The sequence below is a fragment of the Aulonocara stuartgranti genome (genome assembly GCF_965226115.1).
Source record: "Aulonocara stuartgranti genome assembly, chromosome: 2".
Taxonomy (NCBI): Eukaryota; Metazoa; Chordata; class Actinopteri; order Cichliformes; family Cichlidae; genus Aulonocara; species Aulonocara stuartgranti.
Genome location: NC_138940.1, coordinates 9363387 through 9506776, shown reverse-complemented (window position 1 = coordinate 9506776; position 143390 = coordinate 9363387). Strand labels below are relative to the sequence as shown.

Below are 143390 nucleotides of genomic sequence, written 5' to 3'. Positions count from 1 at the left end.
AACCTACAACTTTTCTACTACTGGTTTTACAAGGCGTACACGGTAAAAACATTATGCTGTTATTTGTTAAGCACTTGTGCATCTTGTGAAAAGAAATAAGTGGCTGAGATGGATGTCATATGTGCTATTGATATTATTTTACTCGTTTCTAGTTTTCACGGTGCTCCATGATTGTGAGAGGAATAAAAAAGAATTGTGGACATCAGTACGAAGCATGGATTCTTTTGACCAGAGTAGATACACTGGTCCCTTGAATATACTAATCTTTTTGAGGTGGGTGACTGTTCCTGTGTATTTACAGAAACAATGGTTGTGATAACCTCAGCTGTTTCAGAGGGTGACTGTTCGTTGCTTTGCGCACTTTTAAATCTGTATACAATGGTTTGTTCCCTTTTTGTGTTCTGAGGTTTAAACAAAGATGTACTAGATGTATTATACCGGTCCCTCGAATCTACAAATCTTTTAGATGTGGATGACTGTTCATTTTCATCTGTGTTTACAGAAATACTGGGTGTTGGAACCTCAGTAGTTTCTTTTTGGTTGACAGACTCTGGAGCTGTACAAGAGGAATAAAGAGCTGCAATGCTTTTGTGAACCTGACCTGGGAAGGGAGAGAAATATATTTTTGTTTTGTTTTTGTTTGTCTTCTTGTTTTATTTGATTCCTTGTGGGATTTGGATCCAACAAGTAAAGTATGCATATTATGCACACACACAAACACACATGCAGCTATTACCATTTCTTGTATTCTTGAATAAAGACATTGATCTGACACATTTAAAATGCAGCCAATTGTTTTTATTGTTATATTATTAAGAAAAAAGAAAAGGTGGGGGTGGGGGGATGTAAAGAAGAGCTTAAAGGGCTAGAGGAGAGAAAACCCCAACAATTAGCAGGGCATTTTTTTACTTGGACAAATTGTTAATAAAGTTTCCATATCTGTAACAATGATGACAATATAATTGTTTATAAACAATTATATTGACAATTATATGTGTCCAGTATGTTGGCTCATTTTCTTTTACTTTTTGCATTTGAAAATAAAAGTTGGGCTGATTTTGACACCATTACAAGAAGTGTTGTTAATGATTCTTTTTGAATTAAAATCAGGTTACCACAAATTGTTTTTGAATTTAATTTCATTTGAAATGTTTGTCAGTGGGTAAACAATTCGTAATGCAAAGTCAGAAACATCGAGTTATTCTTGTACTGCATGCTTGCAATAAATAAGTTGTCCTAACAGTCAGTCAAAGGAGCTTGGAAAGAAAAGCGTCTGGACTTCTTTGAGTTGAAGTGACTGATATATATATTTTTTGTCTGTTTGTTTTGTTGGTTTTTGTTTTTTGCCCTTTATCACCATTCCTCTTCCCTGCTGTTTTTCTTTCCCTCTTTCTTTCTCCCCTTTCTTTCCCCCAGTCATGTCTGTCCTATGTGTAGCAAGTGAAAATAAAATAAACAATAAAAACAAAGGTGAATCAAATAGACCAATACGGCAAGGCCGGGATGGTCCATTTGGTAAAGTAAATCCGTTAGTTATATTTAACATAATGTTAAATGGCAACATTCTGTTTACAATGTTACCATTTCACATTATGTTAAATGGTAACATTCTGTTTACAATGTTACCATTTTACATTGTGTTAAATGGTAACATTCTGTTTACAATGTTACCATTTTACCTTGTGTTAAATGGTAACATTCTGTTTACAATGTTACCATTTTACATTGTGTTAAATGGTAACATTCTGTTTACAATGTTACCATTTTACATTGTGTTAAATGGTAACATTCTGTTTACAATGTTACCATTTCACATTATGTTAAATGGTAACATTCTGTTTACAATGTTACCATTTTACATTGTGTTAAATGGTAACATTCTGTTTACAATGTTACCATTTTACATTATGTTAAATGGTAACATTCTGTTTACAATGTTACCATTTTACCTTGTGTTAAATGGTAACATTCTGTTTACAATGTTACCATTTTACATTGTGTTAAATGGTAACATTCTGTTTACAATGTTACCATTTTACATTGTGTTAAATGGTAACATTCTGTTTACAATGTTACCATTTTACATTGTGTTAAATGGTAACATTCTGTTTACAATGTTACCATTTCACATTATGTTAAATGGTAACATTCTGTTTACAATGTTACCATTTTACATTGTGTTAAATGGTAACATTCTGTTTACAATGTTACCATTTTACATTATGTTAAATGGTAACATTCTGTTTACAATGTTACCATTTTACCTTGTGTTAAATGGTAACATTCTGTTTACAATGTTACCATTTTACATTATGTTAAATGGTAACATTCTGTTTACAATGTTACCATTAACACCGTCGATCTTCACTGACATGATGCGATCCGATATGCGGGTAACTTCGACCACGTTGTGCCGGAGCTTTATTATTAGACTTCTGACACCTGGCAAATAAACTCTCATGCGATATGAGAACATAACAGCAAAAAGCCAGTAGCTGGTACATGAATGGATAAAAATGGGATGCAAATGGAATGTGAAGGCAACAGGTAGTAGGGTGAATTAGGGTTTCGTGTGGTCTTCAGTGCATGAATTTTATTGCCACTTTATTTCAACTTTTTATTAATATACTCAAAAGAAAAACAAGAACCACAAAGGAGATTCTTGTGATTCTTGTTTGTGCTATCTGTTTGTGAAAGAAAGCACATTTTACCACATCATACTGTGTTTGCTGCCATTTATTTTACTCGTCCTGCCTGAGTGTCTGGGCTGCGTTTGTCTGTGCACCTTTATTCTGGCCTTCTGCTGATGGGTTTCACATGCTGGGCTTTCCCTCTTGGTCCACACCCAGCAGCCTGCTGCTGACCACACACAGCCTACAAACTGATCCATCCATGCATCCATCCATGCATGCATGGCCTGGTTATTGTTGAGTTATCACCTCCAGCTCCTTGCTCATAACCAGGTAGATACTGGGCTGGGCCTGATCTCTGAGCTCAATAACAATGACAAAAATGCCAAACACTTTACTCTTCATGGTAAAAAATGTTTATAATACAGTAAAAACTGGATGTAGCCAAAATCAGTGTTTTATATACAGTGTAAGTGAACAACATTGCTACACTGCTGGTGTTTGATTGATAGAGGCTTTCTTTATAAGAACTATGATATCATTTCTTTTGCTGATTAACAGTTTTTATATCATTTTTATATCATTTATAGCTTTCAAGAAGCCAAAGATCACTGGACGAAAAGACTACAGACCTGTGGCTCTGACATCTGGTCAGGAAGTCTTTTGAGCGCCTGGTTCTCTCCTATCTTAAGACCCTCACGGCCCCCCTCCTGGACCCCCTGCAGTTTGCATACAGAGCCAACAGGTCTGTAGACGATGCCATCAACATGGCCCTACACTTTGTCCTGCAGAATCTATGCTAGGATCCTGTTTGTGGACTTCAGCTCTACCTTCAACACCATCCTTTCAGACCTTCTTCAAGGATTGCTTTCCCAGATGAATGTGCCTGATCCCATCTGCCGGTGGATCACTGACTTCCTGACGGACAGGAAGCAACCAGTGAGGCTGGGGAAGAATGTCTTGGACTCCCGGACCATCAGCACGAGCTCCCCTCAGGGCTGTGTTCTTTCTTCTATGCCCTTCTCCCTGTACACCAACTGCCGCACCTCCAACCACCAGTCTGTCAAATTAATTAAGCTTGCAGATGACACCACCATTATTGGACTCCTCTCAGACGGGGATAAGTCTGCCTACAGGATGGAGGCTGAACATCTGGTGTCCTGATGCAGCCGCAACAACCAGGTGCTGAATAAGTGTTATTTTCATTTACCACTGGCCCAAGTACATTTTTATTGGCTTGTGAACAAAGCTGTAGTTTTTGTATTTTTAAATATTAACGCAATTTAATTGAGACATTATTTATATTATTTCACTTTCAATGTGAAAAATGCTGGAAAAACGTTGAAAATAATGGTCACCCCTGTTCGCTGCAATGTAAAATAGTACAACTGCTGTCAGCCTTCATTAAGTTGCATCATTTAAACATTTGCATATTTTTATTCAACTTCTGCAGGATGCTTTGATGAAAGACTCCCTTTTCCCAAGTAGAGGCTTTACTAGAGGTCACAGGAACAGCGCTGCTGTTTTGGATACGGAAAAATGTTGTCTTTCACTCTACCTGAGCTCAGTGTCCCAGTAAGGGCTCCGCCTCATTGTAGCTGACGCTGAAATGTTTGTGTGGGTTGCCATGACAACACCAGAAGTGCATCTGAGATCGTGTCCAAATTCATGGGCTGCATCCTCCTGAGGACTCGGTGTTCTGACAAAACGTCTTACTTTGGCAAAACGTCCTACCGTAAGTAGTTCATGCGTTCTCGGCGGCTCTAGTGACCCTCGAACTCTCGGCTAGCTATCGAGGTGGTGGATAACATACGTCTCCCCCACAAGAGCACGAACCTACAACTTTTCTACTACTGGTTTTACAAGGCGTACACGGTAAAAACATTATGCTGTTATTTGTTAAGCACTTGTGCACCTTGTGAAAAGAAATAAGTGGCTGAGATGGATGTCATATGTGCTATTGATATTATTTTACTCGTTTCTAGTTTTCACGGTGCTCCATGATTGTGAGAGGAATAAAAAAGAATTGTGGACATCAGTACGAAGCATGGATTCTTTTGACCAGAGTAGATACACTGGTCCCTTGAATATACTAATCTTTTTGAGGTGGGTGACTGTTCCTGTGTATTTACAGAAACAATGGTTGTGATAACCTCAGCTGTTTCAGAGGGTGACTGTTCGTTGCTTTGCGCACTTTTAAATCTGTATACAATGGTTTGTTCCCTTTTTGTGTTCTGAGGTTTAAACAAAGATGTACTAGATGTATTATACCGGTCCCTCGAATCTACAAATCTTTTAGATGTGGATGACTGTTCATTTTCATCTGTGTTTACAGAAACACTGGGTGTTGGAACCTCAGTAGTTTCTTTTTGGCTGACAGACTCTGGAGCTGTACAAGAGGAATAAAGAGCTGCAATGCTTTTGTGAACCTGACCTGGGAAGGGAGAGAAATATATTTTTGTTTTGTTTTTGTTTGTCTTCTTGTTTTATTTTATTCCTTGTGGGATTTGGATCCAACAAGTAAAGTATGCATATTATGCACACACACAAACACACATGCAGCTATTACCATTTCTTGTATTCTTGAATAAAGACATTGATCTGACACATTTAAAATGCAGCCAATTGTTTTTATTGTTATATTATTAAGAAAAAAGAAAAGGTGGGGGGATGTAAAGAAGAGCTTAAAGGGCTAGAGGAGAGAAAACCCCAACAATTAGCAGGGCATTTTTTTACTTGGACAAATTGTTAATAAAGTTTCCATATCTGTAACAATGATGACAATATAATTGTTTATAAACAATTATATTGACAATTATATGTGTCCAGTATGTTGGCTCATTTTCTTTTACTTTTTGCATTTGAAAATAAAAGTTGGGCTGATTTTGACACCATTACAAGAAGTGTTGTTAATGATTCTTTTTGAATTAAAATCAGGTTACCACAAATTGTTTTTTAATTTAATTTCATTTGAAATGTTTGTCAGTGGGTAAACAATTCGTAATGCAAAGTCAGAAACATCGAGTTATTCTTGTACTGCATGCTTGCAATAAATAAGTTGTCCTAACAGTCAGTCAAAGGAGCTTGGAAAGAAAAGCGTCTGGACTTCTTTGAGTTGAAGTGACTGATATATATATTTTTTGTCTGTTTGTTTTGTTGGTTTTTGTTTTTTGCCCTTTATCACCATTCCTCTTCCCTGCTGTTTTTCTTTCCCTCTTTCTTTCTCCCCTTTCTTTCCCCCAGTCATGTCTGTCCTATGTGTAGCAAGTGAAAATAAAATAAACAATAAAAACAAAGGTGAATCAAATAGACCAATACGGCAAGGCCGGGATGGTCCATTTGGTAAAGTAAATCCGTTAGTTATATTTAACATAATGTTAAATGGTAACATTCTGTTTACAATGTTACCATTTTACATTGTGTTAAATGGTAACATTCTGTTTACAATGTTACCATTTTACATTGTGTTAAATGGTAACATTCTGTTTACAATGTTACCATTTTACCTTGTGTTAAATGGTAACATTCTGTTTACAATGTTACCATTTTACATTGTGTTAAATGGTAACATTCTGTTTACAATGTTACCATTAACACCGTCGATCTTCACTGACATGATGCGATCCGATATGCGGGTAACTTCGACCACGTTGTGCCGGAGCTTTATTATTAGACTTCTGACACCTGGCAAATAAACTCTCATGCGATATGAGAACATAACAGCAAAAAGCCAGTAGCTGGTACATGAATGGATAAAAATGGGATGCAAATGGAATGTGAAGGCAACAGGTAGTAGGGTGAATTAGGGTTTCGTGTGGTCTTCAGTGCATGAATTTTATTGCCACTTTATTTCAACTTTTTATTAATATACTCAAAAGAAAAACAAGAACCACAAAGGAGATTCTTGTGATTCTTGTTTGTGCTATCTGTTTGTGAAAGAAAGCACATTTTACCACATCATACTGTGTTTGCTGCCATTTATTTTACTCGTCCTGCCTGAGTGTCTGGGCTGCGTTTGTCTGTGCACCTTTATTCTGGCCTTCTGCTGATGGGTTTCACATGCTGGGCTTTCCCTCTTGGTCCACACCCAGCAGCCTGCTGCTGACCACACACAGCCTACAAACTGATCCATCCATGCATCCATCCATGCATGCATGGCCTGGTTATTGTTGAGTTATCACCTCCAGCTCCTTGCTCATAACCAGGTAGATACTGGGCTGGGCCTGATCTCTGAGCTCAATAACAATGACAAAAATGCCAAACACTTTACTCTTCATGGTAAAAAATGTTTATAATACAGTAAAAACTGGATGTAGCCAAAATCAGTGTTTTATATACAGTGTAAGTGAACAACATTGCTACACTGCTGGTGTTTGATTGATAGAGGCTTTCTTTATAAGAACTATGATATCATTTCTTTTGCTGATTAACAGTTTTTATATCATTTTTATATCATTTATAGCTTTCAAGAAGCCAAAGATCACTGGACGAAAAGACTACAGACCTGTGGCTCTGACATCTGGTCAGGAAGTCTTTTGAGCGCCTGGTTCTCTCCTATCTTAAGACCCTCACGGCCCCCCTCCTGGACCCCCTGCAGTTTGCATACAGAGCCAACAGGTCTGTAGACGATGCCATCAACATGGCCCTACACTTTGTCCTGCAGAATCTATGCTAGGATCCTGTTTGTGGACTTCAGCTCTACCTTCAACACCATCCTTTCAGACCTTCTTCAAGGATTGCTTTCCCAGATGAATGTGCCTGATCCCATCTGCCGGTGGATCACTGACTTCCTGACGGACAGGAAGCAACCAGTGAGGCTGGGGAAGAATGTCTTGGACTCCCGGACCATCAGCACGAGCTCCCCTCAGGGCTGTGTTCTTTCTTCTATGCCCTTCTCCCTGTACACCAACTGCCGCACCTCCAACCACCAGTCTGTCAAATTAATTAAGCTTGCAGATGACACCACCATTATTGGACTCCTCTCAGACGGGGATAAGTCTGCCTACAGGATGGAGGCTGAACATCTGGTGTCCTGATGCAGCCGCAACAACCAGGTGCTGAATAAGTGTTATTTTCATTTACCACTGGCCCAAGTACATTTTTATTGGCTTGTGAACAAAGCTGTAGTTTTTGTATTTTTAAATATTAACGCAATTTAATTGAGACATTATTTATATTATTTCACTTTCAATGTGAAAAATGCTGTAAAAACGTTGAAAATAATGGTCACCCCTGTTCGCTGCAATGTAAAATAGTACAACTGCTGTCAGCCTTCATTAAGTTGCATCATTTAAACATTTGCATATTTTTATTCAACTTCTGCAGGATGCTTTGATGAAAGACTCCCTTTTCCCAAGTAGAGGCTTTACTAGAGGTCACAGGAACAGCGCTGCTGTTTTGGATGCGGAAAAATGTTGTCTTTCACTCTACCTGAGCTCAGTGTCCCAGTAAGGGCTCCGCCTCATTGTAGCTGACGCTGAAATGTTTGTGTGGGTTGCCATGACAACACCAGAAGTGCATCTGAGATCGTGTCCAAATTCATGGGCTGCATCCTCCTGAGGACTCGGTGTTCTGACAAAACGTCTTACTTTGGCAAAACGTCCTACCGTAAGTAGTTCATGCGTTCTCGGCGGCTCTAGTGACCCTCGAACTCTCGGCTAGCTATCGAGGTGGTGGATAACATACGTCTCCCCCACAAGAGCACGAACCTACAACTTTTCTACTACTGGTTTTACAAGGCGTACACGGTAAAAACATTATGCTGTTATTTGTTAAGCACTTGTGCACCTTGTGAAAAGAAATAAGTGGCTGAGATGGATGTCATATGTGCTATTGATATTATTTTACTCGTTTCTAGTTTTCACGGTGCTCCATGATTGTGAGAGGAATAAAAAAGAATTGTGGACATCAGTACGAAGCATGGATTCTTTTGACCAGAGTAGATACACTGGTCCCTTGAATATACTAATCTTTTTGAGGTGGGTGACTGTTCCTGTGTATTTACAGAAACAATGGTTGTGATAACCTCAGCTGTTTCAGAGGGTGACTGTTCGTTGCTTTGCGCACTTTTAAATCTGTATACAATGGTTTGTTCCCTTTTTGTGTTCTGAGGTTTAAACAAAGATGTACTAGATGTATTATACCGGTCCCTCGAATCTACAAATCTTTTAGATGTGGATGACTGTTCATTTTCATCTGTGTTTACAGAAATACTGGGTGTTGGAACCTCAGTAGTTTCTTTTTGGCTGACAGACTCTGGAGCTGTACAAGAGGAATAAAGAGCTGCAATGCTTTTGTGAACCTGACCTGGGAAGGGAGAGAAATATATTTTTGTTTTGTTTTTGTTTGTCTTCTTGTTTTATTTTATTCCTTGTGGGATTTGGATCCAACAAGTAAAGTATGCATATTATGCACACACACAAACACACATGCAGCTATTACCATTTCTTGTATTCTTGAATAAAGACATTGATCTGACACATTTAAAATGCAGCCAATTGTTTTTATTGTTATATTATTAAGAAAAAAGAAAAGGTGGGGGGATGTAAAGAAGAGCTTAAAGGGCTAGAGGAGAGAAAACCCCAACAATTAGCAGGGCATTTTTTTACTTGGACAAATTGTTAATAAAGTTTCCATATCTGTAACAATGATGACAATATAATTGTTTATAAACAATTATATTGACAATTATATGTGTCCAGTATGTTGGCTCATTTTCTTTTACTTTTTGCATTTGAAAATAAAAGTTGGGCTGATTTTGACACCATTACAAGAAGTGTTGTTAATGATTCTTTTTGAATTAAAATCAGGTTACCACAAATTGTTTTTTAATTTAATTTCATTTGAAATGTTTGTCAGTGGGTAAACAATTCGTAATGCAAAGTCAGAAACATCGAGTTATTCTTGTACTGCATGCTTGCAATAAATAAGTTGTCCTAACAGTCCGTCAAAGGAGCTTGGAAAGAAAAGCGTCTGGACTTCTTTGAGTTGAAGTGACTGATATATATATTTTTTGTCTGTTTGTTTTGTTGGTTTTTGTTTTTTGCCCTTTATCACCATTCCTCTTCCCTGCTGTTTTTCTTTCCCTCTTTCTTTCTCCCCTTTCTTTCCCCCAGTCATGTCTGTCCTATGTGTAGCAAGTGAAAATAAAATAAACAATAAAAACAAAGGTGAATCAAATAGACCAATACGGCAAGGCCGGGATGGTCCATTTGGTAAAGTAAATCCGTTAGTTATATTTAACATAAAGTTAAATGGCAACATTCTGTTTACAATGTTACCATTTTACATTGTGTTAAATGGTAACATTCTGTTTACAATGTTACCATTTTACATTGTGTTATATGGTAACATTCTGTTTACAATGTTACCATTTTACATTGTGTTAAATGGTAACATTCTGTTTACAATGTTACCATTTTACATTGTGTTAAATGGCAACATTCTGTTTACAATGTTACCATTTCACATTATGTTAAATGGTAACATTCTGTTTACAATGTTACCATTTTACATTGTGTTAAATGGTAACATTCTGTTTACAATGTTACCATTTTACATTGTGTTAAATGGTAACATTCTGTTTACAATGTTACCATTTTACATTATGTTAAATGGTAACATTCTGTTTACAATGTTACCATTTTACCTTGTGTTAAATGGTAACATTCTGTTTACAATGTTACCATTTTACCTTGTGTTAAATGGTAACATTCTGTTTACAATGTTACCATTTTACATTGTGTTAAATGGTAACATTCTGTTTACAATGTTACCATTTTACATTGTGTTAAATGGTAACATTCTGTTTACAATGTTACCATTTTACATTGTGTTAAATGGTAACATTCTGTTTACAATGTTACCATTTCACATTATGTTAAATGGTAACATTCTGTTTACAATGTTACCATTTTACATTGTGTTAAATGGTAACATTCTGTTTACAATGTTACCATTTTACATTATGTTAAATGGTAACATTCTGTTTACAATGTTACCATTTTACCTTGTGTTAAATGGTAACATTCTGTTTACAATGTTACCATTTTACATTGTGTTAAATGGTAACATTCTGTTTACAATGTTACCATTTTACATTATGTTAAATGGTAACATTCTGTTTACAATGTTACCATTAACACCGTCGATCTTCACTGACATGATGCGATCCGATATGCGGGTAACTTCGACCACGTTGTGCCGGAGCTTTATTATTAGACTTCTGACACCTGGCAAATAAACTCTCATGCGATATGAGAACATAACAGCAAAAAGCCAGTAGCTGGTACATGAATGGATAAAAATGGGATGCAAATGGAATGTGAAGGCAACAGGTAGTAGGGTGAATTAGGGTTTCGTGTGGTCTTCAGTGCATGAATTTTATTGCCACTTTATTTCAACTTTTTATTAATATACTCAAAAGAAAAACAAGAACCACAAAGGAGATTCTTGTGATTCTTGTTTGTGCTATCTGTTTGTGAAAGAAAGCACATTTTACCACATCATACTGTGTTTGCTGCCATTTATTTTACTCGTCCTGCCTGAGTGTCTGGGCTGCGTTTGTCTGTGCACCTTTATTCTGGCCTTCTGCTGATGGGTTTCACATGCTGGGCTTTCCCTCTTGGTCCACACCCAGCAGCCTGCTGCTGACCACACACAGCCTACAAACTGATCCATCCATGCATCCATCCATGCATGCATGGCCTGGTTATTGTTGAGTTATCACCTCCAGCTCCTTGCTCATAACCAGGTAGATACTGGGCTGGGCCTGATCTCTGAGCTCAATAACAATGACAAAAATGCCAAACACTTTACTCTTCATGGTAAAAAATGTTTATAATACAGTAAAAACTGGATGTAGCCAAAATCAGTGTTTTATATACAGTGTAAGTGAACAACATTGCTACACTGCTGGTGTTTGATTGATAGAGGCTTTCTTTATAAGAACTATGATATCATTTCTTTTGCTGATTAACAGTTTTTATATCATTTTTATATCATTTATAGCTTTCAAGAAGCCAAAGATCACTGGACGAAAAGACTACAGACCTGTGGCTCTGACATCTGGTCAGGAAGTCTTTTGAGCGCCTGGTTCTCTCCTATCTTAAGACCCTCACGGCCCCCCTCCTGGACCCCCTGCAGTTTGCATACAGAGCCAACAGGTCTGTAGACGATGCCATCAACATGGCCCTACACTTTGTCCTGCAGAATCTATGCTAGGATCCTGTTTGTGGACTTCAGCTCTACCTTCAACACCATCCTTTCAGACCTTCTTCAAGGATTGCTTTCCCAGATGAATGTGCCTGATCCCATCTGCCGGTGGATCACTGACTTCCTGACGGACAGGAAGCAACCAGTGAGGCTGGGGAAGAATGTCTTGGACTCCCGGACCATCAGCACGAGCTCCCCTCAGGGCTGTGTTCTTTCTTCTATGCCCTTCTCCCTGTACACCAACTGCCGCACCTCCAACCACCAGTCTGTCAAATTAATTAAGCTTGCAGATGACACCACCATTATTGGACTCCTCTCAGACGGGGATAAGTCTGCCTACAGGATGGAGGCTGAACATCTGGTGTCCTGATGCAGCCGCAACAACCAGGTGCTGAATAAGTGTTATTTTCATTTACCACTGGCCCAAGTACATTTTTATTGGCTTGTGAACAAAGCTGTAGTTTTTGTATTTTTAAATATTAACGCAATTTAATTGAGACATTATTTATATTATTTCACTTTCAATGTGAAAAATGCTGTAAAAACGTTGAAAATAATGGTCACCCCTGTTCGCTGCAATGTAAAATAGTACAACTGCTGTCAGCCTTCATTAAGTTGCATCATTTAAACATTTGCATATTTTTATTCAACTTCTGCAGGATGCTTTGATGAAAGACTCCCTTTTCCCAAGTAGAGGCTTTACTAGAGGTCACAGGAACAGCGCTGCTGTTTTGGATGCGGAAAAATGTTGTCTTTCACTCTACCTGAGCTCAGTGTCCCAGTAAGGGCTCCGCCTCATTGTAGCTGACGCTGAAATGTTTGTGTGGGTTGCCATGACAACACCAGAAGTGCATCTGAGATCGTGTCCAAATTCATGGGCTGCATCCTCCTGAGGACTCGGTGTTCTGACAAAACGTCTTACTTTGGCAAAACGTCCTACCGTAAGTAGTTCATGCGTTCTCGGCGGCTCTAGTGACCCTCGAACTCTCGGCTAGCTATCGAGGTGGTGGATAACATACGTCTCCCCCACAAGAGCACGAACCTACAACTTTTCTACTACTGGTTTTACAAGGCGTACACGGTAAAAACATTATGCTGTTATTTGTTAAGCACTTGTGCACCTTGTGAAAAGAAATAAGTGGCTGAGATGGATGTCATATGTGCTATTGATATTATTTTACTCGTTTCTAGTTTTCACGGTGCTCCATGATTGTGAGAGGAATAAAAAAGAATTGTGGACATCAGTACGAAGCATGGATTCTTTTGACCAGAGTAGATACACTGGTCCCTTGAATATACTAATCTTTTTGAGGTGGGTGACTGTTCCTGTGTATTTACAGAAACAATGGTTGTGATAACCTCAGCTGTTTCAGAGGGTGACTGTTCGTTGCTTTGCGCACTTTTAAATCTGTATACAATGGTTTGTTCCCTTTTTGTGTTCTGAGGTTTAAACAAAGATGTACTAGATGTATTATACCGGTCCCTCGAATCTACAAATCTTTTAGATGTGGATGACTGTTCATTTTCATCTGTGTTTACAGAAATACTGGGTATTGGAACCTCAGTAGTTTCTTTTTGGCTGACAGACTCTGGAGCTGTACAAGAGGAATAAAGAGCTGCAATGCTTTTGTGAACCTGACCTGGGAAGGGAGAGAAATATATTTTTGTTTTGTTTTTGTTTGTCTTCTTGTTTTATTTTATTCCTTGTGGGATTTGGATCCAACAAGTAAAGTATGCATATTATGCACACACACAAACACACATGCAGCTATTACCATTTCTTGTATTCTTGAATAAAGACATTGATCTGACACATTTAAAATGCAGCCAATTGTTTTTATTGTTATATTATTAAGAAAAAAGAAAAGGTGGGGGGATGTAAAGAAGAGCTTAAAGGGCTAGAGGAGAGAAAACCCCAACAATTAGCAGGGCATTTTTTTACTTGGACAAATTGTTAATAAAGTTTCCATATCTGTAACAATGATGACAATATAATTGTTTATAAACAATTATATTGACAATTATATGTGTCCAGTATGTTGGCTCATTTTCTTTTACTTTTTGCATTTGAAAATAAAAGTTGGGCTGATTTTGACACCATTACAAGAAGTGTTGTTAATGATTCTTTTTGAATTAAAATCAGGTTACCACAAATTGTTTTTTAATTTAATTTCATTTGAAATGTTTGTCAGTGGGTAAACAATTCGTAATGCAAAGTCAGAAACATCGAGTTATTCTTGTACTGCATGCTTGCAATAAATAAGTTGTCCTAACAGTCCGTCAAAGGAGCTTGGAAAGAAAAGCGTCTGGACTTCTTTGAGTTGAAGTGACTGATATATATATTTTTTGTCTGTTTGTTTTGTTGGTTTTTGTTTTTTGCCCTTTATCACCATTCCTCTTCCCTGCTGTTTTTCTTTCCCTCTTTCTTTCTCCCCTTTCTTTCCCCCAGTCATGTCTGTCCTATGTGTAGCAAGTGAAAATAAAATAAACAATAAAAACAAAGGTGAATCAAATAGACCAATACGGCAAGGCCGGGATGGTCCATTTGGTAAAGTAAATCCGTTAGTTATATTTAACATAAAGTTAAATGGCAACATTCTGTTTACAATGTTACCATTTTACATTGTGTTAAATGGTAACATTCTGTTTACAATGTTACCATTTTACATTGTGTTAAATGGTAACATTCTGTTTACAATGTTACCATTTTACATTGTGTTAAATGGTAACATTCTGTTTACAATGTTACCATTTCACATTATGTTAAATGGTAACATTCTGTTTACAATGTTACCATTTTACATTGTGTTAAATGGTAACATTCTGTTTACAATGTTACCATTTTACATTGTGTTAAATGGTAACATTCTGTTTACAATGTTACCATTTTACATTATGTTAAATGGTAACATTCTGTTTACAATGTTACCATTTTACCTTGTGTTAAATGGTAACATTCTGTTTACAATGTTACCATTTTACATTGTGTTAAATGGTAACATTCTGTTTACAATGTTACCATTTTACATTGTGTTAAATGGTAACATTCTGTTTACAATGTTACCATTTTACATTGTGTTAAATGGTAACATTCTGTTTACAATGTTACCATTTCACATTATGTTAAATGGTAACATTCTGTTTACAATGTTACCATTTTACATTGTGTTAAATGGTAACATTCTGTTTACAATGTTACCATTTTACATTATGTTAAATGGTAACATTCTGTTTACAATGTTACCATTTTACCTTGTGTTAAATGGTAACATTCTGTTTACAATGTTACCATTTTACATTGTGTTAAATGGTAACATTCTGTTTACAATGTTACCATTTTACATTATGTTAAATGGTAACATTCTGTTTACAATGTTACCATTAACACCGTCGATCTTCACTGACATGATGCGATCCGATATGCGGGTAACTTCGACCACGTTGTGCCGGAGCTTTATTATTAGACTTCTGACACCTGGCAAATAAACTCTCATGCGATATGAGAACATAACAGCAAAAAGCCAGTAGCTGGTACATGAATGGATAAAAATGGGATGCAAATGGAATGTGAAGGCAACAGGTAGTAGGGTGAATTAGGGTTTCGTGTGGTCTTCAGTGCATGAATTTTATTGCCACTTTATTTCAACTTTTTATTAATGTACTCAAAAGAAAAACAAGAACCACAAAGGAGATTCTTGTGATTCTTGTTTGTGCTATCTGTTTGTGAAAGAAAGCACATTTTACCACATCATACTGTGTTTGCTGCCATTTATTTTACTCGTCCTGCCTGAGTGTCTGGGCTGCGTTTGTCTGTGCACCTTTGTTCTGGCCTTCTGCTGATGGGTTTCACATGCTGGGCTTTCCCTCTTGGTCCACACCCAGCAGCCTGCTGCTGACCACACACAGCCTACAAACTGATCCATCCATGCATCCATCCATGCATGCATGGCCTGGTTATTGTTGAGTTATCACCTCCAGCTCCTTGCTCATAACCAGGTAGATACTGGGCTGGGCCTGATCTCTGAGCTCAATAACAATGACAAAAATGCCAAACACTTTACTCTTCATGGTAAAAAATGTTTATAATACAGTAAAAACTGGATGTAGCCAAAATCAGTGTTTTATATACAGTGTAAGTGAACAACATTGCTACACTGCTGGTGTTTGATTGATAGAGGCTTTCTTTATAAGAACTATGATATCATTTCTTTTGCTGATTAACAGTTTTTATATAATTTTTATATCATATATAGCTTTCAAGAAGCCAAAGATCACTGGACGAAAAGACTACAGACCTGTGGCTCTGACATCTGGTCAGGAAGTCTTTTGAGCGCCTGGTTCTCTCCTATCTTAAGACCCTCACGGCCCCCCTCCTGGACCCCCTGCAGTTTGCATACAGAGCCAACAGGTCTGTAGACGATGCCATCAACATGGCCCTACACTTTGTCCTGCAGAATCTATGCTAGGATCCTGTTTGTGGACTTCAGCTCTACCTTCAACACCATCCTTTCAGACCTTCTTCAAGGATTGCTTTCCCAGATGAATGTGCCTGATCCCATCTGCCGGTGGATCACTGACTTCCTGACGGACAGGAAGCAACCAGTGAGGCTGGGGAAGAATGTCTTGGACTCCCGGACCATCAGCACGAGCTCCCCTCAGGGCTGTGTTCTTTCTTCTATGCCCTTCTCCCTGTACACCAACTGCCGCACCTCCAACCACCAGTCTGTCAAATTAATTAAGCTTGCAGATGACACCACCATTATTGGACTCCTCTCAGACGGGGATAAGTCTGCCTACAGGATGGAGGCTGAACATCTGGTGTCCTGATGCAGCCGCAACAACCAGGTGCTGAATAAGTGTTATTTTCATTTACCACTGGCCCAAGTACATTTTTATTGGCTTGTGAACAAAGCTGTAGTTTTTGTATTTTTAAATATTAACGCAATTTAATTGAGACATTATTTATATTATTTCACTTTCAGTGTGAAAAATGCTGTAAAAACGTTGAAAATAATGGTCACCCCTGTTCGCTGCAATGTAAAATAGTACAACTGCTGTCAGCCTTCATTAAGTTGCATCATTTAAACATTTGCATATTTTTATTCAACTTCTGCAGGATGCTTTGATGAAAGACTCCCTTTTCCCAAGTAGAGGCTTTACTAGAGGTCACAGGAACAGCGCTGCTGTTTTGGATGCGGAAAAATGTTGTCTTTCACTCTACCTGAGCTCAGTGTCCCAGTAAGGGCTCCGCCTCATTGTAGCTGACGCTGAAATGTTTGTGTGGGTTGCCATGACAACACCAGAAGTGCATCTGAGATCGTGTCCAAATTCATGGGCTGCATCCTCCTGAGGACTCGGTGTTCTGACAAAACGTCTTACTTTGGCAAAACGTCCTACCGTAAGTAGTTCATGCGTTCTCGGCGGCTCTAGTGACCCTCGAACTCTCGGCTAGCTATCGAGGTGGTGGATAACATACGTCTCCCCCACAAGAGCACGAACCTACAACTTTTCTACTACTGGTTTTACAAGGCGTACACGGTAAAAACATTATGCTGTTATTTGTTAAGCACTTGTGCACCTTGTGAAAAGAAATAAGTGGCTGAGATGGATGTCATATGTGCTATTGATATTATTTTACTCGTTTCTAGTTTTCACGGTGCTCCATGATTGTGAGAGGAATAAAAAAGAATTGTGGACATCAGTACGAAGCATGGATTCTTTTGACCAGAGTAGATACACTGGTCCCTTGAATATACTAATCTTTTTGAGGTGGGTGACTGTTCCTGTGTATTTACAGAAACAATGGTTGTGATAACCTCAGCTGTTTCAGAGGGTGACTGTTCGTTGCTTTGCGCACTTTTAAATCTGTATACAATGGTTTGTTCCCTTTTTGTGTTCTGAGGTTTAAACAAAGATGTACTAGATGTATTATACCGGTCCCTCGAATCTACAAATCTTTTAGATGTGGATGACTGTTCATTTTCATCTGTGTTTACAGAAATACTGGGTGTTGGAACCTCAGTAGTTTCTTTTTGGCTGACAGACTCTGGAGCTGTACAAGAGGAATAAAGAGCTGCAATGCTTTTGTGAACCTGACCTGGGAAGGGAGAGAAATATATTTTTGTTTTGTTTTTGTTTGTCTTCTTGTTTTATTTGATTCCTTGTGGGATTTGGATCCAACAAGTAAAGTATGCATATTATGCACACACACAAACACACATGCAGCTATTACCATTTCTTGTATTCTTGAATAAAGACATTGATCTGACACATTTAAAATGCAGCCAATTGTTTTTATTGTTATATTATTAAGAAAAAAGAAAAGGTGGGGGGATGTAAAGAAGAGCTTAAAGGGCTAGAGGAGAGAAAACCCCAACAATTAGCAGGGCATTTTTTTACTTGGACAAATTGTTAATAAAGTTTCCATATCTGTAACAATGATGACAATATAATTGTTTATAAACAATTATATTGACAATTATATGTGTCCAGTATGTTGGCTCATTTTCTTTTACTTTTTGCATTTGAAAATAAAAGTTGGGCTGATTTTGACACCATTACAAGAAGTGTTGTTAATGATTCTTTTTGAATTAAAATCAGGTTACCACAAATTGTTTTTTAATTTAATTTCATTTGAAATGTTTGTCAGTGGGTAAACAATTCGTAATGCAAAGTCAGAAACATCGAGTTATTCTTGTACTGCATGCTTGCAATAAATAAGTTGTCCTAACAGTCCGTCAAAGGAGCTTGGAAAGAAAAGCGTCTGGACTTCTTTGAGTTGAAGTGACTGATATATATATTTTTTGTCTGTTTGTTTTGTTGGTTTTTGTTTTTTGCCCTTTATCACCATTCCTCTTCCCTGCTGTTTTTCTTTCCCTCTTTCTTTCTCCCCTTTCTTTCCCCCAGTCATGTCTGTCCTATGTGTAGCAAGTGAAAATAAAATAAACAATAAAAACAAAGGTGAATCAAATAGACCAATACGGCAAGGCCGGGATGGTCCATTTGGTAAAGTAAATCCGTTAGTTATATTTAACATAAAGTTAAATGGCAACATTCTGTTTACAATGTTACCATTTTACCTTGTGTTAAATGGTAACATTCTGTTTACAATGTTACCATTTTACATTGTGTTAAATGGTAACATTCTGTTTACAATGTTACCATTTTACATTGTGTTAAATGGTAACATTCTGTTTACAATGTTACCATTTTACATTGTGTTAAATGGTAACATTCTGTTTACAATGTTACCATTTCACATTATGTTAAATGGTAACATTCTGTTTACAATGTTACCATTTTACATTGTGTTAAATGGTAACATTCTGTTTACAATGTTACCATTTTACATTATGTTAAATGGTAACATTCTGTTTACAATGTTACCATTTTACCTTGTGTTAAATGGTAACATTCTGTTTACAATGTTACCATTTTACATTGTGTTAAATGGTAACATTCTGTTTACAATGTTACCATTTTACATTATGTTAAATGGTAACATTCTGTTTACAATGTTACCATTAACACCGTCGATCTTCACTGACATGATGCGATCCGATATGCGGGTAACTTCGACCACGTTGTGCCGGAGCTTTATTATTAGACTTCTGACACCTGGCAAATAAACTCTCATGCGATATGAGAACATAACAGCAAAAAGCCAGTAGCTGGTACATGAATGGATAAAAATGGGATGCAAATGGAATGTGAAGGCAACAGGTAGTAGGGTGAATTAGGGTTTCGTGTGGTCTTCAGTGCATGAATTTTATTGCCACTTTATTTCAACTTTTTATTAATGTACTCAAAAGAAAAACAAGAACCACAAAGGAGATTCTTGTGATTCTTGTTTGTGCTATCTGTTTGTGAAAGAAAGCACATTTTACCACATCATACTGTGTTTGCTGCCATTTATTTTACTCGTCCTGCCTGAGTGTCTGGGCTGCGTTTGTCTGTGCACCTTTGTTCTGGCCTTCTGCTGATGGGTTTCACATGCTGGGCTTTCCCTCTTGGTCCACACCCAGCAGCCTGCTGCTGACCACACACAGCCTACAAACTGATCCATCCATGCATCCATCCATGCATGCATGGCCTGGTTATTGTTGAGTTATCACCTCCAGCTCCTTGCTCATAACCAGGTAGATACTGGGCTGGGCCTGATCTCTGAGCTCAATAACAATGACAAAAATGCCAAACACTTTACTCTTCATGGTAAAAAATGTTTATAATACAGTAAAAACTGGATGTAGCCAAAATCAGTGTTTTATATACAGTGTAAGTGAACAACATTGCTACACTGCTGGTGTTTGATTGATAGAGGCTTTCTTTATAAGAACTATGATATCATTTCTTTTGCTGATTAACAGTTTTTATATAATTTTTATATCATATATAGCTTTCAAGAAGCCAAAGATCACTGGACGAAAAGACTACAGACCTGTGGCTCTGACATCTGGTCAGGAAGTCTTTTGAGCGCCTGGTTCTCTCCTATCTTAAGACCCTCACGGCCCCCCTCCTGGACCCCCTGCAGTTTGCATACAGAGCCAACAGGTCTGTAGACGATGCCATCAACATGGCCCTACACTTTGTCCTGCAGAATCTATGCTAGGATCCTGTTTGTGGACTTCAGCTCTACCTTCAACACCATCCTTTCAGACCTTCTTCAAGGATTGCTTTCCCAGATGAATGTGCCTGATCCCATCTGCCGGTGGATCACTGACTTCCTGACGGACAGGAAGCAACCAGTGAGGCTGGGGAAGAATGTCTTGGACTCCCGGACCATCAGCACGAGCTCCCCTCAGGGCTGTGTTCTTTCTTCTATGCCCTTCTCCCTGTACACCAACTGCCGCACCTCCAACCACCAGTCTGTCAAATTAATTAAGCTTGCAGATGACACCACCATTATTGGACTCCTCTCAGACGGGGATAAGTCTGCCTACAGGATGGAGGCTGAACATCTGGTGTCCTGATGCAGCCGCAACAACCAGGTGCTGAATAAGTGTTATTTTCATTTACCACTGGCCCAAGTACATTTTTATTGGCTTGTGAACAAAGCTGTAGTTTTTGTATTTTTAAATATTAACGCAATTTAATTGAGACATTATTTATATTATTTCACTTTCAATGTGAAAAATGCTGTAAAAACGTTGAAAATAATGGTCACCCCTGTTCGCTGCAATGTAAAATAGTACAACTGCTGTCAGCCTTCATTAAGTTGCATCATTTAAACATTTGCATATTTTTATTCAACTTCTGCAGGATGCTTTGATGAAAGACTCCCTTTTCCCAAGTAGAGGCTTTACTAGAGGTCACAGGAACAGCGCTGCTGTTTTGGATGCGGAAAAATGTTGTCTTTCACTCTACCTGAGCTCAGTGTCCCAGTAAGGGCTCCGCCTCATTGTAGCTGACGCTGAAATGTTTGTGTGGGTTGCCATGACAACACCAGAAGTGCATCTGAGATCGTGTCCAAATTCATGGGCTGCATCCTCCTGAGGACTCGGTGTTCTGACAAAACGTCTTACTTTGGCAAAACGTCCTACCGTAAGTAGTTCATGCGTTCTCGGCGGCTCTAGTGACCCTCGAACTCTCGGCTAGCTATCGAGGTGGTGGATAACATACGTCTCCCCCACAAGAGCACGAACCTACAACTTTTCTACTACTGGTTTTACAAGGCGTACACGGTAAAAACATTATGCTGTTATTTGTTAAGCACTTGTGCATCTTGTGAAAAGAAATAAGTGGCTGAGATGGATGTCATATGTGCTATTGATATTATTTTACTCGTTTCTAGTTTTCACGGTGCTCCATGATTGTGAGAGGAATAAAAAAGAATTGTGGACATCAGTACGAAGCATGGATTCTTTTGACCAGAGTAGATACACTGGTCCCTTGAATATACTAATCTTTTTGAGGTGGGTGACTGTTCCTGTGTATTTACAGAAACAATGGTTGTGATAACCTCAGCTGTTTCAGAGGGTGACTGTTCGTTGCTTTGCGCACTTTTAAATCTGTATACAATGGTTTGTTCCCTTTTTGTGTTCTGAGGTTTAAACAAAGATGTACTAGATGTATTATACCGGTCCCTCGAATCTACAAATCTTTTAGATGTGGATGACTGTTCATTTTCATCTGTGTTTACAGAAACACTGGGTGTTGGAACCTCAGTAGTTTCTTTTTGGCTGACAGACTCTGGAGCTGTACAAGAGGAATAAAGAGCTGCAATGCTTTTGTGAACCTGACCTGGGAAGGGAGAGAAATATATTTTTGTTTTGTTTTTGTTTGTCTTCTTGTTTTATTTGATTCCTTGTGGGATTTGGATCCAACAAGTAAAGTATGCATATTATGCACACACACAAACACACATGCAGCTATTACCATTTCTTGTATTCTTGAATAAAGACATTGATCTGACACATTTAAAATGCAGCCAATTGTTTTTATTGTTATATTATTAAGAAAAAAGAAAAGGTGGGGGTGGGGGGATGTAAAGAAGAGCTTAAAGGAAAGGGCTAGAGGAGAGAAATCCCCAACAATTAGCAGGGCATTTTTTTACTTGGACAAATTGTTAATAAAGTTTCCATATCTGTAACAATGATGACAGTATAATTGTTTATAAACAATTATATTGACAATTATATGTGTCCAGTATGTTGGCTCATTTTCTTTTACTTTTTGCATTTGAAAATAAAAGTTGGGCTGATTTTGACACCATTACAAGAAGTGTTGTTAATGATTCTTTTTGAATTAAAATCAGGTTACCACAAATTGTTTTTTAATTTAATTTCATTTGAAATGTTTGTCAGTGGGTAAACAATTCGTAATGCAAAGTCAGAAACATCGAGTTATTCTTGTACTGCATGCTTGCAATAAATAAGTTGTCCTAACAGTCAGTCAAAGGAGCTTGGAAAGAAAAGCGTCTGGACTTCTTTGAGTTGAAGTGACTGATATATATATTTTTTGTCTGTTTGTTTTGTTGGTTTTTGTTTTTTGCCCTTTATCACCATTCCTCTTCCCTGCTGTTTTTCTTTCCCTCTTTCTTTCTCCCCTTTCTTTCCCCCAGTCATGTCTGTCCTATGTTTAGCAAGTGAAAATAAAATAAACAATAAAAACAAAGGTGAATCAAATAGACCAATACGGCAAGGTCCATTTGGTAAAGTAAATCCGTTAGTTATATTTAACATAATGTTAAATGGCAACATTCTGTTTACAATGTTACCATTTCACATTATGTTAAATGGTAACATTATGTTTACAATGTTACCATTTACATTATGTTAAATTGTAACATTATGTTTACGATGTTACCATTTTACATTATGTTAAATTGTCAGTAGGCCTGGTACCGGAACCGGTACTGGACCCCCTTTTACTTTCAGCCATCAGAAGAGGGTACACTGTGGTCATAACAATACTCAGACTGTAGCATTTAAAGGTCCCAAAGTGTACCAGGAAAATATCCCCCGCACGATTACACCAGCAGCCTGAATTGTGAATGTGAGGGAGGATGGATCCATGCTTTCATGTTGTTCACTCCAGGCTGATATAAAAATGATATAACTAATACTACTTCTACTAATAATGACAATAACAACAAAATAATAATAATAATGTCAAAAATACCAGTAATAATAATAACAATAACAACATAAACAACAACATTACTACTAATAATAATAAAGATAAACAAATGTATTAAAAAATTAATAATGATAATAATAATAATAAAACTGATCATAACAGTAACAATATCAATCATAACAACAAGAGTACTAACAACAATAATAACAATAACAATGAAGGTGTTGCTGCAGATCTGAGTCCCGACTCTGCTGCCTTTCTAGTGCGGCAAAGAAAGTAAGAAATAGAAAAAGAAAAACACAAATAAACTGAGTGTGAGGGTTTTTCTACAAGTTACACTGAATATTTGCACAGACATGCTGACTGTTTGCTGGGAGACGTCACCTGTCTTTTATAGAATAGCAGGTAAGCTGTTCTCTGCCGCTGCTCACACACAGACTCACACGTGGTCTGGCAGACCAACTCGTCATCGTACGTGAGCCGGCTGTCTGTGACGTCGTCTCTTCCGCTCATCTGGTGAACGCCGTCACAGACGTAATGTCCTGAGAGGAGAAGGCGCACTTATTAACGTCTCATAAACTTTCAAAGCTGACCTGCATTCAGCACATGTGTCTGAAAGCACCCACTCACCGCTGTAAGCTGAGGAGCCCAAACGACTGATCACGCTGACCAACAAATAGCGAGCAGTTTACTGGGAGAGGGCAGCGGCACCACCCGTTAGCTTAGAAATGGGCTCCATCCATACTTGAAATGAACGGTGTGCCTTTTCCCTTACCTCTTCAGTAAAGGCTGTGTCCTGGCTGATCACCAGCTGCTGTGTCAGAACAATGGGGCTGTTCTTCTTCTCCACGGTGAACGATGGAGTGAACGTAAACCACTTCAGCTGGAGGATCAGCACACTGAAAGAGATGAGACAAAGAGGAGAGGCTCAAAGGAAGACGCAAGGAGGACATGACATGAACAAAACTGACACCGACTGAACTGTGGTGGTTTGAGGCCTTTGGGGACCGATTTGAGGTTACTCACTTTGGCAGGTTCAAGAACAACAGCTCCTCTTTGATCTTCTTAGCTCCGCACTGGCATTCTTAGTCCAACAGGCCGCCCTGCAGCAGGGAGCAGGAGGAACAGGTGCATTAGAGTTAAACTCTTTTACAGATGAATTCACATATTCGTGGGAGCAAGCCTGTTCACAGAATAGAGTCTAAACGAGCTCTTACTTTCAGACTCCAGCCCCGCCCTTCAGCAGCTCCGCAGCATCCTGCTGGCTGGCACAACCTTGCCATTGGCTGCTGCCAGGGACTCAACAGGTTAGAACAAAAGTATAAATTTTATATCTGAGTTCTTATGTGGACCCGCCTTCCAGACACAACGTCACCTTCCATGAATGTCCACAGGTTAGCGGCCCTCGCTCTGCTGGTCCTCCAAAGTGACGAAGACGCCTTCTGGTGTCTGGTGGCAGTGGTGGAAGCCATCATGCCTCAGGACTACTACACCAAGAATCTGGTGGCCTCTCAGGTCAGCAGACACACTCACCTGCTTGCCTGCTGTGATCTGTTTTAGTGATCAGTGAGGCTGATCTCTGTGAGTCTTTGTGCTCAGGCGGACCAGCGCGTGCTGAAGGACTTCATGGCGGAGAAGCTTCCTCGCCTGGCATCTCACTTTGAGGATCACAACATTGACGTCTCTCTGGTCACCTTCAACTGGTTCCTGGTGGTTTTTGTGGAGAGTCTGCCCAGCGACATCCTGATGCCTCTGTGGGACGCCTTCCTGTATGAGGGTACCAAGGTACCATACACCCGAACACACCATGACAGAAATGCAGACAACACTTGAATGCACCACAGTAGTGTCCATGGAAACAAAAATGATTTTGTTTTCACCTTTAGATGTCTTTATTTACATTTTAGGAGTAATAAGACATTGTTTACTAAGCATGGGGAACTGTCATGTGACATGAAATAGGAGTGGGAAAGCAGATCATTCTAGTAACGACCTCACTGTCTACCACAAGCAGCGTAAATCCAGACGATGAGCGGGACAATGGCTTTGGGCTTGTTTCTGCAATGTGACAAATGCAGCACAGCTTTTACATCGTTTGTCTCAGGAAATAAAATCACAGTTCAGACACAGAAATATATACCACACAGGGATAAATGCTGACAACAGCTTCAGCCACGTAGATCCAACCCAAAAGTTTAATTTAAACTTAAAGCTCAACTACCAAGTAAGTTAATATTATCTGGCAACTGAGGAACCAAGTGGCTTATTGGAAATCGATCAGAGCTGTAATGAGTAAAGGGCCCAACTGCACCACAACTGAAAGAGTAATTTTATGACTCACCTCCTCAAAGTTTCCAATTAATTGTGTGGCGTGAGTGTCCTGTTATGAAATGCGTGTCTGTGCTGCAGGTGATCTTCAGATACACTCTGGCTCTGTTCAAATACAAAGAGGACGACATCCTGAAGATTCACGACAGCGTGGAGATCTACCAGTACCTACGCTTCTTCACAAAGACCGTCTCCAATGCCAGGTACGCACTCGCCTCCACCCGCCTTAATCTACGAGCTGTTACACTCTCAGAAGTGTAGCGGATGTAGCTGTTGAATCTTTGAGCTTCAAACCCTTTTTACTGAAATTTTGTGAGAAGTTTAAATTTCCCTGATCACAGTAACAACGATTTAAAGATTTTTAAGTATCTGCAGCTCTCGGATACATGTGGTCCAGTCAGTCCAGTATTTCCTGCTCAAACTGCAGTACCTGAAGTATCAAGCAGCATAAAACAGAAACACTCAAGCTGATCAGTTTCCAGTTCCTCTGTGTTGGTGATCGAGTCCTTTCCACCTGCGTGTGTCCATGCAGGAAGCTGACCAGCATCGCCTTCAACGACATGAACCCATTCCCCAGCCGGCTGCTGAGGAACCGGCGAGTGCTCCACCTGGAGCGCCTGCAGGCGGAGCTGCGTGAGCTGGAGGAGCAGCACAAGGAGTTCATCACCGAGAGCGTCGTACGGAAAGACAAAGAGCTCGACGTCATGGTGAGCGAGGACGACGAGGACCTCTGATCACACGGGACGCTTCAGCTGCTCACTTCGAGACGACGATGAGTTTTCCATGAGTTCAAGAGAATTTCACTAAACCGGCTGTTAACTGGTTTCCTTCACACTAAACACAGGATTGTGTCAGGTTCACCATCTCTACTAACACTACAAGGAAACAGACGCATACAGATTTAACTGCATCACATCTCTGAAACAAGCTTGCAGTAAACAAATGTGTACTGTGTTCACGTGTGTGAACACAGTACACATTTGTCAGGCTGCAGAAATGTGCAGATGTATTTCAGTGAATTCATTTGGATTAATATGTGATAGCTTATTTATTTCATTGCATCTTTTGCTTTATACCTAAAAATGCGTGACATTTCTAAATGTAGTCACATCCCTATGAAACATGGTTGATTATCAGCTGTAGTCACAGCTGGTGATAAAGTAATTAAATGTCCAGCTATTCAAAAATAGGGCATTCTGCACAATGAGTACTTTTTGGTACTTGAAGTATATTTTGATGCTGATGCTTCAGGGCATTGTGCTGCATTGTCGAAGCTCTCTGGGCTTCCGGTTAGAACGACCTCACAGTGTTTTATTTTGATCTGGTGTAAAGTGCATTGTGCAGAAATGACAGCATGATAGTCACATGATAAAACTGACTTTTCTTTTTTTTTTTAATTTTACTGGGTGTGCATCTTGTTCAAATGTCTTTTTCAGCATTTGTACATAAATATTCTGTATATAAATATTTGATTTTCATTTATTTTACAGAGTCCTTTATTTTGTTTCACAAATATGACATTCATGTCAAATGACATCTGCAGACTTTATAATGACCAGCAGGGGGCAGTGTATTGCAGTCTATGAGAACATTTACTGAGACCTGTTTCATGCACTAGTTTCATGTCTCATTGAATCCAACATGATGTTGATTTTGTAAATTAAGGTCACATCTTCATCACATCTAATTTCAAAACACTGATCAATTTTTAAAAAAAAAAGAATTCCATACCAATTGCAGGAATAAAATAGGAATAAATAACAAACGAGAAATACATACAAAACAAGAGAAAGGCACACATGAGAGAACAGGTCACATGACAGCACAGCATTATCTACCCACAATTTGAACTAAATAACAGATAGCACAGGCAATGAAAACAAACGGAAATCAGAATAAATTTAAAAACTTTTATTGATGTTAACTTGAAGTGCTGAATTAGCCCTGTTGTCAGTTCAAATCACTTCAATCTATAGCGCACTTTAAGGTCTTTAGACCTTAAAAAGTAATACACTGCAAGGTAAGCTTGCAGCATCTTACTTTAAGGTCAACTGTGAAACTTTGTGGAAAGCCTGAGACAAGTTGATGAGTCAGTGAAGCGCACTTCCTTCTGATGACGGCTATACTGAGGTGAGTTTTTAAGCATATCCTGAACTTTATTCATTATTAGACTTCTGACACCTGACAAATAAACTCTCATGCGATATGAGAACATAACAGCAAAAAGCCAGTAGCTGGTACATGAATGGATAAAAATTGGATCCCTCAGGGAGGCACCACCACTTGATCTTCTCCACCGTCGTGGTTGGTGTTCTTCGTCGTCGTTGGCCAAGGTTGAGTCGGAGATCCATCACAAGTAGCCGATGTTGAGGGCCAATATTGGTTGATGGTATGACTTTTACGTTCGTGACTAGGCTGAGATGGGGTCTTCGGACTAGCCAGTAGTCGATTTGGGTGTCTCTGCCGCCGCTGGAGTACGTGATGAGGTGTGCCGGCTTCTTTTTGAAGAAGGTGTTGGTCACGGCAAGCTCGTGGGCCTCTGCGTAGTCCAGTACCCGGCAACCCTCGTCGTTTCTGGTCCCAAATCCTTGGCCGCCATGGAATCGGTGATATCCGTCTCTCCCCTTGCCTACATGTCCATTTAGGTCGCCGCCTACCGCCACGTGTTCCTCAGGGCTAATCGTTTGCAGGTGGTCGTCGAGGGCGCGCCAGAATTCTGTCTTCTCCTCGTCGGGGCAGTTGGTCTGTGGTGCATAGCAGGCGATCAGGGGGGGGGGCTAGAGGGGCTTGAGCACCCGCCCCTTTCCTGATGAGTGCCCAAAGTGCCCTTTTGTTGAGGCAACTTTTAAATTTTTTTTATTTATTTATTTATTTATTTTATGTGTGTGTGCGTGCGGAGTCCTGTCTGTGCCCCTCAACAATAATATTTAACTATTAATCATAGTTTTGCTAAATAAAAGGATCTGGCTTGCATCAGTCACATGATCACATTTAACCAATGATCGCCCTCGACGGCAGAACGCGCTGGTTACGAGCCGGGAACGAGCTCACAAAGAGCACGCGCATTTGTTGCGGTCCGGAGCTGTAGGAGAAACACAAGTTAACTCAGAGACACAGACTGATGCGACAAACCCAGTAAGTAGGTGTACAGCGCACACTGTAGTGTGTAGCACACAGGAGTATTAGCTTATTACATACACGTTGGTAAGCTGTCTTGTTGCAACTGACGAACTGAAACAAACGAGCGTGCTGTGTGTGCAACAGCGTGACAAACATTACCTGACCTTTTATTAACTGCACAAGTAGTGCTGGTCATAGCTGCTGGCTACCTGTGTAAGGCTGTCATGGGTCTGTAGCTCTGTCACCGTTTTAGGGAACATATTTAGTTTTAAAGTAAGTTTCCGGGCTTTTCCTGCCTTTCTGGAGGGATTATATTTCACTAAAAAACCATCTAATATGCATGTCCACATAATAATTATTATAATTATAATATATTAAAAAACACACGCTGTATTTTAAAGAACATACATTAAGAAGCAGATTATATTAGATTTATATTTTAAATAAGACAAAAGTTGGATTTTACAGCAGTAAAATGATTGTATCTATACAGTTTAAAAATGTAATAAGCTTTGCCCTGCACAGAGTGGATAGTGAAACAAATGGAATCATCATAAATACATTATTTCATATTTATTACTTCCCCCTCCTCATTGCTTTATTATTGTAGCTCTAGTAATAAATAATAATGTAAGGATGCCCATAGTATATACAGTATTCTGAAGAAGGTCTAAAATGTCACTGTGTGTGCATGTGTGTGTTTTATTTAGCTGGATTTAAAAAAATATTACTCATGATATAACATTGTGCAGACATGGCTGGTAAGGACATGAGGAGGAAACAGTAGGAGCTGTATGAGGCTACTAAAGGCAGGGCTATAACATTTTGCTGTCATCATTTTATTATAGATTAAGTGCAAGAGTTGTTAGGTGTGGATAATTAGATTATAGTTTATTGCAATAGCAAGTTGTGCCTTGTTCTCAGATAGACAGCAAGTGGAGAGTGATATATGAAATGATGGGAAGGAAGGAAGAAGAGAAGCAAAGAGTGATTCACAGGCAGAGCCGAGTTTATGTCACAGTTTTTCGTTGCCTTATGGTTCCAAGCGCTGTCACCAATCTTTGCATTTTGTTATTATCTCATGAAACTTGTTTAATCAGCTACCATCTCTCCTGTGGACTTTTTAATGTCTACAGTCTCAGATCAACACAGCCCTGCCCTTCCCATATTAGATTCTTGATGAATGTGTGTTGTTGTTATTCAGCATGGTTCAATGTGCCCCTTTTTAACTTTGAGCACCCGCCCCTTTGAACCTCTCTGCACGTCCCTGATAGAGACAGGTTTTAAAGACTAGAAATGAAAACATGTGAGTCCTGTCTTTAAATAAAAATATATAATTCCCTATATTCCTATCTATTCTTGACATTGAAGCTTTACTCTTCTTGATATTGTGACAAAATACTCTTGGGTTAACCACGAGCTTTCTAAAAACTTGCATATAACAATTGTGCACCATTCATTCCTCATCTTTGCTGCCCATCATTACAACTTTGCTAATGATGGGCAGCAGGTTAGTGTCATGATGTCACCTCAGACATAGTTAAAAGCCCTGTTAACGTAGCTGCTTCTCGCCGGGTGCGGTGGCGCGTGCCTGTAATCCAAGCTACCGGGAGGCTGAGGTTGGAGGATCGTTTGAGCTCACGAGCTCTGAGCTGCAGCAGGCTATGTCGATTAACACAAAATAATTATCCTCATTCAAAAGTCATGTAAGAACCTCATTGGCTTACGGAATGTTGATGTTATTTAAAAAATTCATACAAAAACATGACCTCATTCTAGAATGTCATGTGACAACCTCATTGGCTTATGGAATTGTGATGTCACAGGCTTCTGAATCCATAAATAGGGGTGAGGAGGTACAACTTTCAGTCCGTTATTTGCAGCACTTATGTTAGCAGCATTCAAACGTTCACCAGTAAAGCATTTTCAAACATCTGGATACTTTTCGTACTCACGGTATACAGACTCCAACATGTCTCAGAAAGAGCAAGAAAGACAAGAAGCTGACCCCAGCTCTATTCCATGGTATGAGTCCCTAGACCCTTACATCAGCTCTCTTCCTTGGGATGAACAGGTGGAATTAGAGGAAAAGCGATTGGAAGAAATGGAGAAGGAAAATCTCATGAACAGAGAAAAGATTAAGATCCTGACAGAAGAAAATGAGAGAAAGAGCGCTGAATTAGAAAAATTATCCTACCAGCTTCAGGAAAGGGAAGGTATTATTGAGGAGAAACAATGGGCTCTCCAAGATAAGAAGAATCACGAGCTCCAAGAAAAGCTTGATGAAGCTCTAGAAAAAATTAAAGATCTGCTCCAAAATGAGAAAAAAGAGAGCATTAAAGGGGATAAAATGCTCAAGAAGAATCAGGAGCTCCAAGAAAAGCTTGATGGAGCTCTGGAAAAAAATAAAGATCTGCTCCAAAAGGAGAAAAAAGAGAGCATAAAACAGGAAAACATGGTCAAGAAGAATCAGGAGCTCCAAGAGAAGCTTGACGAAGCTCTGGAAAAACTGAAGGAAATCCACCAAGAAGAGAAGCAACAGTCCACACAGCAGAGAGACATGCAGAGCAAACTCCAAGCCATGGAGGAAAAATACAAAGCGCTGCAGGTGAAACATGACAAAACTCTGCACAAAAGTCAACAGTTGCTTCAAGACAAGAAGCAAATGGAAATGAAACAGAAGGAAATGGACTCCAAGCTTGACGAGATGGAGGAAAAACACAGATCGCTCCAAATCAAGCTTGAGAAAACAGTGCACAGAAATAAAGAGTTCATTCAAGAGAGAGAGCAACAAGAAATGCTGGAGAAAGAAACAGACTCCCAGTTTGAAGTCTTGGAGGAAAAACTGAAAATGCTGCAACTAACTCTTGAGGAAACACTGCTCAAAAATAAAGAGCTGCTTCAAGAAAAAGACCAACAGAAAATACATCAGGAAGAAATGGATTGCAAGCTGAGGAACATCGAGAAACAAAATGAAGGCTTGCAAGTGATGCTTGATGAAGCTCTGGAGAGAAATAAAGAGTTTCTGCACGAGAAAGACCAACAGAAAATAAAAAAGGAAGAAATGGATTGCAAGCTGAGGCACATCAAGAAACAGAATGAAGGCTTGCAAGTGATGCTTGATGAAGCTCTGGAGAGAAATAAAGAGTTTCTTCACAAGATAGACCAACAGAAAATAAAAAAGGAAGAAATGGATTGCAAGCTGAGGAACATTGAGAAACAAAATGAAGGCTTGCGAGTAATGCTTGATGAAGCTCTGGAGAGAAATAAGGAGAACCTCCAAGAAAAGAAACAAGAGCCCGTAGAGCAGAGAGACCTGCAGAGCAAACTCCAAGCCATGGAGGAAAAATACAAAGCGCTGCAGGTGAAACATGACAAAACTCTGCACAAAAGTCAACAGTTGCTTCAAGACAAGAAGCAAATGGAAATGAAACAGAAGGAAATGGACTCCAAGCTTGACGAGATGGAGGAAAAACACAGATCGCTCCAAATCAGGCTTGATAAAAAAGTGCACGGAAATAAAGAGCTTCTTCAAGAAAAAGACCAACAGAAAATACAACAGGAAGAAGAAAAACTTCATCTCCAGAGGAAAAATCAAGCACTCCAAGAATTGTATAACGAAACAAAGTACAAATCAACTGTACTGGAAGAAGAAAAGAAAAAGCTGGAAAAACAATGCTCAGCGATGCAGAGTAGCATCAATGAGATGCTGAGAAAAAATACCGAACTTGAGGAACTTTCTAAGACCTTGAAGTACAAAAACACTGAAATCCAGGCGCAAAAGCAAGAACAACAGAAAACACATAAAGACCTGCAGTGTAGACTTCAAGAAATCCAGAAGAGAAACCAGCAGCTGGAAGACATGCACACAGATGTGCACAAGGCAAAGCGAATAGAGGAGGCAACAGTTAAAGAACTGAAAGACAAGCTTAAAGAAAAACAAGAACAATTAGAAGACATGGTGAAAAGATGCAACAAACTTGAGAAAGAAAACGCAGAAACAATCGATGAGCTGAAAACCCTCATCATTGAGAAAAAAGTGCTGGTGGAAGAGTATCTGAAAAAGAAGAAAAAACGCTTCCACTGGTTCTGGAGGAGGGGCACTGCTGCTTCTCACCTGATGTAACCTCGTCTTCCTCCACCTCTATTCCATCTTCATTTCCCCCCTTCCCCTCCCTCCTTTTTCTTTTTTCACCCTCACCCCCCGACCAGTCCCGGCAGTTGACTGCCCCCTCCTGAGCCTGGTTCTGCCATAGGTTTCTCCTTTAGGTGTCTTTCACTTTAAAAGGAGTTTTTCCTATCCACTGTCGCCTGCTGCTTGCTCAGAGGGGATTGTTGGGGTTTTCTCTCATCTCTCTCTTTCATTCTTTCTATCCTTTCCCCCCCTTCTGCCTTTTCCTTTACCCAATAAACACAATTGCCCACATTTTACATTTGTTTGAAAAATGTCTTCATTCAACAATAATTCATCTTAGGTATAAAAACAAGAAATAGGTAATAGCTGCATGTGTGTTTGTGTGTGTGCATAATATACATACTTGTTTCCCAGAAAGATTTAATACTAGATGGATAGAGACCAGGGACGTGCAGAGGGGGGGGCTAGAGGGGCTTGAGCACCCGCCCCTTTCCTGATGAGTGCCCAAAGTGCCCTTTTGTTGAGGCAACTTTTAAATTTTTTTTATTTATTTATTTATTTATTTTATGTGTGTGTGCGTGCGGAGTCCTGTCTGTGCCCCTCAACAATAATATTTAACTATTAATCATAGTTTTGCTAAATAAAAGGATCTGGCTTGCATCAGTCACATGATCACATTTAACCAATGATCGCCCTCGACGGCAGAACGCGCTGGTTACGAGCCGGGAACGAGCTCACAAAGAGCACGCGCATTTGTTGCGGTCCGGAGCTGTAGGAGAAACACAAGTTAACTCAGAGACACAGACTGATGCGACAAACCCAGTAAGTAGGTGTACAGCGCACACTGTAGTGTGTAGCACACAGGAGTATTAGCTTATTACATACACGTTGGTAAGCTGTCTTGTTGCAACTGACGAACTGAAACAAACGAGCGTGCTGTGTGTGCAACAGCGTGACAAACATTACCTGTCCTTTTATTAACTGCACAAGTAGTGCTGGTCATAGCTGCTGGCTACCTGTGTAAGGCTGTCATGGGTCTGTAGCTCTGTCACCGTTTTAGGGAACATATTTAGTTTTAAAGTAAGTTTCTGGGCATTTCCTGCCTTTCTGGAGGGATTATATTTCACTAAAAAACGATCTAATATGCATGTCCACATAATAATTATTATAATTATAATATATTAAAAAACACACGCTGTATTTTAAAGAACATACATTAAGAAGCAGATTATATTAGATTTATATTTTAAATAAGACAAAAGTTGGATTTTACAGCAGTAAAATGATTGTATCTCTACAGTTTAAAAATGTAATAAGCTTTGCCCTGCACAGAGTGGATAGTGAAACAAATGGAATCATCATAAATACATTATTTCATATTTATTACTTCCCCCTCCTCATTGCTTTATTATTGTAGCTCTAGTAATAAATAATAATGTAAGGATGCCCATAGTATATACAGTATTCTGAAGAAGGTCTAAAATGTCACTGTGTGTGCATGTGTGTGTTTTATTTAGCTGGATTTAAAAAAATATTACTCATGATATAACATTGTGCAGACATGGCTGGTAAGGACATGAGGAGGAAACAGTAGGAGCTGTATGAGGCTACTAAAGGCAGGGCTATAACATTTTGCTGTCATCATTTTATTATAGATTAAGTGCAAGAGTTGTTAGGTGTGGATAATTAGATTATAGTTTATTGCAATAGCAAGTTGTGCCTTGTTCTCAGATAGACAGCAAGTGGAGAGTGATATATGAAATGATGGGAAGGAAGGAAGAAGAGAAGCAAAGAGTGATTCACAGGCAGAGCCGAGTTTATGTCACAGTTTTTCGTTGCCTTATGGTTCCAAGCGCTGTCACCAATCTTTGCATTTTGTTATTATCTCATGAAACTTGTTTAATCAGCTACCATCTCTCCTGTGGACTTTTTAATGTCTACAGTCTCAGATCAACACAGCCCTGCCCTTCCCATATTAGATTCTTGATGAATGTGTGTTGTTGTTATTCAGCATGGTTCAATGTGCCCCTTTTTAACTTTGAGCACCCGCCCCTTTAAACCTCTCTGCACGTCCCTGCAGGAGATAATCCGTAGGACGGTCGGGTCGGCGTCGATCTTCACTGACATGATGCGATCCGATATGCGGGTAACTTCGACCACGTTGTGCCGGAGCTTTATTATTAGACTTCTGACACCTGGCAAATAAACTCTCACGCGATATGAGAACATAACAGCAAAAAGCCAGTAGCTGGTACATGAATGGATAAAAATTGGATCCCTCTTAGATTGAATTGGTTGCCCTCTTATATTACGTTGTTTTGAACCTAACCGCATCCACTGAATTAATGCAGTTTTCAGGACAGTAAAAACAGAGAACTCTGATATACACAATTTCTGATTGCTGATAGTGTTTCTTAATGCAAAATGGGCTTCCATTTAAAATGCAATTGCTTTATGTTCGATCTTTAGCGAAGAAGGGTCATTTTTGATTCTGTGGACAAGGGATGCAAATGGAATGTGAAGGCAACAGGTAGTAGGGTGAATTAGGGTTTCGTGTGGTCTTCAGTGCATGAATTTTATTGCCACTTTATTTCAACTTTTTATTAATGTACTCAAAAGAAAAACAAGAACCACAAAGGAGATTCTTGTGATTCTTGTTTGTGCTATCTGTTTGTGAAAGAAAGCACATTTTACCACATCATACTGTGTTTGCTGCCATTTATTTTACTCGTCCTGCCTGAGTGTCTGGGCTGCGTTTGTCTGTGCACCTTTGTTCTGGCCTTCTGCTGATGGGTTTCACATGCTGGGCTTTCCCTCTTGGTCCACACCCAGCAGCCTGCTGCTGACCACACACAGCCTACAAACTGATCCATCCATGCATCCATCCATGCATGCAGGATGGAGGCTGAACATCTGGTGTCCTGATGCAGCCGCAACAACCAGGTGCTGAATAAGTGTTATTTTTATTTACCACAAGAGGGAGATGCACTTAAATCTCTGAAGCACAATTGCTTAAGCTTAAAAATCAGGTGGATCTCATGAACAATACCCTCATATAAGTATTGGATCCTCAAGGCTATAGATGCAGGTTAGTGGCTCTGAGTTTTACTGGCCCAAGTACATTTTTATTGGCTTGTGAACGAAGCTGTAGTTTTTGTATTTTTAAATATTAACACAATTTAATTGAGACATTATTTATATTATTTCACTTTCAATATGAAAAATGCTGTAAAAACGTTGAAAATAATGGTCACCCCTGTTCGCTGCAATGTAAAATAGTACAACTGCTGTCAGCCTTCATTAAGTTGCATCATTTAAACATTTGCATATTTTTATTCAACTTCTGCAGGATGCTTTGATGAAAGACTCCCTTTTCCCAAGTAGAGGCTTTACTAGAGGTCACAGGAACAGCGCTGCTGTTTTGGATGCGGAAAAATGTTGTCTTTCACTCTACCTGAGCTCAGTGTCCCAGTAAGGGCTCCGCCTCATTGTAGCTGACGCTGAAATGTTTGTGTGGGTTGCCATGACAACACCAGAAGTGCATCTGAGATCGTGTCCAAATTCATGGGCTGCATCCTCCTGAGGACTCGGTGTTCTGACAAAACGTCTTACTTTGGCAAAACGTCCTACCGTAAGTAGTTCATGCGTTCTCGGCGGCTCTAGTGACCCTCGAACTCTCGGCTAGCTATCGAGGTGGTGGTTAACATACGTCTCCCCCACAAGAGCACGAATCTACAACTTTTCTACTACTGGTTTTACAAGGCGTACACGGTAAAAACATTATGCTGTTATTTGTTAAGCACTTGTGCACCTTGTGAAAAGAAATAAGTGGCTGAGATGGATGTCATATGTGCTATTGATATTATTTTACTCGTTTCTAGTTTTCACGGTGCTCCATGATTGTGAGAGGAATAAAAAAGAATTGTGGACATCAGTACGAAGCATGGATTCTTTTGACCAGAGTAGATACACTGGTCCCTTGAATATACTAATCTTTTTGAGGTGGGTGACTGTTCCTGTGTATTTACAGAAACAATGGTTGTGATAACCTCAGCTGTTTCAGAGGGTGACTGTTCGTTGCTTTGCGCACTTTTAAATCTGTATACAATGGTTTGTTCCCTTTTTGTGTTCTGAGGTTTAAACAAAGATGTACTAGATGAATTATACCGGTCCCTCGAATCTACAAATCTTTTAGATGTGGATGACTGTTCATTTTCATCTGTGTTTACAGAAACACTGGGTGTTGGAACCTCAGTAGTTTCTTTTTGGCTGACAGACTCTGGAGCTGTACAAGAGGAATAAAGAGCTGCAATGCTTTTGTGAACCTGACCTGGGAAGGGAGAGAAATATATTTTTGTTTTGTTTTTGTTTGTCTTCTTGTTTTATTTGATTCCTTGTGGGATTTGGATCCAACAAGTAAAGTATGCATATTATGCACACACACAAACACACATGCAGCTATTACCATTTCTTGTATTCTTGAATAAAGACATTGATCTGACACATTTAAAATGCAGCCAATTGTTTTTATTGTTATATTATTAAGAAAAAAGAAAAGGTGGGGGTGGGGGGATGTAAAGAAGAGCTTAAAGGAAAGGGCTAGAGGAGAGAAAACCCCAACAATTAGCAGGGCATTTTTTACTTGGACAAATTGTTAATAAAGTTTCCATATCTGTAACAATGATGACAGTATAATTGTTTATAAACAATTATATTGACAATTATATGTGTCCAGTATGTTGGCTCATTTTCTTTTACTTTTTGCATTTGAAAATAAAAGTTGGGCTGATTTTGACACCATTACAAGAAGTGTTGTTAATGATTCATTTTTAATTAAAATCAGGTTACCACAAATTGTTTTTTAATTTAATTTAATTTGAAATGTTTGTCAGTGGGTAAACAATTCGTAATGCAAAGTCAGAAACATCGAGTTATTCTTGTACTGCATGCTTGCAATAAATAAGTTGTCCTAACAGTCAGTCAAAGGAGCTTGGAAAGAAAAGCGTCTGGACTTCTTTGAGTTGAAGTGACTGATATATATATTTTTTGTCTGTTTGTTTTGTTGGTTTTTGTTTTTTGCCCTTTATCACCATTCCTCTTCCCTGCTGTTTTTCTTTCCCTCTTTCTTTCTCCCCTTTCTTTCCCCCAGTCATGTCTGTCCTATGTGTAGCAAGTGAAAATAAAATAAACAATAAAAACAAAGGTGAATCAAATAGACCAATACGGCAAGGCCGGGATGGTCCATTTGGTAAAGTAAATCCGTTAGTTATAATTAACATAATGTACAATGGTAACATTCTGTTTACAATGTTACCATTTTACATTATGTTAAATGGTAACATTATGTTTACAATGTTACCATTTCACATTATGTTAAATGGTAACATTCTGTTTACAATGTTACCATTTTACATTATGTTAAATGGTAACATTATGTTTACAATGTTACCATTTCACATTGTGTTAAATGGTAACATTCTGTTTACAATGTTACCATTTCACATTGTGTTAAATGGTAACATTCTGTTTACAATGTTACCATTTCACATTGTGTTAAATGGTAACATTCTGTTTACAATGTTACCATTTCACATTGTGTTAAATGGTAACATTCTGTTTACAATGTTACCATTTTACATTGTGTTAAATGGTAACATTCTGTTTACAATGTTACCATTTCACATTTTGTTAAATGGTAACATTCTGTTTACAATGTTACCATTTTACATTGTGTTAAATGGTAACATTCTGTTTACAATGTTACCATTTCACATTGTGTTAAATGGTAACATTCTGTTTACAATGTTACCATTTTACATTATGTTAAATGGTAACATTATGTTTACAATGTTACCATTTACATTATGTTAAATGGTAACATTATGTTTACAATGTTACCATTTTACATTATGTTAAATTCTACCATAATGTAAAATTGTAACATTGTTTACAGTGTTATATTATGTTAAATTGTAACATTATGTGTACAATGTTACAATTTTACATTATGTTAAATTGTAACATAATGCTTAACAGATAATGGTTATCCTCTTTTTATATCATACACAGTTGTCTTTTTCACAGGTATTGATGGTAATTTGCAGTGGTTTATTATTGATTGAAATACCTGTGAAGTCCTGTTGGTTTTTAATGATGATTTTATTGTTGTTTCAATATTATCCAAGGGTGCAAACGTGGTGGAAAATCAAAATCAGAATTTAACATTGATCCAAGATCAGACCCTAACATTGTTTCAATATAGGACAGCGAACTGGATGAAAGTGACAGCGAGTACGAGAGGATCCCGGAGTCAGGCCTAAGGAACAGTTAGGAGATCAGGGGTCAGTTAAAGGTTATCAATATCTGATGTGTGTAGGTAAGCAATAGTGTGTGTGTGTGTGTGTGTGTATGTATGTACTTCTATGAACATCAACTTGGTGTTTCTTAAAATGATAACTTATTCTTATATAAACAAGGGGCCCAAAGCTCCTAACAAGTAGGGGTATTGTATTGGCTTGAGGCAGTCAGGTCATTTGACATCAACACCACCCATCCGGCCTGTCTAGCATGGACAACCACATCACGAGTCCATTAAATCATCTTTCTTCCACATCCAGACCCACACTTTGACCTTCGGCAGGTCGTCTTGCTCATGTCTAGAGTTGCACTCATTTGAAACGGGTTAACAGCTGAACAGTTGTACCTAATAAATCGGCCAGTCAGTATGTGGATTTTGGCTAAAAAAATTTTTTAAGTGTCACAAAAGGGTAAGAAGACAGATTATTGTTCAGATCAACAGAAAAATAACCACCAATGTGTCCTGTCAGGTTGTGTACATACATTTCCACGTGGGACCATTTGTTGGATATTTTCGGGCATTTCGGAGGCCAAACGATTAATCTGTCAATCATATTCCCTTCTGATATGATAACACACAGATCTTGAAAGTCAAGAAAGATACCAAGCACAGATTCAAATTTTCCTTTTTATTATTTTTCTTAAAAAACAAATATACATAAGAAATGATAAATATAAAAAAACAACCCAGAGCCAAAGAAAAAGTTCTTCAATGTTACAAACCACTTCGTACTGCAGAGAAAACAAACACTAGTGTTACACCTGACAGTTAAACTTGTGTTGCCTAAAGTCTTAACTTTTTCTTGTTGCTATGAAGCCGTCCCTCATGAAGACAAAGAGTCACATCCGAAGGAAACAAAGACGTCAGAGTTTTTAGTGCTGTGGATCTAACAGCAGATTATTCACACCGTACGAAGACGACGCGCTGCAATACGGAGCTGGGACACATGGACATGCAACTTTACTACAACACCGGCCCTTCATCTGCTCCGATCCGGGCCCGAGGAAGCAGGCAAACAGTCTCAGATTGCCTTATTTAAAACCTACAACCGAAGTGAGAAGGGTGGCATGTAGAGGACGAGTTAGAGACACTCCAATGTTAAAGAAAGATCACTGCCAAGGCTCAGAAAATCACATCTGAATAAAAATAAATAACCTGTAACTGGTTTGGTTGGTCTGTTAACAGGATTACTCAAAGAGCTGTGCACAGACTTAAAGGTTGGCTCAAGTTGCAAGTCTTTAAACTTTAAAGAGCTAGATTTGGGATTCTTTTTACCGTTATGGGTAATAAAAATCGATAAAAAACTACAAATGGACATTTTAGGACATTATATCAAACTGACCACTGATGTTCTTAAGAAAATATCAGAGTAGTCTGGGTTGAGATGTTAATAATCGGGAGAGAATATGCAAACATGTTATTAAAATGTTGTTAAGTTTTAAGTGCTACCCCCAGCCTCCTAGCAGATGCACCTACGACAACATTTTCAGAAAACTTGACCTCTGACCTTCACATTGAAGTTCAGGTCACTAAAAGGTGAACCTTTTATGGCTGAGGGGTAAAAAGCAAGAAACAACTTCAAGGCTCTGACAAATGGACCTATAAACTTCACAGGAGAATAAATAAGACCATTTTAGCTGTGACTGCCGAGATCTCCAAATACCAAAGATATGATATCACACCTGAAGAGCGGCATGCAGAAACGGGGGCAGGTTAACCGTCCTCTTCAGGTTCTGTGAAATACTACTGACCACCTAAAACCTTGGTCACACAAACTCAAAGAACCAGCTCAAAGGAGGGATTAAATCGAATTTCCCAGAGGAACCCACCCGAGGGATTAATAAAGTTCTATCTTATCTTATCTTATCTTATCTTATCAAACAAGAGGAAGTCGTCCTGAATACATCTGCTCTTCTGCTTTTAGTTATTTCCTGTCATACTGAACAGGTTTCAAATAAAGAATTTCTCAAGTAATCCCTGTGAGCCAAAAGCTCAGGTTGCCACTCTAAAGGCTTAGATTCAAAGAGTTGTTTTCCTCTTTTGAAGCTGTATGACGTAGGGCACAGTAGCCCCACCCACCTCCTGTTCAGACCACTTATTATAATTACTAAAGCCTGAAAAAACACTTTAGTTAACTGAAATACATAAAGCAAATCTTTGGGAAAAAATAATGGTGATGAACTGAAACAATGTTGTGAAGTAAAAAAAAAAAAAAACATACATGAAATTTACTTTGTATTTGGATAGTTTTTGTGAGTTTGGTCAAATTTGTCGAGACTCAAAGCTAACCCATTCTAAACTTCTTAAAGTAGAAAGACGAGATGCAACCTGATAACCCTCCAGTAACGATGAAGTTTTTATACTTTATTTTAAAGAAGAGGTGAAATGTTTTCACATAGGCTGTAACCTAAATCTCACTGAGCTACAAGCAGCTCAAACATCACAAACACCAGGTCACGTTTGTGACAGATCTGGGGCTCAGTTCAGGTTTTGGAAACATTCTTTACCTTCTGAGACGAGACAGAATTTGACTTAAATCAGCCTTAAATTTGTGTTTTGTGTTTTTACCTGTGTGATTTCAAACTGGTGCTTCTTTTTTTTAAAAGCTGTTTTCTTTATGCAAATTTGACAGATTTGACCTTAAAGTTAGATGCACCCTGTGTTTAAATAAAAAAATACAATAAGATCCACTGAAAAAAAAAAAGCAGTCTGATTATGACAACGCTGCATAAGTCAGTCGATACAAAGATTCTGATTGGAGTGTCACTAACCCACAGCTCACCTGCTGACCCTATACCTTCAGCAGTAGCTTGACCTCTGCATGCCGACTGGATGGATAATGGTAAATGAAACGTATAATTAATCAGCAGACAAGGAAGAGGAGCTGAAATGTTTCATTCCAAGAAGAAATAGAGTTAAATAAATAACAAATTTGCTTTGTTAGTTTATGATTTTCACATAAAGTCCTTAAACAGGCCAGTCATGCCAGAAAACCCTCTAAAGTTTCTTAATTAAAACAATTCTGTAGAGATGTCTGGACAAAAATACCCCAAAGTGAAGTCTGTTTGTGTTTTAGGAGACACACCACTTAAAGCCTGATGAGGATTTTACTGTTTTTATATCACCACGTTTGTTTTCAATCTCGTTTTTGTCATTATTCCAATCACACTGATTGATTTGAGTCCTGTATATAAGTGTCTGTACAAATTCTAACTGAATACTTGAAATGATCAGACTTTTCTGATGTTGGAATGAAACTTCTCAGTTCCAGGTTAATCTGCAGTCAAATTAATCTGCCCGGCGACAGCAGTCACATGGTCCAAACTAATCTAAGTGTATCTGAATAGCAGGAGTTAAATATTTCCTTTGATTGCTCTTAGTTTTTTCTTTTTGGGACGTTTAAACATGAATAAATGTGTGTGTGAGAGAGTGTAAGTGTGTGTGGTAATATCTGAGCTACGAACACTGTTCATCTAAAATACTTTACAGCTAATTCAAACGGACGTCAGTGATGAATGAACTCCATCTTTAGTGCAATTAGTTAACATGCTCAGAGCATCGAGTGCGGCGACCACGGCCTCGCTGCTTTTTCACACACATGCGCTTAATAATTGAAAGCTGAATGTCAGACTGAGGTCCAGTTTTCTGCACACGGAGAGATTTTCCACAACAGCTTGTGAATCTGTCGGGTTGTTTTGTTTTTGTTTGGAGGAGACGCTCCTCAGTTTGGCCTCTCTGAGCGGTTTATCTGTCAAAGTGAAGGTGTTTGGCAGAGACAAGGTGCATGATGGGAACAGTCGCAGCCTAAACACCGCCGGTCGGAGCCAATCAGCTGCGCCCATTAACATCTCAGGAACAAAAAGTGTTAAACTGCACACAGATGTTCATCGTCACAGACTCAGACCAGAAACATGTCAGCAGGTCGATGTTTGAACACAACAAACTTTAAACTGACTGAACCCAGAGAACGTCCAAACTCCAGACTTCATCCTTAGGATGTCTCCATGGAAACACCTTCAGCTTCAGTTTACTGTAAACAGCTTGTAAAGGCAACATTTCTTGAATAATGTGAATGAAAGTTGCTGTTTCCACTGATGCAAATGGTAAAGTGCCCACAAGCTGCAGTTCCTCTAACATCCACCGGAGGCTCCAGCAGTGAGTCAGTCCCCATAAACCCCCATGTTAAAACTTACAGCAGAAATAAACATGTTTACAGTTTATATAAAAACGTTTTTTGTCTCTATAGATAATTTACACCTTCATAACACGTCTACAGGTCAAGAATGTTTTTATAACTCACCTCTTTAAATTATATTAAGGCTTGAAGTTTGCATAATTAGGGGTGTGGTCTATTTGACTGACAGCTGGATAGTGATACAGCTGACTGTAGCGGCTAGCTGTCTGCTAGGCTTCACCTCAAGTAACTGGAGTTAGAACTGGACCTCTGCACCATGTTTGTTGAAGCATTTTTTTGCAATTATCTGACCAATAATATGGCTGCTGTGAGGTTTCTGTACTAACTGACTGTCCAAATGTTCTGAGCTTCAGTTTTGGTGAGGGAAATTTTAGGATTTTATTTGCAGCACTAATTAGGTTCTAAACCTTTATTAATTTCCCTCCATTTTGAACCTGGTTTCCAATGGGAGGTACTCATGTGCAGATCATCATAATGATTTAGGATTTGGGATGATATAGGAGTGTTCAGTCTACACAACATAACTGAACTGTAGGTCCCCAAAGTGCCCAGATAAGGCCAGACATGTTTGCTATCTGGGTTAAGTCTGTATTTCAGTCTGAAGGAAGGACGCTTGGATTCAGCCTCACACACAGCTTAACCTGCAGTGCAACAAGGCAACATGTTGGCCAACCAGGAGAGCAGTTTCCTCGGCAGCACCGTTGCTCTCAAATCAAAAGTTTCACTTTCTTCAGCACTTGACTCAAGACATTCTGATAACTCAAACTCACATTTTGGGCAACCTTTCTTTCTCAGGTTGCCCAATGAGTTGCCTTGTTGAACAATAAAAGGAGATTAAACCTCTGACAGTCGAGCCATTGGTCGGACTTCCTGCCTGAGGCGAAATTAATCATTGAACCTGGAACATGTTGAACAAAAGGAAGCAGGAAGACTTGTTGTCGTTGTTGATGTGGTCACATGATGCAGTTTTTTTTATTGCTGACTGAACTCAGCCGTCACATCTCCCACCGTCTTCTCAATGGAAACAACAATTTGATTTGTGGCCGTTTCAGAGACGGCGGTTTCGGCTCTGGACAGGAAGTGGGATCCGGGTGATTGTTTGTTGGAGCATCCGTCTCTGACGCCAGTAAACCATTTTGAGCCCCGACCACAAGGGGACTCGGCTGATTGTTACAGCCTACGAGGTGAGAGTCATGTGACTGATGGAGACAGTTTTCTATAGGCTATTTATAGGTCTGATATGCATCAAAGATTCTGTCCTGATATGTTTAGGCAATGCACAATACATATCTTGGTGTTTGAAATGACTGATTGATATTTTTTAAAAAGAGCGTGATTTCAAATGTATTGATTTATCAGTCAGGAAACCTTTTAAAATTATTTTCCACTGTTCACAGTCAATATGTTATCTGCAGTGGGTGGCAGAAGGCCACGCCCACAAGCAGATGCACAAACAAGAACCATGAGCTGCTATGTACACAAGATTTTCTCCACTTTACCCATATTAAACAGCTTTTCTTAAACAAGTAACTGAAGCTGTTACACTCCACCAGACCCCATTCATCAAAACAGTAATTTTACCTCAAAGAACACAGGAGTTACTCATCTACTGTTGCCACAATTGAATAGTTTGTAATATTGTGCTACTTTGGTGTTATAATGCATTAATTCGGACCTAAACTAATGCATTAAAAAGCAAAAGTCACACAAATAGGTCAATAACACTCATTTTCAGTGTTAAAAAAATCCCTGTTTTTGTCAAACAAGTCTGGTGGATTTAAAAAAGAGCCACTAACCCCGTCTTCTCCACAAGCTCTGTTGTCCTTCCTAGCTGCAGGAGAACTTCAGGCTTCAGCAAACTGAAGGTGCTGCATTAAGGAGTCACATAACTGGTCTCATGACCCACACCTTGCAGGTTGTAGCAGTAACTACGGTAGAAAAAACAAAAAACGCACACTCGTGGTGATCCATCCCACATAGAGTCTGACAGCCTCGGTATGACCTGGACAGATCTCGTCCACCAAATAAATGGAGTTTTATGGCTGCTGTTCCGCCTGTCCACAGGCCCCGTCCCTTTGATGACTTGGTTGACGAGCTGTTTTCCGCGATGCGCGGGTCGTCTCCAAAACAAACGTTAAGACAAAAAACGGAAAAGTGGCTGAAAACTGTTAGGAACTGAAGAGTGAGCGATGAGTTGGGGTGAGTTTTATAAAAAAGGACATCACTACGAAAAAAATGCATCAGCCGGTTTAAAATCTGCAGCGCTTCAATATAAAGTGCTTCATTACATTGTTACTTTTTTACAGTTTCTTATTAAAATATTGTTTTCCCTGGAGTGAAACCATAGTAAACATGTTACACGTTGGTAAAAATAAACATTTGGAATGTCTCTTTTTAACAAGTCCCATTGGCTGATTTTGGTCAAGCTGAACTCGTCCCCGGAGCCTGAAACAGCAAAACGGTCATATGGTTAACACAAGTCATTACACATTACAGGCAGTCACACAGGGTATGGACGAGAGAGCAGAGCATAATGGGAGATGAAGGTGAGTCAGGTCCACATAGCTGGAGCAGGGTTTGCTTATTTCCTAGTTTTTCTCACTAAGTTACTCACTTAAAAGTTTTTAATATTATTATCATTATTATCATCATCATTATTAGGGGTGTAACAATTCTTCAGTTGGTCCCTTATTTCCATGAGAGTTCCAATCTCTGGGAATCCTGTTTCATGGGGACGCTCATGGGGATGCTTAGAATAAATGGGGCCCTACGGACTTAGAGCTAAAAGGGGTAAATGTTGTGGTAAAACCCCTTTCCTCGAGTACTACAGCACCATTTACTATATCTTACATTCTGATATCTGGCTTCATACAAGCAGTAGTTTCCAGATAGCATCACCTTTAACCACCACTTTGTCTACAAACACTTGTAAGATCTATGTAGCTATTGCCACCAAAGGACGACCTCCTGGCATAAATCCTAAACTGAGCAACCATTAGCAAAACAATGATAGTTTTTAGGCAAAATTGGCTTCGCTGTAAGACTAACTGAAGGACCTTGGTGTTATATTTGTAAAAGATTAGCCTAGAAGCTGCCAAATAACCTCCAACTGATCGAGACAGTCCATCCTTCCCTGAGCCTGGTTCTGTTGGCAGTCTCTTCCTGTTAAAAGGGAGTTCTTCCTCTCCATCATCTCCAAGTGCTGTTCATAAAAGTTTTGTCTGATTGTTGGACCTCTTTCTTAAAGTTGTAGGCTTTTGACGTTACGGTATTACAATGAACTGGTGTTATAACAGTTAAAATAGCCATTTTAGCTGTTTGGCTCCAGAGTGGAAAAGCTATCCTTAAACTACTCTGCAAAACTTTTAGAAGCGATTCAGGGTAAAGTGTATCCACCACAGCTATTTTTCCAGTGCTGTTACTACTGTGACAAAATACTGGGGATTTTTCACAAACTGAAACACAATCTGCACAAACCTACAAGAGCTGGAGTGGTCCTTTGCATCTCTCTGTTGTTGCTGCGCTTCTAGATTTGGTTGTTTTTTGTTTCTCTGCAGTTTTTCTTTGGTTGATTGTTGGGGGTCGCTGAAGGACAAACATACAGGATGTGACAACCACCTGGTTTCTGGTTTTTAATTCGTCTCACTCTACCAGGAGCAAACATCTGGTGGGGAAAATAATGAACCCTTTAGAATTCATTTCTGAGTCAGACCTAGCTCTTCCTAAGCTGCTCGAACTATGAGGGACATGAGTTCAAGTGATGACATATCATTCTTTGAAACCAAATAGGAAGCTAGGACCCAGAAGAAAGCATCTTTCAAAAAACCACCTTTAGTTAACCTCAATCAGCTCCTGAAAAATAGATTGTTTTTAAATCTATGGTCCATAAACTGAACTCTGTAAACATTTTTGATTCATATTTTAAAAATTAACTAACCTGTCTTACGTCTGTTCCAATTTTATTGGTTATTCGATCATTCTGATCAGCAGGGAAGAGCAGAGTTTGCATCTCAGTTTACATAATTTTTCTCCAATCATAAGGTAGTATATCTAAAAATGTGATGACAGGACCAGAATCACAGAAGCATAAAGAGAGCCTGAGACTGAACCATGAACCTGAAGCTGCAGCTTACCATCTGCTGAGTCCTTCTTCTTGTTTAAAGCACCACAGTGAGAAAATAAGGCTGAACAGAAGTTCACTCAAACAGCAACAAAACATCAACACATTTATAAAAAAAAAAATTTTCAAATATAAAAATTACAAAAGTAAAAAATAAATAGATTACAAACAAAAAGTCAGTAGGAGTTTAGTCTCTGAGGAAGCAGCCAGCATGATGATGATGGTGATGATGGCGGCGATGTAAATGGGTTTGGCTTGCATGCGTCAGTGGGCCATCCAGTCAGCATGCTTGAGTCACCACATGCATCAGTTAGCATGTATAGGTTAGCACACAGTGTTTACGGCGGCTGATTTAACATGTGAATGGGCAGAGGGGGCGGGGTTTGGTGTGTTCAGCAGGCTGACGAACAGGAAGAGAGTGGAGGTGGGCAGGTAGACACACAGGAAGAGGACGACGTCCTCGCTGAGACAGAGGACAAAGTCAGTCTGCTCCATCAGCATCCAGTCCACCAGCACCCCCACCAACAGGTAGTACACCTGGAATTCCTGATGTTCCTCCCACTCCCCGTCACAACCCCAGTCTGGACCCACCGATGCCGCCTCCAACGAGTTCTTCTGCCTGACCACGCCCCCTCTGGTGTCATTGTCACTCACCATGGGCTTGATCTCCGCCCCTTCTGATGCCACTTCCTTCACCCGACTCCGCCCACGTTCCACAGCACGCTCCAACCGCCGGCTGCTCTCCACAAACTCCTGCAGGAACACAGAAAGGTGGACAAAGACCAAACACATTAAAACACTGCACCCCATTGATATTCAAGAAAGTCCTTTTATTAGCAATCATGATCAGAACTTTATTTTGAACATAATTATGTTTAACAATAAAGGAACTACACATCCCATGATGAATTGCAAACTGGAGATTCTACGACAAACAACTTCCCCTTCTTGAACTGACACCTGCAGGTCAATGTTCCCTCTAATTTTTCGTGTGTCTGAGCGAACACACAAACTCCCTGAGCGGTCCCTTGGACCACTGGGAGCAACATTAGATGTGTGCACTGTGGTCATGTCAGCATCAAATCCATCCAAGTTACATGGTTTATTAAAATAATCAAATTACAGCATTTACATTTATGTTAGGCTACTTTTAATTAACTGCTTTAGCCCACTTACAATGAAAATTTTTAAAAATTCTTGTTCATGACCTGTGTAGTATGTTAACACTATTGAAAGTAGTCTAAGGAGCTTGGAAAGAAAAGCGTCTGGACTTCTTTGAGTTGCTTCAAGACGTTTCACCTCTCATCCGAGAAGCTTCTTCAGTTCTAAGGTCAAATGGTGGAGAGTCCCAGATTTAAACCCATTGGGAGTTTCCCCCCAAAGAGGGACAAAGGACCCCCTGATGACCCTAATCACATGAGCCAAGGTGTGAAAGTGGGTGTGGGTCACAATCAGCCAGGGTTTAGGGTGAGCTCATTGTGAAACCTGGCCCCACCCTATCATGTGATTTCCTAAGGTCAGATGGCCCAGTATGTGAGTGGGCATTAAGGCGCCTGGGGAGGGATCTCAAAACTGGATTACACATGGCAGACAGTTGGTGTCGTAAACCACCGCCTCTGTTCAAAGATGGTCGCTCACAGTGGACATAGATGGCTTCTTTCACTCCTCTTTCAAACCATCTGTCCTCTCTGTCCAAAATGTGAACGTTGGCATCCTCGAAAGAGTGTCCTTTATCCTTAAGATGCAGGTGGACTGCTGAGTCTTGTCCTGTGGAGGTGGCTCTTCTATGTTGTGCCATGCGCTTGTGAAGTGGCTGTTTGGTCTCTCCGACATAGAGGTCTGGGCATTCCTCGCTGCACTGTACAGCATACACCACGTTGTTAAGTTTGTGTTTTGGAGTTTTGTCTTTCGGGTGAACCAGTTTTTGTCTGAGTGTGTTGCTGGGTCTGAAGTACACTGGAATGTCATGCTTGGAGAAAACCCTCCTGAGTTTCTCTGATACACCGGCTACATAGGGGATGACAATGTTGCTGCGTCTGTCCTTCTTATCCTCCTTCGCTGGTGTCTGATCTTCTTTTCTGTGCATCTTTGCTGACTTGATAAATGCCCAATTAGGATAACCGTATGTTTTAAGTGCTTCCTTTACATGTGTGTGTTCCTTCTTTTTCCCTTCAGGCTTAGAGGGAACATGTTCTGCCCGGTGGTGTAGGGTCCTGATTACCCCAAGTTTGTGTTCCAGAGGGTGATGGGAGTCGAACAGGAGGTACTGGTCCGTGTGTGTGGGCTTCCGGTAAACTTCGATGTTGAGGTTGCCGTTCTCTTCAATGTGCACAGCGCAGTCCAGGAAAGGCAAACAGTTATCCTTTGTGTCTTCCCTGGTGAACTTGATGTTTTTATCCACGGCGTTAATGTGCGCAGTGAAGGATTCCACTTCTTGTGTCTTGATTTTGACCCAGGTGTCGTCTACATATCTGTACCAGTGGCTGGGTACTCTTCCTTTGAAAGAGCCAAGAGCCTTTCTTTCCACTTCCTCCATGTTTTTGTTTTTGTTTTTGTTTTTGCTCACAGGCTTTCGAGCGTTTTCCTTATAAAACGCCGTTTCTTCCCGCAGGAAATATAAACAACGATAGTATTAAGGAAGAAAACCAAACATTGCATATATTTTTATCATAACTCTGGTTTTACGTGGTCTATCAACACAATTTAAAAACTGGTATAAAGTCCACACTTTTCCCGTCAATTGTTCCGTCTGTCCTGCTCACATCTCCACGTTGTCATTAACATGGCTTCACTCCACATCAGCCACGCTGCTTTGCTAGCTAAAACACCGGTGTCGGCACATAAGGACGCTGTCATAGCCTGTCAACGACGTTGATTAGCTGCGTATATACGAATGTGAATCGCATTATTGGCTGGACTATGGGATAAGGTGGCATCGTTCTAATCCCAGCAGCCAGTCACTTACTGACTAACACTGCAAAACAGAATTGTTAAAGTTTTAACGCAATGCAGATTTTCTGTGCGCAGAGACCGTGCCAGCAGTGCGCAATTGCGCATGCGCGCAGCATAGAGGGAACATTGCTGCAGGTCATCATTACACTAGCATATTTTCAGAGTTGAATGTTACCATATCAGTCCTTTTAGTAAATTCACCGAGCTCTGAGGGAGACAGACGAAAGATCTCACCATCAGAGCTTTGTCCATGAAGAACTCCTTCCCTGGAGTGCCGTCGTTGTACTTTGTATCAATGGCGAAGCAGAGGAAGAGGACGTCCACCACAATCTCAAAGATGGACAGGAAGCAGTGGGCCACCAGGAAGGAGAAAAGACACACGATGATGAGCGGCAGCAGCCACTCTGCGTAATCCCGCTGGTAGTTCAGGAGGAGGACTCCAGCGAACGCCGTCGTCGTCACAATCAGGATCTGAGGAGATATATTCAAATAAACTGATGACAGGTGGGAAAAGAAAAACTGAAATCCACTGTCCATATGCCGTGATGCTTCAAAGTTCACTAGCTACTTTTTTTCTACTAAAGACAAAAAGCAACAGAGCTCCCGAGAACACCTTAGACAGGTAACCTACAAGTCAACATCAGCTCCAGCTCTGCTGGGGTGTTTGTAAGCTAGAAATTTATCTGTCTGTGAGCGACAGGAGAATGGTGGACAAAAGCCAAGATGAAAGCCCTCCCTGCCACTAGATTTTACAGCTAAAAAACAAATGCAAAGAAAAGGAAGGAAGACGAACATAATAGCACTGTTTCTGGATCTGGCTAGCTAATAGCTCCTTTCCCCACCTATACTGGCGTATACGTATAGTATAGAAAAAAAATTTAGGCATGGCATCAAATCTCATTTCACGGGACCAGTAAAAGTGTTTAAAGTCAATGTTTTGGAAATTCTGAACTTAATCCCACAGAACTGTAAATGGAAAATGGACTGGTTCTTATATAGTGCTTTTCTGCTGTAGCTGAGCACTCGAAGCTCTCTTACAGCAACATCCAGTTAGGTGATCACACTCAAAGTGAAGATCCTTCCTCCAAAGCAGCACAAACTGGCAGGAAAAATGAAAAATCAAGCTCCCGCCTCACCTTCCCCAGGAAGAGCACAAAGTCTCCAATGGCGTTTATTGTGGCGACTCGCAGCGCGTTTTCTACCAGGATCACGAAGGCATCACGTGCAGACGTGCAGAAACTGGTGCTGTTGATGGCTGTGGCTGCATATGCATTCTGGGAAATAAAACCAGACATGGTGAGATGATCATATCAATGAAGAGAAGAGAAGAGAAGAGGGTGGAGTATTACCTGATTGAGATAGTTGAGGCACTTCTCCAAACACCACAGACAACAGATACAAGTTTTCAGCATACAGCGAGCGCACGCATTCTCCTGATAAACAACAGATAATATCAGGTTATACATAAAATGTATTTATGTTTACATGTCACATACAACACACTGTACATGTAATCATTTTTAAAAAGGATGAACGAGTTGTTAATGCAACAGAAATGTTGTTGTAGTGACGAGGAGACTTCTGTTTGAACACCAAAACATCATCAGCATACAGACAGATGCCCTTCGTATTGTTACCAAACCTTTAAAGGACATCAAGTCATTCTTCTGATGTTTTTTTTCCAGATTGATCATAATTGGTGAAACTGTTCAATGAATCACTTCCGTGTAATCTTAGCAACAGTGTGTTCGCCACTGACAGGTTCACATTGTTCTTGTAAGTGACAGTGTCATGGTAAGGTTCCCTACTGAGAAATAAAATCCATAAACCTATGCACATCTCAGGATTCATCAGGAGTTTCAAGAGGGCATACAGAAAAAGAGAAAATCTGCCTAAATGCTTTCTTTAACTAATTGTTACATAAAATCAATTTAATGGGATCTGGTGAAATAACATTTACTTGGTTGGTATATATTCAGTTTACACTAAGCACTGTCCTCTTTAAAAATTATTTATTTGAATAAATAAAACTTTGATTTTAGGTATTTTGTTTGCATCTTATTGCTTTATTACTTCATGTTTAGTAAAAGTGAAAACTAATTTTTTCAGCGTTGGATTTTCTTTAAAGGCTTCTGGCGTGTGGCAGCCTGTTACGGCAGCTCTGCTCATTTCTGAGCTTTTTTCTTATTTCCTCTTTCCTCTCTTCTTGTAACTTTCTAACTTAAGTCTTAGCAATTATATTCTGCCATCATGCACTACTGCTTTGCGCTAGTTATAGCATTTTATTCTATTTTTATATAGTATGTTATTCTTTTATCTTATTCTATTCCATTGTTTTTCTTAATTTTTGCTGCTGTAACTTTGCACTGTCCACTTTCTGCTGTGACACAAAAAATTTCCTAGATGTGGGACTAATAAAGGTTTATCTTATCTTAACAGTCTAGTAAATAAACTTTTTGTACCTTTCCTTTGAGCTGATTATGGATGTACATGAGGATGAGTCGTGGGATCTTGACCAGTGTGATGATGAAGGATCCTTTCGCAACTGTGCCCAGGTGGTACCGGACCAGCCTCAGGACTGAGGACAGGATTGGAGTCACTGGGAGTCGGTTCTTGTCCCTGAAACACAAAGTCCTGGTTAAGAGTCTTTCCTGCCATGAGACATTTAGAAGAACCTTTATGTTTCCTGAAACGAGGGGGTACACATGTGGAGAATCCACTCGGAAATCCAGAGTTTAAAAAGGCAGGCTAAAAAGATGCAGTATTATGCTGTCATTGTATACCAGAGTGACTAGAAATACAGACAGTATGATTTTAATACCTTGAGATAAAACAAGCATAATCATTTTTTTGTAATTTTGACTCTGTACACCTCCACAGTGTACTTTACTTCAAACAATTACGATATGACTGAAGCGCACTCTCTAGAAGTATCACGGCCAATGTCTACAATCAAGAGAAACCTTCAAAAATATTATCTTTTTGTAGCTTCTTGTAACCAAGCTGCAACCCACTGCTTACAACCAACAAGAGGACCAGATTAGCCAGCAGAACTACCTCCAGATCAACACTAGTAAAACCAAGGAGCTGGTGGTAGACGTCTGCAGGCACAAACATCCTCCACTGCAACCACTAAACATTCAAGGTATGGACATTGAGACTCTGGACAGCTACAGGTACCTTGGTGTTCATCTGAACAATAAACTGGACTGGACTCATAATTCAGACGCCCTCTACAGAAAAGGGCAGAGCAGGCTGTAGCTGCTGCGGAGACTTAGGTCGTTTGGAGTGAAGGGCCCACTACTGAAGCGCTTCTATGACTCTGGGTTGGCCTCAGCCATCTTTTATGGTGTGGTCTGCAGGGGTGGCAGCATCTCAGCTGGGGACAGGAAGAGACTGAACAGGAGGGCCAGCTCTGTTCTAGGATGCCCTCTTGACAAGTGGAGGTGGTGAGTGACAGGAGAATGGTGGCTAAGCTGTCATCCCTGTTGGACAACATCTCCCATCACATGCAGGAGACTCTGAGAGCACTGAGCAGCTCCTTCAGTGGCTGCGGCACCCACGGTGTGGGCAGGTCTTTCCTCCCCACTGCTGTCAGACTGTACAACAAAGACTCCAACTGACCAAACACACACATCCACACATGTGCAAAAGCAATAATACTAAGTGCAATACTCTTTTCTGGCATCGTTGTGTTATACTCAGTTGTATATAGCATTTGTATTCTATTTTATTCTATTATATATAGTATTTTATTTTATGCTATTCTATTGTGTACAGTTGTGTACAGTATCTTATTCTTATCTTATTCCAGTGTTTTTCTAATTTTTGCTATGTAACTTTGCACTGTCCACTTTGTAACAAAACAAATTTCCCACGTGTGGGACTAATAAAGGTCATCTTATCTTAGATTAGACTTTATGACAAAACAGCTAATGAGCCTGCACAGATAAATTTATACCAGAACGATTGCTAAAGAAAGGTATGGAGAAAGAGAGACACATGATCCTGCTGTCATTGTCCAAATACCTACAGACCAGCTGTTCATTTTCTTAAAAGTATCCAAGCTGATTTTATCCACTTTCCACCATGTTGCTTTACTACATCGATTACAGTCAGTGGCTCAGGCGAAAAGAAGCTGTCTTTTCTATTTAAATACCATCATATACCAAATTCTCCAGTGAAATATCAAGTATGAAAAAGGTATGTAAAGTGTAGTATGGACTCACCTTGTGAAATAGTACGTGACCACAGCACCGGCCACAGTCATCTGCTGACAGGCCAGGATGAACTCACTGATCCAGACCAGGCCCACAGCATGGTACCAGGTCAAGTACTGAAGAGGACCGGTCAGTCTGAACTCCGTCAGCCCCGTCTCCTCATTCTGTACGGGGTTACCTGCACGACCACACAGAGCAAAGAGAGAAAGAATAATTTGATGACTAAAACTAAATGAAATCTGCTACTTTACATTCAACGTTCAACAGAAACATAAATCCACAGAGACAGTTTCGGGTACCGCGATTCGCCCAAATTGGTTCAAGCACAATTTATAGGATAAACGATTTACGAATGAGTCACTACAACCAAAAGGTACAACAAGAACAGAGAGAAACTGGACATGTGAACATGTGTATGTGATTGGGGGGTGGGGGGGGGTTCAACCAAATATGTACCAGCTGTTTGACTTATTAGCAAAACAAAGACGAATATCTAACAGCATTGTAGTTTAAACTGAAGACAGGAGGCCAAGGTAGCAGTAGCAGAGTTGAAGGTGTTAAGATGTTCACTGGGAGTAACCAGGAGAGATAGGATTAGAAATGAGCACATCAGAGGGACAGCTCCGTGTTTATGATGTCAGCTTTTCTCTTTGACTGCTGCAACTGACCGGTGGTTCCCAAGAAGAGAAGGACCAGGATCCAGTAGATCCAAAAGAGCAGGAGGGCAAAGAAGGTGACAAAGGGCTGCAGGGTGAGGAGGGGGAGGTGTATGAAGACTTTTCCTGCTACGTGGAACAGAGCGATGGTCAGAGCTACTCGTTTCCTCATGAAGAGCATCAGCAGCAGAAGGATGATCTGGAGACAAAACACACAGTCAGTCTCGGGTTTAAAACACCAATCGATCACACTTTCTATGCTCTGTTTGATGTCGAGTACATACAGTGAATACAGTGGCAGCAACGGCATAGACAAGTAGTGCCTGTCCGCTATCTCTGGTGACCTCCACCTCCTCCTTCGCTTCCTTCAGTACTTTAGAGGAAGTGTCGTTCCCGTATAGCCGGTAGTCAATGTAGAGCCACCAGAGCACACTAGTCCCCGCTTAGACACAAAAAGCAGAGCCCTGATTTCAGACACATTTCATCTGTTTACATCTTTTAATGCAACAAACAGACAGGAAGTGATCTCACCAAGGGATCCAAGGACAACCAGTGAGGTGAGGATCCAGACGAGGACAGCAGAGATGTAACGAATGATCACCATGAGGATCATGGAGAGGACTGAAAAAGACAGGCAAAAAAAAGTGATGTTAGAGTCTCAAGTGGCCATTAGAAGAACTGCAGTTTTTGGCACTTCCATATGAGAATTAGATTTTCATCTTAGAGTTTGATGCTTGTTCTCACACAGTGCGAGGACACAAAGTCCGATGATGATCTCTTTACTGGCAGCGACGCCAGCGATCAGTCGGTGCAGAACACTGTTATCCCCGACAAACGTCACCACAGCCTCAGCAAACCTTGCGTAGCAGGAGATGTCCACCGGAGTGCAGCGATTAAACACGGGCAGCGGTTTACTGAGAATGGAAGACAGAGGTCAGAGGTCACAGAAAAAGCAAAAAAGCAAGCGACTTTGGGGTGAAAAGCTGCTACATACCTGGGTGGAACAGGTAGTTTGGGGCATTTAGTGGTCCTCTGTTCGAGAACAGGATATCTATGAGCTGCTAACTCATAGGAGCACAGCTCAGAACCTGAAAGAAAAAAAAAACTACCATCATATTTTAAATAATAATAAAATAACTTCTAATACGGCCCTTTAGATGCAGAGAAGGTCTTTGACAAGGTTTAATGATCCTAGTTCTTTAAAGTCTCACTGAGATGGTCCTCTGCTACCGCTGCTGTTTACACTAGCAATTCCACTTTTGCAGTAACTGTAGAATCATACCCACAAATCTATGGGTTAACAACAGGATACAATGACCATCAACTATCCCTATATGTTGATAATATAATTTTGTTTATGCCAACAGCATCAGATGATGTTTGCAGACAATATGCATGACCTAATGGAAGCACATCTGTTTCGGTAAATCAAACAGTTCCTGAAATAGGTTTTTACTGGCTTAACCATTTTAAAAACAATAAAACATAATAATAATCTTTATTTATAAACTGTTTTTCAGAACAAAGTCCTTCACAGGACAATTCAGATAAATGGTAAATGGACTGGTTCTTATATAGCGCTTTTCTACTCTCACTGAGCACTCAAAGCACTCAGTAAAATAAACTTTATAAAATACTGGCAGGTGCCAGCGCCTCAGCCTCCTGGCAGCTGAATCTTTAGGTGGCACAATCCCACTTTTACATTTTAACAAGGTTAAAAGTTGTTCTATGCTTATTGTATAATGTTGAAACAACATTAACATCTTTTAACATTTTTGCAATCAAATTGTGCCCTGGCCTGAACATCCAGAAGCGTGATTATCATTATGAAAATTCACTGAATGTAAACTGGGAAAAAGCTTTGAATGTCATTGTGTCAAAACACTGAAACACTGACACCATTTTAACTACATATTGCTTTCTGCGTCCTTGAGAAACCTGCAAAACAAAAATGCATGAATTGGATCAAGATTGTCAAATTGCAAAGTGTCAGAGATTGTCAGTTAAGTTATTAGTATGAGAAGCCTATATTATATTCTTCCTGTGTAAATACACCTATTGCATTCACAAGATTTTTAGTAAACATGACCTTTGACCTTAACCTTGAGGTCAAGGTCACCAATATTGATACTCATCCAAGATTTTTAGTAGATGTACTTATGGGATCAAGTCACTAAAAGTACAAAAAGGCACCACTGTTCAACTATAAGCTGTTCTGCTGTTCTGCTAAATTTGGGGGTTTTTTGATATTCAAAATATTGGTATTCTAGTCCTCAAGTTATAGAATCAGTATGATCTTAACATGCAGACTTTCATGGTTTTCACATCCAAGCTGATGGTCAGGGTGAGCGCTGGGTTTTTCCACAGTGCCGGCGTTTCCAACTCTGAGCGTATCCGCCGCATCACCGCTGACAGGCTGCACCTGAGTGTAATCTGGGCTGCTGGCTTCTTGAAATCAGTGCTCATATTCACTCTCCACCAGATCGTCTGCTAAGCCTCGTTAGTCAAGCCGCCACAGTGACAGTATCTTGCCATAGTTATTCTTGTATTGACCTTGTACCTTCTGCTCACAGAAAACCTCTGGATGTTGCTGAAACTCACTGCCATAACCCGTCTTGGTTCAGTCACTGGTCAGCACACAGCTTCTCCACTTACATTCACCTGCCTGCCTTCCTGTCCAGCGCTCTGACATTAACGGATTTACTCATCGGAGTACCTCTACACCCCATCCGCACCAACCCCTCTATGCTTCGCCTCCGCCTGTGAAAAGTAAGACTGTTTGCAATTTGCAACCTACGCCTTGGATCCGCATCTGGCATCCCTTCTAACACTTGTTTCCCTTGTTTCAGTGACTCTGAGAATTACGCCACACCCTTTCCCTCTGTCCCACACCCCATGGGTCCTGCACTGGATGTTACCCAGTGTTGGGTCCCCAGCCCTCGTCCGCAACAGCCCCAAGGCTCCCTCACGGACCATGTCACAGTTCACGTAGTGATTTACTAACCATTCGTTTCAGTGTTTTTGTAATCGTGTGACTTTTATAGTGTTGTTTCTTTGCTTCACAGTATACTTCACGTGATTATAGTACAGTTCAGGGAACTAGTACATCATAGTATTACTCCTGTTCATAATGTGTCAAAGAATTATTTGAGTAGTAGCTTCCTAGTTTGCTTTGTCACTTGCCCTAAGTTTATGGTATACTTGCTATCGCTCCTTGCATTTCTGTACACTTTGTGCCTCAGTTCACGTCTGATGCATGGACCAGTTTAGCTTCCAGTGACACTAGGCCACTGCTGGTTACTGATGGACTCTGAAGTGTACATGGATATACTATACTGATATACTCTAGAGGTATGATGCTATTTTTAAACCAGTTAGTTACTTGGGCTTTATTTATTGGTGCAACATAGACATATTGCAGAAAATTGCACATATTTGTATCAAAAAGGTATCACTACCTCTGCTCTTCACAGTGATCATGCTTGCTGCCATACATAATCACCACCCAAAGGCACCATTCTTATGAGGGAAGAACTCGAACAAAAGAAACATGCAAAGCTCAGATGACTGCAGTCATTAAAATGTCTTGTGTGCAAATCCTTTAAAAAACCCATGGGAACGCGTGGCTGAAGAGGGGAAAAAAACACCATCCAGTGCAAACAGCTCCAAAAGAAACTAGTCCCCAATATGCCCAGTCATTTGACTAATATGCCCAGTTTGTATCATTCCTGACTGTGAACTTGATTTGATTTTTATTTTGAAAGTTTAATCTGAAACACAGATATGAATATTTCCGCTTGTATGAACAAACTGAGTGTGAGCGTGCTGGAGCTGGGCCTCTGTGACAGGCTGCTCAGGTGTAGCAGATAAACTAGTTCCTCTGTGTGAATCTGTGACAGTGGATCCTTTATAAACGACTGCCGGAGGAGCTGTGAGGTCACCTGACCGAGGGTCTGCCGTCATGTTTCAACACGTTTGTGTCTCAAGTGAACAGTGAAGGCTCTGAGTCACAGAGCAGCCATGATGGAGGAGAAGCAGAGCAGAGTGGCACCAATTACACGACACGCATTAATGCTGCCTTTGTTACTGTACTGTAAGTTCAGTATACTGTTGGTGTGTCCGGTCTGCAGACATTCAATCATCACGGTGACGCGATGGCGCGCGGTCGGCCAAGTGCTGACATCACTGCTTCCTTTAAAACCAGCAACATGTTCGTACTTCGGTCTTTGTGAGAACATCGAGTCACACAGTGCACCCTCCAATCCCCTGCCACTTCCAGCACTCCACCTGCTTTTCGCCTCCAACGCATCACCCACCCTTCATATTTAACACCTGCTTTCAGATTCAGCACATTGTATGTTTTCACCTTCAGCAGATCACCCGTTACATCTTTAACACTTTGCATGCTGGAAAATGATTATTAAAAAAAAAAAAATCATTAGAGAGAATGCCTTTGTCAGAAGTGTAAAGCTTGCACATGCATGCGGCAGAATGTGTGCAAAGCAAAAAATAACACAAGAAAACATGATGCAGCTGAACTGGTCCAGTTTAGAAGGTTGGTTTCAAATCCAATCCAGTACAAGGAGCAATGCAAGTGCAGGCAGGAGGGAGTGTTTCACTGGGCCCAGCTCTCACAGCTAATTACTCTCCAAATCAGACAAGACCACAAAACCAAAACAGGGACATCTAGTGCCTAAGCGTCGTCACAACTTCAAGACATCACTTGCTTTCACCTCCAGCTGTTTACCTACTTCTATCTTTAATGGTTCACCTGCTTTAAGCTTCAATACTTCATCGGCTGTCCTGTTTAACACTTTGCATACTTCTTTCAAACTTTATTATATTATTTAACCTCAACATATCATCTGCTAGCCATACAAGGGTATGGGGGGGGGGGGGGGGGGGTTGTATAACGTGTTCTCTACTTTTTGTTTTGTTCTTTTTTCTCCCACATACTGTATTATCCTAATTGTTTCTTATAATCACGAATATTGTTATTACTTTATGTGTTGGGTTTTCAGATGTTTGAAATTACCCTTGAATGGCATGGATACAAGAATATACACTTAAGTGTGTTCCTATAGTCACAATAACTTACCGTACTGTAACGAGTTGCAGATATTTACTATGTGCCATAAATGTTCTGTAACAGCTTTTGTTTTTTTTTTATTGAAAAATGAAAATAAAAAAACATCACCTGCTATCACCTCAAACACATAAGCTTCTTTACACTTTAATTCCTTCTATTTTTATTGCTTCCATTATCTTCATATTTATTAAGTTACCTGCTTTTATTTTTTTATATTCTGCACGCTTGATCTCAGCACAATCGTCACCTTTCAGTTTTCACCTCCAACACATCACCCCAGCCAGCTTCACCTGTTTTCATCTTTGACATATAATCTGTTTATACCTCAAAAACTTTACCTGCTTTAAATGTTTGACCTTGCTGAACAAATAAAGACACAGATTCAAATACATTTCCCATCAACACCCTCTCCTGCCTCTAAAGCCTAGAACAAAGCCTCTTTGTCCCTCAGCTCAGACGTGTAAAAATATATCTGGATATCCAGACACCTATTCAAGTGTGCAAGGAGTCGTGTGACATTTATACCCTCACCATTGACCATAGCGAACCTCTTCAGGTCCTGGTAGGTCTTCAGCTCCTCTGTGGGACACAGAGACACACAAAGAGCCATCGACTTGATTTTCCTTTGAACAATGTCGATGTTACAGGGATCCAGGAAGAAAACAAACCTGTAAGCGACAGAAAGTACAGGAAGTCAGCACATCGACATTTATAATAGAAAAAATGACTATATATATATCTATATATATATAGATATATATATATATCTATATATATATATATAATGCAGGTAAATGCCTCCAAAGACCTTAAAATCTAAAAAAGAGTGACACCAAATAGGTCAGCATTGGATTGGCATTTAAACCATTTAACAAATGGTGCTTCTAAAACCAGAAAAATCTCCATCTTCTAATAAATATGAAGACATGAAGCCAGTAACTTTATCAAAATTTAATTTCAGGAATTGCTGATAAAGAACACAATGCATTTTTAAAAGAAAAGCACAATTTTCCAGATTTTAGAAGAGTACCAAATATTATAAATAAAGCAAAAAATCTTCTGATAAGTGTCTTTAAGTGCAGGTAAGGCCGTCAGTAGGGTTGAATGGACCTACTTATTCAGTGCGTTTTAAAGTATCAGTTTTAAAGGATCACATTCAAATAAATATCAACTGCAGAAATGTTTAAGAACAGGAATATTTTACATCTAATTTCTATTAAAAGAGGCGTGTCGAGACTGCAATAGAATGCAATCACATTAAGGAAATATACTTTAAAAACTGGATAAACGGAGTGGAAGTTATAATTTTATACTCATGATCCATTTTATTATTAATCAACCTCATTATTATACAAAACCCAGCAGAAGCACTACATCAGCTGCCTGCTCTTCAGTCCATCGTGTATCAGTTCTGCTACTATCTGACTGTTTCACGTACTGTAGACTTGAACTGACTGCTGAATTTTGGCAGTGCTGCCCAGTCTGCCCAGTTTGATAATCCCGACTTGAGTCATAAACAGAAGTGTTTGAGTAAAAATAGAAGCTGAGTCTGAGCAGAGGAGGATTAAAGCTGAGCAGAATGCAGGAATGTAGATGTGGGAGAAACGTGTGACTCAACAACGAATGGAAACAAAGAGCCACAAAGAGTCTGCAGAGACTCAAACCCTCGCCGTTCCTCTCCTACAGGCGCAGGAATCTGTGATCCTGTGATCCCGCTCACTTCACCTGAAATCACCTCGCTCTCTGTTCAGCCTCGTGTTCCCGTGGGTTTATATCAGCTGAAAGACTACATCTGATCCCACATCAGTCAGAATGTCTCAGAGATCAAACAGTCTGACACAGTAAAGAGCTGACAGATGCCTAACAAAGATCTGTACCGTGTGTAAAAGTAGGTCTGACATCGCCTCCAAACTCCAACAGCTGCTCGCCCTCCAGCAGGTGGAGCTCTGCGTGTGTGTGTGTGTGTGTGAGATGAGTCACAGCTCTCAGCTAGTGTCAGCATAATCAATGGTGAACTCTCCCACAGGAACTCAAACGCATCGAGTATTAAAGTGCCAGGATGAGCTGCCACAATGTTCTAAAAATACCCAAGTACTACTTCAGTAATACTGCAAATTAACAAAGACAGACTGTACAGGACAGACGTGCAACACAACCAGAATACAAACAAAAATACTAAAGAATTACAGTGAAATTAAATTATTTACATATATCACCACCAGGAGCACAAAATAAATGAAACAAAAACTGCAAAAAGACCCTGATAACTTAAAAAAACCCAAAAATATTTATGCAATAAAATCCTAATTATTAGACACAAAACACAGCACTGTGTAATAAAATATCAACACAATAATCGAAACTGCTACGCACTGAAAGAGCTTTATAAACTGTAAAGATGAACACCTCAATACAACCTATAAACCAAGACAAGCCAAACTACAGAATTCCTGTAGTCGCGAGTTTTTCCGACAGAAAAATTCATACACAAAATCTCCCCTCTGATAACCTGTTTTTAAACATTGCTTTGTTAAGAGTATATATTTACTCAAATATCACATTTTTGTTTCTCAAATAGTCAGAAGTAACTTCAAAATGCACAGATTCCTGTCAAACAGTAACAAACTCAACACTTTAACTGTACGAAGAACAGTAAAAACCTCAGTACTTACTTCCTGTCCGTGTGGTCGAGGCCACTCAGCCTGACGCCTTCAATCTGTTCATTTCGTTGGCCGCAAGTGTTGCCATAGCTGTCATATCCGAAGACGAGGCGAGCGGCGCCGCCGGTGACGATGGTGAACCCGCAGATGCTGCCCTGGAGGATAGAAAGAGAGTCAGCGAGTGCAACACACCTTAAGCAACAGGCGCGTTTCTTGCTGTCTATATTCACTGAATCTCATCTCTCAGTGCACTGTATCACATCTACTGCTGTCACATTCTCCAGTTACACGTTAATTTATCTTCAGTCAATAATCTAATCTGATCAACTGCATACATTTGAATCTGGGCCTTCAGCTTTTGCATGGTTGGGAAAATCTGTTGTGTTTTATCTGTACTGATACTCGCACCAGACTATGAATATATATGGAAACTTTCATGACTCTCGTCTCAGCAGCACATAAAATGACCAAACTCAGGATGAGTTCCAGTAAAAACCCCGTCAGGACATCACTGTGAAAAATCTAAGACCACATGACATCTAAAAGGTTTAAATCCTCAGAAATCAGGGCTGAATAGCAGATGTTCTGACCTGAACAGGCTCAGATTCACTGTTTATTCTCTACTCATCATAAAATTTTCATGCATCTATTCCTGTCCTCGCTTCAGTTGTAAAATCAAACGACTGTTGACCAGTCAGAGCTCTGCCTGAGGCTTTAAAAGCCAATCAGCTGCCTGCTCTGCTCCTGCTGCTACTTCCTGTTACCACAAGAATCTTAATCCAGATGTGCACATTCATTCAGTCCCCCCAAAAAATTATATAAAGGGGCAGAAATATATAGTTTAATAACATGCTTCAGTGTGGTCCACATAGAGCCACACAATTAAACATCAAGTTATAGTTTGGAAAAGAATTCATTCTGATTGTATTTTTTCAGGTACCTCACAACTTTCACAAGCCTGAGTCTAACAGCTATGGTTAGAATGAGGCATTTAATAAAACCAAACATGTCGTGGTGCCGAGTCAAAAAATAATACACCTAAATAATCAGAGAGTTTGCCCGCATCATACAGCCTGGCCTTCTGCCTTCAGACGTGCCGCAAATAAAAATGAGTTTTATCACTGCTGTGCTGTAGTTACAGGTCTCTTCAAACTGCTGCTTGCCTCAATAAGTCTGGCAGGAGATGTTGTTGATGTTCTAACAGCGTTTACGCTTGAGTTGTTGAACCCACCAGGGCCAGCGAATGAACATCTTTCCACTTCACCTTGAAAAGTAAAGCAATCTGTGCTGTCTTTTCTTTACTTCTGAGTTTTTTTCTCAGAAATTTAAGATGTAAGAGAACCCAAAAGTTGTGTAATTACTAAGCTGAAAAGGAAGAAAAACTACTTAACCATGTTTATTAAGGGGCAAAGACTCAGCGGCATTTCAGCAGTAATCCATCGTCAGCGATTACTGTGTTACAATGGCTAACTGTATATAAAATATAAAAAAACTGAAGACTTATTAAGTCAAAATTTACAATAAGGGGTTAAAATGTAAAATGAATGCAGTCACTGTGGCACAAGCTGGTAAAGATTTTCTGTATCTGTGCTTCTGGCAGCAGAAAAGTATTCAGCTGCATGTCCAGTAAGTAATTTTCCTCATAAATCAACTCAAACAGAAACGCTGTTAGAACATCAACAACACCAAACATATTACAGAGGCAGGCAGCAGTTTGAAGAGGCTTCTAACTACAGTGCAAACAGTTTCTTCAAGTCGATTCTTAACAAGACAAAGCTGTAAAAGCAAGTTTCACCGACTTTACTTTTCATACATGTTTTTTTCTCTCAAAGTGTTCACACATCTCCCACGTCTTGCTTATACCGTCATGCGCTCTCACGCTGCTCAGCCAAATCCCAGTTACAGAGAAGCCTCAGAGTCCGTTCTTTATGAAAAACATTAGACTAAAACAGGCTTGTTCCACATTTTAGCACCAACTCTCAACCATAAACATCAGAAAATGCTAAATTCACTCGCCTGATTTTCTGGGTCAACGCTTATCAGTCAGTAAGATGCAGATTCATAATAATTTGTATTTTTATTTCATTTAAAATCTTTGGTTTAGTGTCAGTGAATAAAATATGCTCATTTAAGTTTAAAAAACAAAATAAAACATAGTTTCATTTTTAGCCATCAGCTACTTTACTGGTTACATCTGTTCAGACTGCTTCAGACTCAAATAGCCACTCATTAGAGTTTTTCCTTCCCACTGTCGCCAAAGTGCTTGCTCATAGTGGGTCATATGATTGTTGCATTTTTCTCTGTATCTATTTTTCTAGGATCTACTTTACAATATAAAGCGCCTTGAGGCAACTGTTGTTGTGATTTGGCGCTATATAAATAAAATTGAATTGTCCTTACTACTCGGTATGACCGTTGCTGTGTTACTTTTACTTTTATTATTAATTAATTTGACTTCAGCCACAGAAAGCCTTAATAAAAACCACTCAATCGTCTCTCGAGAAGGAAGGACAAGCATTGTATTTCACCGTTTATGAGCTATATATCCATTATTGTTTATGTTCTTCCAGTCTTTGTAATGAAGTGATGATTTTAACCTTATTTTTTTATATGACCTGCTTCAAAGAACACGTTAAGAATACGTTGGGCAAAATATCCGAGGTGAATTTAATAAGTAACAATATCATTTCATTTTTTTTAATTAAGTCTAGTTTTTATTTCAGTAACTAAAATTTATTCCGCTTGTAACTCAGAAAATATTCATAAACGAAGCAAGTAACTTTTAAATAATGGCTAATATGGGATCAAGATTGCTAACAGTGAAAATACTTTTATTGCAGTTATCGTTAGAGATTTTGAACATAATCCTTCACAAACTGATAAAATTATTTTGTGAGCAACACAGACAGAAGAGTTATGCTCATAATCACAAGTAGGCTCTTATTTACCCAAAAATCTACTATAATTTGTGCTTTTATTTTACTTAGCAGCTAGTGCTGGTGGACATTATTAGCATAGTATGACTGTTTTATGAGGTATCACTACTGTAGTATCACTGTAGCACTGGTGGTATAATTGCTGTAATACAGGAGGGTGCTATTGCTACAGTATCAATGTAGTACAGGAAGTGTTATTACTGTGGTACTACTATATTATTGTGAGGTAATATAAATGCACTATTACTATTGTTTGGAACTCTTATTGCTATAATATCACTGTAATGTTGAGGGTATTGTTACTGTATTATTACTGTAGTACTGGGGTACCGTTACTGTAATTGCTGTAATTAACTGCAATTACCGGAGTATCACTGTAGTTTTGTGTGCTATTATTACTGTATTGATACTGTATATCCGAGGGTATCATCACTGTAATACTGGGATGTTACTGTAGTATCACTGTAGTACTAAGAACAATATTTCTACGATAATATTGTAGTTCTGAGGTTTTCATTACTGTAATAATAGGATATTAATACCTTATTGTCATTGTACTATTAGTTGGTATTAATACTCTAAAATTACTGTAGTTATGAGAACATCTTTACTGTAATATTTACTTTGTTATCATTGTAGTAGTATTAGGCATATCATTAATGTAATATTACTATAGTTCAGAGGTATAATACCCAGGGTATTACAGTAATAGTACTGTAGTGTAGTGTGGCAACATTACTGTATGTACTCCTGAGGTAATATCACTGGAATACCAGGTTACTATCGCCATATTATCATCGTAGTATTGTGTCTTTTATTACTGTAGCATTACTGTAGTACTGTGAGTGATGTGGGTGCTGATGGAGGGTTTCTGTGGTTACCATGCCGACGCAGAAGACGGTGAAGAGCAGAAACCAGGGCAGGTCTGTGCAGCTCCGGTCCTCCAGCGGTCTCCATTCTCTCTTTGTCCTCTGAAAGACACACACGCACGCACGCGCACACACACACACACACACACACACGGTGAGAGCACAGCAGGGCCTTCAGGAACTCCATCCCTCCCTCTATCCCACCTGCCCCGGCCTGCTAACTCGGCTCCATCCCCCAGCTCCGTGTCTGTTTACGGCCGCAGAGAGCGGAGCGGGGCCGCTCACAGGCCGCGGTTACCCGCCTGTTCCCGGCTGGAGCTAATTGGATTAAACGAGCTGCTGGCTCTAATCCTAGCTCGGCCCGCTCTGGTCCCCGGGACCGGTTTCCCTTTCACGGTCACAAAATAAACACACACCGGCGCTCTGCTGAAGGACACGCTTAGAAGAACGAGCACGGTACCGGACCGAGCCGAACCGAACCAGGCCGCGCTTACCTCCGTGCTACCGCAGCATCCCATTGCAGTCAGGGTGGAGGTGCCCGGAGCTTCACGGAGCTTCACAGAGCTTCAGCTCAGCAGCAGCGGGGTCTGGAGCCCGACAGGCGGGGGGGTGGGGGGCGAGGAGGAGACGACCAGCCCCGCGTGATCCCGGAGGCCGAACCCGGAGCGGAGACGGTCCCGACGGTCAGACAGAACGCTCCGACCCGCTGAGCATTCTACTTGTCGGAGGCTACTCCGGGTACCTAACCGAGCGGGGATTAACGGCCGAGGATTTGTCCGCCACACTTCCTGGTGGGCCGTCAGGTGCTGCGGCCATTCATCTCATTGCGCTTGCGCTTGTGCCCGCGCCGTGAGCGGAGCAGAACAACAAAGCCGTTTTTGACCTGCAGCTGCAGTACCCGCTTTGACCACTAAATCCATTCTAAAGGCAAGATGCCGCTGTTTGCCCTGTAGAGCTAATCTACACTAGAAAGTAACACAAAACACTCTAAACAGTCACATCTTTTAAGTAATCATCAACAGTTTTCTCAAACAGAGTGAAATACCCCAAAGTTATGCAACAATCTATGCAATAAATAAAGAATTAAACCTCAGTTTCTCCCCCAAAATCCCGCAATTATACATTTCTGCAAACCAGATTGATATCTGCTACTGAAGGTGCTCAGATTTCCATTGGGAGTAAACAGGATGCAGGATTAAAAATGAGCTCAGTCAGAAACGTGAGGCTGAGATGATTTGCACATGTGCAGAGGAGGGAGAGTGAATGTACTGGACAAATGATGATGAAGGTGGAGCTGGCTGGCAGGAGGAAAAAGAAAGACGTTAGAGGAGGTTCATGGATATAGTGAAGGAGGACATACAGAGGGTTGTTGTGGAGATGGAGGCAAATGATCATCTGTGGCAACCAAAATAAGAGGAGCTGCAGATTAATTTTCAGTAAACTTCCTCACTTACAAATACTGTTTATCCTTTTGATGTTTTCACTGTCGAGATGATAAGTTTGACCTGTGCTGCAGAAGAAGCTGCTCTGGTGTTGTCAGCTCCCCTGCATGTATGTATTTATGTACTTTAATTTCCCTCCTCTTCCTCAGTGTGCATTTGCTGTTGATGCTGAAGAAAGCCACTGTGTCTGTCACTGTAAACCTGCTGATTTTGATAAAGCTTTTAAAGAAAGCAGTTTGACCTCTGACCTCCACCGACAGACTGCCACGCAGAGCTCCTGCAACATTTAAAGAAGTGACATCTTTGTTTCACGTCCATGCGAACACTCAGTGCACTGTTGACATTCTCCACCAGTCACCACATACACAACACACCATCCTACAGCAACATGCGCTTTCTTCCACATGCTGGACACATCACTGTCATAGCTAAGAAAGAAAAAAGGCTGGCGTTTGAACTTTGCATCACTACGTTCATATACCTCCAAGAGACTATGTTGGCTCATTTATGAAGCCATGCAGCTGCTGCGGTATTTTCAATTATAGAAATGTTTCCTACCATGAATTAGTCATAATTCTACTTTAACAACTTTTCATAGCTATTAATAGAAACTGTTCCATTGGTGTGGAAAGGAAAGGAAAGGGAAACAGAAAGTTGTGTGGAAATATCTTTAGCACTATACAGATTTTGTTCTGATTTTTGACTTCTAATGGCTACACTCTGATATTTCGAAGAGACAGATCTAGAAGAAGACTCGAAGATATCCTGAAGTACGTGCAGTTTGACAATCGAGCAGCCAGAGCAGATGGTGAACAAACCTTTCAGGAATATTTGAACAATGTTTGTAGCTGGGCCTGTCTCCCTGGTTCTGATCTCTGTGAGGATGAACAGTTGGTAGCTTTCAGAGCCAGGTGCAGTTTCAGGCATACCGTCCCTTCTGAGAAAACTATGATGGCAGAACTGCGGGTTTGTTTGGGTTTTTTTTTTCATAAAATGACTGAAAATCATAATACATGATGTCAAAATATTTTAGAGTATCTGTCATAGATTAAGAAAGGATGGAACTGTTATAAATACAGACAGAGCCATGTTGTTTAACTTGTCTAACTTAACCTAATTTAATGTTTGTATTTTATTTGTTTGTTTTAATCACTATTGTGTACATAAAGTTTGCACATCATACTTTGCACCTGTGGCACTTTTACTGTAACTATATTGTTTATTTATTGCAGGCTGTACTATTTGTATTCTGCACTAACACAATCATTTCCCTTATTCTCATTTGCTATTAACTGCTTTCACCTGTGCTGTGTCCTGCAACCTTGTCTTCCTTTGTGCTCCTGTATTCCTCAAGTTAATTTTTTTGCTCCTTGTGCCCGTTGTGGATGCTGGTTTCTTTCTGGTTTTTGTTTACCTTTTGTTCAAACAGCCAAATAAATGACTCACTTTTGGTCTGATTGTGTCCTGCTTTTGAATTCTTCACACACCACATTCTCACACTAGATATTAGATTTCTGAGAAAGGACTTCTTCAAGTTTGTGTCACTTCTATACAACCACAGCTAAACTGTAGATTCAACTTTCATCATGTCAAGCTTGAGTGTTTGAACTTTTATCTGAAAGCTGACCTGCTACTGCTGGTATAAATTTAAAGGAGGATTTTCCTTCAGTTGAAATCTGATCTGAATGTTTAAAGAAATTCTCAGTTTTTCCTTTGAGGCATTCATTAAACCATCTGTTAACGTGGGCGTGCCTTCAGCTGTGATCACCTTTTTTAGCATTTTTATAGGCTGTCATGGCATCCCGCCCAAAGACTAAAAACGAAAGTTTATTTCGTACTCTCTCTGATTGCCATGAAGTAAGGGATTTCGTCTTCATGACAGCAGCTTCTGCAGGAGGCTGTGTGCCCCTCCTTAAACTGTTTTAGTGCTGATGTGACTGTAAGTGTGAGACAGTGAGGATGCTGATTTTCATTCAGTGTTACACTGATTTTGCAAAGTTTCCTTCACTTTTGTATTTGTCTTTAAAGCTGCACTCACTCTGCTAACTTCCTGTAGCCCCTCATAGGCTGAAATAAGTCAATTTCCACACTGTGTTTAAATGCAGTTGTTTTCTTTTGCTGCATTTTACTCATACATTTGCTGCAGTGAAAGCTTCCCTACCTCCTCAGGTCATCCCTCAACAACAAATTGTTTCTGATGATTAAAATCAGGGGTTAAAGTGCTTTTTTTTTTTTTAAAAACTTGCTTTGTATTGTTGAGCCATGAAGCTCTCTGCTTTCATCTTGTTAAGTTTAATTCTCCACAAAGGACGGTGAATATTGGAGTAGCAGCAGGGTTAGCAAATCACAGCCTGTACACAAAGCTCATGAAACAAAGTGTAAGGGTTCCCTCACCTTCCAAATTGCACTTTAACTCCTCAATAAAGGTACTGCAGTCAGTTTAGAAACTCCTGTATTCATTGTCCAGTCAGTGCTTTGTTATCATACTGTTGTTGTATTTTTTGTAGTACTTTGGAGGTAAGTTTACTTTTTTCTCCCACTAATTTTCCTGTAAATAATAATCAGATTCTCACTGAGTCATTGAGTGAAACCAAACCCACTTTTTTATTGTTTTGTTCATTTTTGCGTTGCTTTTTTTTTTTTGAGTGTGTGTGTTCATGTAAAATAATCACGTTTGCTGTGTGAAGAGCAGCAGATCTTTTACCTTTTGCCTGAGCCGAACCTGTTGCTGAGAGCTTGAGGAGAGGCGCTTGGGGTCCATATTCCTGTGGGAGTCCTGGAGGGTCCCGGAGGGTTCCGCAGAGTCCTGGTGCTGCTGTCAGACTGAGGACGGCAGTGATGTAGGTCTGATCAGGCTGCAGAGGACAGAGAGCTTTTGTCTTATTGTTTACTGTTGTACCAGGCTGAACACTGGGGGGGGTGTGGGCATGTGTTTTCCTGCGTTCTTCTTGTTATGGGAGATTAAACTTTTCACGCGGTCACATTGAACCTCATATACATACATAAATCATGAAGTTTTATTAAGATTCATTAAAGTCTCAAATTAACGCACACAGTCATGTTTCCATTCCTTCAGAGGGCGTCATGACTGTGTGTGTTCATTTAAAGAGTTCACAGGCAGCAATGTTCAGCAGAAATATTTAACTTCTCTCAAAATCACATTTGAATCAGGCAGGAAGCAATCGTGACCAAACAAATCTGTCAGGAAGAGGCAAAAATCCAAAGACGGGCAGAAACACGAGGAAGGAAGGAAACAAGACCAAAGAAATTTCTGGAAGGCTTAACTGGTGAGAACAAGAAAACACTGCAAAGGACCAAAGACACACAGAGGAGTTTATATACTGGAGAGTTCTTAACAGATTGCGAGCAGGTGATGGTGATGGAGCTGGGGCAATAAAGGTTTGCTCCCTTTCTTAGTCTGCCTCCCTTAACACTGAGATGGCAGGAATACAGAAGAACCAAAGATTACAAAATAAATTATGAATTAGTTTGAAACAAAGCAACTCTTGCAAAGATGACATACTTGTGTAAAATGTTCACAAAGAAACACTATAAATATTCAACTCTGTGCAATTTTTGGTCTCTGATTTCAAAACGAAAAAAAGATTGTGTTATTGGAAATGGAAAAAGTAGACAATGTAAAACTTTTATTAGAGATGGCGTTTCCTTCGTTATCTTTTCTAAAACAAACAGACTGACATAATGAGGTGCCCTTTGACTTCTTGGGTCTGTTTGGAGGATTTGAGTTGTGTCGAGTTGATTGATCTTTTTACACCAACCAAAGCTCCTGTGAAGTTAGACACGGGTTCATCCATAATGTTTCCAATGTGCTAGCTGCCGGTGTCCAGTCCGACTCTGATGGAGACACAGCAGTGTTCAGCCACTTCTGTGTTTAATGCATTTATCAAGGGAAAGGAGGAATAACATGGTCTGACAAGGTGAAACAACCTTAGTCACAAATCCAAGCAGAATAAAAGAGCTGCTAATAGGCCATGTTTGCATTTCATTTACATTTATTCTGGTTTTACTTTCAAAATCAAACAAAGAAAGAAAATAACAATAAATAAACAAAAGGGAAAAAACTCCATTAGTTAATACATATTGAATCATATAGAATCAGGGAGGGGGACCCAGGGTTGGCCTGGGACAAGCTGGAGAGATTATATCTCTCAGCTGGCCCTGGACAAGCTGGAGGAGGTGGACGGGGAGAGGGAAGTCTGGGCTTCTCTGCTTAGGCTGCTGCCCCGCGACCTGGCCCCAGAGTGGAAGAAGATGGATGGATGGAGGGATGGATATCACGAGACAGGGATCATAATGAGCTTTTTGCCACTTGCTTGAGAACACTTGGGTATTGCCTCAGAGAGAATGGCTGATCTTATTAAACCACAGAGACACTGAGCGTTGTACCTTTGTAAAGTTTCAGCAGATTGAAATTCTGGATTTGAAAAATGATGCTTTCTTTTCATTTTTAAGCACTAAAAATGTTATTACAGCTGTTGGGAAACGAATATCCAAGAGTGGTATGAGGAAGACTTTTTGTTTGTAAGTGATTTATTGTTTTGTTGTTTTTATTTCAGACTTTCACACTTTATTGGTAAATGTAATTCAGAATACAAAAAAACAAAAAATAAAAAAAATAAAAAAGTAATCATTTGATTGCTGTTTGAGTTCCATGAGGTCCATGAGCATGTCCATGAGGCATGCTTAACAGTCTGGAATTAAGTCTGCACAGGCTGCAGCTTTATTAAACAAGAAATTGTATAAAATTTCTTGAGTAGGGAAATAATAATAGTTCTTGGTATTGGCTAGACTTGATATTTATCCATAAGATTAGCACTGTTATTAAATGTTGTTGTTATAGTGCTTATTTGAAGAGTTTCAGTTGGGTTTCAAAGCTCATCACAGTACAGAAACAGTACAGTGTTTAAAAGTAGAATGGGAGGGAGAACCAGCCCCTCTTCTATGGAACCAGCTTCCGGTTTGGATTCAGGAAACAGACACTACTTTCAAGATTAGGCTTCAAATTTTCCTTTTTGCTAAAGCATATAGTTAGTGCTGGGTCAGGTGACCCTGAATCCTCCCTTAGTTATGCTGCAATAGGTGTAGACTGCTGATGGATTCCCATGATCCACTGAGTGTTTCTTCTTCACTCATATGTGTTTATACACCTCTCTGCATTTAATCATTACTTATTATTAATCTCTGGCTCTCTTCCACAGCATCCTCCCTTCACCCCTACCAGTCGGGGAGCAGATGGCCGCCCTTCCCTGAGATTGGTTCTGCTTGAGGCTTTTTCCTATTGAAAGGGAGTTTTTCCTTCCCACTTTCACCAAAGTGCTTGCTTATATGGGGACATGATTGTTGTGTTTTTCTCTGTTGTCTTTGTATTACTATAGGGTCTTTACCTTAAAATAGAAAGCACATTGCGGCAACTGCTGTTGTGATTTGGTACTGTATAAATAAACTTTTACTGAATTGAACAGAAGTTTATTAACAGGATCATCCAACATGTTCAACAAAGAAACCTTGCGTATTTATAACTGATGTGATGGGTGCAGTTTCACTCTGGTGCAGCAGAGGGCAGTGTGACACAGCAGATGCTTCATCATCGTCGGGAAAAACGCAACAAGACAACAAATTTAAACTTTCCAAGTGTGGCGCCCTGAGTATTTTGCGCATTAAGAACAAGTCTCAGATGTGTTCCTTATGTGTTCGTGCCCACCCCCCATCATCATTTTTTGCTATTTGTTGTGACAATAGTTTGCATCATAACACAGAGCGAAAAGCTCATTTGCTCCCACCTGATGTGATGTTAGGGCGATATTTAGTTTCGCCAGTAGGTGGCAGTGGCGGCTCAGCCAAACGGGTAACTGGCAAAATAATCCTTCACAAAAGTAACGCAGGCCAGTTATTACAATGGAAGCCGCCAGTAACACTGAATTGTTTTGCTGTGTTTCAGGTGAGAGCAATATACGAGAACTACATACATTTATGTAAAGTTGATGCTTATTTAACATGATTGGAGTGTAATTCTTGTTTATATGGTGTTTAATGTGAGCGAATAAGGGAGTTGTTTCACGTTATCTGTGGGTAAGGCTAGTAACATTTGTGCGTTAGCTAAGTCATGTTAGCCTCCTGCATTAATCTCTGTAACCGTGTTGTCCCATCAGTAAGGTGAAAGGAAACTATTAGCTGGTTTCAGTTAAAGTTATAGGAGATAGACCAGCCAGTACATGTTATGTTGTCTATTGTTACTGGTCATTTTCTCTGTGTGTTAAGGGCTGATTAATACGTGGCCATTACACGTAATGCCACAAAAGTAACGCAGGCCAGTTATTACAATGGAAGCCGCCAGTAACACTGAATTGTTTTGCTGTGTTTCAGCGCAATAAATCTTCATGTGCACCTGAATGAACCCTGTCGTCCTTCAGTGTGTAACACAAGCTTTTACTTTATTTCACAGTTATAGACAACCAGGTTATTACAGGCTTTCTGAAATCTTATGTCAGCTAAAATCTATTAAAAGTGTGCTTTAATGTCTGCTAAAGTTCAAACAAACATCTTTTAATGCTTCCTGGGGGCAGCAGCTGGAAGTAAACTCTCACAGCTGGTTGTCATTTGTGCAGCTGTGCTGTCATGGTGATAAGTACCCTTTTGTAATTACCCACAAAAGAGCTCAGGTACAGCAGTGGTCTTCTGTGGCCCAGACTTGAATTCAGGTCATTTATTTCTGTTGCACACTTAGAAACAATCAGGAGTTTACTCAAGGTGCTTTCCAGACAACAAGTATACAGAAAAATATGCAGAATACACAGTGACAACACAGAATGGGTGGTGCAAAGGAAAAATCATGAAAATCTCATAAAAGGGATGTCAAATAGAGCAGCTTAGAGGAAAATACATTTAAAAAATATTATTGAATGGATAAAAGCTAAGCAAAAATGAGAACACAAAAAATATCTGTATGAATGTCTTTATATTAGTTCAGTTATTTAACTGAACATATAGGTGAACACAATCAGGGAATAACTTTAAAATAAAACAGGAAATAGCCAAACAATAGAACATAACTACTAATACCTGAGATGAAAGAGACCAGGAAACAGAAGGGACCAAGGTATAAACACAGAAACAAAGGAGGTACTGAAAGAAACACAAATGTACATACAATTTTCACAGGACTCTACTCTTTCCAGTGAAAACTTTCTTTTTCACATGAGTGTATCCTAATAACATGTAGTTAAGCACCCAAAACAGAACTCAGCGGGAATGTGGAAAACAACACTAGAGGCTAACTTCAAGCAAATAGCAAAAATCACCATTAACTGCGGAATCTACCAAGGAGATGTCCTGTGCCCACTGCTCTTCTACATAGGCCAGAACCCCTCAATGAGATTATTGAAAAGACTGGCTATGGATACCAGATGTTACGGTCTGTGTGGCAGACCGTGGGGATGAGAGGAATGAGGACCCAAGATGCAGGACTTAATGATGAAGGTAGTGCGTTTATTTACAGTGGTGCAAATAGTTCACAGAATAGATCCCCGTGTTTTCCCCTTGACTTCCGTGTCGTGTCTTCACCCACAAGTCCGTGCTCTTCCGCTCCTGTGTGTCCCCACACCCCGTGCTCGCTGCTCTTGTCTTCCCTGCACCTTCCTGGAGAAAATAACAAAGAGGCAACTTGTCAGGACACTCGACTACCGCAGGCATGCACTCGCTGAACTTGACATTTATCGACACTAACGTGGAGTCTCACACAACAATCCCATGCCGAGGAGCGCTCAGCCACAGCCTTAAGAAGCTCTCCAACGACACTTCATTAGCTTCAGGGTTTGTGATCATCTGCTTCAGGTGTGGCCATCCTCTAGACAGGATACGCCCACCAGGCCTACCTGAAACCCAGTACTCAGCCACATTCACAGACACACCCACTTGCCTATACATACAAGGATGGGGAATCACAAGAACAGCAGCAGTGCAGACAACACACACATCACAAAATAACAGCAATAATTATAACAGTAGTCCACGCTGCTCACGGACCCCGAGTCCCCGGAGCTTGAGTCCGTGACACCAGATACAGATGGAATTCAGCATCAGCCACCTCCTCTACATGGATGACACCAAGCTGTATGCGAGGAGTGAACGAGACCTCAATTCGCTAATCCACACCACAAGGATATACAGCAATGAGACTGGAATGTCATTCGGACTGAAGAAGTGTAGTCGGATGGTAACCAATAGAGTTAAGGTAGTCAGACCTGAGGGCATCGCACTACCAGAAGGCAGTATCAGCAATATCAGGGACAGCTACAAGCACCTTGGAATCCCACAAGCAAATGGAAACCATGAATAGGCAAGGAAAGCTGCAACCACAAAATACCTGCAGAGGGTCAGGCAAGTCCTGAAAAGTCAGCTGAATGGGAAGAACAAGATCAGGGCAATCAAAACCTACACCCTACCGGTGATCAGGTACCTTGCTGGAATAATAAGCTGCTCAAAGGAGGAGATAGAAGCCACTGACATCAAGACAAGGAAGCTCCTGAAAATGCCGAGTGGCCGGCATAGTATACCTGTATAGTATATCTGTGCCAAGTATTGTCTGGAAGTCCTGAGGGACAATGTCCGCTTTTATTAAAGTCAGTAAAGTCTGTACATCATCATATCAGTGAATATTAGTGCCAAATACCTAATAGATGCTAAAGTTTTTTAAATTCTCTGTACATTAAAGAGATTTTTCAAAAATAATAACTCTGAGGGGCAGCTCTTTCTCTGTGACAGGTCTGTGTGAACACTGAGTGTATACGGCAGAAGATTTTTAGGGTGACAGTTGAAGGGATTGTGTTTCTGTGGCACAACAGCTCAGATGCATGATTATATCGCATGTATCCAGCTGTGTGATCATCTGGAGCCAGGCCTCTGGGTCAGCAATCAAGCTGTGATGTCACTGTACAAACACCAATGAAATGGCTCCACTCTCACCTACTTATACAAAAGTCATACAGTTTGTGTGAGTGTTTTACTAGTTTGTGGTTTAGTATTTGGAACATTCTGATTCATTGTTAATCACCCAGGTAAGAAAATCAAATCACAAAAAGTTGATTCTGTGGGAGAAATGTGTCATCCAGGTAACTTCTTCGGTCTCAGCAGGCTTGTCCAAACTTATAAACAATACATTTGCAAACATTTAAGTACCATTCACAGAGAGTTGGGGAATGGTTGCAATCACAGCATTATAAGATGGTCAAAGATGTACTCACAGGAATTGAGGAAGAGTATATCTTTCACCATCCAACAGTGCATCAGCAGAATCTTGATAAGTTGAGTTTCATTTTTGATTAATAGAAACCATAAAGTTAAAAATAAACATTTTCCTGAATTATCTAGAGAAATCTAGACTCCTGCGTGAGAATATCAGGATTTCTTTTATTGTCTGAGATTCATTTTATTTTCTGAGTACGTCCTACCAGTGAGTCATCCATCAATTTAATGTGTCTAGTCAGGTCCTTGGACCACCTCAGCTGGCTCCCTTTGTTGTCGAGGACTAGCAGTTCTGCTCTGAGTTTCTCCAATATGACCAACCCCCTACCTTCCTCCTCATCTCTCCCAGAGAGGCCAGACACCCTCCATGGATCACCACCTTATCACTACTTAGTGTAAAATGTAGTAAAACAAAATAAATACCAAGTAAAATGGGCAAGCAACTTAAAATACATTAAAAGGGCAAACCACATTAACGTGTAATGAATTAAAATTCTAAATACCCCTTAGGTACTTCAGTGAAGGCTGGGTCAGTAAAACTAACATCAACTTAGTAACAGAATAAATGTTTCAGCAATCAGTGAGCTCTAATCAGTGAATACATTCACACAGTTCCAGACTTAAAAAACAAACAAACAAGATAACAAAATAAAGAAACTACAAAATGAAGTAAGCAATGTGTATGTCAGGTTAAAGATCACTAAATAAATAAAGATCTAGTACGTTGCGTCTTCAGTGTTCTCATTTCACATGAATCACAGCGGAAACTCTCTTATTGTGAAATATCAGCTGGGCCGTCTTTTATTGTGAAACAGTGAATCCAGCTGCTGGTGACCGATAGAAACCCCGCAAAGTGAGCGCTCCATCAATGGACTCTCAGAATGACCGGAAGCGTTGATACCACAATAAAAGCATATAAAAGCAATATAAAATACAAAAGCGATATAAAAACGATTTTCTTTTCATGCTTTTTAACAGGTTTAACTTTAAATTTTTAAATTTTCATCGGACCCGTTAAAACAAAAGCACTTCTTGAACAAAATACTCACAGAACTAATAGAAAGTTATTTTATAATACTAAAGTTTTTATATTTTGGTTGTTTCTGTCTTTTATTTTTATTCTTTGCCTGTACTTGACCGGTTGTTACCAATTTACCTAACTTATAATTGTACTGCAGTCATACAATATCAAGAGTCTTATTTTTTTTCCCTTAATTAATAAGATTGCATAAAATCTTATAAAATAAAATAAAGGTATTATATTTCATAAATTTAAATCAGGTAGTCTATTTGTTAGCTTTTTATCTATTGGTCCACACTAAAAATGTATTATTTAATTAATTTTATTAGTTCCTTATGACAGGGTAAAAACCCCCACAAAATATCTCTGGTAAAAAGCAGAAATGAAATTGAAATATAAATATTGTTTCACTTTAAAATACACGAATGAATTGTCACTTTTAAAGAATAAATATGTTAAATATTATATAAAATATGATACACAATATACAATATTTAAACTATATTATCTAAAAATAGAATGTGATAAGATAAATATTTAAAAAAGGCACCCTTAAAATGTGCTCTTTAGAGTGTAGTGCAGCTGGATAAAGAGCACTGACATGCTCACTACCCTCCACCTGAAGTCAGCAGCAAAAATCAATAAACCTGAAAGATCCGGTCTATGTAGATGAATTTAAGTAGATTTGCTTTGATTAGATCTGGAGGCAATTACATCAATGACTGCTTTCACGGACTTTTCTGTTGTTTTAGGGTTGCTCAGCTTTGACATTTGCTTGTTTTGTGTTTTTTGTTGTTATCCTGGTTGAATAAATTTTTCATTAATTATTTCCAAAACATAAACAAGTACAAAATCACACACCGGTTTGTAAAACTTCCACCAGTACGGGTGTTGGACTTCCTCACTGGCAGAACTCAGGTGGTGAGGGTGGGTAGATGCGTCTCTAACAGCATCACCATCAACACAGGAGCAGCACAGGGATGTGTCCTCTCGCCACTGCTCTACTCCCTCTACACTTCAGACTGTGTGGCCACCCACGGCTCCAACACCATTGTGAAGTTTGCTGACGACACAGTGGTGTTGGGTGCCATCTCCAACAACGATGAGGCGGCCTACATGGATGAAGTGAAGAATCTGGCATCGTGGTGCCAGGACAACCACCTCCAGCTGAACGTCAGCAAGACCAAGGAGCTGGTGGTGGACTTCAGAAGGGGTCAGCACAGAGACTACAAGCCCATTATCATCAATGGAGCTCCAGTGGAGAGGGTGCAGTCCTTCAAGTATCTCGGTGTCCACATCTCCTCAGACCTGACATGGGCTGCCCACATTCAGGTCCAGACCAAAAAGGCTAGGCAGCGCCTGTATCACCTACGACAACTGAGGAAGTTCAGGGTCTCTCCAAAGATCCTCAGGATTTTCTATACAGGTGCTGTGGAGAGCATCCTCACACAGAACATCACATCCTGGTTTGAGAACAGCTGTGTGAAGGACCAAACAGCTCTTCAGAGAGTGATCCGTACAGCAGAGCGATGCTACAGGATTGCTCTCCCCTCGCTTCAGGACACCTACAACAGGAGATGCCGGACTAGAGCAGCGCAGATACTGAAGGACCCGTCCCATCCTGGCATCCGGGCAAGGACAGAGAGACTCAAGAGGAGCTTCTATCCCCAAGCCCCCCCCCCCCCCACACACACACACACACACACACGCCCTCTCACATCATCCATAAGTGACTGAGACAGGACTCTCTTCTAGACACTCTAAACCCACTGGTGCAATGTACATTTCGAATTCCTTTAATTTTAAATATTGTCTATTTTGTAAAATGTTCAGATTGTCTATTCTTATTTAATTCACTTAATGTACAGAATTCACCTGCTTGCTACATGCTGCTGCTGCACATTCACTTAATGTATATATTATATATAATGTTCTTCCTCCCCCCTTTTGCACAAGTCGAGGAACGTGTCAGGTTTCATTTCACTGTTTGTTATACTTGTATAACTATGCATGTGACGAATAAAGAACCTTGAACATTCTTGTAGTTCATTTCCTCCATGGCGGTCGGGTTTTATTTTGAAGGTGCTAGGCGGAAGTGTGTTGTGACTATTGAGGCTTTACTCCGGTGAGTTTTGTCCGGCGGCTGCTGCTCCGCGAGGAGCAGATGCTGCTGAGTGAAGGCAGAGGACAAGACAGGGAGTCCCGGACCGAGCAACTGACTGCTAGCCACACAGGTGAGATCACTTCGCTTCTCTCCTCCTGTCCCCCTCTTTCATGTTCTCCCCTCTGCTTCTGCTCTTTAATCCGGTTTAACTGCGGACTTGGTTTAAACGCTTCACCTTTTTTTTTCTCAGGGGGAAAGGGAAAAGTTCGCTTTAGGTTCTCGGACTGAATAATAAAGCATAGAAGAGGCTCCAAAATAAACTCCAAAGAACAAAAAGTGAGACAGTAAAGAGGAGGAGGACATCGGGGTGTGAACCCGGTTTACGTCAAACTCTTTAAAAAACAGAATAAACTCTTGCTTTCAAAGTGCATTTTAATACATTTAGCGGGGGTTATTTGGATTTTTAATAAAGTTTTAAAGCGAGTTGTGAAACAGAATGTGCAGTTTGTGATCGTACCGCTGGGGACGCTGCAGCAGCCGTAGTTGAGGTTTTATGAATCAAACTCCTAAAGCGGTATCGAACTGCAGATCAAAGCTTCTGACATGTTTTATCTGCCCGGAAATGTTTATTCCTGAACCTCCACATGTGAGTGTGTGTGAAATGTTCATATTTACTCAGCTTTTTTTTTTACGCCACACAGCCTCCTTCACAGTCCCAGGGGAGTAAAATCTGATGAGCTGAAACCAGCAGCAGAATCTGCTTTTAGAAAGTCTGTGAAGAGAAGCTCAGTTTTTATGTGTTGTAGATGATGCCAAGTCAGGCTGCAGTATTGTCATATTTCCTCAGTGTGTGTGTGTGTGTGTTTGTGTGTGTGTGTGTCACGCTGTCTATTAGAACCCACAGACATTAAATCCTCAGTCTGGGAGTGTTATCACTGATGATTGGATTCGAATCATTTCCCTTAATCAGTAACTGCATTGATTTGTTCAGACTTTGACGATGACAGTGTGGCGTTTTAGAGGTGAAATGTGGAGTTGCAGATTTACCTGATCGAGCTTTATCGATAAAGTTTTCTATAGATGAAGCAGCTGTTGTGCCGTAGGCCGTTTCTGACCTTCTGATTTAATCATGGGCACGCCACAAGAAACAAGTGTGTGTGTGTGTGTGTTAGAGGCGGAGCTGCAGCTCATTGATCAGTGTGAGTAAAGGTGTGTGTGTGTCCATGTGGTCTCCTTCCTTTTTGCCCAATCACATTGATCAGTCAGGCCAGTGCTGATTAAACTCTCCACTGCTGCTTAAACTACTTTCAGATCAGTGAAAACTTTATTTAAAACTACGGGCGGCTCAGACTATTCTCGACTTTGCTCAAAGATTAAGGCAGATTAGTTGTAACTTTCAAAACTAAAGACTACGCCCAGGATAAGTAACGCTAAGTCTTATTTCAGAGACGTGCCTGAGGAGCTGCCCCGATGGCAAAGGACGGAAGAAACTTAAACAACACAGCTGATAATTTGCACGGCACAAAAGAAAGAGAAGAAATCGAGCTCAGCAGTTTAGATTAAAGACGTGATCCTAACATACAGGTGACAGGCATGAATATAAATGCCAGCGGTGATAGGAGAAGATCAGTTCCAGCTTAAACGCTCAGCACTCATCACTTCTTAAGCATGCACTGCAGCTCTTCACATGTGTTTGCTCAGATCAGATTAATCATGCCTGAAAGCTGCAGCTCCCAGTTGACGTCCAGCTGATCCCTGCGGTGATGCAGCAGGTAGATGTCCAGAGAGCGTACATCGATTCGTTTTAGACTCCATCTTTAGTGCCTGCTTTGTGATGAGACAAGACGCAACGAAAAACTCCCTTTTCAGGCTTGGGTAGGGGCATCCATCTGCTGCGACCGGTTGGCGGTGAGGGGAGGAAGACAGGATAAAGACACACTAGAGCCAGAGGTGAATAATAACTAAAATTCCTTCAAAAGGATCTTCCTCGAAATATAATTCAAATAAAAAAATTTAAAGATGAAGAAAAGTCATTGTCGGGGTTTCTGCTGGATGGATTCTGGGCGTTTTTGACTGTAAGGGTTATTACCCATTAAAACAGACTGTGAGAGTCACCTAGTCCCTAATTCCTGGTCCCCTTCTTAGGGTCCTGTTCTGTTACCATGTCCTGAATCTCATTAACACCACAAGTAACACCTGAGCTGCCTAAACCCGGCGACAGGACGCATGATGACCTCTCACACCACCCAGACTTTAAACCCGAGACCTGCAGGTTAAAGAGCGACACCTGTGGCTCACTCTCAGGTTATTGTAGCGCACGTGTAAAACCAGCTCGCTTTCTTATTTTCTTATCAAGTTTTACTGTTTCTGCATCCGAGAGTCTGCAGGGTGACATGAAGTTTGTTATCAGACGGTGAGGGTGGGGCTCGGCGTGGACATCCTTAGGCTCTGCAGCTCTCGGTGTCCACACCAGTATGTGGGAGGTGAATGATTAAAATCAATACAAAATAAAATACAGAACTAGAGAGCATTGCATCTGCGTGTTGCCCTACATTGTGCGTGTTCTGCTTTTTTGTAAAGAAAACCACCAGTGGCCCACGAGAAGTTCTCAGAAACAGGGGCTGACGTCACATGGGTGAATATTGCTGACTGGAGCTTTAGTTGACATCTCTTATTTATTGAAATGTCTGACCTTAAATACCGCATATCGTATCTAAGTGCGTATTCATGCCGCAGTAAAGGAAGAGATAAAGCTTTTGTTTCAAGCTTTATGGTGTAGATTTTCACGTGCACTTTGAGGCGTTTGAGTGCTTACACGCTGGATTTAAATCACAGGTGCTCAGATTGTTATTAGCGTGCAGGAGTGTTTTGCTTGGTTCAGACTTTCAGACCAATTGCAGTTACAGCAAAAAACTCGCAAAGAGAAACAAAATCACTTGGCATGTGTTTGAAGATGCAGAAACATATTTATTTGCAGCTTCTCGGTATTAGACCTTCCTTGAGTTCTCTACCTTTTCTGCTAATTAGTGTGTGGGAGGCTGTTTGCAGATCCAGACCTGAAAAAAAGTCAAAATACGAGGAAGGGATCAAGTTTTTACTGAATGATGGTTTGATGTTATACAAAGTGGGATAAAGTAACGCCTACAGGCAGGCAACAAGATGGATGTGCTCTCTGTTTAATAAAGTCATAATAGAAGGCAGTAGTCATCACGGTTCAAAACGAGACCCAGCCCATGCAGGTGATGATGGCAGGGTGGAGGTATGCGAGGTGAAGTTGTTTTTGTGCTGTTGCATGATTACAAACTCAAGCTAAAGCAAACCAGAGTGCATGAAACCAAAACGTGAACCTTAGTTTGGAGTTTGTGGTGTGAGAGACCCTCAGGTGTGTATTTTTAAATCCTGAACGTTGGATTCATAGCCAGAAGTGACCGAATCTGGATGAGAGGGTGGAGTAAACCCGGGAGGAAAACAAGAGAGCTGAGAGGGTAAAAAAGGAGATTTTCTTAGATTCACCTACGCTATAAATAATTCTAAGGAGATGAAATCCTGACTCCAGAAGGATACCTGGATCTGAAACGGGTTGCGATGTTCTCCTGAGATCATCCAGGAGACGCCCACAGTTCTGATTTCAGTTTGATGTGTTTGTAAAGATGTGACGGCAGATGTGCAGTTTGCTCCAAAGGTTCCTGGGTCAGGATTCGATCACCTTAAAAAAATACACATGTCAGGTCTCTGATTAAAATCCTCAGATAATTTAAAAATGTTTGATGAGATTTTAATTTGTGTTTAACTTTGTGAAATATTTCCTGTTTTATTTCCAAATGCTCTCGCTAAGAATGAAGAGGGAACCCTGTGAGGATGACTCTGATGGGAAACACTGGGACAGTTGCTGACTGTGTTTCAGCTGATAACTTGGACTGAGATCAGCAGCTTCAGTATCTGATGTGACCTTTGACCCCTGCACCTTTGAGCTCAGTGTTGTTTTGTGCTTTAATGCAGAGCGAGCAGCTGCTGACGATTATTCAGGCGGAGCAGCGACGGCGGCAGGAATGTCTGTCACTACACAGCTGGGTCTGCTGCTGTGGAAGAACTTCACCTACAGACGACGACAGACGGTCAGTCGCACACACACGCACACACATCAGGGCTTAGCCTGTCAACCTTTACATCACTTTTCATTCATCAGGGTGTCATTTGGTCCATAAAAAGTCTTTTTAAAGGTTTTTGTTTTTCAGTTTCTGCATTATTCAGTCAATCACTTGGTCCATAAATAACCTTTAGACCCTTAAAATCTTAAATGTTGGACTGAACGAAATATATTGCTAGACAAAACAGTCGATTAGGCTGCTTTTATGAGCCTTTACCTTCCTGTCCTTAAAGAAACTGCACCTTCTGCTCTGACATGTTGGATTTATTAATCAGTCATGTGGTTCCTGAAACAGCCGATATCTTTAGCTGAAGGAAAAAGTGTTTGTGGGATTTTTACAGATGGTTACAGAAGAAAAGTCTAAAAGCGTGGAATAAATGCCATGTTGTTTGTATATGTTATCAGTGTGTGCCTGTCCTTGGAGAAAGAACTACTTGTATAGCAATTTAGATTAAATGTTATTTAGCTGATCAGTTTCTGGATAAATCAATCGCTTGATTGTTTGATAACATGTCTGATAACAGAGAGAAACATTTTTTTAATGATGCTTTTATGCAAAGCATCATGTGAGGAGCTGGAAATACAAAAAATACTTTTATTTTCTACATTTTTATGTTTGCAAACTGAGATGAAGCTGACTTTAACTGGTTCAGTTTGTGTTACCTGGATAGACCACCTGTTTGACTTGTTTTATGTTTGACCACAGAAACAAAGCGGTCAGTGTGATGGGGGTTTAAGGTCACCTCTCTGGAGTTATGTGGGGTTTTTTTGTTTTTTGGGGGGGATTTTCACTCGACCCTGATCAGTAACCTGGTTTGGGCTCCGTGCTCTGCTGCTGATTGATCAGTGACTTTTCATTAATTATGAATAACTTCTGATAATAAACACGTGAAGCTTAAAAGGAGCCAATCAGGAGGCTTTTAGACCGCATGCACGCACTCTTTTTGTGTTTCTCTAATGGTTTCCCGTTTCTAGCTGGATTACGTGTCAAAGTGTGTGTCTGTGTGTGTTTCAGCTCCAGCTCCTGGCGGAAATCGTCTGGCCCCTCTTCATCTTCTTCATCCTCATCTCTGTGCGGCTGAACTACCCTCCCTACGAGCAGCATGAGTGTGAGTTGAAACCCTTTATTTAAACGCTAATCAAACGGCGCTCTGGTTCAGAGCCTGAGCCGATCGATCCATTGAGGCAACGGCTGCCCCAGTTTCACAAAGTTTCAAGAGATGAAGAGTGATGTCGGAGAGCATCCTCATCCAATCAGCCTGCAGCATCGTGTCTGTTTGATCTGGGAGACAAATCTTGGTGTGACGCGAAGTTTATGCTTGTCATGGTTGACCCAGCACACGGAGCTTCGGGCTAAAAATGATGATGTCATAAACATGGTGGTGACAACATCAGGCGGTGTTTGACGTATGTTGGACGTCATCTACGTTGACTTCGTTTTTCAGCTACGAAAGTGATTTTCTTTGCACAAAAAATGAGCACAGCTTCTGCTAGAAACACTGTCAAACCAAAACAGAACTGGACCAGCACCAGTCAGGTGGTGCAAATACGCGCTGGAGGTGAGAGACATGAACACAAAGGTTCAAATCTAGAACGTTCCTGCTGTGAGGTGCAGCACCATTATATAAATCACACAATAGGCGTGTTTCTGACCCCAGCATCATCATGGAGGGGGGATAGAACTACCTTAATTTGTGCACCCTGACCCCGTCTCCTCCTCCGGCGTGGCAGTGAGGGTGTCAGTTATTGGTGGTCACACAGGGGGCGATCAGGCTGTAGGCACATACATTCCAGCCCAGTCCAGCTGGAGTCCTGTTTTCAGGTGTTCCTGGAGGGTCCAGGGGCGGCCAGATGAGTGCTGGAATATCTTGTGCTGGTTATCATCTCTCTTCAGACCCTTGCACCTTTAGGAACATCTGATATCAGTTTCACACTGATTGATTTCTCATTACCCGAGGTTATTGATTGACAGTGGTCCTGGAAGCAGGAGGAAGTGCAGTATTGCTTACTGCTGCAGGATTTCAAATTAAAGCTTCATGTGCTAAATGAATCTCCCCGTGTTGTTTATCACGAGGAGCTTGTTTTTTAATGCTCTTTATCGCTCATTATCAGACGTCGTGAAGGCCACAGTGATCCATCGACAATCAAAAAGCTCTGATAGGAGTGCTAAACTGCACGAAAGGGTTAAACCTCACTTCAGCGTCTTCTTTTTCCGTCTCAGCGTAGACCTCGATGTTGCATAAATAAATCAGCTGTTTGAAATCAGATGTTTTGAACATCTTCCCAAGCCTGAAAGGAAATATGACGAAGGACATGGAGAAGTTGGAGAGAAGAAGCTGACTCAGACAGGAAGTTATGGTGATCTCACAGAGAGAGAAAGCAGGAAAACATTTTCCAGGTTACTTCCACATGGAAACGATCTCAAGTTTGAATCAAAGGTGTTCGAAGCTGGACTGAACTGCAGATGGAAATTGGTCTTTTTTAAGTTTTCTGTTATGTGTAGATTCAACACCGATTCATCTCTTGAGTTTGGCGAATTTTTATGTTTGAGTGATTCATTTGTTAATGCTAAATGGTTAAAAATGGTCAGGTATAAGAACTGGACTGAAAATGAGTGAAAAAGCAGCAAATGTCCAGAGAAAAACTGGATTTTGCTCCTTGAAAGCAAAATATGAAGACGTGAAGCGGTGACTCAGTAGCGAAGGTCCACTTTAAACCTATAGCGAATGGTTGTGTGATGCGAGGCCTTTTCGCCCGGCGAGCGCTGTGAAAATGAAGAAAAACTGAACATCTGCTGGTAACTCCATTTATTAGTCACATGTCAGCAACTTAATTATGTTTCCACCCATCTGTTTGTTCATTTACTTTGAGCATTGACTGACACGTCCGCTCAGCGAAAGCTGACGTCACCCGACGTCTGTAGCTGGGGTGGCTGTAGCTCAGGTGGCAGAGCAGGTCAGCCACTAATCAGAAGGTTGGTGGTTCGATCCCAGGCTGCATCCTGGCTGCATGCCAAATATCCTTGGGCAAGAAACTAACCCCATGTTTGCCTACTGGTGGTGGTCAGAGGGCCCGGTGGCGCCAGTGTCCGGCAGCCTCGCCTCTGTCAGGGCAGGGCAGCTGTGGCTACAATGTAGCTTGCCATCGCCAGTGTGTGAATGTGTGTGTGAATGGGTGAATGACTGAATGTAGTGTAAAGCGCTTTGGGGTCCTATGGACTAGAAAAGCGCTATACAAATGCAGGCCATTTACCATAACAGTCCAGACCTCAAAAACACAGACTTCACGATTGATCAGTTCACGTTCTTCCCATCAACTGATCGGTAAACTCTTCCACCGCTGCAGACGATATTGTGCAGCCAACAGTCATATTTTAACCTGGATGAACCCTGTGAGATATAAAGTCACGATCTGGGACGACCCCAACCCCAAACTGTTTTACAGCAGTTCCGGAAAAAAAAGAAGACTTCCTGTCGTGTGTTTTCATGCTGAGACTTTGAAGGAAAAAAAGTAATTTTTCTCATTTGTTGAGCAGTTCAGTTGAAAAACAAAGGAAGAACAGCCTAAAATTGTTTAAGAGAAATTAGTGGAATCAGTGGAAATATACCAGTGTTTTTCCACACTGCTGTCCTTAGAGACCTATTGTTATTCCACCCCCGTGAAATCTTTACCGTAAAGGCATTCAAGCAACTTGTCCAGATCAAGAAATGCTTTTAAGTGTTAACTTTTTACTATTAAATCTGGCATCACTGCACCGGGAATATCTGTGATTTTACTGGGAATTTGTCACAGTTAATAACAGCAATTTGCTGTAATTGACTCTTCAGCCGTCTTTTCATCTCGCTCTGTTGAAGCTCAGGAAATCCTTCCTTAAAACGACGCAGTTAAACTTTTAAAATGTAACACATGTCGGCATAAACCGACTCAAATAGGGTGTAAAATGCCAAAGTTTAAAATGACTGAGGGGATCTTGAGATAATCTGGTGTCAGCGGCTGAAGATGAAGAATCAGAAGCTTCAGGCTATACTTTTTTACTGGATGAATGAAACCTGCCTCACAGGAAACAAAAGGAAACGCTTTCATTCCTCACCGATTATCTCAGAGGAGGAGCGCCTCTCTGCCTCACTCGGGCCAAACGTCAACATCAGGAGATGAAGATGGAGCAGGAAGCTGCTCGTCTTCCTCTTTCCCCGTGAAAGCAGAAGCTCTGGGCACTCGAAGTACTTTCACTTCTCGTGCTGTGTGAGAATAGTTGTGCAGTGCTTCACGCAGCATGTGAGCTGCAGGGACGTGTTGAAACTCGCCACGCTGGATCAGAGACGAGCTGGAGCCCGCTCGATCCTTTAATATCCAGTTTTACACACCAGCATAGCTTTGAACATGTTCATGGAGACGAATTTATAATGGTTAATCCCTCTGCGTGGGCACTTTGGGTCAACACCGCGTGCTAAACGTGCTGTACAAATTAATGTGACTTGACGTGACACGACAGCTCCGCTGCACACAGTTCAAACTTTTCTGTTTGTTTTTGTGGCATATATTCAGAGCTGCTGAGCTGCTTTCAGCTGTAGATCCCACTTTTCTTTCAGGCGATTGTCCACCATGCCGGCCAAAAACATCAGAAGTATAATGGATGTGATTGAGTCAACAGGGTAAAATTACTTTTTAAGATTAATTTCTAAAGAGAATGTGGCTGTTGACATCACCTTTAACGAGTCTGAATCAGTCATGTGAGGGCAGTCTCCTTCATCTGTGGCTTCTTTTTAAGGTTTTTCCACATTATTCACTTCAGTTGACTCTGTTTACAGCATCTAAAAAAAGTTTAGATGCTGTTTAAAATCTAAAGCGTAAAACCAAAGTGTGGATGTTTCATCCTAAAGCAACTCGTCAAGTGTTGAAATTTGATTGTCTTTTTAAAAAATATCAGCTCTTTCTCAAATTCAGTTGTTAACACGCTTGAGTGAAGTTGTTACGGGAGAACGTTTCCCACTGAGGTGCATCACATCTGTACACCAACGTGTTACTCCAAAACCTCTGACCTTTCAGGGGTGTACTTGAATGCATCGCCAAGTCTCACAGGTGATTTAAGAGTTAAGGCGTGGTTGAAAAACTCACCTGCTGCACTGTGACCAGATAAAGAAGCGCTTTGGGAAGAACATATTTCAACTGTGCTCCTGAGCAAATAAGATAAGATACCTTTATTAGTCCCACGAGTGGGAAATTTCATGTTAAGGCTGCCGATCTAGTGCACGCAATAGCGGCGCCATCTTACCCCCCGACCATACATACATGACACAAAAACATCACATGGGGAAGACAGGTCAGAGGAGTATGCACAACACGAGGAAAGATAAGGAGAAAAAAATAACTCCCCCAGACTGAGCTCCAACAGGGAGATCAGTTTGAGAACAGAAAAAAAAACACCTCTGCACATAAGAGCACATGAAAAAACTCTTAATACACCAAAGAAACACATGACAAGCAACAGGGATGGGTAAAGGGTGAGAGACAGCCAGTGTAGACAGTACATCCGGCCTGCAGCATAAGCGCTGGTCTCCTTGATCCACCGTCGGCATCGGAAGGGAATAAGCGTCGAAGGTGTTTGGAGGGGGAGGGGGGATGAGTGTACATCTGCATGTGTGTGTGTGTGTGTGTGTGTGTGTGTGTGTGTGTGTGTGTCCAAATGAGTTTATTTTACCAACTTCCAGCAAACTCTGAACACCTCAGGGGCCACGATAAGTGAAATTACTAAATAAAGCAGCCAGCTGACTGAGGTGTAACCACGCTGGAATATAACTGCAAAGAAAACAACGTGATGATGTGGATGGTGTGACGCAGTTATCACAGCAGAGTCAGGCCACAGTGCGTAGATCCACATGTTTGAGTTGGCAGCACGAAACAGAAGTTCTGTTTCATAACAAGTCACAGACAAGAGAGTCTCCACCTGCTGCTGGGACAGGTGGAGGACTGAAGGATATCCCTTTAGTCTGTCTGTGCCTAGACTAGCGCCATCTTTAGAGTATAACTATTTTCATTACAGTGTGTAAAAGGCTGTTTATGGCTATGATTCAGACGTCACTGAATAGCGAGCTAGCGTAGGTTACCAACCATAACACCCACATAACCTCAGCTTTCTTTCTTCCTCTAGTTTTTTCTTTTTCAGCCCCAGTGGGAAAAATCTTGATCTGACCTGTCTGTGTGTATGAACATGACTTCTCTGTCACGGGCAGCAGACATGATGAAAGTGATAAGTTTATTAAAATATTTGCCTAAACCCGCATGTTTATGTTTACCTGCCTGTTTTTGAGGATTGTTGGCAGACCGCTGCTGGTGTGGGGAAATCATGGTGCACAAGTGGACCCAATTGCAGTAATGTAAATTGCACGAGTCTGCATATGGACCTGCTTACAATGTAAATCTGAACCTGACAAACACCAGGAGGGAGGTCCGAGCGGGTGGAGCTTTTGCTCGAGCTATTAATTGATTAAGCAGCACACAGTTCATCATTTGCTCTGTGGCACTCGTGGCTCAAGAGTTGGGAGTTCGCCTTGTAATCGGAAGGTTGCAGGTTCGAGCCCTGGCTTGGACCGTCTTGGTCGTTGTGTCTTTGGGCAAGACTCTTCACACAGGTGGTGGTCAGAGGCCCCGGTGGTGCCAGTGTCCGGCAGCCTCGTGGCTACAATGTAGCTTGCCATCACCAGTGTGTGAATGTGTGTGTGGATGACTGGATGTGTAAAGCGTTTTGGGGTCCTTAGGGACTAGTAAAGCGCTATACAAATACAGGCCATTTATTAACATGTTTTATGATCATTATCAGTTCACAGATTTAAGCTGCAGTGTGTCTTTTACACCCAGTTTAACAAGTCAAGCTCTGGTGTTTTGGTCTGGAGCCTGTGGGAGTTTTTCACCCCTGAGCTCATCCTGAAGCTGTTGTTCCACCTGTGTGGCCCTCACTCTGCTGTCGAGTGAAGTGAATCTGCGCCTCTCCTTTATCTTATCTGTGTTTTGATTAAAAAGAGGCCAGTTGGCAGTCGTAAAGGTTCCCTGATATCAGCGCCTTCTCTGTGCGTACAGCTGACACGGTGAAGCTCAATGAGAGAAAGGGGATAAAGGTCTTTGCTCTCAAAGTGAACCCGCTCGTGCCTCTGCCCTCGGCTTCAACCTGCAGCGGGTGCCGCTGATGCTCGACTGAGGGCGACAATAAACCAATTGCAGCTTATCTGACACCTCTGAGTCCAGGTGAACGTGGGAACACTCTGTTCCATCAGAGCAGGAAGATAAAGAAACACCCTGAACATCTTTCAGATTAAATCTGACCGCAGCACACAGGCAAAACCACATCTATGGCTTTAAAACCTGCATATCTTACATTGGGAAACACAGGGGCTTTATTCTCTTCATGTTACAGTGCAGAGGTGAGAGGGCGCCTAAAAATGTGCACTATATCTCCTGTGAGCCTGTTTGGAGCTGGTCACAGCTTTCCTGTCATTTTTACTGCAAGATCTTCCGACTTTCTTGTGACTTCCTGTTTTCATTTCTTGTCTGCAGGTCATTTTCCAAACAAGGCGATGCCATCAGCCGGCACGCTGCCCTGGCTTCAGGGAATCCTCTGCAACGCCAACAACCCCTGCTTCAGACATCCGACACCGGGCGAGTCCCCGGGCATCGTCGGCAACTTCAACGACTCAATGTGAGTGGCCAAAAAAGAGGCTTTTATTCTGAAAAACTTCTCATCTTTATTAAACTGCTAAAGCGTGCTTGTGGTTTCATCTTTTACTAATCAGCAGACATTTTTAAGTAAAATGAATTTTATTCTGATAGTACCTCACATTCTTTCATTTCATTTTCATTACATTTACATATAGAGTGAAATCTCAGCTCAGTTCTTACATAAATGCCGTCTGTAGAGCTGAAACAGGCTGTCAGTGACTTTATTTCTGAAACTTTATTGATACACTTTAACTTTCCTCCTCTCACACATTAACAGACAAAACAGAATTTTAAGATTTCAGCTGCTTTTACCTCTAACCAACACCGGCAGGTCATCTGCTCTCAGTGTTTGTGTATAAGCTGACGCTTCAGCTGTTTTCATGGCCTAAACCCAAAATCAGTAAGGATTCATCATGACTGATTACATCACACACATCAGCCGATTTTGTGGTCGCTTTTTTCGCTATTAGTTTACACTCGGGAGCTGCTCGTTAAGCGGTACTGGAACAGTGACCTTCAAAGTAAAAGCTGCGGCCTTTTGAAATGTGTTGGTTTCACCAATAAGGAGTCGCTTTTACTATGAAGGCGAACATAGTTTTTTTTTCTGGTTTGTGTCGTATGTGTTTGACTTTCACCACCACTCTGTGGTTAGTGGGCGAGCGTTTGCAGACTAACCGGCATCTTTCATCCAACCTGTGGTGTACCGTGGGAATCTGCTGGTGACCAGATCGATCATAAAGAGGTTTTGGGTGCAACATCTTCTTTGTGAGCCAATATCACCCAGAGGTCGCTGGAGGTTCGCTGGTCTCTAGGCCTGTGTGACTGAGGCCCCAAAGCTTTAATCTTATTGGTTGCTTATCAAATTCCTGCTACGTTTCCATTCTCCTAAGGAGCCAGAAGCTCAATAACTCTCAGATGTTGTGACACATAAACATCAACTACTTTTAAGACTTAAAGCTACGATATAAATTACTTATCTGAGCTTTTTCACTTTAATACTTCATGTTCCTTTACTTGTTTTAAAGTGACACTTAAACTTCCTGTAGAGTTTAATTTTGAACCTTTTTCCACTGTTTCACTTCACATATTTTAAATAGCACCATCTGCTGACACCTTCCTCCCTTTTCTGTCTGCAGACAGTCAGTGTAAGAAGGTTAGCTTTTGAACCTGTGGACTGAAGTAGTATCCTTACATATCTACTACTTTTATCTAGAACCTACCTTTGGCTGATCCCTTGTTCAGAAGGTGGTCACTTCAGCTGCAGATTGGATCTGTGATCAAACCGGGGGATCTTTTGCTTGTTAGGCGAATGTAAACCTTAAACTCTGGAGTTTAGTTAGTCACTGCTTCCATAATAACTAACACTTTAACTGTTTTGAGTGTCAACAGAAATGTCATTTTAACCTGTTTGTTGTTTTCACTGTAAGCTGGCATGTGCCGGGTCTTTCCCTCTGTGTTTGTATGCATGCTAAGAGCTTCTTTGTGGCTCACGTTTGATGTTTTACTTTTATTTTGCAGAATTTCTCGCCTTTTCTCGGACGCCAAGAAGATCCTCCTGTACAGTCAGAATGATAAAAACCTTGAGGGCTTCAAGGAGCTGGCTCAAGCCCTGCAGGTGCTGCAGTCCAGCCGCTCAGGTAGGACACGCAAAACGCAACCCTCACTGTGTGGGGATGAGCTCAGATCAGGGTTAGCGATGCAGTTTGACTTTGTTTGATTTCGCTAATCTGAGCATCAGTGTGGTTTGGAGTGATAACAGACATATCAGCCGTAATCACGTCATCACAAATAAGAAATACACAATGTAGATAAAAACTCAAAGCGTTTAAATGGCTAAAGTTCCAGCTACGAGGTGTATTTATAGACATGTTCTTGTTTTAATCTTAACAACCTGCACACGGCAACAAAGATTAAAAAAAGGACTTTGCCAGCTTTTGGATAAGAAAAGAAAAATCTTACTGTGTCAACATGACCATAGTAATAATATTCATTATTATCATTTTTAAACTGTATAACAGAACAAATGCAGAATTTAAAAGAAGTAGAACATTTTCTTTTAACAGCCAGCCGGTGCCTAAATGTGAAGGTTTTATCGCCATTCCTTTAACAGAGGAACCTAAAGGCCAAAATGCATGCACTTATTTTGAAAGGTAATGTTGTAAAAACACAGCAGAACCCTAAAACTGGTCACCTGGGCCCTGATTGGTGTTAAGAAGTTAAACTTACTGAGACTTCAGGCCAGATGAGAGCCTCGGAAACCAGCCACATAACACCCATCTTCCATATTTCTGTGAGAACAGTTCCTCGTGCAAAACAAGGAAGCTGGAGGCAAAGGTTTAAACATTTCTTGTGCTGATTTTATGGCAGCTATAGGACTTGGTCTTTTCAGACTTTTGAGACGCACCTGATGAATTCCTTAACCCCAGGTTACCATGTTAGAGGAGAAGATGGACTGAAGTTATCACCTAATGCTGGCTACATTGGTTAGCAAGCTTCATCTATAGACTGTACAGTAGGACACAAACAGTTAACAGACAACTTGGACGCCGTATTCATACAATTAAGCTAACAGCAGCCATAATATTGGTTGGATAATTGTATAAAAATTAAAAAACTGCTGGAGCCTCGAGTGGACGTTAGAGGAACTGCAGCTTTTGAAACTGGAGCGTTAGCTTTTATTTTTTAGCCCCAGAGGTTAATGTTTGGAGAGAATGCCTTGACTAACCCTACAGTGTAATTCATAAACCTGTGAGTCATGACTGTCGGCAGGCTCTTTTTTTGAATGCCACCTTCGTCAATAAATCATCTCTGAGATCAGCTCGCTGAAGGAACCTAACAGCTAGCGAGTCTTTGCAGAACCTCTCAAAGGTCAGCAGGTTTTTAGGAGTCCTTTCTCTGCCGCAGGAGTTTTCAGGCTCGCTGAACAAAAAGAATTTCTCTCTTTTGTGCGTTAATTTGCAGCTTTGGCTCTCTGTGGGGGGCGTTTGTTTTCCCTACCTGCACCGACCTGCCGGCTCTCTTGCTTCTCCTCCCTGTTGAATGAGCATCAGCACGTTTCTGCTCTTTATTCCCTCTAATCTGATAATAAATGAAGCAGTTTTATTGGTCAGGAGGGCGATGGTGTGATGAGGGGGCGGCATGACACGCTGCAGCAGGTTTACCTGCTTACCTTCCAGGTGAGCTCACCTGGTTAGAGGGCAGCAACCAGGATTCAGCAGTTCTCAGGAAACTTCATAGCCCGAGGCCTTAGAAACAGATCTGCGAAAATGCAAATGTTTCTCTGCAGGAAAGCGACCTTTAACGGTTTGTTCAGCACCAATAAAACAGATTTTCATCTGACAGACAATTTTCATGTCAGTTTTAAATCTAAAGCAAGCATAGAAAGCTAATCAGCTAATTCTCAAGCTTCAAATGAGCCAAGACCTCCAACGTTCACATCGAGGCGTTAAGGCTAAAGACCGCACAACGAAACACACTGAAAGTTTTTCCTTTGTTTGTTTTTTTCTGGTGGTTTTTATAGTTTGTTTTGTCACTTTGTGTTGTTTTTGTTTGTCTGTGTTTGTGTCCTGGTTTTTGTCTCTTCATGGTTAATTCGTTGTCTTTTTGTCTGTTTTTGTCTCTTTTGTAGTTGCTTTTTGTCTCTGTATGATATTTTGTTTCTTTGTATCCAGTTTTTGCCTCTTACTGTTTGATTTCTTCCTCTTTGTGTTTTTTTTGTCTTTGTTTTTGTGGTGTTTTTATTTGTCTGTGGTTGTTTTTTGCCTCGTTATGCTGGGTTTGTTGTTTTGTTCTGTTGTTTTTGGTCTTATGTTTTGGTTTGGTTTGTTTTGTATGACATGGGTTTTTTTTGTCTCTGGTTTATTTATTTGTAGGGTTTTTTTTTTGTCATTTTGTGTCCTGTCTTTGTCTCGTGTTGGTTTTCTTCTCTTTGTATTTGATTTTTGGCTGTTTATGTTGTTTTTGGCTCTCTGTAGTTGGTTTTTGTCTCTGTTTTGTTTTTATGGTTTTGTGTCTTATTGGTTTTTGTTTCTTTTTATCTTGTTTTTGCCTCTTCATGTTTGTGATTTGTGTCTGTTCGTGTTATTTTTTTTCTATGGTTCCATGGGTTATTTATTTGCCACTTTGTGTCCTTTTTTTATTTTTATGTGATTGTTTTTGTTTCTTTGTATTCAGTTATTGCATCTTTCTATTCAATTGTTCCCTCTTCGTGTTTGATTTTTTTCCACTTTGTGTTGTTTTCTCTCTGTTGTGGATTTTGTCTTTCGGTTGTCATCTGATCGCGAGCGGTCACTCCACACGCAGTTTTCTGATATTAACACAACTCTCTTCTGACTCTGCTGAGGGGGGTAGAAGGGTGGCAGCAGGAGCCGATTCTGATTGGCTGGCCCTGTGGCCCCTCCCCTGCAGGTGGACTGACAGGGTCAGCGTACATCGTGCATGTTCGCGACGCCCTGTCGTGTTGGGTTTTCTGCTGCTCGGCTCGGCGCCGTCCCGCAGAGCGTCACTGAGTTCAGATGTGTCCCTGCAGCTGTACAAACATGTAATTCAGAGTGCCCTAATGGGGGTCCACATCAGACCTGAACCTGGATTGGGTCGCTGCAATCATCTCACATAACCATTACTGTACAGTTTAGCAGCTGACTGTTAGTTCCTCTGTGGATTAAAACCCATCCGGCAAGCTTGAAGTCATGAAAGTGGAGGACTCTTTGAACATCTTTAGTTTCTGAAACACTATCAAAAAGTTCAAACATGATGAGCGGCAGACAAGAACCAGTTTTTTAATGTGGTACCGGAACGCGGTGGTGTGGTGGTTTAATGATGGCGAGTTGTGATTGAAGCAGACGGGCTTCTCTGCTGGAAACTGCTTCTCATTTGACCAATCACATCACTGCGAGCTGCTGATGTCAGACAGCTGGACCTGTCCTCTGACCCATCACTAACACTAACTGTAGTAACACTCAGTCGGCTTTTTGTCCCCAAAGGGCCTCTATACCTCCGCTCATCTGAGCACAGATGAACACCACATGATTGTCGCCTTCGAGCTGAAACAGGAAAATTAATCATCGATTGATTTATTAGAGACAGATCAGAGAACATATGATACTTCCTCGGAAAAGACTCGCTTTTACGGCAGTCCTACCTGAACTTGATCTGTTCAGGGTTCCTCCTGCTCGAGCAGGAAGTGAAGCGAGTAGCTGATCTGGGCTGGCACTGAAATCAGATTGAGGCTGAGGAGTGACGGCTTCTGATTTTAAATAATTTCTTTCACAACAAAATCACATAAATCATAAATATGATCTCCGTATTTTAGCTGAACATGCTGAAGTCTGCAAACATGGAATGAAAAGTGGAAAATTTAAACAGATAAATGGTAGATCGTCCAGGCTTACAGAAGCTTGTAAACCATAAAGTTGTGCTACGTGAGATAAGCGCAAAGACAAAGTGCATTTAGTGAAAACAATAAGCTGTCACACAAAACTGGACTAAAAGAAAACGTAAAGAAAATTGTGTGGGCTGTCACAACCCAGCGTACTCCTAGTGTCAGTCCCAAGGCCAGATAAGTGGGAGGTTTGCGTCAGGAAGGGCATCAGGCGTAAAATCTGTGGGAAAGCAGATGTGCAGATCCATCCATGGCGACCTCTGGGGAAAATAAGGAAGCAGCCGGAAGTACCTGTACTGTCCGGTCCAAATATGGTCGTTTGTGACAAACCTGTAATAAAATATGAATATAAAAAACCAACATGGCACGAGCCAAGTTACTAATGTTAAGTCACTTTGAGTGAGCTAAGGTAACAATTGTGTGACAGCACAATGGCTTTGTCCATGTTTTATAAAGTCTGTGAATAGAAGGGTACAAATATTAATTGGATGTATGAAAATACAGATCACATCTTGGAAAATAAGAAGTGAAACAGGAAAATGCAGCAGAAGAGGGATAAAAAGATATGCCTCAGTTTGATGCTCTCCTGCTGATAAACAGAGTGATGAAGGAGCCGATTAATAACGGTGACGTCGTTCTAAGCTGGAGGATAAAAGCTTCTGAGGAAGCTCGACGATGCTTTTATTGAATTTTAGGGTTTCTGATGGAAGCTGGCTGATGGATCAGCAGCCGCATTTTACCAGTTAGAGCGTTTCTTCATGGATGTCCATAAAGCTGCAAATAAAACCAATCGATCGATACATTTCTGTGGTTTGCTGATGTTCAGCAGGCTGGAGGCAGGAGGACAGCAACGACTGTAATCTTGGATGATCCGTCATCTTAAATCTCCATGTTTTGAAAGAGTGAAGCAACACAGGCAGAGAAGCTTCACACGTTAGCTTCCTGTTTGTTTCAAATGAATGACAAGAGAAGCTCCTCTCAGCCTTCGTTGCAGCTGCCTGTTCAAACCTGCAGAAGAAGAAGAAAGGCGCAGGGAGGGGTGGGCATGTATGCGTGCGGGGGCATCATGCAAAAGTGCATCCAGCTGCTGTGATGGAGCTGAGTGGAAAGTTTGACCTGCAGGCGTGTGTGAGCACGCAGGTCGAACGAAGAGCAGCGATGACGTAACAAAGACTGAACGTAAAGCCCACTTGCAGCCGCTCGGGTACGGACGTGCCCCCGACAAGCCCAAATATGGTCCGAACGCCTCCTCAGGCCGCAGTTATAGCATCTGTACCTTCACTAAAATGATTTCAATCTGACTTTCAGATTCAAACTGACATCAGATTAAAATAGAAAATCCAACCACAGTAAACGGACCATTAACAATCACTCCAGCCGTCCAAATCCAAACACATAAAACCTCTCAATCGTCTGGGATTATTGGTAGTTCAAATATCTGTCAAAGGTTTTTATTGCTGTAGCAGTCGGCTCTGTTACCAACAGTCACACCTGTTTGTTTGTTTTTTTAATTTATTTTAATCTCAGATCTGTGTTTTTGTGCAATTGAATTTTTCTCATCGCAGCTTTTTGGGGTGTTTGAGGAATTTTGTTTTTCAGGGATTCCTCACAGTTTACTTACCAATGTCATAAGAACATAGAGGAATGTCTCTGTTTAATGGCCTGACTGTTACCTGTTAGTCTTTCTCCTGCACCAATCACGAGTCAGTGGTGTGTCACCTGAGAGGCCTAAAAGCTTGAATGAAACCAATGTTTTATCAGCCTGTCTCGTTCTCAGCTTGGACGGATTTTAGTCAAACCGAAAGCAGAGATGTCATTTTAAAAATGTGCTGGGGGAACTGCTTCACCCTCTCCTCTGTAAAAAATTACACAATTGCTTTGTGGCCACAAATACGTTCACATTTAAAAGACAAAACCCTCTGATTTACTGGAGGAGGAGAAGGGGGAGTCAGGTTTCTCTGACCTGCTCTGTTTTGTCTGTTTTTGTTTTTTCTCCCACAGGCTTCAAGTTGAAGCATTTCCTGCGAGACAATGAGACTCTGTCGAGTTTTCTGTTGAGGAACGCCTCCTTCCCCGAACACAGCGTCCAGCAGATCACGGAGGCCGACATAAACCTGCAGAAGGTGAGGAGGCATTCTGCACATGCTCAGTCTGTGAGCCCTACATGGATACGGGCAGCTGGAGGAATTTTACTCCAACTTTCATTCATGAGAAAACTAACAGTGTGGAGTAAAACCATCCACAATATACAAGATAAAAAGTTGACAGATATCAGATGAAAGTCTGAAAATATAGGTAAAATTTAAAAAATATATAAAATGCAAAGAAACACAACACAGTATGGAGTAAAAGAAGAAGAAGAAAGTGTCAGACTAAATAAAATAAATAAATAAAAAAATATGCAATAAAAGCTGGAATATTGTGAACCGGTGTACAGAACACAAGAAAGAAAAATGCAAATATGAATTAAGTGGAGAGGTGGAATAACAATAAGGAGGAAAAGTTCGTGAATGATTAAACACTTGAAATAGAATTTGCTAACTTGCAGAAAATCTGCAGAGTATATGGAATAAAAGACTGAAATGTTGGAGTACATGTTACACAGTAAAACATGAAATAAACACAATGATTGAAACTAATTTCAGAATATTAAAGTCAGACTATATGAAGCGAAACCTGAAGATAAAGAAATCCCTCTTTGGCCTCTGTTTCTGTCTCAGGTCCTCCTCGGGGGGTTCGGGGTCCACCTGAGGGACATGTGTCCCAGGAAGGGGGGCGAGCAGAGCCTGGAGGAATTTGTGACGATCTCGGACAAACAGGTGTCGGCGATGGTTCAAGAAAAGATCTGCCAGGGTCTGCCCGCCTGGCTCAACCACGCCGAGGAGCACTTTCTGGACAACTTGGACTTCCTCAAACCCATCCGGGTAAATACGGCCCTGCTAATCCACTGATATGATTCATGTTTTGCTCATTTAAAGCAGGTTTTTCATCCAGAAACTTTTAGAAACTTTTTCTCCCAGTGTGAAACCACCTCCTGCAGCGTTTCAGCTTATCCTGTATGAACACATTTCAAATCGTGACTTGTCTTCTTTTCTGTTAAATACTTTCTCAGATATAATGATCCTTATAGATGTCAAACACTTGAACTGGCACACTGAGCACTTTTTAGCCCCGAGTTCTGCCTGCAGGTGTGTCTTTCAGGCTGCCTCTAACATACTTTAAATAACAAACTTGTCTGAAAACGTGAATTTTACACTGGAATAGTCCAAAGGCATTTTTTCCTCCCCCCCTCCGTTCAGGTGACACAGCAAAGGTGTGCTGGCGTGTCCTCAGCATATTAAATGTGTGTGTGTGGGAGGAGGCGTGCCTCGGCCTGTCCCAGCTCTTTACAGTCTCAGTTTTCGTAGCCCGGAGACCAGTTTTAAAGAGTTTGAAGGATTCAATGCAGCCATATGTCACAAGAGGCCTCAGCCTCTTTTGTGTGCAGAAATCTACGAGCACTTCGAGTGACTGCAAAGCTGAAACCGTGCGAGTTTCCACAGCAGCACAGAACGAAGTCCGTGAAAATCCAGCAGCCTCGTCTCAGAGAAGTCATAGGTGTTTAGCTAGTTATCAGTTATAGGAATCTTAAACAGAGTGAACTAGACTTAAAAGCCAGATTTTAGGGGAAAATCCCCCACACATGCCCATTATTGCCGTGCATTTATCTCCAGTTATGACACAGCAACTTTTAAAACTTGATTAAAAATCAGACAAATGACAACGTTCGGAGAAAAGTGGACAACACGAAAGCAAAGAAATGTTAGATACTCAGAGACAGAGGAGTGAAATCGTCACAAATATGAGCCAAAAATAAACAACAGCGAGCAGAGTTCAGGTGATCTGCTAGAAGTGCAGAACACCTAAAGAGTTCAGTTTGCTGGACGAGTGCTAAATCTGTCTGTTTACAGGGTCCAGAGAACGTTCGTATGATGACTTATGTCATCACTCAGTATCTTTCAACACTGCTAGGAAGGTCTCTGTCTCATCTGACTGTGAAACATGTAAAAATAAAAATAACTAAACTGAAGATATTATTTATTTCAGCCAAGGTTGAGCTGAAACTGAAAATGTCTCTTTGTCTTTCAGAGGGACGTCAGGGCTGACCCCGAGGCCGTCCAACAGGTCGCCAGGGCAACCGACAACCTGCTGGATAGTCTGGGTTCACTGGCAGTTGAGGTAAGTCATCAGCAGGAGCTCAGACCTTTATTAGTACGATTAATATCTCAGCAGCCGTGTTATTGGTTCACAGGTCCAGTTCAGACACTGAGGTTTAGCTTAGCATAAGCTAGCAGCTTAAACCACCTGTCAGTCAAAGAGGCCACTCCCCTTTCGTATCAGGCTCTGAAGGGGTTTATTTTTGCTTTAAATTGGCCTCTTTGGGGACTGGCTCACTGCTGGAGCCTCTGGTGGACATTAGAGGAACTGGAGCTTTAGCTTAACCCTTTATCCCTGATGGCTGATGCTTGATTCAGGCTGATGCAAAGATCATCAGTCAGTTTTTCTTTGTGTCTTTTCATCATGTGCTTTTAATGATGGTGTTTGTCTCACGAACAAAGATCTGGGCACAAAATATCACAGTCAGCTTTTTACTGGACATGCGCGTCACCCAATCGAGTCTTCCGGGCCACGTCAGCACCATCAGGGGCCACTGGGTTTACTTGGCAGCTCCGAGTGTCTCTGCGAGTCTTTGTGTCCAGATAAAAGCAGTTTCCCTGCAGCAGAGACAGACGAGTTCCCAGCTGAACAAAGACTCAAATGTCTCAGTGGGTTTTTACTTCACAGCCGCCTCAGGAGGAGAAAGCACGAGTCCGAACAAACAGCAAACACTCAGCGTCCGTCTACGTCCTGCTGAGACGCTGAAGACCGCAGATGGCTGCATGCAGCCTTTAGTGACCATGTTAGAGGTCACAGAGACACTGAGGGGGCTCTGAAAGCTGCATTGTGTGGCAGAAAGTGGTTTGCGACACATCTGCAGCTCTGCAGAGCCTCCAGCCTGGGATTACAGTGGGAATAGACTGGAAATAAAGTTTGAGTGGGAGACTGTGGTTGGCGTGAACAGTTTGATAACCAGAGTAAAGTTCAGTTAGACTTCCCCAGATTGTTGTTTTTTGCCCCGAGGTTATCACACACTTTAAAACACACAGTACACACAATCGCTCTGTGGGCTAAAGTGAAAACATGTGACAGTGTTTTTTTTTGGTTTGTGCAGGCGCTGAGTCAGGGACAGGATGAGTGTGATCCTGTGAAAAAGGGATTTAAGATGGGCATTATTGAACTGGCAATCCAGGAAATTACAACATTTAGTTTAAAAAACCCAAACAGCTAAATAACTTTAACAATCTTATCTCCTTCGTTCTGCTTTGTTCTCATGGTCAGAGAGGAAGTGTTTTTCCCAGCACTGCATTAAAAATCATGTGATGAAGAAAGAAGAGACACTCAGCTGTGATGGGACCATTAGAACAAAACCCATTTTACATTTTCTGTGAAAAACTCCCAGTTTAAAATAACTTTATTCAAACATCTGGAGCTCCATCTGTTTGATAGGATCCCAGTCATATGAAAAACACATACAGTGTCTCCCTGTCCACAGGTAAACACGTAGTTTACACGCCCACGCTGTCAAAACCTGACCTACTTTCAAGCGTCTCAGCTGTGAGGTTTAAAGGCGATATGTACGGGATCTGATGATACGGCGACAATAAAGTAGTCCTTGTTTTACTGCCTGGTTAATATATTTATTTGTTTAATCAGTTCATAAAAGAGTGCTTTGAACAATAACTTTACAGCTTTAACATGAATGGTAAAACATGCCTGTCTGAATTTCCCAGAGCCCAGGGGACACACTATAGAAGCACTGACAGCAAAGGCTGGGGACAGTAGAGAAACAATAAACATGCTGAGGACAAAAACGGGAAACCCAGCGTAGAAATACTGGAAACAAACTTTAGAGATACTCGACACATAGTACTCAAACTTTTGCAGATAATCCGGATAAATATTGAAGAGGTGGTGGGGACAAACTGAAGAAATACTGGGACAAAACTGTAGACATATTGAGGACATGTTTGGGACAATAACTACCCTTTTCCTCAGATTGGAGCTGCAGCAGTTTCACTTCTGCTGATGCCGCTGACCTAAAGTAACCTGCGGCTCTTCCTCTTTGAGGTCCCTTCCTCCTGAGGCAATAAAAATAATAACATCTGAAGCTCCCTTTACCTTTCCTCTATTGGTACTTTTTTAATGCTCATATTTAGATTCTGCCAGCAGGCACCAAAACTCCTGTGGTGTTCCAGTCAAATTAGAACCTTTTCATTTAGAAGAAACTCACATTGTTACAGAAGAATGTGTTCTTTCTGGTTCCTATTTTGTGACACACCTGGGGAACATCTGTGAGCTTAAAAGGACCTAATTACCAAAAACAGGTGAAATAGCAGAACTGGAAAGATTTTGAGTCAAACAAGCAAAAGTTGATGCTCAAATCTGTAAATCTGTTTGGTTTATTCTCCTTTAAATGAGATGTTTTTAGAGACTGAGCAGACACATAAATCATGATGTGGTTTAAGGACCGAATGATTAATCTGTGAGCAGAAAACCAAACTGCTTAATGAGTTATCAGATATTTTGGTTACAACTGTGAGACTTTTAAAAGCTACTTCAAATTAAGCATGTGGACCTTAAACCTTGTTTTTTTTACATTAACTGGATCAGCTCTTTGCATCTGAACTTTTGCTTTGTTACATCACTTTTGTTATGATATGTATAAAATTAGTCTGAGCTTCAACAGGAAGCGCAGCCAGACACGAGTTTACTGTCAGCAGTTTTTAGCTAGGGGAGAGTTCAGCTTCATTCTGTGATCCATTTTTAGCATGTTCAGTTTTTAACCTTCGGCGAATGTCTATAATTCCTGAGTTCAGACTCTTTTTAAAGTTTATTTCATTTTTAATTGCGCATTGTTTTCCACTTGAGCCTTAACTTTGATATTTTTCATTTATTACATGTTTATATATTTCAATTTATAATTTTTATGTAAATCTAGCGCTGGTTCATAACAACAGAGAGAGAACCCAAACATTGGGTCAGGGAGGAGCATCTGCCTTGACCTGAGGGGTGAAGGAAAAGAGAGGAGAGTGTAGATAGACAGGGCAAAACACAAGCTACAGTCAAGTGCAGACAAAATGTAACATTTTGAAGAGGGAAGTGGATGCTCAGTGCATGATGGGAAGTCTCCCATCTCCTTGAGCATATAGCAGCGTAAATTAAGGGAGGGTTCAGGGTTCGCGTGATCCAGCTTTGGCTATCAGTCCAGTCTCCCTCGACCAGTCTGACCAGTATCTTCTGTCTTGGGTCTACAGTTGGCCAGTATGAAGAGCTGGATCGATCTGAGGAATGAGATAGTCTTCCTGACGCAGAACGCCACGTCGTCGCCCAGCACCATGTACCAGGCCGTCTCCCGGATCGTGTGCGGTCACCCTGAAGGCGGCGGCCTGCAGATCAAATCCCTCAACTGGTACGAAGACAGCAACTACAAGGCTCTGTTCGGAAACTACAACAGCAGCGAGGACGAGACGGCGTCGCTCTATGACAACTCCTCCAGTGAGTCCTCGGGGTCATCCTCGGACCTTCCAACCCCAATGAAGCTTTTGTATTCAGTAGACAAACATTCAGCTAATACAGCCCATGTCAGAGAAACTAAACTCTTGCTATATAACAGCCTCCTGTGAACAGATATATGTCCGAGTCCAAGAATAAAAACACTGAGGTGGACATGAGCTATTATGTCCACTTCAAGTACTCTAGGTGCTTTTAAAGCCAGACTCTGATACTTCTGTATTTATTTTTCTTTGTGTTATCGTGATTCCTGAAACATGCCTGCTACATGTATGTGGTAACCTCCATCACATGTGTGTCGTAGCTCCGTACTGTAACAGCCTGGTGAAGAACATGGACTCAAACCCCATGTCCAGGATGATCTGGCAGGCCCTGAAGCCCCTGCTGTTAGGGAAGCTCCTGTACACCCCCCACACGCCCGCCACGCAGAAGATCATCCACGAGGTATGATGTCACTTCCTGTGCAAATGGTCACCTTTAGCTAGTAACCCAGGGTAAAAAGACTCATGTCTGTGGTGTGTTTAGGTGAATCGGACCTTCCAGGAGCTCGGTGTGTTCAGGGAGCTGGGGGGGATGTGGGAGGAGATAAGGCCCAAAGTCTGGGACTTCATGGAGAACAGCGAGCAGATGAACGTGATCAGGGTAAGCAAGCTCCGCCCACCACCTCACGTGTTCTTCATCATCGATGTCTTTCTAACTCATCTGCTTTATTTTAGACAAAATGTTCTCATACCTTTTCTTTTTTCCTTTCTTCTTTCCTTCCTATCTTTCATTCAGACTCTGCTAAAGAACAACATCACCGCCAGAGTCTTCCGCGCTCAGCTTGCTGACACGGACTGGACCGTAGAGGACATCTCCAACTTCCTGTCCAAGCAGGCAGATAACCAGCAGCCACCAGGCAGCTACCTCACCTGGAGGGATGTGTTCAACGAGACCGATCAGGCCATCATGAGCATCTCCCACTTCATGGAGGTCAGTATCCAAGCATGCAGGGAAACTGGCTGTAGTTGGTGTGCACAGATCACATGACCGGATCTGTGTCTGTCTGTATTTTAAGTGTGTGAACCTGGACAAACTGGAGCCGGTCTCCAACGAGGAGAGAATGGTGAACGTGTCCATGAAGCTACTGGAAGACAGGAAGTTCTGGGCAGGGATTGTGTTTCTGGATGTCCCTTCCAACGCCACAGAGCTACCTCCCAAACTCAACTACAAGATCAGAATGGACATTGACAACGTGGAGCGGACCAATAAGATCAAAGACGCGTAAGGAGCCACACACACAGGCAGATAAAAGTGTCCTGTTCCTCATTCCTAAATTCCAGAATTTACTCCAGTAAAGCCAGCACAAATAGTTTATAGGTGGGTTTGTGTACGGTCCGTGTGAGGACTCGCCTCTCAGTCAGCAACAGCCAGGACATCCCCGTAATGTAAAGCATTTAATTTCTACAGGTAAAAACTGTATCTGGCAACACTGTAGAGAAAGCATAAACAGTATGTGGGTGAAAGGTTATCTGATGCTCTGCAAACCAGAGTTTTAGGTTTGTTTTTTAAAATTAATTGGAGCAAATTTTAACACTTAACTTATAATAATTACATTTTTACAACAACAGTTTTTTTTAATGTACTTTTAAGTTACAGACCTTGCAATGCAAAATAATGCATTTGAGGTCTAAATTGACAAAGTCATGGCCTTGGCTCCTTTGCTTGAGCATTACCTTTCTTTCAGTCTTGTACTGTTGCTTCTGTAGCTCTTTATCACATCCTGCTGTTTAACTAGCAGCACTTCCTGCACTCTGTCCTCCTTCTCAGATACTGGGACCCGGGTCCTCGTGCCGACCCGTTTGAGGACATGCGTTACATCTGGGGTGGGTTCTCGTACCTTCAGGACGTTATTGAGCAAGGCATCATCAGAGCGGTGACGGGCACCAAGGAGAAGACGGGAGTTTACATCCAGCAGATGCCGTACCCGTGTTACGTAGATGACATGTGAGATTATTCACATCATTTCCCAGGTTTGGTCCCCTCCTCGCCGCTCTCGGTCTGTAACCCCGTCCTTCCTGTCCTCTGTCTCAGTTTCCTGCGGGTGATGAGCCGCTCCATGCCTCTCTTCATGACTCTTGCCTGGATGTACTCAGTGGCCATCATCCTGAAGAGCGTGGTGTATGAGAAGGAGGCTCGACTGAAGGAGACTATGAGGATCATGGGTCTGGATAACGGCATCCTGTGGTTCAGCTGGTTCATCAGCAGCCTGATTCCTCTGCTCATCAGCGCCGGGCTGCTAGTGTTGCTGCTCAAGGTGACGACTAAAAACCAAAATACATAGAAAACAGTGTCATTAGAAAAACAGAGCATCCACACATACACATCTCCAAGAATGCAATATTAATAATGTCCCATCTCTTCTTCTCGTGGTTCCTGTGCAGATGGGGAACCTCCTGCCCTACAGCGACCCCGGCGTCATCTTCCTCTTCCTGGGGTCCTTCGGTGTGGTGACCATCATGCAGTGCTTCCTGCTCAGCACGGCATTTGCCCGTGCCAACCTCGCCGCCGCCTGTGGAGGAATCATCTACTTCACCCTCTACCTGCCATACGTGCTCTGCGTCGCCTGGGAAGAGTACATCGGCTTCGGGACGAAAGTCTTCGCTGTAAGGCTGCGCATCTTTTTCACAATTTTAATGTTGTGATGTGATGGGGCGAGTCACATGCCCACCTCTCGCTCTGCAGAGCCTTCTGTCCCCTGTGGCGTTCGGATTCGGCTGCGAGTACTTCGCCCTGTTTGAGGAGCAGGGAGTCGGTATCCAGTGGAAGAACCTGGTGTCCAGCCCACTGGAGGAGGATGACTTCAGCCTCCGCACCGCCATCATCATCATGTACTTTGACTCCTTCCTGTACGGAGTCCTGACATGGTACCTTGAAGCCGTGTTTCCAGGTGAGAGCTTTTCTTCTTCGTGTGTTTATTGAACTGCAGTCATCATTATTTAGCATGCTACAAGAAGTAATTGTTAGTTATACATTATTAACGGTTATAATCAACACATCCTTTGAATAGCTCATCCCCAGTTCTTCAAACTATCGATCAGTCCACAGGCTGTTTGTACACTGACCATGAAAAATCTCTGATACACAACAAAGACTCCATAAAGCACGTTCTGCTCCTCAGGTCAGTATGGGATCCCTCGGCCGTGGTACTTCCCCTTCACTAAATCCTATTGGGTTGGAGAAAAGGACGGAAAGTCCAACAAACTCCCACTGAATCGGAGAGGAAACCCCGGAGGTGAGATTACTGTGCTGCGAAGCTCCAGAACTTCCTCCTAAAAACCAACAACTGAGTTCTCTTTATTTTTAAACAGAGTTTTTAATGTGAAAGAGACTTCCTGAACATTGCAGTAAGATGTGTCTGCATGTCTGCAGCGGTGTGCATGGAGGAGGAGCCGGCTCATCTGGAGCCTGGAGTCTACATCGAGAACCTGGTGAAAGTTTACCGTCATGGTAAGAAGCTGGCGGTGGATGGACTGACGCTCGGCTTCTACGAGGGACAAATCACCTCCTTCCTGGGACACAACGGAGCCGGAAAAACCACCACCATGTGAGTCCGAGACACACCACACTGCTGATACAGATTCTGCCACAGGTCCTGGTGCAGGTAACATCCTCCTCTCTTTTCCCTGCAGGTCCATACTTACTGGCCTGTTCCCACCTACCTCTGGCACTGCCTACATCCTGGGCAGAGACATCCGGACAGAGCTGAGCGCCATTAGGCAGAGTCTGGGAGTCTGTCCACAGCACAACGTCCTCTTCAGCATGTGAGTGCTTTTCCTCAACATGCTTGTTATGCTGTCTTCGCTCCGTCTTTACCTCGATTGTTACGTGACCTTGCTCATGTTGTGGCACCTCTTGCAGGCTCACGGTGGAGGAACACATCTGGTTCTACGCACGGCTCAAAGGCTTGCCAGAGGAACGCGTGAAAGGTGAGATCGAGCAGATCCTGCAGGACACAGGGCTGCCGCACAAACGCAACTGCAGGACCAGCACTCTGTCTGGGGGCATGCAGAGGAAGCTGTCCGTGGCCCTGGCCTTCGTCGGGGGGTCAAAGGTTGTAATCCTGGACGAGCCCACAGCCGGCGTGGACCCTTACGCCCGCAGAGGAATCTGGGACTTGCTGCTGAAGTACCGTCAGGGTAAGGTTCTCCCAGATTGGTCAGATTTTAGCTACTCTCTTCGTTTTGACTGGATTTTTAACGTTGGGTCTCATTTCAGGCCGGACCATCATCCTGTCCACTCACCACATGGACGAGGCGGACATCCTCGGCGACCGCATCGCCATCATCAGCCACGGGAAGCTGTGCTGCGTGGGCTCATCTCTGTACCTGAAGAACCAGCTGGGGACCGGCTACTACCTGACGCTGGTGAAGAAGAACCCAGAGCCATCACTCAGCTCCTGCAGGAACTCGGCCAGCACCGTCTCCTTCACCAAGAAGGTCTCTGTAGAATTTATTTACTAGTAATGCTTAGCTCTGCAGTTTTCAGTAGTATATAGGTCTTTCTTTACACTGTATTCCAGTACGATTGATTAATTTTCAGCAGTTTGTCTGTTAGTGAAAAGTATTTTTGGAGTATTTTACCTTTACCGTGTAGTTGTCTCCTTATAGTATTTTTCTTTAGCATTTGGAGTATTAATTAGCATTATTAATTCCTGTGCAGTAGCAATACCTTAAAGTAAAACCATTTGTGTTTTAGGAGGAGGAGTGCGGCTCAGTCAGCAGCAGCGACGCAGGACTCGGCAGCGAACATGAAAGTGAGGCCGCTACCATCGGTGAGCTCTCTGTTCCCACAGAGCGTTTGATTGGTTCGCTGTCCGGTGGATCTGATTTGTTTTGTGTCTCCGTCTTCAGAAAATGGCCCAGCAGCATCCACCTGCAATATCCTCTTTGTACCCCCGGACGTGTCGCTGGTTTCTGCCTTGATCCTGCGTCACGTCCCCGACGCCCGCCTGGTGGAGGACCTGGGACACGAGCTGACCTACGTCCTGCCATACAGCGCTGCCAAAGACGGAGCCTTCGTGGAGCTCTTCAAAGACCTGGACACGAAGCTTTCCGACCTCGGCATTTCCAGCTACGGAGTGTCGGACACCACCCTGGAGGAGGTGGGACACATTTAAGTAAAACTGATTTGTGAAGCATTCTTCTCGGTGAATCACCGTGAAGCATGAAAACAAAAGTATGACATTAGTTTTAATGTTTTATGTCACTTTAGATTTTCCTGAAAGTGGCTGAAGACAACAGAGTCGACACCGAAGTGACCTCAGGTGAGGAAGGAGTGATGTCTGACTGTGACATATCAAAATAAGAGCCTGAAATCACATTTCCAAGTTTTTTTGTTTAGACGGGACACTTCCTGTTCAGAGGCGGAGGAGGACTCATGCTTTCGGTGGAGGAGACCCTCAGAGCTGCTTGAGACCGTTAACAGATGATGACAACGATGACTGCAATGATTCTGAAGACCAAGGTACAAAAAAAACACAGCAAAGCAAAATGTATTCACAGAGAGTTACAATGGGATAAAATACCAGGGGCGCAAAATTCAAGGGAAGAAATCAAAAGACTGGAATTTCAAAATAAAGCGCCAACTGTACAGAGTAACGAGTGCAAATATGAGAAGTTTCTCACTTTTGTTGTCTTGTAACATCCTGTCTGCGCACTCTCAACGTTTTCTTATTTGATCATGTGACCTCGTTTCCTCTCAGAGTGCAAAGAAACCGACTGGCTGAACTGTACTGACGGTAAAGGCTCATATCAGGTGACAGGCTGGACTCTGAGGAGGCAGCAGTTTATTGCTCTGATGTGGAAGCGGTTTCTGTATGCCCGGCGCTCCAGGAAGGGCTTCTTCGCTCAGGTATGCCGTCGCCAGCGATAAAAACCCGCTGCTGCTTTCTGATCAAACCGGCCTGCTGCGGCTCATCGGGGAAAAAAATCTGTGTTTCAGATCGTCCTTCCGGCCGTGTTTGTCTGCATCGCTCTGGTCTTCAGTCTCATCGTGCCGCCGTTTGGAGTTTATCCCAGTTTGGAGCTGCAGCCGTGGATGTACCAGGAACAAGCGACCTTCATCAGGTACACGACTGCCCTGAACTCTCACTGAGTTATCCAGAGGTATTTCCTGCGATCTGACTGTGGTTGTGTTTTTCGTCCTCTCAGTGATGATGCTCCTGGAAATGCCAACATGCAGAAGCTTTTAGATGCGCTGCTGAACGCTCCGGGATTTGGGACTCGCTGCATGGACGGATACACGAACCCGTAAGAAACTTCGACACCCTGAGCATTACATTCACTTTAAACTAGTCTTCATCAACGTGTGAGCGAATCAGCTTTTACTCACCTGAAACCTCACTACATTTTTTTTTCTACCCTCTGTCTCTTCCTCTCCTCCTCCCTGTAGAGAGGCACCCTGTACGATGGGCGATGAGGACTGGTACACTCCTGAAGTTCCTGAAAGCGTCCTGGAACTCTTTAGCTCCAGAAACTGGACCATGGACGATCCCTCTCCAGCCTGCATGTGCAGCTGCGATGGCAAGAAGAAGATGCTGCCAGACTGCCCGGCTGGAGCCGGAGGTCTGCCCCCACCTGAGGTCAGAGCACGGGGAGTGGTGGGCAGATACGAAAGGAGGACACACACATTCAACCTCTATGGGATGCTCGTTTTACACCCAGTCAACTTGCTAATTAACCTCATTAGCTGGCAGATGTTCCAACAATAGGTTTTTAGTGTAATCGTTTTTTTAGCTGTAATAACTTTATCAAAGCCACTTTGAGCTCTCTGAAGGGGAATTTCTGTAAGCTTAGAAAAACTTTGAAAAGAATCACCTGAACACACTTAATATTAAATTAGTTTTAACATAGTTTTTAAAAAAAAAACGCTATTTTGTGCATTTGGCCCAACTTTAGTCTTAGATTTACCTGACCTAAGCCTGACCCACCTGTGTGCAGCACCCTGTGAAATTGTGGTTAAATAAAAAGGGACTCTTCCTGTCGTTCAGATGAAGCTGAGTGAAACGGACATCCTACAGAACCTCACTGGGAGAAACATCTCCGACTACCTGGTGAAGACTTACGCTCAGATCATTGGCAAGAGGTAAGACACACTCAGAGGACTCACCTGCTCTCTCACACACACACACACCTACACACACACACACACTCAGAGGACTCACCTGCTCACACACTCACACACACACACACACACACACACACACACACACACTCAGAGGACTCACCTGCTCACACACTCACACACACACACACACACACACACACACACGCTCAGAGGACTCACCTGCTCTCTCACACACACACACACACACACACACACACACACACACACACACACACACACACACCTACACACACACACGCTCAGAGGACTCACCTGCTCACACACACACACACACACTCAGAGGACTCACCTGCTCTCTCACACACACACTCACACACACACACACACACACACACACACACACACACACCTACACACACACACACACACACGCTCAGAGGACTCACCTGCTCACACACACACACACACACTCAGAGGACTCACCTGCTCTCTCACACACACACTCACACACACACACACACACACACACACACACACACACACACACACACACACACACACACACACACACACCTACACACACACACACACACACACCTACACACACACGCTCAGAGGACTCACCTGCTCTCACACACCTGAACACAAGCCAGACTGAAAGTTTTTTTCTGTTTTCACAGCTTGAAGAACAAAGTCTGGGTGAATGAATTCAGGTCAGTGTCTGGTTTTATTTTGAAATCATAAACACCATCTGTTGGTCATTTGTAGGTGCTCAGCTGTTTTCTTTTGGTATTTTTACAGGTACGGAGGCTTCTCATTGGGTGCCAGGAGCACTCAAGTCCTCCCTCCGGCTAACGAGATCGACGACGCCATAGAGAGAGTCCGAAAGATCTTTGAGTTAGAGAAGGTCAGTCAGAGAGAAACATGTTTGACTCATTGCAGCTTTTATTGTCCAGACATTCCTCCAAGCTGTCGGGTTTATTACAAAGCAGACGTTTTACTAAAAACACACCGGCTTCAGGCTCGACTCACAGGCTGATGAACTCAAAAGACAATTACACCATCAGAATCTAAGTTGAGATGGTGGATATATTTTAGGTCAGAAATAATTTATCTTTAGTCTAATGAAGTTCATCAGAGGAAAGCCAGTCCACCTGTGTGATCCAGAACCAGCCCTTGGTTCTTTAAAGGGAAAGTAAGACTTTGAAATGTGACTGCTGTTTCCTGCAGGGAGCCGCTGCAGATCGATTCCTGGACACTCTGTCTGGCTTCATCAACGGTCTCGACACAAAGAACAACGTCAAGGTGAGAACACATGGTGGCGCCGGCCTCAGGAGTATGACTGCAATAATAACTGTAGTATTTTCAATGAAGGTCTGTTTGGTCTTTATACTATGAATTAGCGTTCCAGCATTTCGTGCTTTATATCAACAGGAGATATTAAGACAGTTTTTTCAGGGTTGGGAAACACTTAAGTTAAAATCGTTTTATAGTTACATTTTTTCCAATTATTGAAATCTAATAATACGAGTGGACTTTTGTGGACTCAACATGAACGTGCGGCAGGTAAATTGTGTGGTTTACAGACAACTTGATGTCATTTTTCTTTGTTGTTTTGTTTGTAATGTAATATGTTTTGATTTTATTACTAATTACATGTTAGAAACAAAACCATCAGTCCTTCAATCAAATATTTGACTCACTTCACCCACTGACAGCTGAAAGAGTCAGTTTAGTCAAACCTGCGGATTAAAACTGGTCATTCACGGCTCTGTTGGGAGGAGGGGACGCCAGCTAACATGAAGAGGCTGTTCACTGGTTTGTCCTTGAATCCTCTCTCCTCAGATCTGGTTTAACAACAAAGGCTGGCACAGCATCGGTGCCTTCATCAACGTGATGAACAACGCCATCCTCAGGGCAAACCTCCCTCAGGGGAGAGACGCCAGCAAGTACGGCATCAGCGCCGTCAACCACCCGCTGAACTTGACCAAGGAGCAGCTGTCCCAGGTCGCTCTGTGAGTGCACACCTGAACGACACACCTGTCGGCAGTCTTTGTTTGCACCTCAGTCCTCTTAACCCCCCCTCTTTGTCTCTCCCCACCACCTCCTTCTGCTCTTCATCTCCAGGGTGACGACCTCCGTGGACGTCCTTGTGTCCATCTGCGTCATCTTCGCCATGTCCTTCGTGCCTGCGAGCTTCGTGGTCTTCCTCATCCAGGAGCGGGTCAGCAAAGCCAAACACATGCATTTCATCAGTGGCGTCCATCCGCTGCTCTACTGGACCGCCAACTTCATATGGGACATGGTGAGACCCGAAACAAGTGCCCCTGTGTCCTGTGTGTTTGTGCGCTTGGGTGTTTGCTGATGCCTGCTTGTCTCTGCAGTGCAACTACATCGTCCCGGCAACGCTCGTCATCCTCATCTTCATCTGCTTCCAACAAAAAGCCTACGTATCATCCACAAATCTGCCGACCCTCGCCCTGCTGCTGCTGCTCTACGGGTCAGATACTGCAAAATACTGCAAAGTACTGCAGTGTACTGCATGCTGCCACTGTATCATACTACATCAGAGAGTGACACCGAGCCAGTTTGTGCTCTAACAGAAACCTTTGTTTTCCTTTTTCTCCCAGCTGGTCAATCACGCCGCTCATGTACCCGGCTTCCTTCTTCTTCAAGATCCCCAGCACGGCGTACGTCGTCCTCACCAGCGTCAACATCCTCATCGGCATCAACGGCAGCATCTCCACCTTCGTCATGGAGCTGTTCGGAAACAACGTGAGTCCTCACGGACGCCGACGCTAGATTTTAAAACGATTCACAGATCGAATGAAAATAAACCCGAGAGCAGCGGTTTGACTTTCCATTCTTTTCAGGAAATCGGAGGAATCAACGACATCCTGAAGAACGTCCTCCTCATCTTCCCTCATTTCTGTCTCGGTCGAGGTCTCATCGACATGGTGAAGAACCAGGCGATGGCCGACGCCCTCGAGAGATTCGGTAGCTTTCCAGTTTCTGATCGCAGCATTTATTTATTTGTTGTCTGTAGTCAGTCAGCGTGATGTGAGGCTGTTGAATGGCTCTGTGAACGCTGTGGTCGTGTTCCAGGTGAGAACAGGTTCCGCTCTCCTCTGGAGTGGGACATGGTGGGAAAGAACCTGCTCGCCATGGCTGTGGAGGGAGTTGTCTTCTTTTTCATCACCGTCCTCATTCAGTACAGGTTTTGCATCAAACCCAAGTGAGTCAGCACACCTGGATCGCTTCATTTCGTCTTATGTAGACCAGTTTGCAGGAAAGCCGGTATGAGCACCGTGTTTGTGCGTCTATGTGTGTGCAGGCCGGTCAGTAAGCTCACCAAACTGGCACCTCTGGGTGAGGAGGATGAGGACGTGGCCCGAGAGAGACAGAGGATCGTCCACGGCCTCGGACAAGGAGACATCGTGGAACTTCGGCAGCTGACGAAGGTGCAGATTTTTATCCAACTTGTTTTTTCCACCTGAACCAAACACACAGTCAGAGGCTGAATGACGCTGATAAACTATATTAATGAAACAAAGCAAGTACTTCTTAAGAGCTGTTACCCAACGCAAGGAAATTTTAACACAGCTTTTCCAAACATCTGGTTTTATTTCAGATGCTTACGTTATTTTACTTTCCACACAGAAACAGAATTTTTTCACCAAAACCAGAAACTACCAGGGTCAAGATGATTAGCCCCCATCCTAACAGTCAGTTTTGTTTAATTTTTGCAGTCGTTTCTTGTAGTTTTTAACAAGTCTCGTGTACGTCTCCTGAGCAATCCCAGCCCATTCTTCTTTTGGGAACTTCTCAGGCTCCTCCTCAAATCTGGAGGAGCCTGAGAAAGAAAACCTAATGAGTCACTCTCTCTTTCTCCCAGATTATAACAAATCTGTTGTTGTGTATGTGTATTTTTATGATGCTTGTTAATCTTTATTGGAGATTGGAAGTAGTTTAATCCAAAGTAAATGATTCGTGACCGAGTGAACTGTGTCCTGCAGGTGTTTAAGAGGAAGGAGAAGCCGGCGGTGGATCGACTGTGTGTCGGGATTCCTCCCGGAGAGGTGAGCTCGATCTGCAGTCTCATGTTTCAGTTCAGCCTCTAAAACCAAACCATCACCTTCATAAAAATTAACCTGTGAATGGTGATTTTAAAATGTGCGTCCTCAGTGTTTCGGCCTCCTCGGTGTGAACGGAGCCGGAAAGACGACCACCTTCAAGATGCTGACGGGAGACACCATAGTGACCAGAGGAGAGGCTTTCCTGGCTGGGAAGAGGTGAGGTCAAAGGTCTAAGCAGCTCAGAGCTTATTGGAGCTGAAACTTTCTGGGTTGTTGTTGTTGTGTGTTGGAGTCGGGGATTGACCTGGTTTCCTGCAGATTTATTCTGAGGATTTAGTTCACTGAGAACTCATTTCACTTCACGTGGTTGGGCCTTAAAATTGGAGGCCATAAGTCGTAATTAAATAATTTAACCTCATTTTAAAAGAGAAGGTAGGACGATGTGTGACACGTAAAAAAAGTTTCAAAAAAAGTTTCAAACAAGTGAAAGATCTCTGGATCGATCCTGAAATCTCTTTGGGGTTGTATCAGGAAGAACATCTAAGGTAAAAATCATGGATTTAAAATCTGTGGAGCCAGCCGCCATGTTATTCCAAATCATGAACACTGATTAATTAACTAAAGACATGAGCGTCTTCATCTCTGAGGGCTTTGTCTTCTCGTGATTTCTTCTGACTGTGCAAACAGAACCTGAGCTGAAGCTTTAACAGCCGAGCAGCTCATTACTCGCTGCTCGGATCCTCGTTCAGCAGCTCAAACAAAGTTGCTAAAACAAAGCCAGGAAGTTGCTCCATTATTTTATAATTGTCAGCAATTCACGTGCAGAGCTGCGCAATGTTCCCTGCAGGGCCTTCGCCCTCACACACCGTCCTCCATCCACCAAAAAGTCACACTAGGCACAGGTGCAGTGGTGGGACAGCAAGAGGATTAATCTAAATTTAAATTAAAGTATTTTTCTGCTCTTCATGCTAATATCTGTGTGTTTGCAGCATCCTGCGGGAGATTGACGAGGTGCATCAAAACATGGGTTACTGCCCTCAGTTTGACGCCATCAACGAGCTGCTGACAGGAAGAGAGCACCTGGAGCTGTACGCCATCCTAAGAGGGGTGCCTGAGAAGGAAGTGTGTGACGTGAGTGTAAACACACTGCCAACAGACTGCAAACACTCAAAAGCACAAAGCAAACATGCACTGCCAACACACATTGTAAATATGCAGTTTTAAATAATAAGACACCCTGAGCAACACACTGCTGTGCATCTGCTACCCATGATAATGCTCATCGTGATGATTCTGCTGCTGTTTGATTGACAGGTAGCAGAGTGGGGTATCAGGAAGCTGAGTCTGGTCAAGTATGCAGATAAAGCAGCTGGAAGCTACAGCGGAGGAAACATGAGGAAGCTGTCCACATCCATGGCTCTGATCGGAGCGCCCCCTGTAGTGTTTCTGGTAAGATGCACCTCACTGCCTAACTTTAGTTAAAGGTAAAACTAGATTGAAGTAAGATTCAGTAAGATCACCACGAGGGGCATCGAAGCAGAGCCACAGATTCACCGCAGGGGTCAAGACTGCAGGTTTTTCCTTTAATTTGTCACTCGTCTTGTAACTGAAGAAACACGCTGTTGCACAACAGCAGCAGAACCAAGGCAGCCAATCACAGTGCAGATGCTTAACAGTAGGATTTGTGTGTGGGGGGGTGAGGTGGAGTTGGAAGGGTGGAGGTTGTGTAATGGGAAAAGGATTTAAAGGAGCTGCTGAGGAAAACAGGAGTAGGAGACGGGAAGGTCTGAAGCACAGAACAACGAGAGCCGGTGCTTTGTCAGGTGCAGGTAGAGGAGGTGTGGCTACAATGACACTCCTCCCCCTCCTCCTCACCTTTACCTTCTGCTTCCTGCTGCATCTGTGGGCCAACCTCAACCTGGCTATCCTACTCGTTACAGGACGAGCCGACCACGGGTATGGACCCCAAGGCCCGCCGAGCCCTCTGGAACTGCATCCACAGCGTCATCAAGGAGGGCCGCTCCGTCGTCCTCACCTCGCACAGGTAAACACGAGGACAGGCGGATGGTTTCATGGTTAATGCGTCCTCATAGTGGGTCTGCCAGTCGCTCAGTTTAGTTGGTAGAGATTTTGAAAGGTTGAGACATGTTTTTACCATATCTGTAGAACATTTTTGGCACTTTTATATTTCCAGTTCAGATTTATCTTTATTGATTCCAAAATTGCTCACTGTCATCAGTGACTAACCCTTTGGCTGGTGATAAAAACAGTAATAGATATCTACAAGCACAGCCAAACATTTAAATGTTAAACAGTCATCGTGACACCAGCTGGCGTCCCCTCTGCGTGTGCTTACTAAAGCGGCTGTGTGTGTTTCAGCATGGAGGAATGTGAGGCTCTGTGCACGAGGATGGCGATCATGGTGAACGGCCGGTTCAGATGTCTCGGCAGCGTCCAGCACCTGAAGAACAGGTAGCGCTCACTGACACACGACAGCAGCTACATTTAAACACATTCATCCTCCAAATCCAGCTTTTTAAATTGATCGGTCAGAGAAGTTTGTGCTCAGAGAGCCTCTAATGTGAGTTTATTTTAAATGAGTATCTTCAGTGTTGAACTCCCGGTTTTGTGCCTCAGGTTTGGCGATGGGTACACCATCATCCTGCGGGTGGCGGGGCCGAACCCCGACCTGCTGCCCGTCATGAAGTTCATTGAAAGCGAGCTGAGCGGCAGCACGCTGAAGGAGAAGCACCGGAACATGCTGCAGTACCAGCTGCCGTCCTCGCTCACCTCGCTCGCTCACATCTTCTCCATCCTGGCCAAAAATAAAGAGACGCTGAGGATCGAGGACTACTCCGTCACTCAGACCACGCTGGACCAGGTAGAGACTCGCACGCACCTAAGAAGGTACTAAGGGGGTGTGGCCTGCAGAGGCTCTGACTGATGTTTGTACTTTCAGGTGTTTGTAAACTTCGCGAAGGATCAGAGCGACGACTATCACTCCAAAGACAACTCTGTGAGGCGGAAGGACGTCGTCGTCATCGACCTCCCGGTACTGAGCTCGACCAGCGGAGCCTCGCATGATGGTGGCAGGCTGTCGGAGAGCGTCATGTGACCGCACTGTGAGGCTGAAGCTTCAGCCTGGACTTGACCCGCAGCAGAGAAGACACCTACCTCTTCTCTGATGTCACACTGATTTTTAAAAAAAATGGCGGTGGGCGGAGTCACCTGCTGCCTTATGCCAGTCAATGCAAATGATTTCCTCTGGAGGCGGGGAGCGCTTTGCCGACAACGCCGACTTAAACACTTGAACGAGTGCCTTCAGACCTCCCGCGGCTCCGAGACTCTTCTTCTCTTCCTGATTGAATGCGAAGAACGCGAGCGACTGTTTTTGGTGACAAACGATGAAGAATCCGAGGGCTGTTTGAAAAAATAAAATCACACGTTTAAAAAAAACAAACAAAACAAAACAAAAAAAATTTGATTCCGTTTCTACTGTCAGACTTTATTTATATGTGTAGTGAAAAGAGACATGTGTAATTTGTTGTTTTATTTTGACAGAGTCATTAACTGTTTCCTGTAGTGTTTAACTGCCAATCAAAGCACCTGATACAGAGGAGACATGTACTGATTTTTATAGTTTTGTTTTTTAAAGAAAGGATACTAAGAAAAGCCGATTTGTGAGTTTGGGTGTGAAACAGTGAAATACCTCATCAGCTTCTGAAGCACACTACAGTATTGATGAGCGGCCTTGCTGATCGATCGGCGAGCTGCTAAAGGTGACTCTCTGTGACTGCAGCACTTGAAGTGTTCAAACACCATCAGTTTGTCTTTGCACTGAAATCAAACTTGATCACGTTTATTGACCGTGCGGCTGATGGATGAAGAGCTGTTACGACCCGAACAACCAGGATTAAACTGAAACAAATCTCCTGCCTCCACCCGGCTCTTTACTTCGCTCTGACACACACACACCCACACACACACTCCTCTCTTAGGTTTTTTAAATCACTAACAGTAAAAAATGAATTCAGGTTTGGAAAAGTTCAGTTTAAAAAGCAGAATCAGTTTTTCTGCCACTGAATCTCACCCAGCAATCCTGAACACCACCTCTGTGAGGTATTTTGACCATATCCCTACAGGTAGGAGGCTTCTGAACACCTCCCTATCCCCACAGATGACTGGGAGGTGGTGTGTGGGGAGAGGGCAGTAAGGACGTCTCTGCTTAGACTGCTGGCCCCACTGATCTGAACCCGGATAACTGGCAGGAAGATGGATGGATGGATCCTGATGAATCTCCTCAGACCTCTCATATACACTCATGACTAAAAAAATGTTTGTGGAAACAAAATTTGTGCCACTATGTTCTTTATTATTATTATTTTTTTACATGTTTCTATGATGTAGTGAAGAACAATCGTGAGCATTTCATGTTTCAAAGGCTTTTATTAGCAAATAAATCAAATTTCAAGCAAAGACTTCTTCTGCTGCAGTTCTCTGTGACGTGCTGGCTATCCGTGCTGATCAGTTTGCGGGTTTCTGCTTGTCCACCCACTTTTTAAGGAAGAACCAAGTAATGTTACTGTTCATAATCCATGTGGCCAAAGGTTAAAGGCCCTGAGGTGGACATGCATAAAAATAAAGTCTAAACTGTAAAGACAGAATTCAGATTTACACACAGTTTGACGTTTTTGTGTGAAAGAAAAGAAAACATGTTAAAACCAAGAAATCTTCAAATTCTAGAAATCTTAAGTTTTCTTCTTTATTTTGAATGAGATGCTTTCCCACAGGGTTAAATAAGCTTTTAGGGTCATTTCATCAGAATCAGCTGATTTTACCTGAATACTAGTAAAACTGCTATTACAGGAGAGCATCCATAGCTCACATCGCACCCCGAAGGCTAAAGGCTGCATTAAAACTTTGATGTTTGTATTACCACACGATGCCACCAACCTGTTATGGCGTCTCTGTGTCTTTTCATATAATATATTACTCCATGTTTTGTTTTTTTCAAGGTCAGCTTTGACCTGGGATCCCAACAATGAAGATCAAATGCTTAGTCAACCCAATGGCCTTTGTGGGAAGTAGAAAGTTTCTACTGATTTTCACAGTTGCTGTGACCTTGACCTGCGACCATCACACAAAATTTGAAAATGAAACCTTAAAACTGTGGACGCCTGACTGCTAACAAACAAACAAACAGACCGATTACATGCTCTCTCCCTTTGGTGGAAGAACAGGGACTGGATGTTGATCCTGGTGTTAAAAATAGGTGAAAATGGGAATTTTCACATGTTCCAACTTGTTTTGAGCAGCCACCCATCACACGTGGAGACACAATGCCTTAAAAAGTGCATTTTGGATAAAATTTAAGTTTTCTCAGAAAACAACACGATCAAAATTACATTAAAAAGCTCCAGATTTTAACCCAGCTCTACTTGCTTCTCAGTTTTCAGCCTTTTTATATGTTGTCTTTGTACCAGATATTATCATATATAAAGCTACTTTGGGCTGCTCCTTTATTCACAGCAGGTAGCTCCACACATGCCTGATGCAACCACTCTCTGAGCCAAATGAGGGACCTTTCACCTGTTAGGTGAATGTGTAAACTGCTCCAGATGTTATCGGATAACAGGCGTGAAATGACGTGTAAATCATCTCCTTTATTTAAATATTTTTTAGTCCCAGCTTTGTGGAAAATAATTCCATCCATGAGCGGAAAAACAGTCCACAGAGTCTGAGAGGCACGTGACAGTTTATTTTCACACTTTGAAACTTTAAAGCAGCCAGTCAGTTAACCTAAAGCAAAGATAAGCCCCGCCCACCTTTTAGCTGTCGCCAACACTTGCTGCTGAGCACGTCTGCGTCTACAGAGGCCCAAGTAGGTCAAACTAAAGATCAGGTTTGCATGCTAAACTTTGTTCTGGGTGAGAGGCGGGCATCAGGACAGGAAGTTACTTCAGAGGCGAGAAAGGACACGGCAACATGAGCTGGTTCCTCTGAGAGTCCAGATTGACGATGTTGTTTCTCACTGAAAGACACAGATTATCGATTATTGATTAATGTATGAGGGATTTTTGTCAGTGTGCGATGTCATGATGGGCGGAGTCTCACCTGCAGCCACCACTCTGGCATCATGGTGAGCTGTGTGTCGGATTTCAGCTCTATGGTCGGGGCTCTCGAACCACCAGAGGGCGTGAACTGACGAGATGCACACAGTGACATTGTCAACCACTCACAGTCCCATGATCACTCACAGTGACATCGTCACCTCAATACCTCTATTTTGCAGTCCAAACTCGCAGTGGAAAGCTCCTATCAGCTTGCCGTACCCAGGTGCATCATGGGCATTGATAGCGGCCTGGAAGGCCTTTCCCCAAACTGCTGGTCCACCAGGACGCATCTGGAAAGAAACCAGCTCGTACACACCTGAAACAAACAAACAAAACAGGTGAGTGTTGACCAGCTGGGGATGATGTCACTGACACGTGAAACACAGAGGGCGGGGCTTACCACCCTCTTGCAGCGGACTTTGCAGGCGGCTCCAAGGAACCATATAGGTGACTTCGTTGTCCTGTGACGTCAGCATTGGTAAGGCCTTGGAGAGGTACTCTGACACCCAGGCGGGATCCTGAGCGAGCGTCGCCCGGACCTCTGCCCGCTGGGCGTAACTGTCTGAGGAGTGGGTAGGGACCCGTTACCTTTTAAAAGCCCCATGAAGAAGAAACACCTTCATATTGTGTGAGAGAAGAAGAAACAGGTCCTCACCATACTTCCATATGTGGAAGGCCTTGTTCAGGCCACCGTACTCAACGCTCCAGTAGCCGACCAGCTCGGAGTGGGCAGTGCGCAGGTGGATCTTCTCATTGGTCAGCTTGAGGAAGGCGGCATTCTGATCCGGGAGGATGCAGTAGGTGCGGAACTCATAGAAGGTTCTGTGTTTCTGCTGGGGACCGGTGCCGAAGTGCGCACGTGGCTGCAGAGAGGAGGGAGGAGTGCAGAGGTCTCACTCTGACAGAAAAGAAGGAGCATGGAGTTCATCGATACTCAAAACACATTCTGGTTTCTGTTGTCCTAAAATCAGCGTTTGTATGATACAGCAACAAGAACGCGCAAGCCAATCAGCAAACAAAGAAACACATTTGGATCAAAAGGTCTGAATCATGGGCCAATGCTGCTGGGGCACAAGTCAGGGACCGATCGCCATTGGCTGGGTCACCTGAACGAGGACATCTGATGTCACAGGACTGAAACACCGGATGACTTCAGGAAACATCACTGATGATGTGACTGCTGAAAGAAGTGTACAGAAGTGTGTACAGGGCTATACTCCCTCATAAACTGACAGGATGAAGATTAACAGTGTGAATGGGTAATTTTATAATAAATAAGCAAATGAGTGTGTACCATCAGACTGTCCTTTATCTAAATAAAATTGGGGTTGAGGGTCATGAAATTATTTCTGTTTACCTAATATCACTAACTCCTCTGTGAGATGCAGTTTTTCAGCATAACGAACCATCTAAGGCTGGAACCAGAACCACAACCAGAACTGCTAAAGCATGTTTAAGGTAGCAGGAAGTCATTTGTTTGTTTGTTTTTTTTTGTTTTTAATTTGTCAGAGATGTTTCTTATTTAACCACTCCCCTTCTCCCATGCCTTTTTGGGTCCCACATTAAAAAACTCAAAACAATCTGTTTATAAGTCTGTATTGGGGGCATGTGAGCCCTTTAATCTGTGTTAGAGATATGACCAGTGTTAGAGGAACATCCAGAACCCAGCATGGGAGGACAGACCCTGATAAAAATCAACACAAAACTGTCGTCATGGAAACGGTTTTAGTTGTATCCTGCTGCCACCTGCTGGGCTCCTTAAAACACTGCAGCTGAGGGATACGTGACCGTGGACCACAGAGCAGGCTCTGTTTGTGTCTCCGTGTGTACTCGTGTGCGTATTCACGTGAACCCACTGCTTTTCTGCTGCTGGTTAATTTTAAACTTGTGATCTTTGACCCAGATCAAAGCTCAGCAGGTCACACACGGAGCTCACAAACATGAAGTCTAGAGCAGGAATGTGCGTGTGCACAGGTTAAAGTTTACATGTTCCAGCTCGGACGTGCGTGCACTGTCAGGGTCAAGGTGCAGATTCGGTGCACTGACCTGCTGGGCTGGTTCTGGGCTGCAGCTGGACTCACCTGAGCAGCAGCAGCGGGTCTGAGGAGTAGCGCGGCGGACCTCAGAGAGCAGCTCAGCTTCAACATGTTGAGAAAGTGTCCGAAACGAGTGGAACTGCAGAAAGAAAGTCAGGCAGGACGTGTGCAGATCCTCTATGAGCGTGAGGTCTCACTCCTTAGTACTTCCTTCCGCTCCCTCTCAATGAGATGATTCCTATCAGGGGTTTTTTATTTTATTTTTTTAATTCTACTGGTCAGTCCCTTGACACTGGCACTGACTCTGCCTGATGTCTCTTCTTTCTTACCTGCCCCCTTACTATCCCTGTGTCTGATTGGACTGATGCACCCAGTCCCTGCTCCAATCCAGCTGCACCACCACCTACTTTACCACCAGCTGGGGTCATTGAATGAGTTACTCAGAAGGCTCCAACCACGCATGACAGTACCTTTTCAATGTACGTGGAGACACGATGAGGGATTTTACATCCACAGCAATCAATAACACATAGGTAACTTGGTTGTAGCTGCTAGCTGCCTCCAGGCTTCTCCACCTAACGAGTAAAGACACAAATAAGACTTAAATACTATCTGGTGACAAATATTTATTGTGAATTGTCTGTGCTAAAGAATAAAATAAGCAAATTAATTAAGGCCAATCTGTAAACACTTTGTTTTTGCTTTTTGTTTTTTAAAGTTGTGCGTCTAAATTTAAGGCGGAGTGAGCTCTCCTGTCTCCTCCTGTCCTGCAGGACATTATGACGTCACGACTTATAAAACGTTTTCCATTTGGCTGAATTTATGAATTACTTTATTATCACTATCTCACGCGCAGTGTTTGATTTTTGATTGCTTAAAAAAAATAAAGTAAATGTTAAGTAAATTATTATTTTTTATTAAACCGGAACAAAAACAAACCACTAGCTTTACGTCACGTCCACAGGAGGAAGTTGAAGCAGAGAGGTCGGCTCCTCCGCGTGTGCTGAGTGCGCGTGCGGCAGTCGGGATGCTAACGATCCTGCAGGTGTGCGTCCGCCGCCACCTGTGGAGGAGCGCGTGTTCTTCTGCCGCGGGAGCGCAGAGGGGCTCTGGGGCCGCGGGGGGTCGCGGTCTGAGCCGGCCCGGGGTCCGGACCTGCACCGTAGACCCGAACCTGGAGGAGCAGTTCGTGTTTCTGGACTGCACAGGTGAGCGCGCAGGTGCTACAGGGATAAGAACAGGTTCAGCCCAGCAGGTGGTTAGCTGTTCTGCAACAGTTTAATGTGGAGATATCTCTGTTTATGTGTATCTCTGTATATGTGTTTAATATGGAGATATATCGGTTTATCAAAGAGAAACACTAAAATCAAGCACCAGCTGACAGTTCAACCTTAACTGGAAAGTTGAACTCTCCGGGAATAGTTTTTTCTCATTTATTATTATTATTATTATTTCTGCTGGATCAGTAAAGGTATTAGCATAGCATTACTTGTCTGTCTTCTGCTATGTTCATATGATCAACAGGAACAGACGGGTACTACTAAGAATCTCTTAATAATGCTTTGAATACTCTTTAAAAGCTTTAGACCCTCCTGCTGTCTGCACATTGAGGTCTGCGGGATCTTCCAGGAGTGGCAATGCTATTTTTTAGTGGAATGATTGGTTGGTGGTGGTTCTGTAACATAAGCTGCTCTGGAGCAGGTTAGGTGTGCAATCACTGAAAACCGAGCCTTAAAGCCCCAATTCCAGCTTCAGAGGACAGGTGTCTGCAGAGTTGCTGCAAAGGTGTCATGAGTCTATCTTCTTCTCTCCTGGTTCAGATGCAGATGAGGACTCCAGTCAGGAGGAGAAAGAGCTCCTCCATCAACTGAGTGCCACCACTTCCTCCTCCTCCTCCGCTGCTGCGCCCGGATCATTGGTCGATACTCAGTTGTCCCCGCAGAAACACCTGAGGTCTCTCGAGCGTCAGCTGCAGCTGTTGAGGCATGGCGTCCTGAAGGAGCCGCAGGCAAAGCTGGACTCCCTGATCCAGTTCCATGATGTGGACTTCCCGTTGGACGAGAGCATTGTGGCTGCAAAGAAGAAAAAGAAGGCGGCTGTGGGGAAAGGCGAGCACAAGATCTACGGCACCCCCGACGTGGACGAGCCGGTCAGCGACACGTGCTGCTCAGGCTGCGGCGCCATGCTGCACTGCGCCGCCGCCGCTGTCCCTGGCTACCTGCCCAGTGAGAAATACAAGGTGCTGGTCCAGGAGGGTCGTCTGAGCGGCGCCACCTGTCAGCGCTGCCACCTGCTCACCCACCACCACAAGGCCCTGAACCTGCAAATGCCCAAAGACCAGTACCGGGACGTGGTGCGGCAGATCCGCCCGCACAAGGCTCTGGTGCTGCTCATCGTCGACCTACTCGACGTGCCGGACTCCATCATCCCCGACCTGCCTGAGCTGGTGGGACGCAACAAATACATCGTTGTTCTTGGCAACAAGATCGACCTGCTGCCCGGAGACTCGCCGAACTACCTGCAGCGACTCAAGCGGCAGCTCTCTCAGTACTGCAAGGAAGCCGGCTTTGGCGATCAGGTGACCGACGTCCACCTGATCAGTGCTAAGACTGGGTACGGCATAGAGGAGCTGATCTCCAGTCTGCAGCGGTCCTGGAAGTACAAAGGTGATGTGTACCTGGTGGGCAGCGCCAATGCCGGGAAGTCGACGCTCTTCAACACGCTCCTGGAGTCCGACTACTGCAAGTCCAGAGCCTCAAATGTCATTCACAAGGCTACCATCTCACCGTGGCCAGGTCTGCACCAGACTCCATGTACATTTTCCCCAATTTATCGTATCTTTGTTTTCATCCAGATACAGAGAAGTCCCAGAGCATGATGGGAGATGTTTATGAATTTGAAGTGGCTGCTTCTTAATTCGGGTTGAAAAAAATTCTGTCACAAACAAATCTGTCAGCGATACATTCAAGACAAATGCTACTGGTTTTAGATTTTTAGTTAAATCTATTCCGATCATATTTATTCTTTTGAGTTTCCTGTTTTCCCGTAGAATAATTTAAAGGAGCTTAGTTAACAGTTACTAATGACAGCTGCCCCTACGAGAGATGGTGTCAGAGAGTCTATTTTTATTTTAAGACATTTGGCAATAAAAAAAAAAAAAAATATATATATATATATATATCTAAATACTGTTTTAATGATTTAATTCTTCTCCTCTTCAATTATTTCTGATATTCTTGTCTCTTGGTTAAACTGTTGAGTTTCCCATCATCATGTGACTGTTTCCTCCTGCTGTGGTGCATTCAGGGACGACTCTGAACCTGCTGAAGTTCCCCATCATCAACCCGACTCCGTACAGGATGTTCAGGCGTCAGGAGCGACTGAAGGAGGCGTCGCAGCAAAAGGAGAGCGAGCTGTTGCCAGAAGAGCTAAAAAGGCTGCAGTACTTCAGCAAGCAGGGATACTTAGTGGGTAAGTGGTGAAGGAGCAGGAAAGACGAGGAGGTGCTTCCTGTCTGAACATGTGTTTATCTCTTCAGGTCGCATTGGCAGAACATTCCGGGTTGAAGGATTCAGACCGAATGAGATCCAGTTTGATCCTGACAGCCTGGCATTTGGAGAAAACGAAGATGGCGAGGAGACCACGACAGGTGGGCGAACTGATGCAGGAATCTGTCGAAAGCATTTTATGAGAATCCAAAAATGTTTAAGTGATCATTATTGAAGCTTTAATTAGTGGTTATCTTGCTGTAACATGCTTTACCTTCTTCCTGTATTCAGACTGATATTTACTTACTCCACAGGAGACTCCATTAATGTTCTCTCCCATCTAAGCCTCCAGTTGTGATGCTCATAAATTATTACAAGTCTTATAGAGTTTTACTACACTGCTGATTTGACCTTTGACCTCTGTGTGACGTTGCCTTCCAGCTGCCAGCAGGTCAACTGAGGAGCTGAGTCACAACGAGCTAAAAGACGCCCACTGGCTGTACGACACGCCGGGAATCATGAAGGAGCTTGATGTGAGGCTCATTTTAATCTTCAGGCTTGGAGCTAGTCCTTTAAGAAGACTTTCTTATGATTGGCTACCCTTCGTCCCAATTATTGTAGTCACCTGAGTTCATTCTCTAAGCAAATATCTCTGGAGTCACCCTTACACTTTCATTAACTATAAATCAGTGGCAGAAGCTCTGATTTTACATGTTAACTGTAAATGCCAGCCTCCACACAGCAAGGGGCACTGCTCCACTGAATAGACTTCTCCTCAGTGTGTTCCTGACATTGGATGTTCACAAATCTTTCTTTTCCTCTCTCTTTCTCAGATTCTAAACCTGCTGCATGAACAGGAAGTGAGGTTGGTAGTTCCCACCCAGGCCATTGTCCCGCGAACGTTCGTTCTGAAGCCCGGCACGAGTCTGTTTGTGGGAGCTCTGGCCAGGATCGACTTCCTGCAGGTGAGAAGAAGAAGCTGAACAAAAGAACTGAAATCCAACTACTGTGGCGAAGAGTGAAAAAGAGCAAGAGAAGCAAGCTGTTAGTCAGAGTGGAGGAGCAGCACCAGTGAGAGCGGACTCCATCTCCACTGAGGTGGATGAGCTAGTGACTGTAGTCCTCGAAGTTTGGGGGAGGGGGTAGGGCAAGGCAGAACAAGGAATACTTTTGGATCAGAGTCCAACAGCGGGATGAGGCTTGCTGGAGAGGCCACTGAACGTATTCTTCAGTCATTTATTTATTAATGAGTACAGGTGTGGTCACCTGTACCTGTGGGTGTGAATGTCACAGTTGGCTGGGGAAAAAATTAAAGGGAAAAATCCAAAATAAATTTCAAACTTGACAACCTAAATCTTTTTTTTCCTTTGAAGTCTTTACAATAATTCCACTTTGAACAAAGAACACTTCAAGTTTCTGTTATCCTGACCACACCAACGAGCCAGTATCTGTTTAAATTAACCCAGATGTTGTTAAATAAATTGATACATTCATGATTGGAGATGTTTAAGGATTACAAATATCACAGTGGCACATGGACGTAAGCCTGGGCTCTGAAACGGCACCACTGGTACTTGAACATGTGGATGTTCCTGAAGCAGCTGCTGCCATAAATAGAAATGAGCTCTTTGGTGCTTCTGAGCGACTAATAAGTGATTGATAAGCTGCTGATCTGCGCTGTCCTCCACAGGGAGAAAAGTCCTGCTGGTTTTCTGTCGTGGCCTCCGATCGGGTGCCGGTTCACATCACTAGCCTGGAAAAAGCCGACAGCATTTATGAGAAACACGGTGGACACGTGCTGCTGGGGGTGAGTTGCATGAGCCCTGCACAGTGCTGCTTTCGAGTGCTTGTGATTATTAATGCTTGTGTGCGTGCTGCGTTCAGGTGCCTGTCGGAGGCTCGGAGCGCATGAAGGAGTTTCCTGCATTGGTTCCTCAGGAGTTCAGTTTGGAGGGTCGGGGTTACCTGGAGGCTGCTGCTGACATCAAACTGTCATCTGCAGGTAAATTCATAAACATCACCTGCAGCACCTTCAGTGTCTCACCTGCCTCACCTGCCCATCTCTCGCACTGTCTCTCTGCAGGCTGGGTGGCTGTGACAGCAGTGGAGGGCGATCAGCTGCTGTTGAGAGTTCACGGGCCGCAAGCTGCAGGCTTCGGTTTGAGGACGCCGTCGCTGCTTCCTCACGTCATCTCTCTGAAAGGAGAACGTATCCGCAAGTCTGCTGCATACAAACCAATGAAAGCCGTGGGTCTGCTGCACAGCGGACTGTCGGCCACCGGAACCGAGAGGCTGCAGGTGAAGAGGAAGAAGAAGAAGAACTGAGCCAAGGGTAGAGGATGTGGAGGAGGCGCTCTCACCACCAAGACTCTCTGCAGGTGGTTGTAGCTCCACATCTAGAAGAACTGACCTCTGACCTCAAGGAATGTGATTCTGGATCAATTTGGCTTTGTTGGAGGATGTGTGTCGTTTTGTTAAATAAATATACATATTTCATACTGTTATCGTCAATGGCGTTTATACAGCTGTGTCTTAATGTTCTGACAGTGACAGGCTGAAATTCAGCCACAATAAATACGAAGTTATACTATCGAAATAAAATTAAATTCACACTTTTAAACCAACGTCCTCACAAACTGGGCCTCCAGTGCCGTTTCCTCACCTCTTTATTTGTGGTTCTTAAATAATTCACTTGTTTCCCCTGAGAAACTCCTGTTTCTTTCACTCTTTCTGGTAGACTTTAACCTCCTGGACAGTGTTCATCATTTGTTTTGTTATTTTCAGAGCGTCTTCTTTGAAATGGTTTATTTTATTGATGTTGCTCATAAGTGACATTAGACTTTGTATTTCATTAAGTTGTACACTAATTTTCCCTGAGCCAGTTCTGCTAAAGGTCTATTCCTGGTAAAGGGGAGTTTTTCCTTTCCACTGTCACCAAGTGCTTGCTCATAAGGGGTCATTTGATTGTTGGGGTTATCTCGCTATTATTGCAGGGTCTTTATGCTTGTTGTTGTGATTTGGCACTATATAAATAAAATTTAATTTGTTTTAAATGTAAGGTGTAAAATCAGAGGTCTAGGTGGAAATACCCTCACATTAAATCTTTTTACTATTTAAACTCGTGTTCACAAAAATCTGTTGGGAAAACTGTTAATTTGGGGGGTTTTGGTGTTAGCTGGTCGTGATGCTTTGATTCCATTCTGTGCAAAAACACATCCATGTGTGATATTTTAAATGTTGTAAATATTTAAAGTCACACCAGATTTTCTTTGAAGTCTGATTTTTAGAAATAATGAGGCTTTTAATAGACTCCGAGCTCCGGTTAATTCTGAATATGTTCCAACTTTATTAAAAACGGGCAGACAGATGCTGAAGTTGCTGATAGTGTTTGGAAATCTTTATTTACAAAAAAGCAGAAGAAAGTACGTTACAGATTAAAGCTTTAATCGGTTAGTTTTTAGCTGAAGAGCGCACTCAAGCTACTCACAATAACATCAGACAGTTAGACAAACATTTCTAATTTGATTTAAACCTGACAGGAGAAGACGTTTCATCTTGTTAAACAGGCTGCAAACCTTTGTAAACGATAAAGTTGGTGTAATATTATCTGATCATTTTCATCACTCAGTTACTCTGATATTAAGCTGTACATGGGGCATGGTGGAGGCCAAGGTGCTCAAGTTGAGGCTTCAAGACGGAAACTAAAATACAAAGTCTGTAGAAGCAGGAAGAACCTTCTGATCGCAGTGTGAATTAGCAACAAAAGCGGTTTCGGGACTGACTGGACGGACTTTTTGGCTCACGTAAATGTAGTGTCCTCTGAACGCAGCCCCAAATAAATTTTGTTCCTTTCTTTAAAAGGATCATTTTCACCTTTCTGTCACAGTTCAGTTAGGCTTAGAGATGCCTGAGAGCAAGCACTGAGGGCAGTGCTTGCTCTGGAAGACTCGATGAGCCCCAATGGGCTTAATTACAGAAAAGATCAAATAACACCATCCTTATCGTTAAGTTACAGAAACTACACAAGCTGCTGCTGACACAAACCTTTACAAGCAGTAACTCATACACATGATGTCGTTTTCATTTGATAGTAATAAGCCTCTGTAATAATAACAGTCCTCGGATGACGATCACTCTGTACAGTTGGAAAGAAAACACTTTGGCGTCTCCACTAAATGAAAAATAACCCCCCAACCCCTAACCATTAATGGAATTTAATGTTTTACTACAGCTGGTGTAATAACCAGATCTTTAATCAAAGCATTCACAAACTGGTACCAGGGCCACACTAAGGGGAAAAGGGAATTTTGAGAATAAAATTCATCTTCCTGTTGGCGCCTCTATAATATGGGCTGTGCTGACAAATTTGCACAGTCTGGTGAAAAGTATCCGGAATTCAGCTATTCCAGTTAGGCACATTTGAGCAGACTCAAATAGCTGCTAATGCACAGATGCAAGAACATCAGTGGTCACAATAGTGAGAGGCCACCACAGGAAACGGTGAGACACTTAAAGTGTTTGATCCTGAAGGCGTGGGGCTCAGGTGCTATGTGGTTTGAAGCCTGCTCAACACACACACACACACACACACACACACACACACACACACACACACACACACACACACACACACACACACACACACACACACACACACACACACACACTTTTTTTGTGGAAGCACAAAATAATTGTGTGAGCAGGTTTTCATCCTTTCAAAAATCTGGTTATTTTAAGTAGACTTACTATTTAGTTTGGTTTTAATCAATCTCTTCCATAAAGTAGCCCTAACACTAGTCCCTAACACAAAAATAGCATATTCAGACCAAATGCAAAGTGAAGTTTAAGTGCAGCGTGATTACAAACAAAGTTTGGAAAAGGTTGTGAAGAACTGAACACAAATTCAACAGATTTGCTTTGAGCTGTGTCGATTTTCCTGCAGACTGTCCATTTACTTCAAGCCAGAAATGGAGGAAAAGCCAGCTGCTAAATGATAAGGAGAGTAATCTTAGGACTTCATTTGAATGTTACATGACTCCAGGTATTGGTGAGGTTTATTAAGAAGCAGTCATCCCACTGGCTATTAATATATGTGATTGTGAAAAGGTCCAAAAACAATCCAGCGACTCTGCTTCAGGTTTTGTTTGAACACACCAAAGGAGAAAAGCATTTTTCTGCAGACTTGAACCTTCAGACGACAAATATAAAAACAAATGAGAAGAAAAGCGCAACATTTCAACAGCTGATTGTCAAAGGCACTGAATGTTTTTTCTTTAAAAAAAAAAAGGGGGGGGGGAAAATTCCACTTTTACACTAGAAAATCTTTCTTTTTTTCCCTACATGGAGACTTCACGACACTGACAGGTTTAAAAAGGTCTCCAGATGTTCTGTGGAGGTCATGAAAATTGATATGATGTTAAAATTCATTGTATGTGCAACAGCAGAGTTGAGGTGGACATGATCTGAGAGAGAGAAAAGCATATGTACATGCCAGTGTGTCGGCTCAAACTGACCCTACAGACCAGACCAGACCAGCATGTAAAAGTTCAAAAGGGTCTGAGCACCTAACATAGCCCCCGACGCCTCTTCCAGGACTCCACAGGAGGAGGCGGATTCTGGAAGACCTTCCAGAATCCTGGAAGTCTTCAAATCAGCAAAACAAGAGCAAATCTGGTGATAACTGAATAGAATCAGCTGCTAAATTTAAAGAGTTGGTGCTCGGACACCAAATGATGAGACATTTGTTCAGTTTATACGTTTGTGCAGTCTTATTTCACACAACTGGAGTGTCTGCACTTTAAAGCAGAGACGGGTCCTAAAGATGCACAGTGTGCTGGATACAACTCCTCATTTCTGGGAACTGCTGTCCATGTAGTAGACATTCACCAGGTGGCGGTTCAAGTGGCGCCGATACTCCACCTCCAGGGGGAACGTGCGGTCGCAAAAGATGCACATGTGACTCTTTAGCTCAGTAGGAGTTGGGATCTCATCAGTGGGTGTTTCTGGGTCATTGGACATCTTAGTCGACCCGGCGCCGTTGCCATTGAGGCCGGAGTCGTCGCTGCCCTCGGAGGCGCTGTCGCTGATGTCACTCCCTCCTTCGTGGCTGCTGTGGATGCCCTCGTCATCCTCGGGCTCGGTGGGTTTGCTTCGCTGCCCAGGGAGCACCAGAGAAGGTGGTGACTTGGGTTTTAGGAATGTTGGCGCAGGTTGTTCTTCAGCAGGAGAAGGCGTGTCCTCACCGGAGCTGCAGGTGGGTGAAATGTCCGTCTTCTTAGAGTGTTTGTTTGGAGTCTTTTCTGGCTCTGGTGGAGCATGTGTACTTGCGGTGGTTCTTGCTGCAGGGCTGTGTTCTGTTGGGTCGCTGTGAGCGGTTTCCTTTGAGTTGTCCAGATGAGAAGAAACTTTCTGAGCCTCTGAGCATGGACTGTTGATTGAAGTTGCTCGACCCTCTGCTGGCTCCACAGCAGGCTGAGGGGTGGGGGCTTTCTTGTTGGAGCTCCTCGTCTTCTTCTGCTTTGCTGGTATTGCCCCATTGGACTTGTGTGCTGTCAGACTGGACTCAGTAACCTTACTGGTGTTTTGTGAGGCAGGTTTAGACTGAACATCCTCCACAGCTGAGGCTTTCACCCTCCTGGTCTTGGATGGAGTGCAGGGCTTGCTGGAAAGATCTAAAGCCTCCACAGCTCTCCTCTTTAATGCCTTTTCCTTGACTACCTTTTCCTTCTGACCTTTCTCTGGACACTTGTGTTTCTGTGGAGCTTGTTTGACGTGCTCTGCAGTCTTCTCAGACTTCTTTGTTCCAGACTTTCTGGCTTTGCTGGCATTTTTGCTGTCATTCTTCTGATTTTCTTTCTCTTTCTCAGGCATCCCTTTTTGTTCCTCTTTGTGCAGCTTCTGCCTGGCTGATCTTGCCTCCTCTGGCCTTTGTTGGTCAGATTTCTCTCTCTCTGCTGGGTCTTTCTGGGTTATGCGTGCTTCTGCTTGGTTCTGAACAGCTACTTTCTCTGTTGCAAGCTTCTTGGCTCGTCTCTTCACTTTGTTCTCTAAACTTTCTGTCTCCATCTGTATTTCTTTAACAGATGCGTTCTCCACCGGACTCTCAGTGACCTTCTCGACCTTCTTCTGTCTTGTGATCTTTTTCTCTGGTTCCACTTTGTCCTTCGCTTTTGGCAGTTTCTCAGATGTGATGGTTGATTTCTTCTGAACCTTGCCAGGTGTTTCGGTCTGTACCGATTGGCCAGTGCTGGGCCGAGTGTTCTTTCTGATTGACAGATTGATAGGACTCGACTCCTCCTCCCCGTTGTCCATGTCCAGGTCTTCCTCAATGCTGGATGAATCATCAAGCTTATTTGCTCCAGAGTCTGACTTTTCCTCTGCACTCTCGGGACCTGGTTTCTTGACTCGCAGCTTGACTTTGGAAACATCCAGGGCAACATTGCAGCCAGAGTGCCTAGACTTGATGTGATACTGCAGGTTGCATTTCTTGGAGGCAGCATACTTGCAGAGGGGACAGAGAAACTGCCGAGGATTGAGGTGGAGTTCAACATGCTTCTTGTAGTTGCTGCGATCAGCGGTCTTGTACTCACAGTAGGGGCAGGAAAGAGGTTTGGGACCATTGTGGACCTGTCGAGCATGTCGAGTCACCTCGTGTTGGTTGGCTGCCAGGTAGGTACAGCTCTCGCACTTGAAAGGACGCTCACCTGCACACAAGAAAGTGAGGTGTTACACCCTTGCAGTGAAGGCAGTAGGATATAGAAAAGCTTCATGCAGCAGGTGAGTCTGATACTTGAGGATCTATATACGTCAGTAGACTGATTCCTTATGTTTGTCTGTAACTGCTATATGTCTGTATTCACAACCCTGAGGTCCCTTTCTTAACCATAAAGAACAAAAAACACACCATGCACAAGTCTGACTCATCTCTAGTTCAAAGTAATCTCCTTGTGCACCTGTGGACAACTTCCCATTGTGGCTGCTGTTTTTTGAATGAGCTCCATGGTGAAATCGAGCAAACTAGCTTCCAAACATCAACTTCGGTTTAAAGTGGCCACCTTTCAGGCCAAAGATCATCACTGCTGAAGTTGAACGGTCTCCAGCTGGAGCCCATAGACCAAACATTTATCCAACAGTGTGAGGGAGGGCAATTACTGCTGACCAAACCAACAAAACTTTACCATCCTACCCTCCTCACAGAATTTGGTTACGTGGAGATTGGTCAAATTGCTGTTAATGTGCTTTTTGCTTTTTATTGGTGGAGTTTTTATTTAACCTTTTCTCAGCAAATCTATAAATTGTATCTTGTTTAGTAAAATCTGCAAAATTATTACTTTCAAATCATTCAGGTTTATTCGTGTATTCGATGGAAGCCAAAAAACTGAAACAGGATCGTTCATGCAGGAGTTTGAGGATCACAGAAGAGCAGATAAAACTGAAACCACTTAATCAGAGGCCGTTTTCTGACCCCGCTGATATGTTTTCAGATTCATCTGCTCTTCGGTGTGAATGCCCCACAGAGCAACACAACACAACACAACACAGGAGGTGGTAGCATATAGTTCTGCTGTTACCATGTTAGTCCAACAGCGACAGCTTCAGTGAGAGCAACACAAACAGAAATGTTCAGAGTGAGTCAGAGGAACAAAAACAGAGCGAAAACATCAGTGATATTAATTCTACTTAGTCCTATCATATATCACTAATATCACCATGCTACATCTACTAAAGTACAGCAGTGTGAGCACTAAAACTACTGTAATACTAATACTTTAACAATTTTACTCTCGGGTCTTGAATATTCAACTATGAGCTAGATAAGAAAGAAAGGTACATTTCAGAATCTAGACCAAGGGTGTCAAACTCGGCCGTATTTTATAAATATGGGACAATCCTGCTTTCAAGGGACAAGAAACTACTACTACTAGGGCTGCACGATTAATCGTTAGAAAATCGCGATCTCGATTCATACTTATGTGCGATCTCATTTCCAAATGACAACGATTAAAAAAAAAAAAAAAAAAAGACGACGACGATTGTACCGCATTTTGATCCGGGACGCACTCTGCATGAAAACAAGCGCTCACTCTTCCTGCTCAACAAATGACAAGGGCGGAGCCTTATACCACGTGATACAGAAGCTGTGCGTGTGATGCTAAAGTTAGCAGGGAAAAAACAACGGAGAGCACGTCAGGGATGACAAGAAAGTGACAGGAGAAAATCCGTCCCGGTCAACCACCCAAACACCAATAACGGGAACCTTATACAGCGCTTCCCTATACACGTCGAACTCAAAGAAATTATGGAGGCTATCACTTATCACCTGACCAAAGATATGGCACATCAACACTGTGCAAAACGAGGGATTTAGGAAAATGATCAACACCCTAGACAAACGCTACACAGTGCCATCCCGCAACTATTTTTCTATCGTTGCACTACTTGCTCTATACACGCAGTGTCGAGCAACGGTGGAGACGGAATTTCAAGCAGTTCAACATTTTGCAGCAACAACAAAACGTGAGACATTTGTTGTTTTTATGGTTATTTATTGTTTTTATGTTCAGTCTCAACTGTTACGAAGTTGATGTGCAGTTAATAAGTGCAATAAATATTTATACTGGAAAAGAAAATCGTGAGAGAATCGTGATCTCAATTCTAAGCCAAAAAATCATGATTCTCATTTTATGCAAAATCGTGCAGCCCTAACTACTACTACTGCCCTGACAAACTGCCCGGGTCTTTACGCCATCTGCTTAATCCTGGAACAAGTGCCAAACAAAGAGAGCAAACCACTCACTCTGGCTGGCTAAGAGAAACATCGAGCAGTGTTGTACAACTGATTTAACAGTTTACTATTCAACTCTCCAACTGATTTATTAGCCTCTACAGTTAGTTTTACCTGAGTGAGTCCTCATGTGTCGGGTCAGGTGGGTCTTCTGTGAGCTTGAGTAGTCGCAGTATGGACACTGGAATGGGCGAACACCTGAAATAGACAGAAAATAACACTGAGGTCCCACGACTACCTACATACAGACACTTTTAGTGCCTAAAAGACTTCAGACAGGCAAAAGACAGAAACGCAGAGGGTCGTCGTACCAGTGTGAGTCCGAATGTGTTGGATATAGTTGCTCTTGCGGTCAGAGAAGTAGGAGCACTGGCTGCAGGTGTGCAGTTTGCTGGGGAAGTGATTCCTTAGATGTTTCCTCCAGTGGTACTGACTGACGGTGGTGTATGGACACAGAGTACACTTAAACACCCTGCAGAGACACAGCGGCAGCACACACTCGTTACTCAGGTCGGTAAAACAACTGGTCATTAATTTTCCTGCAAAATGCTGGTATATGGAGGCAAAGTGTGTGTGTCAGTGCACAAGTGCAGGTCTTACCTGTGGTCTTCACCCTCCTTGTTGTGGTGTTTCAGGTGGGCGATATAGTGGTCGTATCGGTTGGTGTTGTAGCCGCAGCGCTCGCACCTGATCAGCCCTTTGATGTCATCTGCATTGGCTGCCACCTCCCCGCCGCTCTCGGCCTCACCACCTGCCAGGTCCTCGGGTGCTTCCGCCTCCTTTGCCTTGGTCTTGCTCCTCCCCTCCACCCGGTTCACCACCATCATCTTGCTGATACTGTGGGTGCTTAGATGATCCACAAACTCCTGCTCATTTTCCGCCTGGAAGTGACATGGTTTGCAGAGGAACGGTTTCTTCTTCTTCGTGCTCTCCGTCACAGCAGGCGGGGTCTCTTTGCGTTTGGCACCCTGGGGAGGTGGTGTTTTAGTGGTGGTGGCGGAGGAGGAGCAGGGCTGAGGCGGGCAGGACAGATCTTCAGCTTTGTCTTCCTCATCCTTGTTCTCATTCTCCTCTGTCCTGTTTCCAACAACCACAGCACGGATACCTGGGCCCAGAGTCTCGGGATACTTCTCAATACCGGCATCTCTTTGATTCTGGTTCTCGTAGCCATACCTGATCGCACACACAGGTGAGTTAGTGGCCAGATGAAACAGGTATCTGCAATATTACTATCAGGTTCTATAGAGCAGGTCTTTCTTTTATTATCAGTAATATCTCAATCAGAAAATCTAGAGCATGCTTTAAAATATTTTGCCTGCTGTGGGCATCCTTTGCACAAACGAGGGAATTCCTCGCAATACGCACTCACAGTTAAGCTGAAATCAAACCAAACTACCCACACTAAGTGCTGCTGGAAAGGGAAAATGACTACAAAAGCAACAACTCATTCTTCATGACAGCAAAAAAGGCAGATAACTCGCTTCTGAACTGGGAGCACATGGGAGCTTCACGGGCTGTCCTCAACTGGAATATGTAACGCCTTTTGCAACTTCACAGGGAAACATAAAACATTTATAGATCTTAGCTTCCTTCATTTTAAATCCAGACTTTTTAATGACCTGCGGGAACCCTGTGTGTGTAATCATGTTTGACCAAACGCAATCTCAACAGAAAAAAAGTGTGATTATGATTTCTGCCATTCAGAGGAGCTGTCGCTGAAGGTTTTTTCTCTTAATGGCAAATATAGAAACGGCTGGATGTTTCCAGGAATAGCAAACAACCCATGAGTTAAAAAATAGTTCCAATGTTTGTTTAAAGTTTCCCTTGGTTAATATGGGGGTCAAGCCGAGGTCGGACTCGTTCTCACTTCCTCACCTGACCACACTCTCGTCCTCGCTGTCCGAGTAGCTGCCTCCCACGGTCTTCAGCTCCATCATCTCCTTCTCACCATCACAGCCACCGCTGCTCTCCCCGGCTGTCACCGCTGCCACGTTTGCCAGCATCACCAACTGAGGGGCGGGCAGCGTGTTCCTGGGCATGTCGCTGAGATTCTGCCCATCCTCCATCAGAGGAACACCCACGGGGAACATATCGAGTGAGAACACAGGCTGAACTGCCATGTGGAGTTCAGCGCTTCACCTAGACACACGGAAAGCTGCAGGGACAACGACACGGGAGGGATATTTTTAATAACTGCGACCTCAGAATCATAACCACATATATGTTTCTGGTTATTTTTTCCTTTAACTTATGTGTAACACTGAACATGAAGAGTTCTAAATCCTCTCTGCCTAAGACGGACCACAGATAACAGTTTTTCTCATGTAGGATTTGAGCACAATCTACTTAATAATGTCCATAATTACAGATAAATGCAAATCTGCAAATCCACACAAGCTCATGGCCCTCATTTCTGAATATTTGAGTGGAACCGTTCCTACCCTGTGCAAAAAAATAATCTACAAAACATGTGGACCGGCTTGTTTTCGCATGTTACTAAATCAGACTCATTCTGAACCAGCAGGCTTGTGCAATCTGCATACTGCCACTACTTCTCTATCACTCCTCTAGTTTACCTCCAGTTGAAGCAGAAGTGGTGACGATGTTTTAAGAGAGAAACCTGCATCGCTAAGGCAAGAAAAAAAAAAGGGGGGGGGGGAAGCGAGGTTCCACTTGATCACTTTCACTTTGGCTTTAGAACTAAAGAAACTCTTGGATGAGACGTGAAACGTTTTCAAGAAATTTAAATAAGTCCACTTGCCTTCTTATAAAGCTTCCTAGGCTAACATGACCTGGATGACTGAGACATTATGGTTTGTTTGGGGGATTTTTGCAAACTGTAGATGATGACCAAAGGGCAATAATAACGACAATAGTTTTATTATTGTTATTAGCAGCAGTTTTCTATTTAAAGACTTGTGCTTTTTCCTAAGAAAAGGGCCACTATTTGTTCTCATGCTGTTACATCTAAGTTTGAGGGTAGAGTACGAACACAGTCAGGTATAAAATTACTGATAAATCACTGGCTTGTGTGTAAATTTTTCTTACTCACAATTTACGCAGTGCATTTGCACAGCGTACACCTACGTGGAATAAAATGTGTCACAGAAACAGTGTTTGTCTTAACTTTTAAAAAATGTATTCTTTTCCTAGTGTTACTAAAACTTTTTAAAAATATTTGTAATACTTGGACTGTATGATACATTTTACTGATACAATGTGTGTTTTTAACTTATTGTAAAAAAAATAAATAAAAAAATGGGACTTCATTTTATTTTATTTTGTTTAAAATATTTTTCATAGTAAAAAAGCGATTCGTTGGTCATGTTAGTCGCTTAAATAGCTTGGTCACTTGCGGCTTAGGTCTTTTTAATTTACCAATTCTAAATATTAGCGCTTATTACTAATTAATGAGCCTCCCGGGAGATGAATTTGCCTATTATAAAAAAAGAGGAAGTCATTACAGGGTAATTTTCCTTCCTCTCAGAATAAACATCCTGCAGTAAAGATGCTGAAATAACAACTGAAAACTTTCACTGCATCGCTTTGTCGGCCATTTTGAAAGCAGCACCACGGCTCAGTCGACAGCGCCACACAGAAGTCCCTCTGGAAAAACACCAAGTTTAGAGGACCATCCCGCGGGGAAGGAGGCCGCCTGGCAGCTACTTAAACCCCACATCTCACCAACTAAAGGTCAAAGTTATTCAGCAGAAAATAAGCCGAATTTATGGTGGAAAAACAGAAGTGAAAAAAACCTAAAACTCTGCCACATAAAAACACAAATACCTCCATAAATCTGTCGACATCGAATTAGCAGTGGTGGAAGTAAACTTGTTCAGCTGATTTGGATCAAGTTAAATAAGGTCAGAGTGGACAAAAGAAGGAGGTTTTAAGTGAAGGATTAAAAAGTGAAAGTCCAACAATCTGCCCAGATTTAGGATGTCTGGGGACTAACAACATCAGGAACTATTTTCTGTAGAAAAAAAAAATCTCACTCACGATTTTTTTTCCTGAGACGTTTGATTAAATCACTTTTAACTTGAACCCATGAGATTATATTTTACTCGTGTAAAAATGGTAGCTGTAAAGCTGCCGTTGTAATTTACAGCCACCATTTCAGATCCTTACGGAGTTTCACCAAACTTCGTTTGCGGAAGCGCACAAGTCGAATCAAACAGCGACATTTTACTGCGGCACTTCGGAGTCGGTCTAAAGTGTTACAGGAGCTTTTCCAGCTGTTTTTCAGCGGCGAATCTGCAGCTGGCAGCCGGGAGAATGTGGGGAAAGTGTGGGTCGATGTGTTAGAGTGTTAGCCATGGTCCTGATCAGCCCCGGACAGCGCCTTCTTCACCGCCTCAGCGCCTCCATTTTCCCAAACTGACTTCAACTTTGCAGCCGCTCCGCTCCGACAAAAACCCCGCACAGATGCGCTTTCAGCCCGACACTTCCCGCCCTGCAGCCTGGACACTCACCGGCTCCTCGCGTCCGAACTCTACGAAACTTTTCCTGGACTTCTGCTTCTGTTTGTAGTTTTTCTTTCTCCCTTCGACGAACAGCGCACGGAGAAAAGTGAACACAACTTTCCGCACATTCCTCCACAGCGACGCACGACCGTGACGTCAGCACGTCGTTCACACAGCGCGAGGAGGTGTGGAAATCAGTTCCCAATCTTTTATTTTAAAGTAACCGTATTATTTATTTATTTATTTATTTATTTATTTATTTATTTATTAAATAGCATAATTCATTAATTTTATTCACTTTATTTCGATTATTGTACCTGATACATCCAGTTGATTTAATTTTTTTTATATAAAATGTCACAGTTACCTACAAAGATGACTTTTCCCTCATACAGATCAATAAAGACAGTTTTTTTGTTTTGCTTTTTAATTGAAAACAAAAAGTTATACTCTGTTGTTTCAGTGTTGTGCCAAAAAGTAGCCTTGTATTGTTATGGAACTCTTGTGCTTGCTACACCAAATAGCCAGTTCCTGTTAAAAAAAAAAAAAA

At 42.1% G+C, this 143390-nt stretch overlaps 6 protein-coding genes across 19 annotated transcripts; 3 read left to right on the top strand and 3 right to left on the bottom strand.

Annotated features, from left to right (window-relative positions):
* Positions 1 to 28526: 28526 nt before the first annotated feature.
* Positions 28527 to 58439, top strand: LOC309688771 (uncharacterized protein). 3 transcript variants are annotated; one of them, XM_082504720.1, is made up of 3 exons: positions 30145 to 33825; positions 58078 to 58273; positions 58354 to 58439. In XM_082504720.1, the coding sequence occupies exon 1, from the start codon at positions 30757 to 30759 to the stop codon at positions 32992 to 32994; it is 2238 nt and encodes a 745-aa protein (XP_082360846.1). In that variant the 5' UTR covers positions 30145 to 30756; the 3' UTR covers positions 32995 to 33825; positions 58078 to 58273; positions 58354 to 58439. The 3 variants fall into 3 exon arrangements, with proteins under 3 accessions (XP_082360848.1, XP_082360846.1, XP_082360847.1); XM_082504722.1 differs by lacking the exons at positions 58078 to 58273; positions 58354 to 58439 and adding an exon at positions 28527 to 28883 and having other exon boundaries at positions 30943 to 35111; XM_082504721.1 differs by lacking the exons at positions 58078 to 58273; positions 58354 to 58439 and adding an exon at positions 39266 to 39399.
* On the bottom strand, positions 39975 to 71304 carry slc44a1b (solute carrier family 44 member 1b). 9 transcript variants are annotated; one of them, XM_082504648.1, is made up of 17 exons: positions 71205 to 71304; positions 67071 to 67160; positions 63266 to 63408; positions 61125 to 61261; positions 56499 to 56592; positions 56249 to 56418; positions 56036 to 56125; positions 55789 to 55946; positions 55517 to 55703; positions 54858 to 55026; positions 53091 to 53247; positions 51978 to 52061; positions 51765 to 51902; positions 50863 to 51099; positions 48331 to 48429; positions 47038 to 47141; positions 39975 to 46001 (listed from the first exon to the last, which is right to left on the bottom strand). In XM_082504648.1, the coding sequence occupies exons 1-17, from the start codon at positions 71259 to 71261 to the stop codon at positions 45857 to 45859; spliced, it is 2259 nt and encodes a 752-aa protein (XP_082360774.1). In that variant the 5' UTR covers positions 71262 to 71304; the 3' UTR covers positions 39975 to 45856. The 9 variants fall into 9 exon arrangements, with proteins under 9 accessions (XP_082360774.1, XP_082360775.1, XP_082360778.1 ...); XM_082504650.1 differs by having other exon boundaries at positions 45915 to 46001; positions 47034 to 47220; XM_082504653.1 differs by having other exon boundaries at positions 45915 to 46001; positions 47034 to 47141.
* Positions 71305 to 80889: 9585 nt separating this feature from the next.
* Positions 80890 to 121620, top strand: abca1b (ATP-binding cassette, sub-family A (ABC1), member 1B). The gene is made up of 49 exons (XM_082549707.1): positions 80890 to 81016; positions 84886 to 85001; positions 86049 to 86142; positions 92582 to 92723; positions 94262 to 94380; positions 100125 to 100246; positions 100844 to 101047; positions 102252 to 102341; positions 105518 to 105758; positions 106078 to 106217; positions 106299 to 106415; positions 106551 to 106745; positions 106831 to 107036; positions 107583 to 107759; positions 107847 to 108069; positions 108197 to 108418; positions 108498 to 108702; positions 108934 to 109047; positions 109185 to 109359; positions 109445 to 109576; positions 109674 to 109951; positions 110031 to 110251; positions 110511 to 110586; positions 110666 to 110916; positions 111027 to 111078; positions 111156 to 111278; positions 111517 to 111665; positions 111756 to 111880; positions 111965 to 112063; positions 112206 to 112395; positions 112804 to 112898; positions 113561 to 113593; positions 113682 to 113787; positions 114111 to 114185; positions 114726 to 114895; positions 115008 to 115185; positions 115265 to 115380; positions 115511 to 115655; positions 115754 to 115877; positions 115986 to 116115; positions 116215 to 116341; positions 116897 to 116959; positions 117066 to 117172; positions 117946 to 118087; positions 118271 to 118405; positions 118897 to 119000; positions 119336 to 119428; positions 119594 to 119837; positions 119916 to 121620. Exons 1-49 carry the CDS (start codon positions 80947 to 80949, stop codon positions 120069 to 120071), a joined length of 7011 nt encoding a protein of 2336 aa, XP_082405833.1. The 5' UTR covers positions 80890 to 80946; the 3' UTR covers positions 120072 to 121620.
* Positions 121621 to 122694: 1074 nt separating this feature from the next.
* nipsnap3a (nipsnap homolog 3A (C. elegans)) lies at positions 122695 to 125392 on the bottom strand. The gene is made up of 6 exons (XM_082549757.1): positions 125151 to 125392; positions 123725 to 123932; positions 123470 to 123631; positions 123236 to 123385; positions 123071 to 123157; positions 122695 to 122987 (listed from the first exon to the last, which is right to left on the bottom strand). Exons 1-6 carry the CDS (start codon positions 125214 to 125216, stop codon positions 122911 to 122913), a joined length of 750 nt encoding a protein of 249 aa, XP_082405883.1. The 5' UTR covers positions 125217 to 125392; the 3' UTR covers positions 122695 to 122910.
* A 677-nt stretch (positions 125393 to 126069) lies between these two features.
* On the top strand, positions 126070 to 131091 carry noa1 (nitric oxide associated 1). Its single transcript, XM_082549746.1, has 9 exons — positions 126070 to 126313; positions 126926 to 127900; positions 128412 to 128576; positions 128644 to 128754; positions 129035 to 129126; positions 129427 to 129558; positions 130284 to 130400; positions 130478 to 130595; positions 130677 to 131091. Exons 1-9 carry the CDS (start codon positions 126133 to 126135, stop codon positions 130916 to 130918), a joined length of 2133 nt encoding a protein of 710 aa, XP_082405872.1. The 5' UTR covers positions 126070 to 126132; the 3' UTR covers positions 130919 to 131091.
* An 877-nt stretch (positions 131092 to 131968) lies between these two features.
* rest (RE1-silencing transcription factor) lies at positions 131969 to 143035 on the bottom strand. Of its 4 annotated transcripts, none has more exons than XR_014279368.1 (7): positions 142850 to 143035; positions 140253 to 140532; positions 138978 to 139550; positions 138689 to 138849; positions 138492 to 138575; positions 133197 to 136296; positions 131969 to 133158 (listed from the first exon to the last, which is right to left on the bottom strand). XR_014279368.1 is itself a non-coding variant. In XM_082549721.1 (6 exons), exons 2-6 carry the CDS (start codon positions 140495 to 140497, stop codon positions 134441 to 134443), a joined length of 2919 nt encoding a protein of 972 aa, XP_082405847.1. In that variant the 5' UTR covers positions 140498 to 140532; positions 142850 to 143035; the 3' UTR covers positions 131969 to 134440. The 4 variants fall into 4 exon arrangements, 1 of the variants encoding a protein (XP_082405847.1); XR_014279369.1 differs by having other exon boundaries at positions 133215 to 136296; XR_014279370.1 differs by having other exon boundaries at positions 133225 to 136296.
* Positions 143036 to 143390: the final 355 nt, after the last annotated feature.

Excerpts from the sequence above, each read along its gene's own strand:
- slc44a1b (XM_082504646.1), bottom strand. The coding sequence starts at position 71,261 with ATGGACCCCAAGCGCCTCTCCTCAAGCTCTCAGCAACAGGTTCGGCTC. Across the intron at positions 56,126-56,248 it reads ACTTTGTGTCCTCGCACTGT|TCCTCTCCATGATCCTCATG; the intron begins GTGAGAACAAGC and ends TGTCTTTTTCAG. Across the intron at positions 55,947-56,035 it reads GGTTGTCCTTGGATCCCTTG|CGGGGACTAGTGTGCTCTGG; the intron begins GTGAGATCACTT and ends TTTGTGTCTAAG.
- rest (XM_082549721.1), bottom strand. The coding sequence starts at position 140,497 with ATGGCAGTTCAGCCTGTGTTCTCACTCGATATGTTCCCCGTGGGTGTT. Across the intron at positions 138,850-138,977 it reads AAGGAGGGTGAAGACCACAG|GGTGTTTAAGTGTACTCTGT; the intron begins GTAAGACCTGCA and ends GTGTCTCTGCAG. Across the intron at positions 138,576-138,688 it reads ACACATTCGGACTCACACTG|GTGTTCGCCCATTCCAGTGT; the intron begins GTACGACGACCC and ends TGTCTATTTCAG.
- noa1 (XM_082549746.1), top strand. The coding sequence starts at position 126,133 with ATGCTAACGATCCTGCAGGTGTGCGTCCGCCGCCACCTGTGGAGGAGC. Across the intron at positions 127,901-128,411 it reads TACCATCTCACCGTGGCCAG|GGACGACTCTGAACCTGCTG; the intron begins GTCTGCACCAGA and ends TGGTGCATTCAG. Across the intron at positions 129,559-130,283 it reads CCAGGATCGACTTCCTGCAG|GGAGAAAAGTCCTGCTGGTT; the intron begins GTGAGAAGAAGA and ends TGTCCTCCACAG.
- nipsnap3a (XM_082549757.1), bottom strand. The coding sequence starts at position 125,216 with ATGTTGAAGCTGAGCTGCTCTCTGAGGTCCGCCGCGCTACTCCTCAGA. Across the intron at positions 123,933-125,150 it reads GACCCGCTGCTGCTGCTCAG|CCACGTGCGCACTTCGGCAC; the intron begins GTGAGTCCAGCT and ends TCCTCTCTGCAG. Across the intron at positions 123,386-123,469 it reads AAGTCCGCTGCAAGAGGGTG|GTGTGTACGAGCTGGTTTCT; the intron begins GTAAGCCCCGCC and ends TGTTTGTTTCAG.
- LOC309688771 (XM_082504720.1), top strand. The coding sequence starts at position 30,757 with ATGTTAGCAGCATTCAAACGTTCACCAGTAAAGCATTTTCAAACATCT.
- abca1b (XM_082549707.1), top strand. The coding sequence starts at position 80,947 with ATGCTGCTGAGTGAAGGCAGAGGACAAGACAGGGAGTCCCGGACCGAG. Across the intron at positions 109,360-109,444 it reads GCCGGAAAAACCACCACCAT|GTCCATACTTACTGGCCTGT; the intron begins GTGAGTCCGAGA and ends TTTTCCCTGCAG. Across the intron at positions 115,656-115,753 it reads TGGAGCTGTTCGGAAACAAC|GAAATCGGAGGAATCAACGA; the intron begins GTGAGTCCTCAC and ends CATTCTTTTCAG.